Source organism: Triticum urartu, chromosome 5A (genome assembly GCF_056163025.1).
Source record: "Triticum urartu cultivar PI428250 chromosome 5A, HENAU_Tu73, whole genome shotgun sequence".
Taxonomy (NCBI): Eukaryota; Viridiplantae; Streptophyta; class Magnoliopsida; order Poales; family Poaceae; genus Triticum; species Triticum urartu.
The window spans coordinates 204,275,434-204,419,612 of record NC_141877.1 but is presented as its reverse complement, the minus strand read 5'-3'; the positions used below and the strand labels follow the sequence as shown (position 1 = coordinate 204,419,612).

General features: G+C 46.5%; 1 protein-coding gene across 1 annotated transcript; it reads right to left on the bottom strand.

Moving 5' to 3' along the window:
* Window positions 1-126,626: 126,626 nt before the first annotated feature.
* LOC147970795 (uncharacterized) lies at window positions 126,627-129,781 on the bottom strand. Its single transcript, XM_087522708.1, has 4 exons — window positions 129,770-129,781; window positions 127,325-127,480; window positions 126,866-127,072; window positions 126,627-126,737 (listed from the first exon to the last, which is right to left on the bottom strand). Exons 1-4 carry the CDS (start codon window positions 129,779-129,781, stop codon window positions 126,627-126,629), a joined length of 486 nt encoding a protein of 161 aa, XP_087378834.1.
* Window positions 129,782-144,179: the final 14,398 nt, after the last annotated feature.

The window sequence follows — 144,179 nt, the reverse complement described above, 5'->3', positions numbered from 1 at the left end:
GAAAACATCTTTAATTCACCCACCGAATATTCCCTTAAGAACGCTAGCTTTCGGCTTCACCCAGTCTGAGGTACACATCCGGATGACCCGGCAGTAACAATCGCAGAGGTGCTCCCTTTATGCCCTAGCCGAACTAACAAGAACGTAGGGCATAAGCACAAGAGCCAGACAACCTAGCTTGGCCAAACCTTAAGTCATATCGATGCATATAGTGGCGAAGAAAATGTACATATGGAAAAAACTCATATGTGAGGAGCTTGATGCTCAAGGAATGACAAGAACTTCTGTCCGAGAAGCCCCCAGGTACAAGTGGCGTACATGTTTAAAGATGTATCTGTCGATGGTGTGCGGTCTAGCCGTACATAAAGCTTTTAAAGCGAGAAAATGAAAGTAATGGGAAAAGAGAGAGAAAATAATGGAAACTATAGGGGAGGAGGAGACGAACAATGAGTTTAGCGCTAGGCGTAGAATCTCCGGAGTCTGGCCGCATTCCAGGGGTTCGGCTCGAAGCGATTGTCTAATGCATCGCGAAGACGGTATGCTCCTCCGGTGAGAACTTCGTCAATTATGAAGGGACCCTCCCATTTGGGCTTGAGTTTGTCCTTTTTCTTCTCCGGGAGGCGTAGAACGAGTTCGCCGACGTTGTAAGTCTTGGCCCGTACTTCTCTGCTTTGATATCTTCGAGCCTGCTGTTGGTAAACTGCTGAACGAGCTTTTACGACATCGTGTTCCTCCTCCAGGGCATCTAGGCTGTCCCGCCGATCGAGCTCGGCTTCTCTCTCTTCGTACATACGCACTCTAGGTGAGTCGTGAATAATATCGCAGGGCAATACGTCCTGTGCACCATACACCATGAAGAAAGGTGTGTATCCGGTAGTACGGTTGGGCGTGGTTCGTAGCCCCTAGAGTACGGAGTCGAGCTCCTCAACCCAGTGTTTGTATGATTCTTTCAAAGATCGCACTAGTCTGGGCTTGATGCCGCTCATAATAAGACCGTTGGTGCGTTCTACTTGACCGTTGTTTGTGGGTGGTAGACTGAGGCGTAATCGAGTTTATACCCAGAGTAGTGCACCAGGTTTTTACCTCGTTGGCTGTGAAATTGGAGCCATTGTTAGTGATGATGCTGTGTGGGACACCATAACGGTGCACAACATCGGATATGAAGGCTATCACCGGGCCGGACTCAGCCGTTTTGACTTGTTTAGCCTCTATCCACTTAGTGAATTTGTGCGCCATAACCAGCATATATTTTTTATTATGGCTTCCCCCTTTAAGGGGTCCAACAATGTTGAGTCCCCAGACAGCGAAAGGCCAAGTGATGGGGATTGTTTGTAGGGAAGTGGGGGTCATATGGCTTTGATTGGCAAAGAGTTGGCATCCGACGCAATGTTGGACAAGGTCCTGTGCATCCGCTCGGGCCTTCGGCCAATAAAACCCTATACGGAAGGCCTTGCTAACAAGGGCCCGAGCTGCGGCGTGGTGACCGCCGAGTCCGGCATGAATTTTAGCCAAGAGCTGCCGCCCCTCTTCCTTGGATATACATCGTTGAAGGACTCCGGTGGCGCTTTTCTTGTAGATTTCTCCATCATGAACCTTGTAGGCCTTCGAACGCCGGACAATGCAGAGGGCCTCATTCTGGTCCACAGGAAGCTCCTTATTATTAAGGTAGGCCAGGAAGGGTTCGGTCCATGGGGCAATGACTACCATGATGAGATGTGTCGATGGTGTTATGTCGATGTTTCCGGGATCTGGGGTTATGTTTGGGTCCGGACTATTGTTTCCGTTTCCCCCTGCCACACCACGGATGGCTTGAAGAGCCTTTCCAGGAAGGTATTAGGTGGGACGGGGTCGCGTTTAGCGCCAATACGAGTAAGAACATCGACCGCTTGATTATTTTCTCGAGCCACGTGATGGAACTCGAGCCCTTCGAACCGGGCCGACATTTTTATGACTGCATTGTGATACGCTGCCATCTTCGGATCATTAGCGTCAAAATCTCCATTTATTTGAGATATTGCAAGGTTTGAGTCCCTGCGCACTTCTAGGCGTTGTATGCCCATGGAGACAGCCATCCGGAGACCATGCAATAAGGCCTCATATTCGGCTGCGTTATTAGAGTCTGTGTATATTATTTGTAGAACATACTGGACGATGTCTCCGGTGGGGGACGTTAAAACGACACCCGCTCCTAACCCTGCCAGCATTTTGGAGCCTTCGAAGTGCATGACCCAATTGTAGTATGTGCCGTACTCTCTAGGGAGTTCGGCCTCTGTCCATTCGGCGATGAAGTCAGCCAGAACTTGGGATTTGATAGCTTGGCGTGGTTTGTATGTGATGTCAAATGGCAAGAGTTCCATGGCCCATTTGGCAATCTTGCCCGTAGCATCGCAGTTGTTTATAATGTCGTTGAGTGGTACTTTGGAGGCCACCGTGATCGAACACTCCTAGAAGTAGTGACGGAGCTTTCGGGATGCCATGAAGACCGCGTATGCTACTTTTTGATAATGAGGGTACCGGGATTTGCATGGTGTAAGGATATTAGACACGTAGTATACTGGCTTCTGAAGCGGGAATTTATGTCCGTCCTGTTCTCGTTCAACGACGAGTACGGCGCTCACCACCTGATGTGTTGCCGATATGTATAATAACATCGGTTCACCGGCGTTTGGTGTGGCCAGGATTGGATTGCTCACAAGAAGGGTTTTTATTTCTTCTAGTCCGGCTGTTGCCGCGCCCGTCCACTCGGAGTGGTTGGTTCGCCGTAGAAGGTGATAGAGTGGCAGTGCCTTTTCTCCCAATCTGGAGATACAGCGGCTTAGAGCTGCCACGCAACCTGCAAGTTTTCGGACTTGTTTAAGGTCTGTTGGCTTAGCCAATTGTGACAAAGCTCGGATTTTGGATGGGTTTGCTTCGATTCCCCTATTGTAGACGATGAAGCCCAGCAGTTTTCCGGAGGGACGTCGAAGACACACTTTTCCGGGTTGAGCTTGATGTCGTACGCCCTGAGGTTGTCGAAGGTAAGACGTAAGTCGTCTATTAGTGTTTCCATGTGCTTGGTTTTGATGACGACGTCATCAATGTAAGCTTCTACTGTTTTGCCGATCTGTTTCTCCAGGCATGTTTGAATCATGCTTTGATATGTGGCACCGGCGTTCTTGAGCCCAAAGGGCATGGTATTGAAGCAGAATGGCCCGTATGGGGTAATGAATGCTGTTGCAGCTTGATCGGATTCTTTCATTTTGATTTGATGGTATCCGGAGTATGCATCAAGGAAACACAATGAGTCGTGTCTTGCGGTGGTGTGAATGATTTTATCAATGCGGGGGAGGGGGGAGGGATCCTTAGGGAAGGCTTTGTTGAGGTCTTTGAAATCGACGCACATGCGCCAGGATTTGTCCTTCTTTGGTACCATCACCAGGTTTACCAGCCAGTCCAGATGTTTGATTTCTTGAATGAATCCGGCCTCGATGAGTTTGGCCAGCTCCTCCCCCATGGATTGTCGCTTGGGTTTGGAAAAGTGCCACAGTGTTTGCTTAACCAGTTTAAACCCCTTTAATATATTGAGGCTATGTTCGTCCAGCTTGCGTGGGATCCCTGGCATGTCCGAAGGGTGCTAGGAAAATATGTCCTAGTTTTCACGTAGGAATTCTCATAGTGCGGCGTCAACTGTTGGGTTTAGTTGAGCTCCGATGGATGATGTCTTCTTGGGGTCCGTTGGGTGGACCTGGAATTTGACTATTTCCTCTGCCGGTTTGAAAGAGGTGGATTTGGGGCGTTTGTCGAGGATCACGTCGTCCCTGTCCACTGTGGAGCGTAGTGCGGTTAATTCTTCGGCCGCGAGGGCTTCGGATAGCGCTTCCAGGGCTAAGGATGCGGTTTTGTTTTCAGCGTGGAGTGCTATGTTCGGATCACTGACGAGAGTGATTATACCGTTTGGTCCGGGAATTTTGAGCTTCATATATCCATAGTGAGGTATAGCTTGGAAGCGTGTAAAAGCATCCCGCCCCAACAGGGCATGATATCCGCTGCTGAAAGGGGCCACCTAGAAAGTTATTTCTTTGGACCGATAGTTCTCTGGTGATCCGAATACCACGTCAAGTGTGATTTTGCCCGCGCACCCCGCCTCTTGACTAGGAATAATTCCCCAGAAGGTTGTGTTCCTTTGTTTGATGCGACTCCTGTCTATTTCCATTTTATGGAGTGTGTCCTCATAAATGAGATTTAGTCCGCTGCCGCCGTCCATGAGGACCTTGGTGAGTCGGAACCCATCCACGATGGGGCCGAGGACTAACGCGGCTGGTGCTCGTGTTGTTCTGTACTTTGGTTCGTCACCGGTGTTGAATATTATAGCCGTGTTGTTCCATGGGTTTATTACAGCAATTTGGCATACTTCGTTGAGCTTGCGAAGTGCCCTTTTGCGCTTGTTATTTGAAGTGCATGTCTCGAAGACTGTCAATACTCTTGGGTCATCTTCTTCTGGGGGTGTTGTTTTGGGGCGTCCTTTATAAGGATGTCCTCGCCGCTCTTGGCTACCTGTCGTAGTATCCAACATGCTCTAAGGCTGTGGGTTGCCACGGTATCTGTTGTTGTATGTATTTTGCATGGGCCATCGAGCCACCCTTCCAGAACAGTGCCTTGCCGTGTAGTGGCTTTGTGTTTTTTGACTGTTGGCTATTGGCAACTGTCGGTGTCAAAACCGGCGGATCTCAGGTAGGGGGTCCCGAACTGTGTGCCTAGGATCGATGGTAACAGGAGACAGGGGACACAATGTTTACCTAGGTGCGGGCCCTCTCTATGGAGGTAAAACCCCGTCCTGCTTGATTGATATTGATGAATATGAGTGTTACAAGAGTGGATCTACCACGAGATCGTAATGGCTAAACCCTAGAAGTCTAGCCTATGTGGGTATGGTAATGAATATATGATGTCCTTTCCAGACTACCCTCTTCGGTTTATATAGACACCGAGGGGATCTAGGGTTTACATGGTGTCGGTTACATAAGAAGGAATCTTCGTTCACCAAGCTTGCCTTCCACGCTAAGTAGAGTCCAATCCGGACACGATGCAGTCTTCGGCCTTCATGTCTTCACAGCCCATCAGTCCGGCCCATGGATAACAGGCCGGACGCCCGAGGACCCCTTAGTCCAGGACTCCCTCAGCAACAAGTCGGGATTGTGTTGTGTGGGTAAAGTGTACAACCTCTGCAGAGTGTAAAACTATTCGAATAGCCGTGTCCACGGTCATGGATGACACATGAATCTTTCTTGACATACATGGCCTGTCTTTCTTATTCCCTCTTTGCCCCTATTCTTGGAACCTATGAAGGGCGTGAGTTGATTGAGGATCCTCACTTTGAAGGCAGTTGTTCTTGAGATAAATCAATGTTTTTATCAATTTTTTTATCCAACTGCTATGTTATTTCAAACAAAATTAACTTTTATGCAAATGAGCCATACAACCTTCCTTTGAAGCCACTTGTAGCTATTAGGACCTTCTCTGAGGGAGGCATGTTGAGTATGTAATGTACTTATGGCAATAATTTCGTTAACAATAGAGTTCTATGAAGATGAACGTGATGACTACAACTACTATGGCGATCCGTAGGAGTGAGGTCATGTGGACTACATCGACTGCCTGTGGCTGAGATGGAGTCGCTACACATTGTATTTTTCGCTATTTTCTGAATGTAATAAATGTCATGAGACGGTTCACTAGGTACGTCTTGTGACAAATATACTATTTGTAATACCTTTTATGTATTGTGCAATGATATCATTTCGCTGTGTTGTCAACAATGATCCTGGGGTTGACAAATACACACAGGAGGGTCTGAAAGTTAATTCCAAGTTCTCACAAACACCCCATTGTCACCATGGGTATACGCATGCAAGACATACATCAAGTGTTCTCAAATCCATAAAAGTATTTGATCTAATAATAGTGAAACCTCAAAGGTAAAAACTCAATTCATCACAATGAGACAGGGAGGGGGAAACACCACATGATCCAACTATATTAACAAAGCTCACGGTACATCAAGATCGTGCCAAATCAAGAACATGAGAGAGAGATCAAACACGTAGCTACTTGTACATACCCCTAGCCTCGAGGGTGAACTACTACCTCCTCATCATGGTGGCCGCCGGGATGATGAAGATGGCATTCGGTGATGATTTCCCCCTTCACACTACTAGGAAAAGGCTAATTAGTGGCGCACCTGTTTTGGCCATTAATGGCACACTACAGGTGCGCCACTATCATCACACCGCTAGTAACTAATACTAATGGCGCACCCCTGGTGCGCCATTAGTATACCAGACAATAGTGGCACACCAAGGAGTGCGCCATTAGTATGTCAAACGGTGCGCCATTACTATGCCTCCTAGGGGGCCATATTTACCTTGTGCTCCGGGTTACTAATGACACACTTCTAGGTAGTGCGCCACTAGTGTGTTTATTGCAGTGCGCCACTAAAGTGCAGTGTGGTGCGCCACTAGTATGAATATTAGGATTTTTTTTCTTTTCTGATATTTGCACATGATACAAATATATTACTGCATAGAATATAGACAGCACAACATATAAACAACAGATTCATCGAATACAATAGAAGATAAGTCTCCCAATACAATTCATCATATTAGTCTCCGAATTCAAAAGACCGAACAAAGTTAGAACATTACAAGTCTCGAGACCGCGAGTAGCGAGTTTGTCTTCACATTACAAGTCGATATCGATCATCTAAACTACCATCACATAGAAGAGAGTTGCGGTCATCACGATGAGCATCATCGCGATGAAACTGGTCTTCATCCGGTTCCTCCTCCGCTCCCTCCTCTCTCCCGCTAAAATTCACGGAAAATTTCAGCATGAGCTTTGCTAAAAATAGGACATATGGAGTACCCGAATTTGCCGGAACGGAAGTTAATCGACATTCCGACAAACTCAAGGGCCTCTCGGGGTACCTGCAAAATCATTATCCAATGAAGGAATTGTGTCGCACACTGCTGCCTCACACTGCTGCCAAGATAATTATCGACATGCTGAACTGGTATTTCACGCTGCATAGCTGAACAGTCTAACAACCAGAAATATATAACAAGAACTGCACCGCAATGATACAAAGAATATATAACAAGAATGCGCCTCAAATTAAAAAAACAGAAATTATGGAAAGCATGAGGGTTACACTATAATTATAGGAAAATTTACACTGTAATTAGGGGAAGTTTTATACTGTAATTACATATAAGAAGCATCAGGGTTACACTGAAAATTATGGGAAAACTTACACTCTACTTATATATAAGTAGCATGAGGGTTACACTGTAATTATGGGACAAATTACACTATAATTATAGTGTAAATTACACTCTAATACACTGTAAATACAAAAATTTAATCATGGAGATTACACTGAAAATATGGGCTAAATTACACTGACAAATACACTCAAAATATGGGATAAATTGCACTATAATTCTGGGGTATATTACACTGAAATTCATCAAAAGTTGCTAAGCTTACACTAAAATACATCTGCACTGCAGGGCTTGTACACACAAATTTAGTGAGATGATCTAACACTGACAAAATAAAGGAAACACCTACTAAACCAATATAGGGCTGAAAAACACATGGGGATTACTGTGAAAAACATCCAGTGAAAGGCACTAGAAAACCATATAGACACAGGAATAAAGCAGAGATGACTCATTAAATCTGATACATTGAGAAAACCCTAAACTAGGGAAACTAAACACCTGCATCTAACCTACCAGGAGGTAACTAAGCAAATTCAAGAACTACAACAACAACATGAACCAATACAGAGACCGCCTACTACTAAGTAGAAAACTAAACACATCAGAAACCATATTTGAGCAGGTAACTGAATCAAAATGCAGCTACATCTACATAGAAGGGCAAACAAATTCAGACAAAGGATATACCATTGGCATCTACATCTACATCACACCAGCCATCAGAATCAAACTACATCTAACAACAAAAAAGCAGGCGGAACAGACATCCAGCCACCAGGCTAGCAGAAAAGAAATCAACATGGGACTCAAATCCACCACTATATCTATGCACCTACAACTACCATCTACAACAAAAACACGAGGGGTATTCACCGCTACAACTACAGCCTCGCCTACTTCTATATCTACAGTGAAGGAAACAAATCAAGCACTAGACTAGGGAGAACTTCAACGAGGGAAGGGTGAGACGACCACAACCATCAGATGACCTTGAACAACCACCTACCAGCGCATGAACCCTAATCATTGCAGAGAAGGGCGGGATGAGTAGTACTAGTATGCATGAACCCTAATCATTGAACGCCAAGGGGTGGCTGGATGAGGACGGCGGCTCACAGTGAGGTCGGGGCGTGCTTGGAGGTCGTCGGTGTTGCAGGTCGAGGCGGCGGCAGAGGTGATGCCGACGGTGGTGGAGCGAGGCGATCCGGCGAAGGAGAGCTTCCCGGCTCCAGCTGGTGGTCCAGGAGGAAGAAGCAGTGGGCAGTGCACCTCGTCGGAGCGGGCGCGGGGGTCGTCGAAGCGGGTGCGGAGGGTCGTCGGCGGCGGTGGAGCGGGCGCGGGGATCTGGCGATGGAGGGAAGGGGTATCTGGCGAGGGAGGGAAGGGGGAGCGGGCGCGGCGGTCGTCGGAACGGGCGCGGGGGTCGTCGGAGCGGGTGCGGGGGGTCATCGTCGGCGGCGGAGCGAGCGCGGGGATCTGGCGAGGGAGGGAAGGGGATCTGGCGAGCGATGGATAGAACACACGTACATTACCTAGAGGAGGAAGGTTAGTAATGGCGCACCATCTAGGGGTGCGCCATAAAAACAGTGATAGCAATGGCGCACCCACATCCGGTGCGCCATTAGTAACTTTTATTTTTATTTTTTGTCGCATCTAATAATTTTTTAGAAAACGAATATGAATATGAAACAGTAATCTTTTTTTATAAAACAGTGATAGCAATGGCGCACCCTCCTCTGGTGCGCCATTAGTAACTTATTATTATTATTTTTTGTTGAATCTAATAATTTTTTAGAAAATGAATATGAATATGAAACAGTAATATTTTTTTATAAAAACAGTAATAATTTTTTAAAAAATATCATAAAATTTCTTATTTGAAAATATTTATGAATATGAAAAAATATCATCAAATTTGTTATTTGAAAATATCATTAAATTTGTTATTTGAAAATATTTGAAAAAATATCATAAAAATTTGAAAACATTAACAATGGCGCACCTCTTAGGGGTGCGCCATAAGTACACTGATAGCAATGGCGCACCGCCTCCTGGTGCGCCATTAGTAACTTTTTTAAGTTGCATCTAATAATTTTTTAGAAAATTACAATCAAATTTGAAAACATTTATGAATGTGAAAAAATATCATCATATTTGTTATTTCAAAATATTTATGAATAAAAAATATCATCAAATTTGTTATTTTAAAATATCATCAATATTTATTTTTTGGATTTTAGTTGCATTCATTTGTGAATTGGTAAAACATTTATGAATATGAAAAAATATCATCAAATTTGTCAAATATTCATGAATTCAAAAAGTGCCCATGAAATTTAAAAATATTCATGAGTTCAAAAAATATTAACAAATTCAATACTTTTTGTGAGTTAGAAATTCAATACCATAATAAACATAAATAAGTATTCATGAGGACTAGAACAGAAAAAATATCATTTCAAAATGTCGAAATACAATCGAGAAATGAAGACTACGATTTAAATACAATCGATCTTAGCTAGCTATCTTTTCACAATCCTCTTGCCCTTCTTTTTCGCAAATGGAGTTCTTCTGTGGAACAGACGTCCTTTAGGTAGGGTGGTCCTGCTTCTTCTTGTGGTGTATGGCACTTCATTGTCGTCGTCATGTTCCATCTTCGGGTCGCCGTACTTGTCGAAGTCTTGCTCATTGGCAACTCCATCCATTCCGATGATCTTCCTTTTGCCTCTCCTCACGACAACACGACTGGGCTTTGACGGGTCGGTAATGAAGAACCATTGGAACACTTGGGAAGCCAGTACCCATGGCTCATTTTTCGCGGTGACGTTTGCACCCGCGGTCTTGGATTTGGCTTCGGGTATAACCATGGTGGTGAAATACCTGTCTTCTTTTAGGACGCTCTTAGCCCATCTGACACAGAACATCGGGACCTTCTTCCAGCGTAGCTCAGCTCCCAGATCTCCTCGATCCTTCCATAGTATCTGTCCTTGTCATTACCGATGTAGGATTCCATCGTTACCCTGGAGTTCTGATAACCATCGCTCTTCATGTCCTTGTCCTCGGTGTAGAATGTGTAGTCGTTGGTATCGTACGCCTCATAGGTCATCAGGTTGTGCTCGGCGCCCTATGACAAGGCGGATATGAGTTTTTCTTCCGCGGAAGAATCCTCATGTAAAGGGTACGACAGAAGCTTCTCCTTGAACCAACGCGTGAAACATGAGTTGTTATCTTTGATTATATCCCTGTCCGTCCTCTGTTGGCCTCGGTCATTGTACGTCTTCTCAATAAAGGTTTTGTGCTCTACCACCCAAGGATCGACCACGTCTATGTGTTGTAGCGCGACTAGGTTTGCTCTTTCAAAGTCGGCGAGTCGACCCTCGAAGTTGACATGCATTTCGCGGCGACCATCTCGGTGACCCCATCCAGCGAGCCTGCCGAGGTGCCTGGTGACGGGCAGACCAACGGGGTTCTCCATGCCTAGATAATTCGTGCAGTAGGAGATGCACTCTTCAGTCAGAAATCCCCTGGCTATGCTTCCCTCTGGATGTGACATGTTGCGAACGTATCCTTTGATGACACCATTCATCCTTTCGAATGACATCATGCTGTGCAGGAACGTCGGCCCGAGTTGGATGATATCCTCCACGATATGGACCAGCAGATGCACCATAACATCGAAGAATGCGAGTGAGAAGTGCATCTCAAGCTCGCATACTATCACCACGATCTCTTCCTGTAGCCTTTTGAGTTGCCTCATGCCAACTGACTTCCAAGAGATGACGTCAAAAAAGTTGCATTGGCCAAATAGCGTTTCACGGATGTGCACGTCCATGATCCCAGAGATTGCAACTGGAAGTATCTGCGTCATCAGCATGTGAAAGTTGTGAGACTTCATCCCACTGAACTTCTGCTTTGCTGAGTCTAGGTATCAGCTTATCTTCCCCGCGTAACCGTAAGGAAGTTTTACTCCTACGAGGTAGGTGAAAAACTGCTCGATCTCCTCCTGACTTAGAGTGAAGCACGCGGGAGGGTAGTCATTTCCGGTCTTCTTGGCCTTTTTGCCTTTGCGACGACTTTTCGTGTCCTTCTTCGCCTCATCATCATCATCATCATCATCATCATCATCATCAGCGTGAAGCTCCTCCCTGATGCCCATTGATTTCAAGTCTGCCCTTGCTTTCGGCCCATCTTTGGTCCTCTCTAGCATGTTGAGCAGGGTACCAAGCATACTCTCGCACACGTTCTTCGTGATATGCATGACATCAAGGCTATGAGGCACACGGTGGATCTTCCAGTACGGGAAGTCCCAGAAAACAGACCTCGTTTTCCATACCTTCAGCAGCGGCTCTGGCGCCTTTCGCTTCTTTCCCCGCTCCGGGCACTCTTTCCAATTTTTCAACAGCTCGTCTATTTCCTCGCCGCTCCTCATATGCGGGCGTCTTCGGGGTTCGGTTTCACCATTGAACAGATCCTTGCGTTTTCTCCATGGGTCATCATCGCGAAGCCACCTTCGATGTCCCATGAACACGGTTTTCGAAGACCCGGGATCTCTATCTAGCTGGCGATACGTCGTGTCATCCATGCACCTGGCGCATCCAGAAAATCCGTGGACTACCTGCCCCGCGACATATCCGTAATCGAGATAGTCGTGCACCGTCGTGAGCAGTGCGGCTCTCATAGGGAAATAGTCTTTCTCTGCGGCGTCCCATGTATTGGCTGGCGTTTTCCACGGCATGTCTAGCTCCTCTTTCAGCAGCCCCAAATACATATTGATGTCGTTCCCTGGTTGTTTCGGCCCTTCAATTAGCATACTCATGTGAATGTATTTCCTCTTCATGCACAACCAGGGGGAAAGTTGTACATCCACACAAACACAGGCCAGGTGCTATGTGTGCTTCTCTGGCTGCCAAACGGATTGACTCCATCGGTGCTCACGCCCAGCACGATGTTCCTTGGATCGTCCCCAAATTCTGGGTGTTTGAAGTTCAACGCTTGCCACTGGCTCGCATCCTTAGGGTGACTCAGCATCTTGTCTTTTTTATTTATCTCCGGATCATTTCCGTCATCTTCTCGCTTCTTCTCCTCCCTATCCGCGTGCCAACGCAGGAGCTTTGCTAGCTTAGGGTCCGTGAAATACCGCTACAGACGAGGAGTGATCAGAAAGTACCACACCACTTTTCGGGGAGCTTTCTTCCTCTTCTTGTATTGAGTGACACCGCACACCGGACATATGGTAGACTCCGCGTGCTCGTCCCGATAAATGATGCAATTGTTCATGCACACATGGTATTTCACGTGCGGTAAATCCAGAGGACACACGATTTTCTTCGCCTCCTCGAAACTGGTCGGGCACTTGTTCCCATTGGGAAGACGTTCGTGCCAAATGACATGTTCTCGTCGAAGCATGCGTTGGTCATTTTGTGTTTTACCTTCATCTCCAGAGCCATGAGCGTTACTTTCAGGCGGGTATCCTCGGGCCTGCATCCTTCATACAATGGAGTAACCGCGTCTACCTCCAGTTGATCCATCTTGGCTTTCTCTCGGGCTGCAGCTCTTGCGTTATCTGTCTTCTTGAGAAGCAGCTCTTGAATATAAGGGTCCTGCACCCAGCCCATCGATGGTCCATCGTCGTCTGCTCTGGCATCTTCATCTTCATGATCATGCCCTTCGTCTTGATCTTCCTCATCATCATGTCCGGCATCTTCTACATGATGACTGTGTACTGCATCACCGTCGTGATCATGTCCTGGAGATTCTTCGTCTTCTCACCCGCCCTCGCCGGGTGGTTGTCTTGCCGCCCTTCCTCATTTCCTGCCCGACCCCCATGGACGACTTCATAGTCATCTTCATCACCTTGCCACCGATAGCCATCCATGAAACCACGCAAGAGCAGGTGGTCCCGCACCTGCCCAGAATCCGGGTCCGCAATAAGGCTCTTCAGCTTGCATCTTTGACACGGACATCTTATCTCCGTCTCGTTCTTTTGAAGCATCTCGGCCTTCGTGGAGCTCAAAAACCTATTCATGATGCCTTCGGTCATCGTGCAGACCATGGTCGCCTGCAGGGTAGAGCAAAACGATATTTTAGAACCAAGAAAAAATGTGGCATGACTTTGCCTAAAAATAGGACCAAAAAGAATGCATAGTGCCAAATTCTCGCCGAAACGGAAATTAATCAACATTCCGGCAAAATATTGGCAACTATCGCATTTCAAATACCGGTACCTGCAAACACAAACATATATGCAACACCACAAACATATGCAACACCACAAACATACGTAGATCTAGCTAGGCCATAAAAAGTGCATGTGCACGTTGTTGGAGGGAGAAAAAAGTAGATCTACAACATAAAGAAAGCTTTCCCCTTACTTACCTATCACAAAAAGGTAATTTAACCACTTAATTTGGCTGAATCTATGGTGCAAATGAGGTGAGGAGGAGGAGGCAGCCGAGACAAGCTTGGAGGAGGAGGTGGAGAGAATGAAGTGGGGAAAATGAGTGTGGTAGGTGGCTATCCAAAATATCTAGCTGCTCTCAGGTTACTAATAGCGCACCACCTAAAAATGTGCCATTAGTAACCCTAGTTACTAATGGCGCACCAGTTAGAGGTGCGCCATTACTAGTTTTGCAAAAAAAGTATAATTGTTAGTTGTGGCGCACCGTGGTTGTGGTGCGCCATTACTAGTTTGAACCAGTAATGGCGCACTTCACATAGGTGCGCCATTACTAGTTTTGAAAAAAATAAAAAAAATTGTTAGTAGTGGCGCACAGAGCGTGTGGTGCGCCATTACTAGTTAAAACTAGTAATGGCGCACTGTGCCCTGGTGCGACATTAATAGTTTTGGAAAAATAAAATAAAATAAAATTTGCTAGTAATGGTGCACCGTGTGTTTGGTGTGCCATTAGTAATGAGGACACTAATGGCGCACCTGTATATGGTGCGCCACTGCTATATAGCAGTGGCGCACCACATACATGGTGCGCCATTAATGTCCATATTAGCTATAGCCCTTTTCCTAGTAGTGTCGGCAGGGTACTGGAACATGGCTCCATATGGTATTTCAGAGGTACAGAGGCGTGCAGTGGCGGAGTCCAAGTTCTGGGGTTATTTATGGTGGTTTCTCTATTTATACAATTTGTTTGGCATCGGTCTCACGCTAAGATGGGCCACAGGATGTAACACCTCGGATGTAACTTTCCATATTTGTAACTCCGACTCTTGCCATTTCCGGCTATGCGCATATGATATATATTTCGTGGTTGGGTTTTGTATTCGTTTTGCATTTTGTTCATGTCATGCATTTCATCTCATGTCATCATGTGCATCTCATTTACATTCGTGTTCGTCTCATGCATCCGGTCATTTTCCCTGTTGTCCGTTACGCAATCCGACACTCCCACATGCACCCGTTGCACCCCTCTAATCTTGTTTCGTGAGCGGGAGAAAAACATTCTCGAAATAGGTCGAGTGGCCTTGGTACATCACCGGTAGGCCACCTGTCAAATATCGGTCTATTTGGAGGCCGTCTGATGCCCCAACCGTTAACAGGGTAACCGTAAAGCCTCCCTCTTTGCAGCCAAACACCCCTCCAAAATAGCCCTCTAACCCATCTAAACCCCTTCCAAGCTCCCCATCGTTGGATCATGATCGTGTGGGCAAAAACCGCACCTCATTTGGACACTCCTAGCTCCCCTACCTATAAATATGCATCCCCCTTCAAATTCACGGCTAAAACCCTAGTCCACCTTCCCTCACCGCGTCGGACATGTCTGCCGCTGAAGTCTACTACACAACCTTCTTCTTGTAGACGTTGTTGGGCCTCCAAGTGCAGAGGTTTGTAGGACAGTAGCAAATTTCCCTCAAGTGGATGACCTAAGGTTTATCAATCCGTGGGAGGCGTAGGATGAAGATGGTCTCTCTCAAGCAACCCTGCAACCAAATAACAAAGAGTCTCTTGTGTCCCCGACACACCCAATACAATGGTAAATTGTATAGGTGCACTAGTTCGGCGAAGAGATGGTGAAACAAGTGGTATATGGATGGTAGATAAAGGTATTTGTAATCTGAAATAATAAAAACAGCAAGGTAGCAAGTGATAAAAGTGAGCATAAACGGTATTGCAATGCTAGGAAACAAAGCCTAGGCTTCATACTTTCGCTAGTTTAAGTTCCCTCAACAATACTAACATAATTGGATCACATAACTATCCCTCAACGTGCAACAAAGAGTCACTCCAAAGTCACTAATAGCGGAGAACAAACGAAGAGATTATGGTAGGGTACGAAACCACCTCAAAGTTATTCTTTCCAATCAATCCGTTGGGCTATTCCTATAAGTGTCACAAACAGCCCTAGAGTTCGTACTAGAATAACACCTTAAGACACACATCAACCAAAACCCTAATGTCACCTAGATACTCCATTGTCACCTCAAGTATCCGTGGGTATGATTATACGATATGCATCATACAATCTCAACTCATCTACTCAACCAACACATAGAACCTCAAAGAGTGCCCCAAAGTTCTACCGGAGAATCACGACGAAAACGTGTGCCAACCCCTATGCATAGGTTCATGGGCGGAACCCGCAAGTTGATCACCAAAACATACATCAAGTGAATCACGTGGTATCCCATTGTCACCATAGATACGCACGGCAAGACATACATCAAGTGTTCTCAAATCTTTAAAGACTCAATCCGATAAGATTACTTCAAAGGGGAAACTCAATTCATTACAAGAGAAAAGAGGGGGAGGAGAAACGTAAGATCCAACTATAATAGCAAAGCTTGCGATACATCAAGATCGTATCGTCTCAAGAACACAAGAGAGAGTGATCAAACACATAGCTACTGGTACATACCCTCAGCCCTGAGGGAGAACTACTCCCTCCTCGTCATGGAGAGCGCCGGGATGATCAAGATGGCCACCGGTGAGGGTTCCCCCCTCCGGCAGGGTGCTGGAACAGGGTCCTGATTGACTTTTGCTGGCTACGGAGGCTTCTAGCGGCGGAACTCTCAATCTAATCTCCGTTCTGGAAGTATTAGGTCACGTGGGTATATATGGGTGCAGGGAGGACGTCGGAGGATCCACAGAGGTCCCACGAGACAGGGGGCGCGCCCTAGGGGGGGCGCCCCCCACCCTCGTGAGCACCTGGTTCCTTCCTTGACATGGGGTCCAAGTCCATGGGGTGTGTTTCCTTCCAAAAATAACTTCTCCAGTTGATTTCGTTCCGTTTCGACTCCGTCTGATATTCCTTTTCTTCAAAACACTGAAATACGCATAAAACAGCAAATCTGGGCTGGGCCTCCGGTTAATAGGTTAGTCCCAAAAATAATATAAAAGTGGATAATAAAGCCCAATATTGCCCAAAACAGTAGATAATATAGCATGGAGCTATCAAAAATTATAGATATGTTGGAGACGTATCAAGCATCCCCAAGCTTAATTCCTGCTCGTCCTCGAGTAGGTAAATGATAAAAACAGAATTTTTGATGCGGAGTGCTACTTGGCATAATTTCAATGTAATTCTTATTAATTGTGGTATGAATATTCAGATCCGAAAGATTCAAGACAAAAGTTCATATTGACATAAAAATAATAATACTTCAAGCATACTAACTAAGCAATCATGTCTTCTCAAAATAACATGGCCAAAGAAAGTTATCCCTACAAAATCATATAGTCTGGCTATGCTCCATCTCCACCACACAAAATATTTAAATCATGCACAACCCCGATGACAAGCCAAGCATTTGCTTCATACTTTAGTAATCTCAAACTCATAAAGTTTCACGCAATACATGAGCGCGAGCCATGGATATAGCACTATGGGTGGAATAGAATATAATGAGGAGGGTTATGTGGAGAAGACAAAAAAGGAGAAAGTCTCACATCAACGAGGCTAATGAATGGGCTATGGAGATGCCCATTGATTGATGTTAATGCGAGTAGGGATTGCCATGCAACGGATGCACTAGAGCTATAAATGTATGAAAGCTCAACGAAAGAAACTAGTGGGTGTGCATCCAACTTGCTTGGTCACGAAGACCTAGGGCGCTTGAGGAGGCCCATCGTTGGAATATACAAGCCAAGTTCTATAATGTAAAATTCCCGCTAGTATGAAAGTGACAAAATAAGAGACTCTCTATCATAAAGATCATGGTGCTACTTTGAAGCACAAGTGTGGAAAGAGGATAGTAGCATTGTCCCTATTATTATTTTTATTTGGCCTTTCTTTTTTGATTTGGCCTTTATTTTATTTGGCCTCTCTTTTTTATGGCCTTTCTCATTTTTTGGGGGACAATGCTCTATTGAATGATGATCATCACACTTCTATTTTTTTACAACTCAATGATTACAACTCGATACTAAAACAAAGTATGACTCTATATGAATGCCTCCGGCGGTGTACCGGGATATGCAATGAATCAAGAATGACAAGTATGAAAGAATTATGAACGGTGGCTTTGCCACAAATACTATGTCGACTACATGATCATGCTAAGCAATATGACAATGATGATGCGTGTCAAAATAAACGGAACGATGGAAAGTTGCATGGCAATATGTCTCGGAATGGCTATGGAAATGCCATAATAGGTAGGTATGGTGGCTGTTTTGAGGAAGATATAAGGAGGTTTATGTGTGGCAGAGCATATCATATCACGGGGTTTGGATGCACCGGCGAAGTTTGCACCAACTCTCAATGTGAGAAAGGGCAATGCATGGTGCCGAAGAGGCTAGCAAGGATGGAAGGGTGAGAGTGCGTATAATCCATGGACTCAACATTAGTCATATAGAACTCACATACTTATTGCAAAAATCTACAAGTCATCAAAAACCTCGGCACTACGCGCATGCTCCTAGGGGATAGATTGGTAGGAAAAGACCACCGCTCGTCCCCGACCGCCACTCATAAGGAAGACAATCAATAAATAAATCATGCTCCGACTTTATCACATAACGGTTCACCATACGTGCATGCTACGGGAATCACAAACTTCAACACAAGTATTTCTCAAATTCACAAATACTCAACTAGCATGACTCTAATATCACCAGCTCCATATCTCAAAACAATTATCAAGTATCAAACTTCTCATAGTATTCAACACACTCATAAGAGAATTTTATTATTCTTGAATACCTAGCATATTAGGATTTTAAGCAAATTGTCATGCTATTTAAGACTCTCCAAATAATATAAGTGAAGCATAAGAGTTCATCTATTTCTTCAAAATAAAACTACCACCATGCTCTAAAAGATATAAGTGAAGCACTAGAGCAAATGACAAACTACTCCGAGAAATATTAGTGAAGATCAATGAGTAGTCGAATAATTATGCAACTATGTGAAGACTCTCTAACATTTAATAATTTCAGATCTTGGTATTTTATTCAAACAGCAAGCAAATCCTAACAAAATAAATTGACTCTCCAAGCAAAACACATATCGTGTGGCGAATAAAAATATAGCTCCAAGTAAAGTTACCGATGAACGAAGACGAAAGAGGGGATGCCTTTCGGGGCATCCCCAAGCTTAGGCTCTTGCCACTCCTTATTCCATAGTCCATCGAATCCTTACCCAAAACTTGAAAACTTCACAACACAAAACTTAACAGAAAACTCATAAGTTCCGTTAGTATAAGAAAATAAATCACCACTTCAAGGTACTGTAATGAACTCATTATTTATTTATATTGGTGTTAAACCTACTGTATTCTAACTTATCTATGGTTTATAAACTATTTTACTAGCCATAGATTCATCAAAATAAGTAAACAACACACGAAGAACAGAATCTGTCAAAAACAGAACAGTCTGTAGTAATCTGGACCAAACGTATACTTATGGAACTCATAAAATTCTCAAATAAATTTATGGATCTGAGGAATTTATCTATTAATCATCTGCAAAAATAATTAACTCAATAGCACTATCCAAATAAAAATGGCAGCATTTCTCGTGAGCGCTAAAGTTTCTGTTTTTTACAGCATGATCAACAAGACTTTCCCAAAGTCTTCCCAAAGGTTCTACTTGGCACAAACACTAATTAAAAGCATAAAACCATATCCAAACAGAGGCTAGATGAATTATTTATTACTAAACAGGAAAAAAAAGCAAGGAACAAAAATAAAATTGGGTTGCCTCCCAACAAGCGCTAACGTTTAACGCCCCTAGCTAGGCATGATGATTTCAATGATGCCCACATAAAAGATGAGAATTCAAACATAAAGAGAGCATCATGAAGAATATGAATAGCACATTTAAGTCTAACATACTTCCTATGCATAGGGATTTTGTGAGCAAACAACTTATGGGAACAATAATCAACTAGCATAGGAGAGCAAAACAAGCATAACTTCAAAATTTTAAGCACATAGAGAGGAAACTTGATATTATTGCAATTCCTACAAGAATATATTCCTCCCTCATAATAATTTTCAGTAGAATCATGAATGAATTCAACAATATAACCAGCACCTAAAGAAATTTTATTACTCTCCACATAAGCAAGTTTCTTCTCAGTCAGAATAGTGGGAGTATCATAAGAGACTTGAATACTATAAATTGTTTCCACATTAAAAGAGTAATGTTCAGCGAAGGGGTAATCATAATCATGACAAGTTTTATAAAAATAATCACTACTTTTTATAGCATAAGTATCATCATAATAATCATCATAAGTAGGAGGCATGCTATCATCATTATAAACTTGCATATCAAAACTTGGGAGGCTAAAAATATTATCATTATTAAGCATAGCATCCCCAAGCTTGGGACAAACATTAATTGCAGCAAATATATTCTCAAATATGTCATCCTCCTCAAACATAGCTTCCCCAAGCTTGGGCCTTTTCATATCATAAGCATAATCACTCTCATCATTAATAGTATAGATAGCCCCAATAGTATAGCAATTATTATATTCTTCCAAGCAAGTGCCAAAAAGATTTTCAAGATCATAAGAAGTATCATTATCTTCCCAATCATAATCGTCACAACAAGCACTAGGCATAACGAGATCATCATCAAGTGTATCATCTTCATTTTCATGAGGCACAACAATAATAGGAGCAACATTATTTGGGAGAGATACCTTTTTTACCTCTCTTCCTTTTTATTTTGTTCCTCTTCACCACATCATGTGGGGGTTCAATCCTCTTTTTGGAGCTCCTTATTAATGAGATTGGTTGAGTAGAAGGCTTCTCCTTGTTACCTGATTCATCATAAGAAATAATAGGAGGATATTGGGAAGTCTCTTCCCTTTCATTAGTATTCTCTTCGTCTTCTATTTGTTTTCTTTTCTTTATGTAATTGGCAATATAAGGATTTTCAATGCAATTCACCGCACAATACATATAAATTTCTTCTAGATCAAAGCCAAGAAGTTTGTAACGGGCAAATTCTGGAAGATAATTAGTTAAATGTTTCATTTCTTCATAACCCATAAGCAAACTAAATTCATTATAATGTGCAAGGGAAATCAAGTCATCACAATTTTTGGACACGATTAAATCGTGAAACAATTTGCATCAGATAGCTAAATGACCACTTTCATTGCAAAGTCCACAAGTACGACCAAGATAATTTAAGTTTTCAGCACATTCATCTAGCTCTTCTTGCAACAATCTGGTTTCTAAGTACTTATGCTTCTTGCAATATCTATCTTCCCTATTTAGTGTGTACTTACAAACCCAATGCACTCCACAAAAATTGACATGTTTATAGGAGACATTTTCATCATAACTAGTGCAATCATCATTAGCATCATGGATATTCAAAGAATTCATACTAACAACATTGCAATCATGCTCATCATTCAAATATTTAGTGCCAAACAATTTATAGATTTCTTCTTATAGCACTTGAGCACAATTTTCCTTTCCATCATACTCACGAAAGATATTAAAAAGATGAAGCGTATGAGACAAACACAATTCCATATTTTTGTAATTTTCTTTTATAAAATAAACTAGTGATAAAACAAGAAACTAAAAGACTCGATTGCAAGATCTAAAGATATACCTTCAAGCACTCACCTCCCCGGCAACGGCGCCAGAAAAGAGCTTGATGTCTACTACACAACCTTCTTCTTGTAGACGTTGTTGGGCCTCCAAGTGCAGAGGTTTGTAGGACAGTAGCAAATTTCCCTCAAGTGGATGACCTAAGGTTTATCAATCCGTGGGAGGCGTAGGATGAAGATGGTCTCTCTCAAGCAACCCTGCAACCAAATAACAAAGAGTGTCTTGTGTCCCCAACACACCCAATACAATGGTAAATTGAATAGGTGCACTAGTTTGGCGAAGAGATGGTGAAACAAGTGGCATATCGATGGTAGATAAAGGTATTTGTAATCTGAAATAATAAAAATAGCAAGGTAGCAAGTGATAAAAGTGAGCATAAACGGTATTGCAATGCTAGGAAACAAGGCCTAGGGTTCATACTTTCGCTAGTGTATGTTCCCTCAACAATACTAACATAATTGGATCACATAACTATCCCTCAACGTGCAACAAAGAGTCACTCCAAAGTCACTAATAGCGGAGAACAAACGAAGAGATTATGGTAGGGTACGAAACCACCTCAAAGTTATTCTTTCCAATCAATCTGTTGGGCTATTCCTATAAGTGTCACAAACAGCCCTAGATTTCGTACTAGAATAACACCTTAAGGCACACATCAACCAAAACCCTAATGTCACCTAGATACTCCATTATCACCTCAAGTATCCGTGGGTATGATTATACGATATGCATCACACAATCTCAATTCATCTACTCAACCAACACATAGAACCTCAAAGAGTGCCCCAAAGTTCTACCGAAGAATCACGACGAAATCGTGTGCCAACCCCTATGCATAGGTTCATGGGCGGAACCCGCAAGTTTATCACCAAAACATACATCAAGTGAATCACGTGGTATCCCATTGTCACCATAGATACGCACGGCAAGACATACATCAAGTGTTCTCAAATCTTTAAAGACTCAATCCAATAAGATTACTTCAAAGGGGAAACTCAATTCATTACAAGAGAGAAGAGGGGGAGGAGAAACATAAGATCCAACTATAATAGCAAAGCTCGCGATACATCAAGATCGTATCGTCTCAAGAACACGAGAGAGAGAGAGAGAGAGATCAAACACATAGCTACTGGTACATACCCTCAGCCCCGAGGGAGAACTACTCCCTCCTCGTCATGGAGAGCGCCGGGATGATGAAGATGGCCACCGGTGAGGGTTCCCCCCTCCGGCAGGGTGCCGGAACAGGGTCCCGATTGACTTTTGGTGGCTACGGAGGCTTCTGGCGGCGGAACTCTCGATCTAATCTCCGTTCTGGAAGTTTTAGGTCACGTGGGTATATATGGGTGCAGGGAGGACGTCAAAGGAGCCACGGAGGTCCCACGAGACAGGGGGGCGCGCCCTAGGGGAGGGGCCACCCTCGTGAGCACCTCGTTCCTTCCTTGACGTGGGGTCCAAGTCCATCGGGTGTGTTTCCTTCCAAAAATAACTTCTCCAATTGATTTCGTTCCGTTTCGACTCTGTCTGATATTCCTTTTCTTCAAAACACTGAAATAGGCATAAAACAGCAAATCTGGGCTGGGCCTTCGGATAATAGGTTAGTCCCAAACATAAAATAAAAGTGGATAATAAAGCCCAATATTGCCCAAAACAGTAGATAATATAGCATGGAGCAATCAAAAATTATAGATACGTTGGAGACGTATCAGCCGCCGCCGGACACGCCCACACCGCCTCCCACAGCTACCCATGTCACGCCACGCAAGCCGGCGCCGCCCACCATGCCGGCCCGCTCGGCCCGGGTCGGGCCCCCTAGCCCGTGGCGCCCGCGCCGCCTGTCGCGCCTCGTCCCTGCCGCCCGCCGCCGACGTGCGCCGCCGCCTCCACCCGCCGGCATCCCCCGCGAGCTTCCGTGCCGGCCGCTGCCACTTCACCACCAACCGCCGCCGCCACCTTGACACGCCACCACCACTCCGTGCCGCCCGGCCGGATCTGGTCCGGCCAACCTCGCTGACACCCTCCCCCGTGCTTCGGCGAGCTCACCCATTTCCGGCTGCCTTCCCCCTCCATCTCCGGTGAAGATCCGGCGAGCTACTCCGGCCAACCTCTGGAACCGTGCCCAAAACCCTAGATCCAAAAGATGTGAGAGTTTCTAATTAATGGTTAAACTTAAGGTGGCTCCTTTAATACACATCTGGGTGGATTGGTTGAGGCACCCTGCAACACCCTGTGGTTGTCTGGGCACCTGGAGTAATCCAGTGTTGTCCTAGGATATCCCGGAGTACCCGTGTTATCATCCTATGGTTTGCCACCCAGGCTCAAAGGGATCATAAGATTATTCATGCTCAGAAACTTCCGTGTGCAGCCACAAGCCAATATGGACTCTAGCATAGTTGAGTAAGTTGTGGGAATCCTTTCCATGATGGGCTAGCAGATATAGGGGATTGTAGGTGTACCGGCCTATCTATCGGTTAAGGGGACCTCTTCGGAAAGACTGTGTCTCGATCATCCATTTCTCAAACACCATGCAGTGCGAGAAATTCAACGGAGGAGATCGAGTCTTGTGGGGAAAAGGGCGCAAACCTATGCAGAGTGTACAAACTAATCATGGTTAGCCGTGTCCCCGGTTATGGACATCTTGAGTATCTGGTACTTGAATTATTGATTTGATCTCATCACTTTATTTAAATTAATTTGTTGGGTTATTGATTGTTAATATGGGATTGATTTGGAGGAACCTTATCAATGATTTCAACAAACTTTGTAGTTAAATAAAATATATTCCTTTGTTGTAGGGAAAAACTAGCTTTATGCAAATGATAACTATAGAGCCTCCACCAACCATATACGCATGTAGCGATAGCTGTTATTTGTTCATTGCTCTATAGTGTTATCTTGCCAGCATATTCCATGTGCTGACCTACACAAGCTGCAACGTATTATATTGCAGTGTTTTCAGACAAAGAGTAAGGTGCGCTAGGTCGTTGTCGTGCACTCAGCTATGCCGTTGGAGTTGATGGACCCAATTACCTTCAAAGCTTCTGCAGTTATCTTATTTAGATGGCCTTCAGCCATATTATTGTAATAGTTCTCTTTTTGAGACATTCGATGTGATAAGTGTGTGATTGAACTCTGTTACAAAACCTCGAGTAATGTGTGTGTCAGCATTACCGATCCAGGGATGACACTTATTCACAGAGATTTGACCGTGTGAAGTTAGATTGCTACACGTACGCCGCCGCCTCCGCCCGCCAGCGTCCCGCACCAGCTCCCGCACCGGCTGCCGCTGCCTCGCCACCAACCGTGTAATGCCCCGAGACCAATGTGCCAGGTGTCCTCCAGTTATTCGCTGTTGTTGCCTTGTCATTTGCTTGCGTGTTGCATCTTATCATGGCATCATGTGCATTGCATCATCATGTTTTCGAAACTTGCATCTGTTCCGGTCTCCTCGTTCTCTCTGTTGTTCGTTCTGAGCCCAGACACACTTGCACGCGCCCGCGGCATGTCCGAAATATTATTTTATAAGTGGCCGGAAAATGTTCTCGGAATAGGATGAAAGTTGGCGTGTGGTCTTATTATAGTGTAGATAGACCGCCTGTCAAGTTTCATCGCATTCGGAGTTCGTTTGATAGCCCAACCGTTAACTATAGCGGCAATATAGCCGGTCTAACGTCGGACGTTTTCGGTCTCTGAAAACCATGCCGGGCTGCATCTCTCCCCTCTTCTCTCAGACCAACCCGCTCTTCACAATCTGCCAGACCCAACCTAACCTCTCTCGTCAGCCCGCGGCCCTCCTCGCGCGCGTCCAAAATCTATCCCGGACCTGACCCGGACAGTCGTCACCGTTGTGTCCGGATCATCCCCAAACATCTACAAAACATCACCATTTTCTTATTTGGACTCCCTAGCCTATTTTTCCCGACCGTCCGATTATGATCGAAGGGACGGATTAGCCCCTAAACTCCCCCTCTTTTCCTTATATATATATCCTCCCTAGTCTAAATATGGTCCAAACCCTAAAACTAGGTCATTTGCCCCCCCTCAGCCGCCGCCACACTCCACCAAATCCCCATCGGGATCTTCCCCAATCCAGTTCCTCCTCGTTTTCCTCTCCTACCAGATCCAACCAGCGGCCCCGACCAACTCCCTTGATCTCTGCCGTCGCCCAACCACAGCAAAGCTGCGCCTCCTTCCCTGCCCTCCTATCTCTTCGTCGTCTCTTTCGGTCTCTCTCGCTCTCTCTCAAATTCTCTCTCTCTCTCTCTTGCCAGGTACAGGAGCACCAGGAGGTCGCCCCTGCTGCCATGGCCACCGTTTCCGTCGCCGTCTCAGGACCCGCCATGGAGGACCCCGTCGCCCGCCAAGTACCTCGCCGGAGTACCCGACCACGTCCAGGACCAGGCCGCCCCTCTCCCTGCTCTTCCACTCTCCGTTTCCTTCCCTGGCTTCTCTCCTCTCTACCTCACCCCTCGTTCTCTCCTTGTACCAGGTACAGGAGTTCACCTGCAACCCCGCCGGCGTCAAGGAGAAGCTCCGTTGCCGGAGCGCTGCCGCCGGTGGCCACCTCCATCAGGGATGCCATGGACGCCCGCCCTGCAGGAGCTGCGTCCGTTCCTCTGCCTCGCTGCAGTCGCCCTCTTCTGTGACGAGCACCGCGCGCCGCCGTGTTTCTTCTGCAAGGCCAGCTCCACCGAGCCGAAGAACATCCTCGCGCCGCTGGAGCTGCCTCCGTTTCGATTCGGCAGAGAACGGTACCCCGACGACCTCCACCGCCCAGATCCGGCCATCTCCGGCGCCTACTCACTGGTTCCCGCCGACCCCGTCGCCAGAACCTCCCCGACGCCGTCTTCTGCATCAGCGTGAACCTATCGCTGTTTCTGTTGCGCATTCTTCAGTAACAAGTAGAGCACCTCGCCTCGTCCCTGCATTGACCCGCACGCTACTCGCTGGACCGCGCCTCCCCTCCTCGATTCGATCCAGCCAACGCCAGGCCTCCCTCCTCCCACCGACTGGGTCAGGCCCAGGGTGAGCAGCCCCCGAGTGCCCCCTCCTCTTGATTTTTTTCTCTTGTTGGGCTGCCCAGTTTCGGCCCATGTGTGTTTTTTTTTCGTGTTGTGTTTTTTTCTTTTATCCCAGAGATTGCATAATTGCAGAAAAACCCTCAAACTTCATGCATATCATATATCTCAAACTGTGCATCATATGGAAAAACTTTATATATGAAATATGCTCAGAATTGCATCTAGTTTCATAATATGCAACTTTGATCCACGTTTAAAATGTTTAAAATGCTGTTTGTTTAAATTTGTTTAAATAACTGGCTAAAATGCTTTATTTCATAACTAAATAACCGTAGCTCCGAATTAAATCATCTTTATATGTAAATGGGGTAGAAAAATGCCTAGATTTACATGGTGGCCTCATCTTGCATGTTTAACAACTCTAAAATAATGTTTAGGGCAGAACAGTACCAAACCTTAAATTATGCATATGAGGATTTTCCGGAATTGTTGTTTGTTGCTTCCGGCCTCATTTAAACTTGCCTAGATAGGTAGTTTTGATGTGCTTCACCTCTTGCCATGTTAATCAACATTTAATCTTGTTGGGTACATAAACGAGAGAGAACTAAATAAGTCATGTGGTGTTTTCTTCAATATGCAACTCTGTTGCATAATGAGCTCCACTTAATTTGTAGAATTGCTTGTGCACTTTGCCATGCCATGCCTCTTTAAACCGGACATGCGTCATACTTGATTGCGCATCGTGCCATGATTATGTGATGGTTGTTTTACTATATTGTTTGCTTTATGTCCGGTGTTGCTTCTTCGGGTCTGTTCCGATAACGTTGCGTTTGTGAGGATCCGTTTGACTACGTCCGTTTGTCTTCTTCATGGACTCGTTCTTCTTCCTTGCGGGATCTCAGGCAAGATGACCATACCCTCGAAATCACTTCTATCTTTGCTTGCTAGTTGCTCGCTCTTTTTCTATGCCTATGCTGCGATACCTACCACTTGCTTATCATGCCTCCCATATTGTTGAACCAAGCCTCTAACCCACCTTGCCCTAGCAAACCGTTGTTTGGCTATGTTACCGCTTTGCTCAGCCCCTCTTATAGCGTTGTTAGTTGCAGGTGAAGATTGAAGTTTGTCCCTTGTTGGAACATGGAGATGTTGTTCCTTGTTGGAACATGTTTACTTGTTGGGATATCATCAATATCTCTTATTTAATTAATGCATCTATATACTTGGTAAAGGGTGGAAGGCTCGGCCTTATGCCTGGTGTTTTGTTCCACTCTTGCCGCCCTAGTTTCCGTCATATCGGTGTTATGTTCCCGGATTTTGCGTTCCTTACGCGGTTGGGTTATAATGGGAACCCCTTGACAGTTCGCCTTGAATAAAACTCCTCCAGCAAGGCCCAACCTTGGTTTTACCATTTGCACTAACAACCTATAACCTTCCCTTGGGTTTTCGCGAGCCCGAGGGTCATCTTTATTTTAAACCCCCCGGGCCAGTGCTCCTCTGAGTGTTGGTCCCAAACGGGCAGCCTGCGGGCCACCTCGGGGCAACTCGAGGGTTGGTTTTACTCGTAGTTTGACCTATCCGGTGTGCCTTGAGAACGAGATATGTGCAGCTCCTATCGGGATTTGTCGGCGCATCGGGCGGCTTTGCTGGTCTTGTTTTACCATTGTCGAAATGTCTTATAACCGGGATTTCGAGTCTGATCGGGTCTTCCCGCTAGAAGGAATATCCTTCGTTGACCGTGAGAGCTTGTGATGGGCTAAGTTGGGACACCCCTGCGGGGTTTTGAACTTTCGAAAGCCATGCCCGCGGTTATGGGCAGATGGGAATTTGTTAATGTCCGGTTGTAGAAAACCTGAAGTTTACCTTAATTAAAATGTACCAACCGCGTGTGTTACCATGATGGTCTCTTCTCGGCGGGGTCCGGGAAGTGAACACGGTGTTGGAGTTATGCTTGACGTAGGTTGTTCTAGGATCACTTCTTGATCATAGTTGTTCGACCGTGCTTTTGCCTTCTCTGCTCGCTCTCTTTTGCGAATAGGTTAGCCACCATATATGCTAGTCGCTTGCTGCAGCTCCACCTCATACCTTTACCTTACCATAAGCTTAAATAGTCTTGATCGCGAGGGTGTAAGATTGCTGAGTCCTGTGACTCACAGATACTTCCAAAACCAGCTTGCAGGTGCCATTGAACCGTGCAGATGACCCAACCAAGCTCAGGAGGAGCTCGATGAAGATCTTGTCCTTTGTGTTGTTTTGTTCTAGTTGATTAGTAGTGGAGCCCAGTTGGGGTCGATCGGGGATCTGTGTAGCATTTGGGGTAGTCTTATTTTGTTTTGGCTCCGTAGTCGGGCCTTGATTGTATTTGGATGATGTAATGCTTTATTCATGTAATTGTGTGAAGTGGCGAGTGTAAGACAACTATGTATCTCTTTCCCTTATGTATTACATGGGTTGTGTGAAGATTACCTCACTTGCGACATTGCTTTCAATGCGGTTATGCCTCTAAGTCGTGCTCCGACACGTGGGAGATATAGCCGCATCGAGGGCGTTACAAACCGCCGCCGCCACCTTGACGCTGCCACCACTCCGCGCCCTCCGGCCGGATCCAGTCCGGCCGACCTCGCCGACGCCCTACCCCGCGCTCTGACGAGCTCTCCCATCTCCGGCCGCCTTCCCCCTCCTTCTCCGGCGAAGATCCGATGAGCTACTCTGGCCAACGTCGGGAACCGCGCCCGAAACCCTAGATCCAATAGGTTGCCCCCCTCGTTTTTTGTCCAAGTCCTGGAGATCCCTAACATTTTATGCACTTCATCATGCCATATATCCATGCCCGTAACTCTGGTTTGTGCATATGATATATCAAAATGTCCGACTCGTGATGCCCTTCATGTTAGAGTCATTTGCATGCATGTTACTCTCCATATTCATGCCTTAATCTTTGTTGCAACAGTGCTATATGATGTTGTCTGCTGGAATTTATCATAACTTGATGATTTGTCATTTTCATTGCCTTTTGGTGTGTACATCCTATGAGTATGATGTGTAGATGTTTTATGAGCTCCATCATGCCATCTTTAGAGAGTTGCAACTCTTGTATTTTTGTGAGCTTTGTGGTGACTACCACAAGCATGCAAAGTAGGCTATGTAATGTTGCTGATTTCAGACACTCCCCCATGCACTCGTTGCACCCCTCTAATCTCGTTTCGTGAGCGGGAGAAAAACATTCTTGGAATGGGTCGAGTGGCCTTGGTAAATCACCGGTAGGCCGCCTGTCAAATTTCGGTCCATTTGGAGGTCGTTTGATGCCCCAACGGTTAACCGGGTAACCATAAAGCCTCTCTATCTTTGCAGCCCAACACCCCTCCTAAACAGCCCACTAACCCATCTAAACCCCCTTCAAGCTCTCCGTCGTTGGATCATGATCGTGTGGGCGAAAACCACACCTCATTTCGACACTCCTAGCTCCCCTACATATAAATATGCGTCCCCCTTCAAATTCACGGGTAAAAACCCTAGTCCAGCTTCCCTCACCGTGCCGGACACGCCCGCACCACCTCCCATGACCACCCACGTCATGCCACGTGGCTAGCCGCCGCCCACCACGCCGGCCCGCTCATCCCGGGTCGGGCCCCCGAGCCCGAGGCGCCCGCGCCGCCTCCCGCGCCTTGTCCCTGCCGCCGACGTACGCCGCCGCCTCCACCCGCCGGCATCCCGCGCGAGCTCCCGCGACGGCCGCCGCCGCTTCGCCACCAACCGCCGCCGCCTCGCAACCAACCACCGCCGCCACCTTGACGCGCCGCCACCACTCCGCACCGCCCGGTCGGATCCGGTCTGGCCGACCTCGCTGATGCCCTCCCCCACGCTCTGGCGAGCTCCCCCATTTCCGGCCGCCTTCCCCCTCCGTCTCTGGCGAAGATCCGGCGAGCTACTCCGGCCAACCTCGGGAACCATGCCCGAAACGCTAGATCCAAAAGATGTGAGAGTTTCTAATTAATGGTTAAACTTAAGGTGGCTACTTTAATACACGTCTGGGTGGATTGGTTGAGGCACCCTGGAGCACCCAGTGGTTGTCTGGGCACCTGGAGTAATCCAGTTTTGTCCTAGGATATCCCGGAGTACCTGTGTGATCATCCTATGGTTTGCCACCCAGGCTCAAAGGGATCATAAGATTTTTCATGCTCAGAAACTTCTGTGTGCAGCCACAAGCCAATATGGGCTCTGGCATAGTTGATTAAGTTCTAGGAATCCTTTCCATGATGGGCTAGCAGATGGAAGGGGTTGTAGGTGTACCGGCCTATCTATCGGTTAAGGGGACCTCTTCGGAAAGACTGTGTCTCGGTCATCCATTTCTCAAACACCATGCAGTGCGAGAAATGCGAGAAATTCAAGGGAGGAGATCGAGTCTTGTGGGTAAAAGTGCACAAACCTCTGCAGAGTGTACAAACTAATCATGGTTAGCCGTGTCCCCGGTTATGGACATCTTGAGTATCCGGTACTTGAATTATTGATTTGATCTCATCAGTTTATTTAAATTAATTTGTTGGGTTATTGATTGTTAATCTGGGATTGAGTTGGAGGAACCTTCTCAATGATTTCAACAAACTTTGTAGTTAAATAAAATATATTCCTTTGTTGTATGAAAAAACTAGCTTTATGCAAATGATAACCATAGAGCCTCCACCAGCCATATATGCATGTAGCGATAGCTGTTATTTGTTCATTGCTCTATAGTGTTATCTTGCCAGCATATTCCATGTGCTGACCTACACAGGCTGCAACGTATTATGTTGCAGTGTTTATAGATAAAGAGCAAGGTGTGCTAGGTCGTTGTCGTGCACTCAGCTATGCCGTTGGAGTTGATGGACCCATTTACCTTTGAAGCTTCCGCAGTTATCTTATTAAGATGGCCTTCAGCCATATTATTGTAATAGTTCTCTTTTTGAGACATTCGATGTAATAAGTGTGTGATTGAACTCTGTTATAAAATCTTGAGTAGTGTGTGTGTCAGCATTACCAATCCAGGGATGACACTTATGCATAGAGATTTGACCGTCTGAGGTCAGATTGCTACATGTACGCCGCCGCCTTCGCCCGCCGGCGTCCCGCGGAGCTCCCGCACCGGCCGCCGCCGCCTCACCGCCAACCGCCGCCGCCGCCTCGACGTGCCGCCACCACTCCGCGCCGTCCGGCCGGATCCGGTTCGGCCGACCTCACCGACGACCTCCCCCGCGCTCCGACGAGCTCCCCCATCTCCGGCCGCCTCCCCCCTCCATCTCCGGCAAAGATCCAGCGAGCTACTCTGACCAACCTCGGGAACCATGCCTGAAACCCTATATCTAAAAGTTTGACCCCCTCGTTTTTTGTCCAAGTCCTGGAGATCCCTAACATTTTATGCACTTGTTCATCATGCCATATCTCCATGCCAGTAACTCCGTTTTGTGCATGTGATATATCGAAATGTTCGACTCGTGATGCCCTTCATGTTAGAGTCATTTGCATGCATGTTACTGTCCATATTCATGCCTTAATGTTCGTTGCAACAGTGCTATATGATGTTGTCTGCTGGAATTTATCATAACTTGATCATTTGTCATTTTCATTGCATTTTGTGTGTACATCCTATGAGCATGATGTCTACATGTTTTATGAGCTCCATCAAGCCATCTTTATAGAGGTGCAACTCTTGTATTTTTGTGAGCTTTGTGGTGACTAGCACAAGCATGCAAAGTAGGCTATATAAGGTTGCTGATTTCAGACACTCCCACATGCACCCGTTGCACCCCTCTAATCTCGTTTCGTGAGCAGGAGAAAAACATTATCGGAATAGGTCGAGTGGCCTTGGTACATCACTGGTAGGCCACATGTCAAATTTTGGTCCATTTGGAGGTTGTTTGATGCCCCAACTGTTAACCGGGTAACCGTAAAGCCTCTCTCTCTTTGCAGCCCAACACCCCTCCAAAACAACCCACTAACCCATCTAAACCCCCTTCAAGCTCTCCGTCGCTGGATCATGATCGTGTGGGCGAAAACCGCACCTCATTTGGACACTCCTAGGTCCCCTACCTATAAATATGCACCCCCCTTCAAATTCACGGGTAAAAACCCTAGTCCACCTTCCCTCACCGCGCCGGAAGTGTCCGCCGCCGCCGGACACGCCCATTCCGCCACCCGCGCCACCCACGTCACGCCACGTGGCAAGACGCCGCCCACCGTGCCGGCCCGCTCGGCCCGGGTCGGGCCCCCGAGCCCGAGGCACCCGTACCTCGTCCCTGCCGCCCGCCATCGACGTGCACCGCCGCCTCCACCCGCTGGCATCCCGCGCGAGCTCCCGCGTCGGCTGCCGCCGCTTCGCCACCAACCGCTGCCGCCACCTTGATGCACCGCCACCACTCCGCGCCGCCCAGCCCGATCTGGTCCATCCGACCTCACTGACGCCCTCCCCCGCGCTCCGGCGAGCTCCCCCATTTTCGGCCGCCTTCCCCCTCCATCTCCGACGAAGATCCGGCGAGCTACTCCGGCAAACCTCGAGAACCGTGCCCGAAACCCTAGATCCAAAAGATGTGAGAGTTTCTAATTAATGGTTAAACTTAAGGTGTGTAACACCCACGATGCGGTTATATCTCCCACGTGTCGGAGCACGACTTAGAGGCATAACCGCATTGTAGGCGCGTCGCAAGAGGGGTAATCTTTACACATCCCATGTACTAAATAAGAAAGAGGTACAGAGTTGTCTTACAATCGCCACTTCACACAATACATAAATATAGCATTACATCATCCAGATACAAACAAGGTCCGACTACGGAACCAAAATAAAGACAACCCCAAATGCATAAGATCCCCGATCGCCCCAACTGGGTCCACTACTGATCGTATGGAAAGGAAACGTAGTAACGTCCTGAGTCCTCATCAAACTCCCACTTGAGTTTAGTCGCATCTCCTGGAATGGCATCATCGGCACCTGCATCTGGTTTTGGAAGTAATCTGTGAGTCACGGGGACTCAGCAATCTCACACCCTCGCGATCAAGACTATTTTAAGCTCATGGGTAGGAAAAGGCTGTGAGGTGGAGCTGCAGCAAGCACTAGCATATATGGTGGCTAACTTACGCAAATGAGAGCGAGAAGAGAAGGCAAAAGCACGGTCGAGAAGCTACAAAGATCAAGAAGTGATCCTAGAACTACTTACGTTCAAGCATAACCCGAGACCGTGTTCCCTTCCCGGACTCCGCCGAAAAGAGACCATCACGGCTACACACGCTGTTGATCCATTTTAATTAAGTTAAGTGTCAAGTTCTCTACAACCGGATATTAACAAATTCCCATCTGCCCATAACCGCGGGCACGGCTTTTGAAAGTTCAAAAACCTGCAGGGGTGTCCCAACTTAGCCCATCACAAGCTCTCACGATCAACGAAGGATATTCCTTCTCCCAGGATGACCCGATCAGACTCGGAATCCTGGTTACAAGACATCTCGACAATGGTAAAACAAGACCAGCAAAGCCGCCCGATGTGCCGACAAATCCCGATTGGAGTTGCACGTATCTCGTCCTTAGGGCACACCGGAGGAGACATCCTATGAGTAAAACCAACCCTCAAGTTGCCCCGAGGTGGCCCCGCGGTCTACTCGTTTCGGACCAACACTCAGAGGAGCACTGGCCCGGGGGGGGGGGGGGGTTAAAATAAAAATGACCCTCGGGCTCGCGAAAACCCAAGGGAAGGTTATAGGTTGTTAGGCAAATGTAGAACCAAGGTTGGGCCTTGCTGGAGGAGTTTTATTCAAGGCGAACTGTCAAGGGGTTCCCATTATAACCCAACCGCGTAAGGAACACAAAATCAAGGAACATAACACCGGTATGACGGAAACTAGGGGGCAAGAGTGGAACAAAACACTAGGCATAAGGCCGAGCCTTCCACCATTTTACCAAGTATATAGGTGCATTAAAGTAAACAAGATATAATAATGATATCCCAACAATAAACATGTTCCAACAAGGAACAAACTCCAATCTTCACCTGCAAATAGCAACGCTATAAGAGGGGCTGAGCAAAGCGGTAACATAGCCAAACAACGGTTTGCTAGGACAAGGTGGGTTAGAGGTTTGACATGGCAATATGGGAGGCAGGATAAAGCATGTGGTAGGAATCGAGGCATAGGCATAGCAATAGAGCGAGCAACTAGCAAGCAAAGATATAAGTGATTTCGAGGGTATGGTCATCTTGCCTGCAAAGTTCTCCAAGTTGACGTAAGCTTGATCCTCGTAAGCGTACTCAGCGGGTTCCTCGATCACGTACTCGTCTCCCGGCTATACCCAAAGCAAGAACACAAGCAAAGGGAACCACAATCAACCACGGTGCAATGCGCAAGCAACATGATGCAAAACAAGGCATGATATGCGGGATGTACTATGCAATGCATATGCCTGCTTCGGAAGGGAAAGATTGAACCAGGCCTCAACTTGGCAAACCAAGAGCGTCGCTAGAAATATGAGTTGATTTTGGTCGAAATCGATATAAAGATCACCGGAATCGGATGCACGGTTTGCAAATGGCAAGCAAAACAATAATGAGGCTATTCTGCGATTAACAGCACGATGCTATCTAAAATGCATCAAGAAAATAAGCTACTGCACTCTAACATAGCAACAAAGCACATGGCAGTGATCCACTCAAGATGCTTGACAAAAGATGAACACTGAGCTATGGCTAAATCACACAATAGAAGGTTCAAACAAGCATGGCAAAAGTGCAAAAGCTATCAGGTTCACAGACTTAGTGAAAATAACAACATGCCAGGAATTAACATCAGGAAGTAATGTTTAGAGCAAGATAACAACATGCTACAGGAACATATCATGGCAAAGCAAGGCATGGCATGAAACTACTCAAAGCATATAACAAAAGTCCCTTAATGACCATAAGCCAAAAAGGATCAGAAGATATGATGGCACCCATGTAAACATAGCAAGTTTCGTTAATAGATTCAGACTTAGCAGAAAACTGGACATGTCAAAAACAGAGTTACGTAGGCATGTTTGCGAGCTCGATGCACTCACCACAAGGCATTGCATGACAAACTAAGCATACACCCAGCAAGAAGACATGTTCAAGAAGCTAACCATGGCAAGAACCATCTCATAGCATGCATGGATCAACTACAACAACCTCGGCAAAATTGATTAACACGTAAACAATCTGCCAGGAACATTTTATAGCACAAGTAGAGCAAGATTGAGGCATGCTAGGGTACGCCATAATTGCAAACAAACACATGGATGGATAGAACATAACAATATCTCAAAATCATCCTTACTGAACATGCTCAAAAGAGGTATGGATCACTCTGTAGCAACATGAATACAAGGCATAAAAATAACATTAGGGAAATGACTTAGAAGAATTCGAAGTCCCTGAAATCAGCACCATCACGAGAGCTACTTTGCATGCTTGTGCTACTCACCAAATCGATCACAAAAATACATGGCATACACCCCTGTAAAGATGGCATGGCATAGCCCAAAACACATGTAGGGCTCAAGTTCATAGGAGGCACACATTAAACATGGCAAAAATGACAAATGTCCATAATCTGTTAAGAAACAGAAACTAACATTATATAGCACTCTTGCAATAGAATTTTAGGCATCAAGATGGACCCAAACAAGCATGGTGCAATAGAATGAAATGAAGAGGACATCATGATGAACATTTTGACATATTATACACGCAAAACGGAGCTATATGCATGGAGTTATGGCATGATGAACAGGGGACCAGAATGCAAATATTTCGGGACTTAGGGAAATTTCGGGGGTCAACCTTTCCCACTGGATCTGGATCTGGGGGTCGGGCACACGAATCAAGATTCGCCGGGCTCATCGGAGAGAGGTTGCAGGAGTTGATGGAGGAGGCTGGAGACGAGGAGGAGGCCGGAGGAGGGCGCGGGCCGGCCGGAGGAATGGTGGAGCGCGGCCGGGGCGGAGGAGGGCAGCGCGGCCACCGGGGCGCGGCGCGCTGCGCCTGGCGCGGCGAGGCGGCGAGGGAACCGGGTCGCCGGGCGGCGCGGCGCCGGCCGGCGGAGGCGGCAGGGGGCAGACCGCGGGAGGAGCGGGGCGCGGCGGGCGGAGGCACGCGGGGGTGGCGCGGTCGGGCGCTGGCGGTGGGGCGGAGTGGGCCGTGGGGGCCGGAGACGGGCCCGGCGGGCTTCGGCGGGGAAGTGGGCGCGGGCGCCACGTGGCGGCCTATGAGTGGACGGGGCGCGGCGGCGGACGCGTCCGGCGCCGTCCGGACGTGTCCGGCGCGGAGAGGGACTAGGTTAGGGTTTGTTTCATCCATGAATTTCGGAGGGGAGGCCTATTTATAGGTAGAGGGAGCTAGGAGAGTCCAAATGAGGTGCGGTTTTCGGCCACGCGATTGTGATCGAACGACCGAGAGGATAGGAAGGGTTTGGATAGGTTTTGGGCCAATTTCGAGGGGTGTTGGGCTGCAACACACACGAGACCTTTACGGTTCCTCAGTTAACCGTTGGAGTATCAAACGAAGTCCAAATGGCACGAAACTTGACAGGCGGTCTACTGGTAGTATTCGAAGGCCGCTTGGCAAGTCTCGGTCCAATCTGAGAACGTTTAACACCCGCACACGAAAACAGGCAAAAGGGGGCACCAGAGGACGTAGGAGTGCCGGAAAGCAAAAGGGACAACGGGGAAAATGCTCGGATGCATGAGACAAACACGTATGCAAATGCGATGCACATGATGACATTATATAAGATGCATGACATGGACAAAATGCAAAAAATGAAGGCAAAACCCAACCACGAGGGAATATCATAATTTAGTGCCGAAAATGGCAAGAGTTGGAATACAAATATGGCAAGTTACATACGGGGCGTTACAACACTCCACCACTATGAAAGGATCTCGTCCCGAGATCTAGGACTGGAAAAACTCCGGATATTCAGAACGGAGGTGGTCCTCGTGTTCCCAGGTGGCTTCACGGTCGGAATGATGTGACCACTTCACTTTCAGGAATTTGATAGACTTGTTGCGAGTCTCGCGCTCGGTTTCTTCAAGAATTGCAATGGGATGCTCATGATAAGACAGGTCTTCTTGGAGATCAATCTCTTCGAAGTTGATGGTGCGGTCAGGAGTCTTGAAACACTTGCGAAGCTGAGACACGTGAAACACGTCGTGCACGTATGCAAAGTTGGATGTAAGCTCAAGTTGATAGGCGAGATCGCCTCTTTTGCCAATGATCTTGAAAGGACCCATGTATCTAGGGTCAAGCTTCCCTTTGATACCGAAGCGACGAGTACCTTTCATTGGAGAGACGCGGAGGTAGACATGGTCTCCGATCTCGAAAACCAAGTCACGATGCTTGTTATCATAGTAACTCTTCTGGCGCGATTGCGTGGCTTTGAGATTTCACGAATGACTTTGCACATTTCTTCAGCCTCTGTGATCAAGTCATTGCCAAGAAGTTGGCGTTCACCAGTCTCTGAGCAGTTAAGAGGAGTATGGCACTTTCTGCCATAGAGAATCTCGAATGGGGCCTTGCCCGAACTCTCTTGGAAGCTGTTGTTGTAGGAGAACTCAGCATATGGAATACAATCTTCCCACTTCATACTGAAAGAAATGACACAAGCCTTGAGCATATCTTCAAGAATTTGATTGACTCACTCGACTTGGCCACTAGTTTGAGGATGAAAGGCTGTGCTGAAGCGAATGTTGGTGCCCATGGCCTTCTGGAAGGAATCCCAGAACTTAGAGGTAAAGATGCTTCCACGATCTGAAGATATCAACTGCGGAATGCCGTGCAAAGAGACAATCCTGGAGGTATATAGCTCTGCCAACTGAGTTGCTGTGATAGATTCTTTGATAGGAAGAAAATGAGCCACTTTAATGAGCTTGTCGATGACAACGAAGATAGCATCATTGCCACGCATGGACTTGGGAAATCCAGTCACGAAGTCCATCTCAATATGGTCGAACTTCCATTCTGGAACGGCAAGAGGTTGGAGGAGACCAGCTGGTTGTTGGTGTTCTGCTTTCACTCTTCTTCAGACATCACATTCATTCACGAACTGAGCAATCTCGCGCTTCATTCGAGTCCACCAATACGACTGCTTGAGGCCATGGTACATCTTTGTACTTCCAGGATGAATAGAAAGGAGTGAATTGTGAGCCTCGTTCATAATGACTTTACGAAGGTCACCTTTAGGAACAACAATTCGATCCTCGAAGAAAAGAGTATCTTTGTCATCAAGGCGATAGCACTTGTACTTGGGTTGGCTCTTGGCAATCCCAATCTTCACCTTCTTCACCATAGCATCAAGAAGTTGAGCCTCACAAATCTAATCTTCCAAAGTAGGAGAGACTTGGAGGTTGGCAAGGAATCCTTGAGGAACAACATGGAGATTAAGTTTGCAGAAAGCTTCACAAAGATCCGGTTGGAAGGGCTTGAGAATCAAACTGTTGCAGTAAGCCTTCCTGCTCAAAGCGTCAGCAATGACATTGGCCTTGCCTGGAGTATATTCAATACTCAGATTATACTCTTGAATCATTTCGACCCAACGAGTCTGCCTGAGATTGAGGTTGGGCTGAGTGAAGATGTACTTGAGACTCTTATGATCAGTGAAGATGTCCAGTTTTCTTCTCAATAAGAGATGTCTCCATGTTAAAAGAGCATGGACAACTGCCGCCAACTCGAGGTCATGAGTGGGGTAGTTCTTTTTGTTGGGATTCAACTGGCGAGAGGTATAGGCGACAACTTTATTCTCTTGCATTAACACAGCACCGAGACCTTGCACGGAAGCATCATAGAAAACCTCGAATGGTTTGGATTCATCAGGAGGAGTCAGAACTGGAGCTGTGACTAACTTCTCTTTGAGCGTGTTGAAGGCAATGTCACATTCAAACGTCCAGACATACTCCACATGCTTCTGGAGGAGGTTGGAAAAAGGCTTCGCGATCTTCGAGAAATTCTCAACGAACCTTCGATAATAGCTTGCAAGCCCAAGGAAGCTGCAGAGTTGTTTCACATTCTGAGGCGGTTCCCAATTCACAATTGCAGACACCTTCTCAGAATTAACAACTATGCCCTTGGCTGAGATGATATGCCCAAGGTAGAGAACCTCATCGAGCCAAAACTCGTACTTTGAAAATTCGCAGAGAACTGATGTTCTCTGAGTTTGTCCAGCACCAATCTCAAGTGCTTGGCATGATCCTCCTTGTTCTTGGAAAAGACCAAAATGTCATCGAGATAGACCAAGACGAAGTCATTTGTGTAGGGGTTGAAGATGAAGTTCATCATGCGAGAGAACGTTGGAGGAGCGTTGACAAGGCCGAAAGACTTTATTCATAGGAACCATAGCTTGTCCTGAATGCTGTCTTGGGGATGTCTTGTTCATGAATGCGAATCTGATGATAGCCCATATGGAGGTCAAGCTTGGAGAATACTTGAGCACCTTTGAGTTATTCGAATAGCTCATTGATGTTGGGAAGTGGATATTTGTTCTTTATGGTCTTCTTGTTCAATGGGCGGTAGTCGACACAAAGTCGGTCCGTGCCATCCTTCTTCTTGACAAAAAGAACACCACAACCCCATGGAGAAGAACTTGGTCGGATGAGACCCATACGCTCTTGAATATCGAGTTGTTTCTTCAGGTCCTTCAACTCTTCTGGTCCAAGCTATTAAGGATGTTTGCAAACAGGTTCCGTGCCAGGCTCAAGATCGATGACGAATTCAACTGGCCGGTGAGGAGGCATTCCTAGAAGCTCTTTTGGAAAGACGTCTTGATATTCAAAAATGACTGGAATCTGAGAGATGGCATTCAACTCGCCCTTCTCGTTGAGAGAAAACAATTGAATGGTATCATCACGAGCAGCAAAGACGATCACATCCTCAGATGAGTGTGTCAATTGAATCTGCCTGGCAACACAATCAAGTTGAGCTTTGTGCTTAGAAAGCCAGTCCATGCCGAGAATTAGATCAATATCCGAGTTACCAAGAACCATTGGAGAGGACAGAAACTTATAGTCTCCAAACTGAATAGAGACATTGGGAGCAACCAAACTAGAAGTCATAAGCTTTCTGGGAGAAACAACTTGCATGACTTTGGACAAAACCTCTGTGTCAACATTGTGCTTCGATGCAAAAGGGAATGACATGAAACAATGCGATGCACCAGAGTCAAAAAGAACTTTTGCAGGAATATCGTTAACAAGAAGGTTACCCATGATCACTTCTGACGAGTCCTCTGCCTGAGCTGCGTTCATCATGTTAACCTTTGCAAACTTGGGATTATGCTTAACCACTGCATTGCTGGCAGATCTCACAGGAGGAGGAGGTGGAAGACGCCACTGGTTGAAGCATTTGTTTGCATAGTGACCCTTCTGCTTAAACTTGTTGCAGGTCACCTCTGATAGCGGATGGTGATACGGAGCACTTGACCTTGAAGCATGAGACGAAGCTTTGTTCTGAAAGCCTGGGTTGGGTGGGTGGGAAGATCCATTGCCACCTTTGCTCTTCTGCTGATAAGGATGACGGAACGGAGGAGGAGGAGGCAACCAATACTTTTGCTGCTTAGCTGCCACTTGAGTTGGAGAAGAAGAAGGAGTTGCATCCCTGACTCTCTTCTTGGAAGCATCTCACTTGAGCTGAGCAGCCTCTTACTTTAATGCCATATTGTAGAACTCATCATACTTTTTCGGCTCAAAAAGCACAAGAGCTAGTTGCAGATCTTCTCTAAGGCCACCTCTGAACTGATAAATCATGCTCTTCTCGTCAGGGACGTCTTGCTTGGCGAAGCGAGCGAGCTTCTGGAACATGATGTTGTATTGGTAAACAGACAAGCTGCCTTGCTTCAGATTAAGGAACTCCTCACGCTTACTCTCAACAACACTCCGAGGAATGTGGTGAGCTTTGAAGTCTTGACGGAAATCATCCCAGGTAATCACACGACCTCCTCTGGAATCTTTGTATTGTTGATACCACTCAGCAGCTTGGTCTTTGAGTTGGAACGAAGCAAACTTGACAAAGTCCTCAGGCCTGACGTTGCTACACTCAAAATGTTTGCAGATATCCACGAGCCAATCGTCAGCATCTGTGGCCTCGACACAGTTACTGAAGGTCTTCGGCTAGTTTGCGAGGAACTGGTTGAGGGTAGCAAACTGAGTTTGATTGTTGCCATGGCCTTGATTTCCTTGGTTGCGCTCTTGCAAGAGTTGCATAATCAACTGCGTGTTGATGTTGGTAGCGGCCATCACAGCTTGCCATGCCTCCGGAGGTGGAGGTGGTGGCGTAGGTTCCGGATTCTGACGCGTTGGAGGAGCCATCCTGAAGAGGATGACATCCGTTAGCATCTTGAAAGACATATATTCAAGCTGAATCAAATGGAACGAAATTTTAACATATAGCCTTAACATTCGAACAAGAATGAACGAATGAATTCCAAATTAAATGATCACACTTCCATAAATTGAGAAGCCACTTAGATAGAGGTAGATGAATAAAACAACAAGGTACGGACATGAACAAATACTTGGTAAGGATTACCCAATCACAAACCAAATATCTGCGGGAAGAAATACTAGAGCTACATGAATTCCCACCTATGAAACTGCCAAAACTTTCCGGTTATGCAATTAGGTGTTGGGGATAGAGGGGAAGCATAATATCTCACCCAAAACTAGCAAATCCTACATCCAGTTGTATCCATCCTTCAACACATAACCAAGAAACCTTCAGAAATCATTTACCTCAACCTTCTAAAAGCATCCATTATATGAGTTGTGGCAATACTCCCGAACTTCCGCCCCAGTACTGGGTGGCGTCGAGGTTATCTCACCAACAGCTGCATAAAGGAGATTTTTGATGTCGGCGAACTCAGGTATTCCAGAACTGCAACGATAAAATTGTGACGACAACACCTAGGAGCTCAACTCCCCGGGACACTTCCACAACCCCTAAATGGCAGGAGGCACCAAGAACAATGTTCTCGTCACAAAACCATTGGAACGATTCCAAGATACCCGCGTGATCCTAATTTTTTTAGTGAAATTTGAGAAGAGAAGAGTCAAAACTCTATGTCAGGATGCCTCACCAGAGCGATGAAGGGACTGAGGAGTAAAAAGAATCCTACTCTCCGATATATATAATCCTAAAAGACTCAAAACATTTTTCTAGACTCAACAACGCCAGCGATTCGATCAAGCAGGGGGCTCCTAAGTCGGGGAAGGCTCTGCTTACCAACTTGTAACACCCATGATGCGGCTATATCTCCCACGTGTCAGAGCACGACTTAGAGGCATAACCGCATTGTAGGCACGTCGCAAGAGGGGTAATCTTTACACATCCCATGTACTGAATAAGAAAGAGGTATAGAGTTGGCTTACAATCGCCACTTCACACAATACATAAATATAGCATTACATCATCCAGATACAAACAAGGTCCGACTACGGAACCAAAATAAAGACAACCCCAAATGCATAAGATCCCCGATCGCCCCAACTGGGCTCCACTACTAATCATCTAGAAAGGAAATGTAGTAACGTCCTGAGTCCTCATCGAACTCCCACTTGAGTTCAGTCGCATCTCCTGGAACGACATCATCGGCACCTGCATCTGGTTTTGGAAGTAATCTGTGAGTGACGGGGACTCAGCCATCTCACACCCACGTGATCAAGACTATTTAAGCTCATGGGTAGGAAAAGGCTGTGAGGTGGAGCTGCAGCAAGCACTAGCATATATGGTGGCTAACTTACGCAAATGAGAGCGAGAAGAGAAGGCAAAAGCACGGTCGAGAAGCTACAAAGATCAAGAAGTGATCCTAGAACTACTTACGTTCAAGCATAACCCGAGACCGTGTTCCCTTCCTGGACTCCACCGAAAAGAGACCATCACGGCTACACACGCTAGTGATCCATTTTAATTAAGTTAAGTGTCAAGTTCTCTACAACCAAATATTAACAAATTCTCATCTTCCCATAACCGTGGGCACGGCTTTTGAAAGTTCAAAACCCTGCAGGGGTGTCCCAACTTAGCCCATCACAAGCTCTCACGGTCAACGAAGTATATTCCTTCTCCCAGGACGACCCAATCAGACTCGGAATCCCGGTTACAAGACATCTCAAATGGTAAAACAAGACCAACAAAGCCGCCCAATGTGCCGACAAATCCCGATAGGAGTCGCACGTATCTCGTTCTCAGGGCACACCGGATGTGACATCCTACGAGTAAAACCAACCCTCAAGTTGCCCCGAGGTGGCCCCGCAGTCTACTCGTTCCGGACCAACACTCAGGGAACACTGGCCCGGGGGGTTAAAATAAAGATGACCCTCGGGCTCGCGAAAACCCAATGGAAGGTTATAGGTTGTTAGGCAAATGTAAAATCAAGGTTGGTCCTTGCTGCAGGAGTTTTATTCAAGGCGAACTGTCAAGGGGTTCCCATTATAACCCAACCACGTAAGGAACGCAAAATCAAGGAACATAACACCGGTATGACGGAAACTAGGGCGGCAAGAGTGGAACAAAACACCAGACATAAGGACGAGCCTTCCACCCTTTACCAAGTATATAGGTGCATTAAAGTAAACAAGATATAATAATGATATCCCAACAATAAACATGTTCCAACAAGGAACAAACTCCAATCTTCACCTGCAACTAGCAACGCTATAAGAGGGGCTGAGCAAAGCGGTAACATAGCTAAACAACGGTTTGCTAGGAAAAGGTGGCTTTGAGGTTTGACATGGAAATATGGGAGGCAGGATAAAGCATGTGGTAGGAATCGAGGCATAGGCATAGCAATAGAGCAAGCAAAGATAGAAGTGATTTCGAGGGTATGGTCATCTTGCCTGCAAAGTTCTCCGAGTTGACGTAAGCTTGATCCTCGTAAGCGTACTCAATGGGTTCCTCGAGCACGTACTCGTCTCCCGGCTCTACCCAAAGCAAGAACACAAGCAAAGGGAACCACAATCAACCACGGTGCAATGCGCAAGCAACATGATGCAAAACACGGCATGATATGCAGGATGTACTATGCAATGCATATGCGTGCTTCGGAAGGGAAAGATTGAACCAGGCCTCAACTTGGCAAACCAAGAGCATCTCTGGAAAGATGAGTTCATTTCGGTCAAAATCGATATAAAGATCGCCGGAATCAGATGCACGGTTTACAAATGGCAAGCAAAACAATAATGGCGCTATTCTGTGATTAACAACACGATGCCATCTAAAATGCATCAAGAAAATAAGCTACTGCACTCTAACATAGCAACAAAGCACATGGCAGTGATCCACTCAAGATGCTTGACAAAAGATGAACACTGTGCTATGGCTAAATCACACAATAGAAGGTTCTAACAAGCATGGCAAAACTGCAAAATATATGAGGTTCACAGACTTAGTGAAAATAACAACATGCCAGGAATTAACATCAGGAAAAAGAAATGTTTAGAGCAAGATAACAACATGCTATAGGAACATATCATGGCAAAGCAAGGCATGGCATGAAACTACTCAAAGCATATAACAAAAGTCCCTTAATGACCATAAGCCAAAAAGGATCAGAAGATATGATGGCACCCATGTAAACATAGCAAGTTTCGTTAACAGATTCAGACTTAGTAGAAAACTGGACATGTCAAAAACAGAGTTACGTAGGCATGTTTGCGAGCTCGATGCACTCACCACAAGGCATTGCACGAGAAACTAAGCATACACCCAGCAAGAAAACATGTTCAAGAAGCTAACCATGGCAAGAACCATCTCATAGCATCCATGGATCAACTACAACAACCTCGGCAAAATTGATTAACACGTAAACAATCTGCCAGGAACATTTTATAGCACAAGTAGAGCAAGATTGAGTCATGCTAGGTTACTCCATAATTGCAAACATAGACATGGATGGATAGAACATAACAATATCTCAAAATCATCCTTACTGAACATGCTCAAAAGAGGTATGGATCACTCTGTAGCAACATGAATACAAGGCATAAAAATAACATCAGGGAAATTACTTAGAAGAATTCGAAGTCCCTAAAATCAACAACATCACGAGAGCTACTTTGCATGCTTGTGCTAGTCACCACATTGATCAAAAAAATACATGGCATACACCCCTGTAAAGATGGCATGGCATAGCCCAAAACACGTGTAGGGCTCAAGTTCATAGGTGGCACACGTTAAACATGGCAAAAATGAGAGATGTCCATAATCTGTTAATAAACAGAAACTAACATTATATAGCACTCTTGCAACAGCATTTTAGGCATCAATATGGACTCAAACAAGCATGGTGCAATAGAATGAAATGAAGAGGACATCATGATGAAAATTTTGACATATTATCCGCGCAAAATGGAGCTATATGGATGGAGTTATGGCATGATGAACAAGGGACCAGAATGCAAATATTTTGGGACCTGGGGAAATTTCGAGGGTCAACCTTTCTCACTGCATCTGGATCTGGGAGTCGGGCACACGAATCAAGATTCACCGGGCTCGTCGGAGAGAGGTTGCAGGAGTTGATGGAGGAGGCCGGAGACGAGGAGGAGGCCGGAGGAGGGCGCGAGCCAGCTGGAGGGACGCCGGAGCGCGGCCGGGGCGGCGGTGGGCGGCGCGGCCACCGAGGCGCGGCGCGCTGCGCCTAGCGCGGCGGGGCGGCGAGCGAACCGGGTCGCCGGGCGGCGCGGCACCAGCCGGCGGAGGCGGCAGGCGGCAGACCGCGGGAGGAGCGGGGCGCAGCGGGCGAAGGCGCGCGCGGGTGGCGCGGTCGGGCGCTGGCGGCGGGGCGGAGGGGGCCGCGAGAGCCAGAGACAGGCCCGGCGGGCTTCGGCGGGGAAGTGGGCTTGGGCGCCACGTGGTGGCCTGCAAGTGGATGGTGCGCGGCGGCGGACGCGTCCGGCGCCGTTCGGACGTGTCAGGCGCGGAGAGGGACTAGGTTAGGGTTGGTTTCATCCGCGAATTTCGAAGGGGAGGCCTATTTATAGGTAGATGGAGCTAGGAGAGTCCAAATGAGGAGCGGTTTTCGGCCACGCGATCGTGATCGAACGACCGAGAGGATAGAAAGGGTTTGGATGGGTTTTGGGCCACTTTGGAGGGGTGTTGGGCCGCAACACACACGAGACCTTTACGGTTCCTCGGTTAACCGTTGGAGTATCAAACGAAGTCCAAATGGCACGAAACTTGACAGGCGGTCTACTGGTAGTATACCAAGGCCGCTTGGCAAGTCTCGGTCCACTCCGAGAATGTTTAACACCCGCACATGAAAAGAGGAAAAAGGGGGCACCGGAGGACGTAGGAGTGCCAGAAAGCAAAACGGACAACATGGAAAATGCTCGGATGCATGAGACGAACACGTATGCAAATGTGATGCACATGATGACATGATATGAGATGCATGACATGGACAAAATGCAAAAACGAAGACAAAATCCAACCACGAGGGAATATCATAATTTAGTGCCGAAAATGGCAAGAGTTGGAATACAAATATGGCAAGTTACATACGGGGCGTTACAACACTCCACCACTACGAAAGGATCTCGTCCCGAGATCTAGGACTGGAAAAACTCCGGATATTCGGAACGGAGGTGGTCCTCGCGTTCCCAGGTGGCTTCACGGCCGGAATGATGTGACCACTTCACTTTCAGGAATTTGATAGACTTGTTGCGAGTCTTGCGCTCAGTTTCTTCAAGAATTGCAATGGGATGCTCATGATAAGACATGTCTTCTTGGAGATCAATCTCTTCGAAGTTGATGGTGCGGTCAGGAGTCTTGAAACACTTGCGAAGCTGAGACACGTCAAACACGTCGTGCATGTTTGCAAAGTTGGACGGAAGCTCAAGTTGATAGGCGAGAACGCCTCTTTTGCCAATGATCTTGAAAGGACCCACGTATCTAGGGGCAAGCTTCCCTTTGCTACCGAAGCGATGAGTACCTTTCATTGGAGAGACGCAGAGGTAGACATGGTCTCCGATCTCGAAAACCAAGTCACGATGCTTGCTATCATAGTAACTCTTCTGGCGCGATTGCGCGGCTTTGAGATTTTCACGAATGACTTTGCACATTTCTTCAGCCTCTGTGATCAAGTCATTGCCAAGAAGTTGGCATTCAGCAGTCTCTGACCAGTTAAGAGGAGTACGGCACTTTCTGTGTGACGCCCCGAGACCGACGCGCCAGGTGTCTTCTAGTTATTCGCTGTTGTTGCCATGTCTTTTGCTTGCGTGTTGCATCTTGCCATGTCATCATGTGCATTGCATCATCATGTTTTCAAAACTTGCATCCGTCTGGGTTCCCCCAGTTCCGTCTGTTGTCCGTTCTGAACCCAGACACACTTGCACGCGCCCGCGGCACGTCCGAAATATTATTTTATAAGTGGCCGGAAAATGTTTTCGGATTGGGTTGAAAGTTGGCGTGTGGTCTTATTATAGTGTAGATAGACCGCGTGTCAAGTTTCATCGCATTCGGAGTTGGTTTGATAGCCCAACTGTTAAACTATAGCGGCATTATAGCCGGGCACACGTCGGACGTTTTCGGTCTCCGGAAACAGTCGCCGGGCCTCTCTCTCTTGTCTTCTCTCAGCCTGAGGCCTTCTGCACAGTGCACTACCTACTATCAGGCCCAACCTAGGCTCTCTCGTCAGTCCGCGGACCTCCTCGCATGCGCGTCCGAAATCTGTCCCGGACCCGACCCGGGAAGTCGTCACCGTTGGATCCGGATCAACCCCAAACATCTACAAAACGTCTCCGTTTTGTTAATTGGACTTCCTAACATATTTTTTTCCGTCCGTCCAATTATGATCGGAGGGACGAGATAGCCCCTAGCCTAACCTACCCGCTATATATACTAGTCTAAACCGAGACCAAATCCCTAATTTCTAGGGATCCTACCTAGCGCCGCCGCCACTCCCTTTGTTTTCAGCGCCGAACCAACCAGCTTCGTCCTCCCAGATCCCCTCCTCCCTCGATTTGCGCCGCCGTCCAACCGTTTCCTTCCACCAGCGCCTGCCTCCTGCTCCCTCCTCCACTGTCCATCGCCCGAGCAAACTGGAGGCCTCCCATGCGCACCCCGTAGCTGCATGCCTCCTCGCCTGAAGTCCTCCTCGCCGTTGTTTCTTCATCACCGGCTCCAGGCTCCAGCCACCTCTCGGGTGGCCCTGTACCATCACCACCAAGCTGCACCTCTCCTTCCCTTCTTCCCCTATGGTTTTCTCTCCTTCCCCTTTTATCTCTCTCACGATCTCCCTCTCTCTCTGTACTTCATCGCTGCAGGAACAGCAGCCTGCCTCGACTCCTCGTTTGCGGATCCCGTTCGCCCTCGCTCCGTTCCCGCGCGATCCGGCATGGTCCGGCCGGAAAGGGATCTCGTCCGCAACCACGCCAAGTCTCGTGAGGTGTCGCCCGTATCCGTTGATGGCATCGACCTCCCCTGCTTCTGCATCGAGCAAGAGAGGACGCACGCACCTAGCCGCCCCGATCCACTGCCCGTTGACCCTCCGCGCTGACCCGATCGCCCTGCCTCCGCTTCGCTCTGCCTACGAGGCCCAACGCCGCGCCAAGCCCAGCTCCCTAGCGCGCCTCCAGCCCAGCGCCAAGGCCCAGCGCGTCTCCAGTCCACTTCGCCCTGCCTCCCCCTCACCGACTGGGCTTGGCCCATGTTGAGAGCAGATCCAGCCCGACATGTTTTTCCATAAAATGTTTTTCCTTTTTTTCAGAGAATGCTGTTTTGTAGAAAACCCCCCAAGCAACATGCATTTAATAACTCACAAACCGTGCATCATTTGTAAAAAACTTTATATATGAAAAATGCTTAGAATTTTGTGTAGATTAATAATATGCCACTTTCATGCATGTTAAAAATGTCTAAAATGTTGTTTGTTTAATGTTGCATAAATAGCATGCTAAAACAGTTTAATTCATAACTAAATAACCGTAGCTCCAAATCTAATAAACTTTATATGTAAATGGGGTGGAAAAATGTCTAGTTTAACATGGTGGCTTTACTTTGCATGTTTAACAACTCTAAAATTGTGTTTAGGGCAGAACAGTACCATAACCAAAATATGCACATGAGGATTTTTCCGGACTTGTTGCTTGTTGTTCCGGCCTCATTTAAACTTGCCTAGATAGGTAGTTTTCATTTGCTTCACCCTCTTGCCATGTTTAACAACTTTTAATATTGTTGGGTACATAAACAAGATCGAACTAAATAAGTCACGTGGTGTTTCGTCAATATGCAACGGAGTTGCATATTGAGCTCCACTTAATTTGTAGGGTTGTTTGTGCACTTTGCCATGCCATGCCTCATTAAATTGGACATGCATCATACGTGTTTGCGCATCGTGCCATGCTTATGTGATGTTTGTTCACTATGTTGTTTGCTTCTTTCCGATGTGCTTCTTCGGGTTGGTTCCGATAACGTCGTGTGGTGAGGATCCGTTGGCTATGTCCGTTTGTCTTCTTCATGGACTCGTTCTTCTTCCTTGCGGGATCTCAGGCAAGATGACCATACCCTCGAAATCACTTCTATCTTTGCTTGCTAGTTTCTCGCTCTTTTGCTATGCCTATGCCGCGATACCTACCACATGCTTCATGTAACATCCCAAAATTCTAAATTTTGGAATGTTGTAAACAAATGGACAGATTTGATTGATTGGTTGATTGATTGTATGAAAGTGAGTGAAGTTCGAAACTTTTTGAAAGTTAAATGAGAGGGAATAAAAGGACTTTCCCAAACTTTCACCTTTTTCTTTTGATCCCCGAGAATTCAAATTCTTTTCATCACAAAACCCTGGAGAGAAGATGACATGACTTCTTCCATTTATTTAAATGACATGGGGTGTTGAAAATATTTGAATTTCATTTGGAAAATATTTCCAATTCTGATACTTTACGCAACTCAATGACCCACGGAGAGAGTTGGGGATTTCGTTATTTTCATATTTGAGTTTTCTCAAATGTTGAGAATAGGGTCATTTGATTTTATTTATTTTATCATCAATTATTTCTATTACAAAAATATGATAGAGGGAATAAAATGACTTTCCCAAAATAAAGAAATATTGAGGATTTAATAAAAAGTCAAATAAGATTTTATTTCGGAGTTTTTCGGTGTTCTATTTGAATTTAGGAAAAATGTGCATTTTTCAAAATTGCTTTTAGGGCCCAAATAAATGTTCACCTTGTGCGGCTTGATTTTAGAAGCCCGTGAAAATTTATTTCGGAATTTTTGGAGTCCGTTTAGTATTTATTTTTATTTTTCTTCCGAGCGAAAAAAAACGAACCGACTTCGGGCCGTACCCGAGCGGGAAACCGCCCGGGGGCAGCCTTTAAATAGCGCCGCCCCGAGCCACCCTAGCCCATCAGCCCCGCCTTGATCCGCGCGCGCCGTCAGAGCCGCCGCCGCCACCGATGATCCCGCCGCCCGAGGTTCGTCGCGCCTCGTTTTCCGTGCCGGAAAAAAAAATTGGCGTTCGTCGCTTTTCTTTTTCTCCCATTAAATCCGCGATTTTTCTGATCGCGATTCCTGATTCGATTTTCGTTTTAGTTTAACTTTTCGCTCATTTATCGGAATCAGGCGATTCAAGCGCCTAGGGATTCGTCTCGAAACCCTTTATCCGTTTAACCAACTTAAACAAGATTTTGCTACTGTAAAATTTGCCCTAGATCCAGATTACTAGAACAAAGTTGTTTTCTTTCGCAGTTTGACTTTCGTTGCTTCGTTCGATTTGATTCTTTTTGCCAACCGGAGTTCTTAAGTTGAACCTTCTGGTTAGATCTCTTATTTGAGTTTTACCTGTGCATTATATGAGTACTTATTGTATGCTTGTTTGTTTGTCTGTGGTAGAATACCTGGAGTGCGCCGCTTGTTACTTCGAATCGTTAGGTTTCGCGGATCATCAGCAAGGCAAGTTCACGCTTTGATCATATCCCCTTCATACCCAGTTTTTATTGCATTAGATCAAACCTCAAACATTGCATGATTAGGATCTAATTAAATTGTGGGATTGGGAAGTAGTTGATGAGGTAGGAACCTATTGCCCTGTTACTATCAAACCCTTGGGAGTTACTTCTACGTGTTGCTTATATTGCTATGCTATGCTCGTAGACGTGGTTTGGGTATGAGTGAAATCCATGACAGATGTGAGATTGTTATTTAATGGTTCAACTTAAGGTGGCAACTTGAATACACATCTGGGTGGATTGCTAGGGGCACCCTGGGGATATACCAGTGGACTTGCCCGGACACCTGGGGATATACCAGTGTTGTCCTAGGAGATCCCGGGGATATATCGTGTGATTATCCTATGGTCCGCCACCCAGGCTCAAAGGGATCATAAGATTATTCATGCTAGAAACTTCCTTGTGCAGCCACAAGCTATTATGGGCTCTAGCATAGTTGACTAAGTCGTGCGAACTTTACAGTGGTAGACTAGGAGATGTAGGGGATGTAGGTGGTACGGTCTACCCATCATAAGGTGCTAGCGCTTCTGAAAGACTATGTCTCGGTCATCCGTCTTCTCAAACACCATGTAGTGCGAGAAACCAAATGGAGGCGATCGAGTCTTGTGGGAAAAAGTGCGCAAACCTCTGCAGAGTGTATAAACTAATCATGGTTAGCCGTGTCCCCGGTTATGGACATCTTGAGTATCTAGTTCTTGGATTATCCTGTTTATCTCATCACGTTACTTTAAATGAATATTGTTGGGTTTAATGATATTACTTAATTGGGATTGAGAATGCTGTCAACCATTCTCAATGTTTAACAACCACCATGATAGTTAAATAAATTTATTCCTTTGCAGTAGGGAAAAATTGGCTTTTCACAAAAACCTTATAACCGTAGAGCTTTTCCACCAGCCAAATATGCATGTAGTGATAGCCATTATTCATCATTGCTCTACAATGTGAATTTGCTAGTACATTCAATGTACTTACCCTCTGTGGCTGCAATGTCTCATGTTGCAGGATTTCTTACGACGAGTAAGTGATACGTTAGGGTTATGATTTCTACACTCAACTTTGCCGTTGGTGTTGATGGGAATCCACAACCTTGTTACTTTCGCTATTTTGGATTGAGGTAATAGTATTTACGTTACTTTACACATGTGATTTACCTCTTTTATAAATCCTCGAGTACTGTGTGTGTCAGCATACGGATCCAGGGATGACACTTAAGCACAGAGACTTGATCCATTCGGATCGGGTCGCTACAAGATGGTATCAGAGCACATGTTGACTGTAGGACGTGACCCTAGAAACTGGCAAGCCCATAGCAAAGATTTTTTTCTACAACTTTCCCTTTCAAAAAGATATTTTACCTCTCTTCTCTTCTGAGCTTATTCAAATATTCCGTTTTAGTTAGACCATACCCCTTTCCCCTTTTGACCAGACGAGGATTTGACTGATGAGACCACTCTATGAAGTACAAGATATTGGACAACTAAGACCGCTTCAGAATGAAGAGTATTTTCCGTGCATCTGAATAATGGAAACTACAACGGTTGAAGACTCCGAAGACAAGTAGAATTTGAAGGCTCTGAAGAATCCCTAGATTTGTATGACCTAGGAAGGCTACCCTTATGAAACTTGACAGATTATGGAAGTTGTCAATGCCCGAGATCAGGGTGTATCGGAGAAAGACCGGAGCATGGAGAATTAAAAACTTAAAGTTCTGTCAAGGAAAACCCTAAGGCGGGAGATATCAACTATGGAGAGATAGCTCATGGAAATGACAAGAGCAGAAACACAGCTATCCATGATGTTATCGCCCGCTTATGCTATTGTCACCGTGCTGAGTTAAGCATGCATATGCATGGAAGGATTGTATAGTAAAAGGCTGATGGAGCATCTATCAGCAAGAGGTGAAGTTTTAACCTTAGCTAGTGTATCACCAGGATCTGGAGTGTTACATCAAGAAGTTTAAGGTGGAGCTCCATGAAGCCATATTAGACAAGGAAGCATTTCGTGAAGAACTCAGGAACCAAAGGCTGAAAGTAGCCAAGATGGAGGAGCTACAACCTCGAGATACCGGAGATTCGTTAAGAACTGAAGGATAGCAGGATCATGGTTCAGGTCGAGTTTGATGAAACCCAGAAGTTTGGAATGCAACTCCAGAATATTAAAGGACGTCACGAGAGACTTCACATCAATAGAGTTGATCTGGCAAAAGAACTTGAGAAAGACAAGCATGATCGCAAGAAGCCATTGGAGGCATGAACAAGGCTTGAAGAGTTTGAAGAGTTGATGATTTATTGACCTTTAGAAGACCAAACCCCTGTTATATACCTACGTTAGATGCGATGATTGTGAGCTGTCATTTGTTTGATGTTTTTCGACAGCCACAATAAAATCTGTCTTTTCAAAACTTTTGTTTGTATTGTGTGTATCCCTCTCTATCTCTCTTATCTCACCCCAAACCCATGGACCCAATAGAGGATGAATGAAGATGAGCTTATATTTTCTGGACCGATAAGTCAATTGGAGACGGACCGATGGATTCAGAACATGGAGGATCATATGAAGAATAACCCTATAGCTGGACATGATATGACCCAGCATGCTCTTCAGTGCTTTAAAGAGGTGCTGCTACTTGGTGGAGAATGTACCAAACCATCAATGGATGGCAAGGAGTAACCACTTGGAAAGAATTTAAGTTGACTTTGCCAAAGTCTCGGTTTGTGTCCCAGAAGTTGAAGCCTTATGGAAAGGATATGAAGAAACCTGGTGCATGCAAGATTCATGGAGAAGTAGGACACACCCATAAAGAACACAAGGATGAATGCCCAAATTGTGAAGGAAGTCACCCAATTGAAGAATGCCCAACTAGGCAGATTACTTGTTTCTTGTGTGAAGGGACTACCCACTACCCTGCTCAGTGTCACATTTACCCCATGGTACAAAGAACCATCCAGAAGAAGAAAGAAGTAATGAAAGGAGCCCTCATGGAAATTTTAGAAGAAGTTGTGATGAAGGAAGATGTGGGGGACACACCTAAAGAGGACCCGAGTAGACCCTGCACTAAGTCTTGCTATTCATGTGGAGAAGGACACATCTCCCAGAATTGTTTGAACGGGGATCTAGTAGAATTCCCGACAGAGGAAGTAGAATATGACCCACAAGAAATAGAAGCCATGATTGGCATGGAAAGGTCCAGGAAGAGAAGCAGATTGGATTCCAGGAAGGATCTGAGTCATATCACCTATTACAGGTGCAAGGAGTCAGGGCACTACCTCAACAGTTGCCCAAAAAGGAAACCTCGAACTTGTTAGAAGTAATATGTTTTAGTTGTAATGGAGCAGGGCACTTTGCCAGAGAATGCCCCAAGGAGAAGGAAACTTGTGCTAGATAGTTGAGTTTGCAACAAAATAAATGGAGTAGTAGAAGTGAGAACATTTTCTTTTATATTGAGGTGTTGAGCTGAGACATGTAATGGAAAAGAGAGAGATTGTAATCACTTGAGAATGAATAAAGTTAGCATCATTGGTACTGATATGGATCTTATGAGTTGTTACTCTATGAAGAAGAATTTTGGCCATTCTGAGGATATGAGAAATATGGTCTATGGAAGATTTGTGCATTTTAAGGGTGGTAGTACCCTGTAAGAACCGTTGACCCCTGGAAAAGATAAGGATACTCCACTGAGTGGATTTCAGACAAAATGAATACGGGTTTTGTCTCGATATGTGTGATGCCCCAAGAGTGTGTGGGATGAAGTTGGAGACCGTCAGTTGTTTGGACCAAATGTGATCAAGGAGTCAGAAGAGAAATATTAAGTTGATTCGAGATAGACTGAAGGTAGCTCAGTCCAGGCAGAAGAGTTATGCAGACTTAAAAACGCAAGGAGGTACTCTATGAAATTGGAGACAGCGCATGTCTTCGTGTGCCCCTCTGCGAGGAGTTAAACGAATTGGAGTTAAGGGAAAGTTAGCCCCGAGATTTATAGGACCATGCCGAGTTTTGGAGCGTATGGGAGAAATGGCCAACAAGTTGGAGTCACCCGAAGGACTGTCAGGAGTTCATGATGTGTTTCATGTTTCCCAGTTGAAGAAGTGCCATGCAGAGATGGCCAATATTCCCCTGTAAGGACGCTTGACCCTGGAAAGGATAATGATGTTCCATGAAGTGGAGTATGGACTCCATAAGTTAAGTTTATATCTCGGTATGTGGGATAACCCACGAGGATGAAGAGATGAATTACTATTGGATATAAAGGAGGTATGATGTTGGTATTATGGAATGATTATAACTCCATGATGATTCTGAGTAATCATGTCCTAGTTTGGTGCCAATAGAAGGAAGGAAGATAGTACAATAGGATGGAATTAAGAATACTAGGAAGTTGGAAGTTGGAATAATGATCAGTTGCCCGATGATAAGTTCCAGGACTACAAGTGATAAGATGGGCCATAACCCACAGACCCCAGGACCTGCCAAGAAGCAAGCACATTCTTGCTAAAGGAAAAACCCTGGAGGAAGATACGATGTCTATCGGCAGACAATTTTATAGGAGTAACGCAAAACCTGAGAGTTGTGAAGGAACGATAGATGCTTATCTGGCTTGCAGAATCTATGGATATATCCGAACTTCGTTCGTCGACAAGAGAAATTCTGCAATGCTTGTGAGGATGACCAAGTGTTAGTATGCGAGATTCGCTAAACTGTATACATGGTAATGATTTGGGTGCGGGATGGATTGATCACCATACCGACTTACTCTTATTATTCGCCTTGCTATATGGGATGGTAAATCTGAGTGACTTACCTATAGTAGAGAGACGACGGTATTAAACCTTGGTTGAAGCCTTAGAATGGTATAGGTATTTTTTCCTTGTACAAGGCAGTTTTTGCCAACCGTAGGTTATACGGTGAGGATCAACCCAGACCCATTTCCTGCAGGAGAAACCATAAATGGTTGACCACCATGAGATATCGATAGTTGTTTAGTATTGGCGCCAGACCCGTCAGCTAAGAAGACCCAGTCACAGAAGAACCTTACCTAGATGAAAGACACAAGAATTGAGGAAAAGGTTATGCCACTACCGAAAGATCCCAGAGAAGGAATTTCTCGAGGATCTGAGAAGACCGTCACTGTCAAGAATAAGGATGGAGTATATGAGTTTTGATGGAACAGTAACCATGCTTCTAAGGGTGGTAGTGCTCCAGACCCCGTGTGATGATCGATGGATTTTGAGGAGACCCCAAACCCTAACCTATTTCTTGCTAGCCTCTCCGAATCTCGAGGACGAGATTCATTTTAAGGGTGGTAGGTTTGTAACATCCCAAAATTCTAAATTTTGGAATGTTATAAACAAATAGATAGATTTGATTGATTGGTTGATTGATTGTCTGAAAGTGAGTGAAGTTCGAAACTTTTTGAAAGTTAAATGAGAGGGAATAAAAGGACTTTCCCAAACTTTCACCTTTTTCTTTTGATCCCCGAGAATTCAAATTCTTTTCATCACAAAACCCTGGAGAGAAGATGACATGACTTCTTCCATTTATTTAAATGACATGGGGTGTTGAAAATATTTGAATTTCATTTGGAAAATATTTCGAATTCTGAAACTTTACGCAACTCAATGACCCTCGGAGAGAGTTGGGGATTTCGTTATTTTCATATTTGAGTTTTCTCAAATGTTGAGAATAGGGTCATTTGATTTTATTTATTTTATCATCAATTCTTTCTATTACAAAAATATGAGAGAGGGAATAAAATGACTTTCCCAAAATAAAGAAATATTGAGGATTTAATAAAAAATCAAATAAGATTTTATTTCGGAGTTTTTCGGTGTTTTATTTGAATTTAGGAAAAATGTACATTTTTCAAAATTGCTTTTAGGGCCCAAATAAATGTTCACCTTGTGCGGCTTGATTTTAGAAGCCCGTGAAAATTTATTTCAGAATTTTTGGAGTCCGTTTAGTATTTCTTTTTATTTTTCTTCCGAGCGGAAAAAAAACGAACCGACTTCGGGCCGTACCCGAGCGGGACACCGCCCGGGGGCAGCCTTTAAATAGCGCCGCCCCGACCCGCCGCCGCCGCCGACGATCCCGCCGCTCGAGGTTCGTCGCGCCTCATTTTCCGTGCCGAAAAAAAATCAGCGTTCCTCATTTTTCTTTTTCTCAGATTAAATCCGTGATTTTTCTGATCGCGATTCCTGATCCGATTTTCGTTTTAGTTTAACTTTTCGCTCGTTTATCGGAATCAGGCGATTCAAGCACCTAGGGATTCGTCTCGAAACCCTTTATCCGTTTAACCAACTTAAACAAGATTTTGCTACTGTAAAATTTGCACTAGATCCAGATTACTCGAACGAAGTTGTTTTCTTTCGCAGTTTGACTTTCGTTGCTTCGTTCGATTTGATTCTTTTTGCCAACCGGAGTTCTTAAGTTGAACCTTCTGGTTAGATCTCTTATTTGTGTTTTACCTGTGCATTAGATGAGTACTTATTGTATGCTTGTTTGTTTGTCTGTGATAGAATACCCTGACTGCGCCGCTTGTTACTTCGAATCATTAGGTTTCGCGGATCATCAGCAAGGCAAGTTCACACTTTGATCATATCCCCTTCATACCCAGTTTTCATTGCATTAGATCAAACCTCAAACATTGCATGATTAGGATCTAATTAAATTGTGGGATTGGGAAGTAGTTGATGAGGTAGGAACCTATTGCCCTGTTACTATCAAACCCTTGGGAGTTACTTCTACGTGTTGCTTATATTGCTATGCTATGCTCATAGACGTGGTTTGGGTATGAGTGAAATCCATGACAGATGTGAGATTGTTATTTAATGGTTCAACTTAAGGTGGCAACTTGAATACACATCTGGGTGGATTTCTAGGGGCACCCTGGGGATATACCAGTGGACTTGCCCGGACACCTGGGGATATACCAGTGTTGTCCTAGGAGATCCCGGGGATATACCGTGTGATCATCCTACGGTCCGCCACCCAGGCTCAAAGGGATCATAAGATTATTCTTGCTAGAAACTTCCGTGTGCAGCCACAAGCTATTATGGGCTCTAGCATAATTGACTAAGTCGTGCGAACTCTTATAGTGGTAGACTAGCAGATGTAGGGGATGTAGGTGGTACGGTCTACCCATCGTAAGGTGCTAGCGCTTCTGAAAGACTATGTCTCGGTCATCCGTCTTCTCAAACACCATGTAGTGCGAGAAACCAAATGGAGGCGATCGAGTCTTGTGGGGAAAAGTGCGCAAACCTCTGCAGAGTGTATAAACTAATCATGGTTAGTCGTGTCCCCGGTTATGGACATCTTGAGTATCTAGTTCTTGGATTATCATGTTGATCTCATCATGTTAATTTAAATGAATATTGTTGGGTTTAATGATATTACTTAATTGGGATTGAGAATGCTGTCAACCATTCTCAATGTTTAACAACCACCATGATAGTTAAATAAATTTATTCCTTTGCAGTAGGGAAAAATTGGCTTTTCGCAAAAACCTTATAACCGTAGAGCTTTTCCACCAGCAAAATATGCATGTAGTGATAGCCATTATTCATCATTGCTCTACAGTGTGAATTTGCCAGTACATTCAATGTACTGACCCTCTGTGGCTGCAACGTCTCATGTTGCAGGATTTCTTACGACGAGTAAGTGATACGTTAGGGTTATGATTTCTACACTCAACTTTGCCGTTGGTGTTGATGGGAATCCACAACCTTGTTAGTTCCGCTATTTTGGATTGAGGTAATAGTATTTACGTTACTTTACACATGTGATTTACCTCTGTTATAAATCCTCGAGTACTGTGTGTGTCAGCATACGTATCTAGGGATGACACTTAAGCACAGAGACTTGATCCATTCGGGTCGGGTCGCTACACTTTATCATGCCTCCCATATTGCCATGCCAAGCCTCTAACCCACCTTTCCTAGCAAACCATTGTTTGGCTATGTTACCGCTTTGCTCAGCCCCTCTTATAGCGTTGCTAGTTGCAGGTGAAGATTGGAGTTGTTCCTTGTTGGAACATGTTTATTTGTTGGGATATCACAATATCTCTTATTTAATTAGTGCATCTATATACTTGGTAAAGGGTGGAAGGCTCGGCCTTATGCTTGGTGTTTTGTTCCACTCTTGCCGCCCTAGTTTCCGTCATACCGGTGTTATGTTCCTTGATTTTGCGTTCTTTACGCGGTTGGGTTATAATGGGAACCCCTTGACAGTTCGCTTTGAATAAAACTCCTCCAGCAAGGCCCAACCTTGGTTTTACCATTTGACTCACCACCACCTACTTTTCCCTTGGGAGTTGCGCTCCCGAGGGTCATTTTTATTTTAACCCCTCGGGACAGTGCTCCTCTGAGTGTTGGTCCAAAACGGGCAGCCTGCGGGCCACCTCGGGGCAACTCGAGGGTTGGTTTTACTCGTAGCTTGACCTATCCGGTGTGCCCTGAGAACGTGATACGTGCGACTCCTATCGGGATTTGTCGGCACATCGGGCGGCTTTGCTGGTCTTGTTTTACCATTGTCGAAATGTCTTGTAACCGGGATTCCGAGACTGATCGGGTCTTCTCGGGAGAAGGAATATCCTTCGTTGACTGTGATAGCTTGTGATGGGCTAAGTTGGGACACCCCTGCAGGGTTTTGAACTTTCGAAAGCCGTGCCCACAGTTATGGGCAGATGGGAATTTTTTAATGTCCGGTTGTAGAGAACTTGAAACTTAACTTATTGAAAATGCATCAACCGCGTGTGTAGCCGTGATGGTCTCTTTCCGGCGGAGTCCGGGAAGTGAACACAGTGTTGGAGTTATGCTTGAACATAAGTAGTTTTAGGATCACTTCTTGATCACTTCTAGTTCACGACCGTGCTTTGCTCCTCTTCTCGCTCTCATTTGCGTAAGTTAGCCACCATATATGCTAGTGCTTCCTACAGCTCCACCTCGCATACCTTTTACCTACCCATAAGCTTAAATAGTCTTGATCGCGAAGGTGTGAGATTGCTGAGTCCCCGTGACTCACAGATACTTCCAAAACCAGCTTGCAGGTGCCGGTGATACCGTGCAGGTGACGCAACCGAGCTCAAGGAGGAGCCTGATGAAGATCGTGTTCGTTATGTTGTTCTGTTTCCAGTTGATCAGTAGTGGAGCCCAGTTGGGACGATCGGGGATCTGTAGCATTAGGGGTAGTCTTCTTTTATTTTGGTTCCGTAGTCGGACCTTGATTGTATTCTGGATGTTGTAATGTTATATTCATGTATTGTGTGAAGTGGCGATTGTAAGCCAACTATGTATCTCTTTCCCTTATGTATTACATGGGTTGTGTGAAGATTACCTCACATGCGACATTGCTTACAATGCGGTTATGCCTCTAAGTCGTGCTTCGACACGTGGGAGATATAGCCGCATTGTTGGCGTTACATTCTGCCATAGAGAATCTCGAATGGGGCCTTGCCCGAACTCGCTTGGAAGCTGTTGTTGTAGGAGAACTCGGCATATGGAAGACAATCTTCCCACTTCATACCGAAAGAAATGACACAAGCCCTGCGCATATCTTCAAGAATTTGATTGACTCGCTCGACTTGGCCACTAGTTTGAGGATGAAAGGCTGTCCTGAAGCGAATGTTGGTGCCCATGGCCTTCTGGAAGGAATCCCAGAACTTAGAGGTAAAGATGCTTCCATGATCTGAAGATATCAAGTGCGTAATGCCGTGCAAAGAGACAATCCTGGAGGTATATAGCTCTGCCAACTGAGCTACTGTGATAGATTCTTTGATAGGAAGAAAATGAGCCACTTTAATGAGCTTGTCGATGACAACGAAGATAGCATCATTGCCACGCTTGGACTTGGGAAATCCAGTCATGAAGTCCATCTCAATACGGTCAAACTTCCATTCTGGAATGGCAAGAGGTTGGAGGAGACCAGCTGGTCGTTGGTGTTCTGCTTTCACTCTTCTGCAGACATCACATTCATTCATGAACTGAGCAATCTCGCGCTTCATTCGAGTCCACCAATACGACTGCTTGAGGTCATGGTACATCTTTGTACTTATAGGATGAATAGAAAGGAGTGAATTGTGAGCCTCGTTCATAATGAATTTATGATTAGGAACAACAATTCAATCCTCAAAGAAAAGAGTATATTTGTCATCAAGGCGATAGCACTTGTACTTGGGTTGGCTCTTGGCAATCCCAATCTTCACCTTCTTCACCATAGCATCAAGAAGTTGAGCCTCACGAATCTGATCTTCCAAAGTAGGAGAGACTTGGAGGTTGGCAAGGAATCCTTGAGGAACAACTTGGAGATTAAGTTTGCGGAAAGCTTCACAAAGATCCGGTTGGAAGGGCTTGAGAATCAAACTGTTGCAGTAAGCCTTCCTGCTCAAAGTGTCAGCAATGACATTGGCCTTGCCTGGAGTATATTCAATACTCGGATTATACTCTTGAATCATTTCGACCCAACGAGTCTGCCTGAGGTTGAGGTTGGGCTGAGTGAAGATGTACTTGAGACTCTTATGATCAGTGAAGATGTCCACTTTTCTTCCCAACAAGAGATGTCTCCATGTTAAAAGAGCATGGACAACTGCCGCCAACTCGAGGTCATGAGTCAGGTAGTTCTTCTCGTTGGGCTTCAACTAGCGAGAGGTATAGGCGATAACTTTCTTCTCTTGCATTAACACAACACCGAGACCTTGCAGGGAAGCATCACAGAAAAACTCGAATGTTTTGGATTCATCAGGAGGAGTCAGAACTGGAGCTGTGACTAACTTCTCTTTGAGGGTGTTGAAAGCGATGTCACATTCAGACGTCCAGACATATTTCACATGCTTCTGGAGGAGGTTGGAAAAAGGCTTCACGATCTTTGAGAAATTCTCAACGAACCTTCGACAATAGCTTGCAAGCCCAAGGAAGCTGCGGAGTTGCTTCACATTCTGAGGCGGTTCCCAATTCACAATAGCAGACACCTTCTCAGGTTTAAGAGCTATGCCCTTGGCTGAGATGATATGCCCAAGGTAGAGAACCTCATCAAGCCAAAACTCGCACTTTGAAAACTTCACATAGAACTGATGTTCTCTGAGTTTGTCTAGCACCAATCTCAAGTGCTTGGCATGATCCTCCTTGTTCTTGGAAAAGACCAAAATGTCATCGAGATAGACCAAGACGAAGTCATTTGTGTAGGGGTTGAAGATGAAGTTCATCATGCGAGAGAACGTTGGATGAGTGTTGACAAGGCCAAAAGACATGACAGTGTATTCATAGGAACCATAGCTTGTCCTGAATGCTGTCTTGGGGATGTCTTGTTCACGAATGCGAATCTGATGATAGCCCATACGGAGGTCAAGCTTGGAGAATACTTGAGCACCTTTGAGTTGTTCGAATAGCTCATTGATGTTGGGAAGTGGGTACTTGTTCTTTATGGTCTTCTTATTCAATGGGCAGTAGTCGACACAAAGTCGGTCCGTGCCATCCTTCTTCTTGACAAAAAGAACACCACAACCCCATGGAGAAGAACTTGGTCGGATGAGACCCATACGCTCTTGAATATCAAGTTGTTTCTTCAGCTCCTTCAACTCTTCTGGTCCAAGCTTGTAAGGATGTTTGCAAACAGGTTCCGTGCCAGGCTCAAGATCGATGACGAATTCAACTGGCCGGTGAGGAGGCATTCCTGGAAGCTATTCTGGAAAGACGTCTTGATATTCACAAACGACTGGAATCTGAGAGATGGCATTCAATTCGCCCTTCTCGTTGAGAGAAAACAGTCGAATGGTATCATCACGAGTGGCAAAGACGATCACATCCTCAGACGAGTGCGTCAATTGAATCTGCCTGGCAGCACAATCAAGTTGAGCTTTGTGCTTAGAAAGCCAGTCCATGCCGAGAATTAGATCAATATCCGAGTTACCAAGAACCATTGGAGAGGACAGAAACTTATAGTCTCCAAACTGAACAGGACATCGGGAGCAACCAAACTAGAAGTCATAAGCTTTTCGGGAGAAACAACTTGCATGACTTTGGACAAAACCTCCGTGTCAACATTGTGCTTCGATGCAAAAGGGAATGACAGGAAAGAATGTGATGCACCAGAGTCAAAAAGAACTTTTGCAGGAATATCGTTAACAGGAAGGTTACCCATGATCACTTCTGACGAGTCCTCTGCCTAAGCTGCGTTCATCATATTAACCTTTGCAGACTTGGGATTATGCTTAACCACTGCATTGCTGGCAGATCTCATAGGAGGAGGAGGCGCAAGACACCTCTGGTTGAAGCATTTGTTTGCATAGTGACCCTTCTGCTGACACTTGTTGCATGTCACCTCTGAGAGCGGACGGTGATACGGAGCACTTGACCTTGGAGCATGAGACGAAGCTTTGTTCTGAAAGCCTGGGTTGGGTGGGTGGGAAGATCCATTGCCACCTTTGCTCTTCTGCTGATAAGGCTGACGGAACGGAGGAGGAGGAGGCAACCAATACTTTTGCTGCTTAGCTGCAACTTGAGTTGAAGAAGAAGAAAGAGTTGCATCCCTGACTCTCTTCTTGGAAGCATCGCACTTGAGCTGTGCAGCCACTTGCTTTAATGCCATATTGTAGAACTCATCATACTTTTTCGGCTCAAAAAGCGCAAGAGCTAGTTGCAGATCTTCTCTGAGGCCACCTCTGAACTAATAAATCATGCTCTTCTCGTCAGGGACGTCTTGCTTGGCGAAGCGAGCGAGCTTCTGGAACATGATGTTGTATTAGTAAACAGACAAGCTGCCTTGCTTCAAATTGCGGAACTCCTCACGCTTACTCTCAACAACACTCTGAGGAATGTGGTGAGCTTTGAAGTCTTGACGGAAATCATCCCAGGTAATCACACGACCTCCTCTGGAATCTTTGTATTGTTGATACCACTCAGCAGCTTGGTCTTTGAGTTGGAACGAAGCAAACTTGACAAAGTCCTCAGGCCTGACGTTGCTACATTCAAAATGTTTGCAGATATCCACGAGCCAATCATCAACATCTGTGGCCTCGACACAGTTACTGAAGGTCTTCGGCTGGTTTGTGAGGAACTGCTTGAGGGTAGCAAACTGAGTTTGATTGTTGCCATGGCCTTGATTTCCTTGGTTGCGCTCTTGCAAGAGTTGCATAATCAACTGCATGTTGGCGTTGGTTGCGGCCATCATAGCTTGCCATGCCTCCAAAGGTGGAGGTGGTGGCGGAGGTTCCAGATTCTGACGCATTGCAGGAGCCATCCTGAAGAGGGTGACATCCGTTAGCATCTTGAAAGACATATATTCAAGCTGAATCAAATGGATCGAAATTGCAACATATAGCCTTAACATTCAAACACGAATGAATGAATGAATTCCAAATTAAATGATCACACTTCCATAAATTGAGAAGCCACTTAGATAGAGGTAGATGAATAAAACAACAAGGTACGGACATGAACAAATACTTGGTAAGGATTACCCAATCACAAACCAAATATCTGCGGGAAGAAATACTAGAGCTACATGAATTCCCACCTATGAAACTCCCGAAACTTTCCGGTTATGCAATCAGGTATTGGGGATACAGGGGAAGCATAATATCTCACCCAAAACTAGCAAATCCTACATCCAGTTGTATCCATCCTTCAACACATAACCAAGAAACCTTCGGAAATCATTTACCTCAACCTTCGAAAAGCATCCGTTATACGAGTTATGGCAATACTCCCGAACTCCTACCCCAGTACTGGGTGGCGTCGAGGTTATCTCACCAACAACTACATAAAGGAGATTTTCGATGTCGGTGAACTCAGGTATTCCAGAACTGCAACGATAAAATTGTGACGACAACGCCTCGGAGCTCAACTCCCCGGGACACTGCCACAACCCCTAAATGTCAGGAGGCACCAAGAACAATGTTCTCATCACAAAACCATCGGAATGATTCCAAGATACCCGCGTGATCCTAAATTTTTTTAGTGAAATTTGAGAATAGAAGAGTCAAAACTCTACGTTAGGATGCCTCACCAGAGTGACAAAGGGACTGAGGAGTAAAAATAATCCTACTCTCCGATATATATATAATCCTAAAAGAGTCAAAACATTTTTCTAGACTCAACAACGCCAGCGATTCGATCAAGCAGGGGGCTCCTAAGTCGGGGAAGGCTCTGATTACCAACTTGTAACACCCACGATGCGGCTATATCTCCCACGTGTTGGAGCATGACTTAGAGGCATAGCCGCATTGTAGGCACATCGCAAGAGGGGTAATCTTTACACATCACATGTACTGAATAAGAAAGAGGTACAGAGTTGGCTTACAATCGCCACTTCACTCAATACATAAATTTAGCATTACATCATCCAGATACAAACAAGGTCCGACTACGGAACCAAAATAAAGACAACCCCAAATGCATAAGATCCCTGATCGCCCCAACTGGGCTCCACTACTGATCGTCTGGAAAGGAAACGTAGTAACGTCCTGAGTCCTCATCGAACTCCCACTTGAGTTCAGTCGCATCTCCTGGAATGGCATCATCGGCACCTGCAGCTGGTTTTGGAAGTAATTTGTGAGTCACGGGGACTCAGCAATCTCACACCCTCGTGATCAAGACTATTTAAGCTCATGGGTAGGAAAAGGCTGTGAGGTGGAGCTACAGCAAGCACTAGCATATATGGTGGCTAACTTACGCAAATGAGAGCGAGAAGAGAAGGCAAAATCACGGTCGAGAAGCTACAAAGATCAAGAAGTGATCCTAGAACTACTTACGTTCAAGCATAACCCGAGACTGTGTTCCCATCCCAGACTCCACCAAAAAGATACCATCACGGCTACACACGATGTGATCCATTTTAATTAAGTTAAGTGTCAAGTTCTCTACAACCTGATATTAACAAATTCCCATCTGCCCATAACCGCGGGCACGACTTTCAAAAGTTCAAAACCCTGCAGGTGTGTCCCAACTTAGCCCATCACAAGCTCTCACGGTCAACGAAGGATGTTCCTTCTCCCAGGATGACCCGATCAGACTCGGAATCCCGGTTACAAGACATCTCGACAATGGTAAAACAAGACCAGCGAAGCCGCCCGATGTGCCGACAAATCCCGATAGGAGTCGCACGTATCTCGTTCTCAGGGCACACCGGATGAGACATCCTATGAGTAAAACCAACCCTCAAGTTGCCCCGAGGTGGCCCCGTAGTCTACTCGTTTCGGACCAACACTCAGAGGAGCACTGGCCCCCGGGGGAGTTAAAATAAAGATGACCCTCGGGCTTGCGAAAACACAAGGGAAGGTTAGAGGTTGTTAGGCAAATGTAAAACCAAGGTTGGGCCGTGCTGGAGGAGTTTTATTCAAGGCGAACTGTCAAGGGGTTCCCATTATAACCCAACCGCGTAAGGAATGCAAAATCAAGGAACATAACACCGGTTGACGGAAACTAGGGCGGCAAGAATGGAACAAAACACCAGGCGTAAGGTCGAGCCTTCCACCCTTTACCAAGTATATAGGTGCATTAAAGTAAACAAGATATAATAATGATATCCAAACAATAAACATGTTCCAACAAGGAACAAACTCCAATCTTCACCTGCAACTAGCAATGCTATAAGAGGGGCTGAGCAAAGCGATAACATAGCCAAACAACGGTTCGCTAGGACAAGGTGGCTTAGAGGTTTGACATAGAAATATGGGAGGCAAGATAAAGCATGTGGTAGGAATCGAGGCATAGGCATAGCAATAGAGCGAGCAACTAGCAAGCAAAGATAGAAGTGATTTCGAGGGTATGGTCATCTTGCCTGCAAAGTTCTCCGAGTTGACGTAAGCTTGATATTCGTAAGCGTACTCAATGGGTTCCTCGATCACGTACTCGTCTCCCGGCTCTACCCAAAGCAAGAGCACAAGCAAAGGGAACCACAATCAACCACGGTGCAATGCGCAAGCAACATGATGCAAAACAAGGCATGATATGCGGGATGTACTATCCAATGCATATGCGTGCTTCGGAAGGGAAAGATTGAACCAGGCCTCAACTTGGCAAACCAAGAGCGCTGCTGTAAACATGAGTTGATTTCGGTCGAAATCGATATAAAGATCACCGGAATCGGATGCATGGTTTGCAAATGGCAAGCAAAACAATAATGGCGCCATTCTGCGATTTACAGCACGATGCCATCTAAAATGCATCAAGAAAATAAGCTACTACACTCTAACATAGCAACAAAGCACATGGCAGTGATCCACTCAAGATGCTTGACAAAATACGAACACTGAGCTATGGCTAAATCACACAATAGCAGGTTCAAACAAGCATGGCAAAAGTGCAAAAGATATCAGGTTCACAGACTTGTGAAAATAACAACATGCCAGGAATTAACATCAGGAAGCAATGTTTAGAGCAAGATAACAACATGCTACAGGAACATATCATGGCAAAGCAAGGCATGGCATGAAACTACTCAAAGCATATAACAAGAGTCCCTTAATGACCATAAGCCAAAAAGGATCAGAAGATATGATGGCACCCATGTAAACATAGCAAGTTTTGTTAACAGATTCAGACTTAGCAGAAAACTGGACATGTCAAAAACAGAGTTATGTAGGCATGTTTGCGAGCTCGATGCACTCACCACAAGGCATTGCATGACAAACTAAGCATACACCCAGCAAGAAGACATGTTCAAGAAGCTAACCATGGCAAGAACCATCTCATAGCATGCATGGATCAACTACAACAACCTCGGCAAAATTGATTAACACGTAAACAATCTGCCAGGAACATTTTATAGCACAAGTAGAGCAAGATTGAGTCATGCTAGGTTACTCCATAATTGCAAACAAAGATATGGATGGATAGAACATAAAAATATCTCAAAATCATCCTTACTGAACATGCTCAAAAGAGGTATGGATCACTCTGTAGCTACATGAATACAAGGCATAAAAATAACATCAGGGAAATGACTTAGAAGAATTCGAAGTCCCCGAAATCAGCAACATCACGAGAGCTACTTTGCATGCTTGTGCTAGTCACCACATTGATCACAAAAATACATGGCATACACCCCTGTAAATATGGCATGGCATAGCCCAAAACACATGTAGGGCTCAAGTTCATAGGAGGCACTCATTAAACATGGAAAAAATGACAAATGTCCATAATCTGTTAAGAAACAGAAACTAACATTATATAGCACTCTTACAACAGCATTTTAGGCATCAAGATGGACTCAAACAAGCATGGTGCAATGGAATGAAATGAAGAGGACATCATGATGAACATTTCGACATATTATACGCGCAAAACGGAGCTATATGCATGGAGTTATGGCATGATAACAGGGGACCAGAATGCAAATATTTCGGAACTTAGGGAAATTTCAGGGGTCAACCTTTCTCACTGGATCTGGGGGTCAGGCACATGAATCGAGATTCGCCGGGCTCGTCGGAGAGAGGTTGCCGGAGTTGATGGAGGAGGCCGGAGACGAGGAGGAGGCCGGAGGAGGGTGCGGGCCGGAGGGACGCCGAAGCGCGGCCGGGGCAGCGGAGGCGACGCGGCCACCGGGGCGCGGCGCGCGGCGCCTGGCGCGGCGGGGTGGCGGGGCGGCGGAGGCGGCAGGTGGCGGACCGCGGGAGGAGCGGGGCGCGGCGGGCGGAGGCGCGCGCGGGTGGCGCGGTCGGGCGCTGGCGGCGGGGCGGAGCGGGCCACGGGGGCCGGAGACGGGCCCGACGGGCTTCGGCGGGGAAGTGGGCGCGAGCGCCACATGGTGGCCTGCGAGTGGACGGGGCACGGCGGCGGACGCGTCCGGCGCCGTCCGGACGTGTCCGGCGTGGAGAGGGACTAGGTTAGGATTGGTTTCATCCGTGAATTTCGGAGGGGAGGCCTATTTATAGGTAGAGGGAGGTAGGAGAGTCCAAATGAGGTGCGGTTTTTGGCCACGTGATCATGATCAAACGACCGAGAGGATAGAAAGGGTTTGGATGGGTTTTGGGCCACTTTGGAGGGGTGTTGGGCTGCAACACACACGAGACCTTTACGGTTCCTCGGTTAACCGTTGGAGTATCAAACGAAGTCCAAATGGCACGAAACTTGACAGGCGGTCTACCGGTAGTATACCAAGGCCGCTTGGCAAGTCTCGGTCCAATCCGAGAACGTTTAACACCCGCACACAAAAAGAGGCAAAAGGGGGCACCGGAGGACGTAGGTGTGCCGGAAAGCAAAACGGACAACGGGGAAAATGCTCGGATGCATGAGACGAACACGTATGCAAATGCGATGCACATGATCACTTGATATGAGATGCAAGACATGGACAAAATTCAAAAACGAAGACAAAACTCAACCACGAGGGAATATCATAATTTAGTGCCGAAAATGGCAAGAGTTGGAATACAGATATGGCAAGTTACATACGGGGCGTTACAAGGTGGCTACGTTAATACACATCTGGGTGGATTGGTTGGGGCACCCTGGAGCACCCAGTGGTTGTCTGGGCACCTAGAGTAATCCACTGTTGTCCTAGGATATCCCGGAGTACCCGTGTGATCATCCTATGGTTTGCCACCCAGGCTCAAAGGGATCATAAGATTTTTCATGCTCAGAAACTTCCGTGTGCAGCCACAAGCCAATATGGGTTGTGGCATAGTTGAGTAAGTTGTGGGAATCATTTCCATGATGGGCTAGCAGATGTAGGGGATTGTAGGTGTACCGGCCTATCTGTCGGTTAAGGGGACCTCTTCGGAAAGACTGTGTCTCGGTCATCCATTTCTCAAACACCATGCAGTGCGAGAAATTCAACGGAGGAGATCGAGTCTTGTGGGGAAAAGTGTGCAAACCTATGCAGAGTGTACAAACTAATCATGGTTAGCCGTGTCCCCGGTTATGGACATCTTGAGTATCTGGTACTTCAATTATTGATTTGATCTCATCAATTTATCTAAATTAATTTGTTGGGTTATTGATTTTTAATATGGGATTGAGTTGGAGGAACCTTCTCAATGATTTCAACATACTTTGTAGTTAAATAAAATATATTCCTTTGTTGTAGGAAAAAACTAGCTTTATGCAAATGATAACCATAGAGCCTCCACCAGCCATATATGCATGTAGCGATAGCTGTTATTTGTTCATTGCTCTATAGTGTTATCTTGCCAGCATATTCCATGTGCTGACCTACACAGGCTGCAATGTATTATGTTGCAGTGTTTTCAGACGAAGAGTAAGGTGCGCTAGGTCGTTGTCGTGCACTCAGCTATGCCGTTGGAGTTGATGGACCCATTTACCTTCGAAGTTTCCGTAGTTATCTTATTTAGATGGCCTTCAGCCATATTATTGTAAATTTTTTTTGATACATTCGATGTAATAAGTGTGTGATTGAACTCTGTTATAAAACCTCGAGTGATGTGTGTGCCAGCATTACCGATCCAGGGATGACACTTATGCACAGAGATTTGACTGTCTGGGGTCATATTGCTACACGTATGTCGCCGCCTCCAGCCGCCGGCGTCCCGCAGAGCTCCCGCACCGGCCGCCGCCGCATCGCCACCACTCCGCGCCATCCGGCCAGATCCGGTCCGGCCGACCTCGCCGACGCCCTCCCCCGCGCTCCGATGAGCTCCCACATCTCCAGCCGCCATCCCCCTCCATCTTCGGTGAAGATCCGGTGAGCTAATCCAGCCAAACCCGGGAACCGCGCCCGAAACCCTAGATCCAAAAGGTTGACCCCCTCGTTTTTCGTCCAAGTCCCGGAGATCCCTAACATTTTATGCACTTGTTCATCATGCCATATCTCCATGCCCGTAACTCCGTTTTGTGCATATGATATATCAAAATGTTCGACTCGTGATGCTCTTCATGTTAGAGTCATTTGCATGCATGTTACTGTCCATATTCATGCCTTAATCTTTGTTGCTACAATGCTATATGATGTTGTCTGCTGGAATTTCTCATAACTTGATGATTTGTCATTTTCATTGCATTTTGTGCGTACATCCTATGAGCATGATGTCTACATGTTTTATGAGCTCCATCATGCCATCTTTCGAGAGGTGCAACTCTTGTATTCTTGTGAGCTTTGTGGTGACTAGCACAAGCATGCAAAGTAGGCTATGTAATATTGCTGATTTCAGACACTCCCACATGCACCTGTTGCACCCCTCTAATCTCGTTTCGTGAGCAGGAGAAAAACATTATCAGAATAGGTCGAGTGGCCTTGGTACATCACCGGTAGGCCGCCTATCAAATTTCGGTCCATTTGGAGGCCGTTTGATGCCCCAACGGTTAACCGGGTAACCATAAAGCTTCTCTCTCTTTGCAGCCCAACACCCCTCCAAAGCAGCCCACTAACCCATCTAAACCCCCTTCAAGCTCTCCGTCGTTGGATCATGATCGTGTGGGCAAAAACCGCACCTCATTTGGACACTCTTAGCTCCCCTACCTATAAATATGCATCCCCCCTTCAAATTCAAGGGTAAAAACCCTAGTTCACCTTCCCTCACCGCGCCGGACGTGTCCGCCGCCGCCGGACACGCCCGCACCGCCACCCATGGCCACCCACGTCACAACACGTGGCAAGCCGCCACCCACCGTGTCGGCCCGCTCGGCCCGGGTCGGGCCCCCGAGCCTGAAGCGCCCGCGCCGCCTCCTGCGCCTCATCCTCGCCGCCCACCGTTGACGTGCGCCGCCGCCTCCACCCGCCGGCATCCCGCGCGAGCTCCTGCGCCGGCTGCCACCGCTTCTCCACGAACCGCCGCCGCCATCTTGACACGCCGCCACCACTCAGCACCGCCCGGCCGGATCCGCTCCAGCCGACCTCGCGGACGCCCTACCCCGTGCTCCGGCGAGCTCCCCCATTTCTGGCCGCCTCCCCCCTCCATCTCCGACGAAGATCTGGCAAGCTACTCCGGCCAACCTTGGGAACCGCGCCCGAAACACTCGATCCAAAAGATGTGAGAGTTTCTAATTAATGGTTAAACTTAAGGTGGCTACTTTAATACACATCTAGGTGGATTGGTTGAGGCACCCTTGAGCACCCAGTGGTTGTCTGGGCACCTGGAGTAATCCAGTGTTGTCCTAGGATATCCTGGAGTACCCGTGTGATGATCCTATGGTTTACCACCCAGGCTCAAAGAGATCGTAAGATTATTCATGCTCAGAAACTTCCGTATGCAGCCACAAGCCAATATGGGCTCTGACATAGTTTAGTAAGTTGTGGGAATCCTTTCCATAATGGGCTAGCATATGTAGGGGATTGTAGGTGTACCGGCCTATCTATCGGTTAAGGGGACCTCTTCGGAAAGACTGTGTCTCGGTCATCCATTTCTCAAACACCATGCAGTGCGAGAAATTCAACGAAGGAGACCGAGTCTTGTGGGGAAAAGTGCGCAAACCTCTACAGAGTGTACAAACTAATCATGGCTAGCCGTGTCCCCGGTTATGGACATCTTGGGTATCTGGTACTTGAATTATTGAGTTGATCTCATCACTTTATTTATTAATTTGTTGGGTTATTGATTGTTAATCTGGGATTGAGTTGGAGGAACCTTCTCAATGGTTTCAACAAACTTTGTAGTTAAATAAAATATATTCCTTTGTTGTAGGGAAAAACTAGCTTTATGCAAATGATAACCATAGAGCCTCCATCAGCCATATATGCATGTAGCGATAGCTGTTATTTGCTCATTGCTCTATAGTGTTATCTTGCCAGCATATTCCATGTGCCGACCTACACAAGCTCCAATGTATTATGTTGCAGTGTTTTCAGACGAAGAGTAAGGTGCGCTAGGTCATTGTCGTGCACTCAGCTATGCCGTTGGAGTTGATGGACCCATTTACCTTCGAATCTTCCACGGTTATCTTATTTAGATGGCCTTCAGCCATATTATTGTAATAGTTCTCTTTTTGAGACATTCGATGTAATAAGTGTGTGATTGAACTCTGTTATAAAACCTCGAGTGCTGTGTGTGTCGGCATTACCGATCCAGGGATGACAATTATGCACAGATATTTGACTGTCTAAGGTCAGATTGCTACACGTACGCCGCCACCTCCGCCCGCCGGCGTCCCGCGGAGCTCCCGCACAGGCCGCCGCCGCCGCCACCTCGACGCGCCGCCACCACTCCGCATCGTGCCTTTGTTTGCCATGATATGTTCCTATAGCTTGTTGTTTGTTAGCTCTAAACATTGCTATATGCTGCTGTTTTGACATGTTTAGTATTGTCTCTAAGTCCGTGAAGCTGATATAATTTTCCTTTTTGCCATGCTATTTTGAGCTTGTTCTAGTGAGTTCTAGCAGGAGCTCAGCGTTCATGACTTGTAGAGCTTCACCTGTGCTTTAATGCCATGTACTTTGTTGCTATGTTGGAGTGTTGTAGCATAGTTTCTTGTTGCATTCTAAGTGCTATGATGCTGTTAATCACAGATTTGCATCATTCTTGTTTTGCTTGTCTTTTGCAAACCGTGCATCCGTTTCCGGTGACCCTTATATCGATTTCGACCGAAATCACCCCATCTTTCCAGCGGCATACTTAGTTTGCCAAGTTGATGCCTTGATCATCTATTCCCTTCCGGAGTTCCCATATGCATTGCACATCATACCTTGCATTTCATGCCATGTCTTGCATCATGTTGCTTTTGCATTGCATCGTGATTGATTGTTGTTCCATTGTTTGTGTTCTTGCTTTGGGTACAGCCGGGAGACGATTTCGTAAACGAGGAACCTGTTGAGTATGCTAACGAGGAGCAAGCTTTCGACAACTCTGAGAACTTTGCAGGCAAGATGACCATCACCCTCGATATGACTTGTCCGTTCTATCACTATGTCGCGCTACCTACCACTTGTTTTTCATGCCTCCCATATTGCCATGTCAAGCCTCTAACCCACCTTCCTAGCAAACCGATGTTTGGCTAAGTTACCGCTTTTGCTCAGCCCCTCTTATAGCGTGCTAGTTGCAGGTGTCTTGCAGGTTGTTCCATGTTGGAACATGGATATGTTGGGATATCACAATATCTCTTATTTAATTAATGTATCTATATACTTGGCAAAGGGTGGAAGGTGTCGGAGTAAATAGCCATGGGTAGCCTAGCCGGCTTCCCCTGGCCCTTCTGAAAAAATTACGAGCCCGTCCGGCTCTCAAGAACCCAAGACGTGGGGCCGCCTTCCCCTTGCCGGCTGTCACCCAGGCCGGCTGCCGGAAGGCGGCCCGACTTTAGCCCTCGCAAAAGAAGCCACGGGAGGGCCGACTTCGAGAAGCCGGCCGCGAGAAGGACGACTCCAAGAAGCCGGCTCCCACAAAGCGGTCGAGACCGTACCCTCAAAGTTTGCATCCACCTAACGGCGATGTGACAGGGCGCGGCTACAGTAAAGCCTGCCACCCCCAAATCCCGGAGCACGACCAGCACAGTGCGCCGTACGGGTGACCATGACCCGTCCGGCGCAACACTGTTGCCATGTTGACCCTGATGCCATCCACGATGGGCTGCCAGTACGGCCCATGGGTGGTGGGCCCCTTCGGGCAGAGAGACACCCGAAGGCGGCCACGGCTCCCCCAGTCGGCCCAAGACAGAGCCGGCTCCCCGCAGCCGGCTTGCCGCCTCCCTCGAAGGAGGCGCCCCATTAAGGAGACAAGACGCGGTGAGGCTACAACGATCGCCCGCCGGGCGGCGGCACTGTAGCCACGCCTACCACGACGAAGCCCACGTCACAAAGATGGAGCAACAGTAACCAGCCGCCGACCAGGACCTGGACAGTGGGGCCTGCCTGTCGACCAAGGGGGCGGCAGCCGGCGGGACCCACCAGTCGGCGGGCCCCAGCAGCCGGCGCAGAAGCCGGCGAGCGCAGTCACAGACGGCTGGGCCCCGCGCCCAGTCGGATTACCATTGTACCCCCAGGGGGTAGGCCTATATAAACCCCCCGGGGCGCCCATGCAAAGGGTTGGACCCCCAGCTAGTTTTAGACACCACACAATGAGAAGAAGCAAGCTAGCCGTGCCCTTCTTCCTCCTCCCACCGAACAGCTCAAGGAGCATTGTGTAGCTACTTGTCCATCTAGTGATCATGCGGAGACCCCGCAGAGCAGCAGTAGGGGTGTTATCTCCACGGAGAGCCCCGAAGCTGGGTAAGATTCATCGGCGTGCATGTCTTCGCCTCATCCCGTTTCCAGGCACCGGCGACGTCTTACTGGCTCCCACAATGATAAGCCACCCGTTGGCATATGTCGCACCTACCACCCGACATTTGGCGCCCACCGTGGGGCCAGGTGCACCGTCGTCCGGAGACCTGTTCTGGACAGGAACCCTCTTCCTCCCCAGCGAGCGTAGCTAGCCCGGCACGCTCGATGGCGCTTGCCACGACGCGCTGCAAGGCGTCACCAGCATCTGCGCGGCGAGCAGCCTCGCCAATCTCCTCGACGAAACCCTCATCTCCGACGAGCTCGCCTCCGATGCGGGCACCGACCACCTCGCCAACCTCCTCGGCCAGCTCCATGTCTCCAGCGAGCCCGCTGTGGATCTGGAGTCGGTTGGCTCCACCGACCCGATGCCTGTCGACTCCGACACGGCCTCCTTCGACACCTTCCCCACCAACGTCGCGATCTACAACGACCCGCACGCGGCGGCCACGGTGGCCCGGCCGACGAGAGCGCCCACGACGCCCCGCACGCGGCGGCCCACGACTTGTCCACCCCCCTCCCGGCTGATGCCGACGACGAAGCACTGGAGGCGCGCCGCCTCGCCCTCCTCGCAGAGGGCCGGAGGCTGGCTTCCGTGAGATGCCTCACTGAGGCCTACCAGCGCGAAGCTGACCGCGCCGCCTTCGGCATGCCGGCCCCGGGCGGGCCAAGCCGGGCCGGCATTGTCAAGCAACGCGGCACCGTCATCACCGACATGCTGGGAGTCGACCGCCCGGTCTATGCCACTCCGCTCGAGAACTTGCGTGCCGCCCAGGCGGCTGTGGACGAGTTGGGCGGCTTGGAGGCCGAAGAACTCCCCCACATGACCCGGCGCATCCAGCAACTGATTGACGCGGCCGCACGGCGGCACGAAACTGACGCCCGCGTGGGAAGCCCTCCCCCGCGCCGAGATCACGGCGCGACGTCCCGGACACCGACTACGAGCAACGCCCGCGCGCGGCGCGAGAAAGAGCCGGCGGCCAGCCGAAGCCGGACCCGAATCTCCATCGAGCGAGATGCAGACGGCCATTCCCGAGCCATGGAATGGCGGGACAACCCGCCTCCGCCTCCACCCCGTGGAGAGAGATATCCCACCCCGCCGCCAGTGGCGCACCCGACTCTCAGCGGCCGACTAGGTCGCCGCGAAGGAGTCGGCGAGAACGACGCCCGCCATCGGATCGACCGCCTGGCGTGATCCCTGGCGCTGGAAGAAGAAGACGATGTCGGACCGCCTTGTTTCGGCCCCCGCATCCGCGACGAGCCTTTCCCCAAAGGGTTCTCGCTCCCAAGAGACACGCCCAAGTACAACGGCTCCATGAAGCCGGAAGATTGGTTGATCGACTACTCCACGGCGGTCAGCATAGCCAACGGCAACCGGCGCGTTGCCATGAAGTACGTGCCCCTCATGCTGCAAGGCACGGCGCGGACCTGGCTCAACAGCCTCAAGCCTCTCAGCATCAACAGCTGGCTAGATTTCACCGAAGCTTTCATCCGCAGCTTCACCAGCACCTACAAGCGGGCCCCCAAGCCCAGGCAGCTCTCCCTGTGCGTACAGGGCCCAGCCGAGTCCACTCGCGACTACCTCACGCGTTGGGCCGAGCTCCACAATTCTTGCAAGGGGGTGCACGAGGTGCAAGCCATCGAATACTTCACTGCCGGGTGCCGAGAAGGTACCCTCCTCAAGCACAAGCTCCTCTGCGACGAGCCGACTACCCTCGACGAGCTTCTAGACATAGCAGACAAATACGCCACCGCCGACTCTTCGATGAAGACCGAGCTCCGGGTAGACGCGTCCAGGAAAGTACTCAACCCGGCGCCCAAGACGCTGGCAGGGGATTCCGGCCGACGCCCACACCCGAACGACCACAAGCGCAAGGGCCCTGCGCCGCCTCCCGCCAGTCGGCAGGTGGCCACGGTCGAAGACGCGCTGCCTGAAGGGCGACCCGCGCCCAAGAAGCCCAAGGGCGGCCGGCCGGCTTGGCAGCCGGCTTTCTCCTACGAGCAAACTCTCGACGCCCTGTGCAAATTCCATAGTGGCGCGAAGCCGTCCAACCACACAACCCGGAAGTGCCATTGGCTCACCCGAATCTCTAAAGGCGAGGGGCTCGCGCCGCCTCCGCCTACCGGCCCGCCACCTCCGGCTCCGCCGCCTCCGGCCGCTCGGCCCACAGTCGGAGCCGTGCACGACGAATTCCCCGACGAGCAAGCAACCTACATCGTCTTTACAAGCCAGCTCGAAGACCGGCGCGGCAAACGCCGAGAGCACCAGGAAGTCAGCGTGGTCGCTGCCAACCCCGCCGGACACATGCATTGGTCAGAAAAACCCATCAGCTGGAGCCGGGCCGACCATCCAGAGGTGATGCCGTCTCCCGGCTCTTATGCGTTGGTCCTGGAAGCCACCCTCGCGACGGACAGACGCGCTGCCCGCTTCTCCCGCGTGCTGACAGACGGCGGGAGCAGCATCAACATCTTGTACCGTGACACCCTGGAGAAGCTAAATGTCAAGACGAAGCAGCTCATGCCTACTCGGACAGTGTTTCATTGCATTGTACCCGGCTTGTCCTGCGCCCCCATTGGCAAGATCAAGATTGATGTACTCTTTGGGGACAAGGAGCATTTCCGCCGGGAAGCAATCTGGTTTGAAGTGGTGGACCTGGAGAGCCCCTACCACGCGTTGCTTGGCCGACCCGCCTTGGCCAGGTTCATGGCAGTTCCCCACTATGCATACCTCAAGATGAAGATACCAAGTTCCAAGGGCGTCATCACCGTAGCCGGCGATTACAAGAAGTCTTCCGAGTGCGCTGCCGCCAGCAGCCGGCTGGCCGAGTCCCTTGTGATTGCCGAAGAGAAGAAGATGTTGGACCGGGTCGTGGCCATGGCCAGCAAGCAGCCGAACCAGTCCCCCGACCCCAAGGAGTATGATGCCCAAGGATCTTTCCAGCCGGCCAAAGAAACCAAGAAGATACCCCTTGACCCCGAGCACCCCGAGAGGTTTGCCATCATCAGGGCAAGCCTAAACAGCAAATAGGAAGGCGAGCTCGCCGATTTCCTCCGTGAGAATCGGGACATCTTTGCATGGTCCCCCAAGGACATGTCGGGTGTTCCGAAGGAATTCGCCGAGCACAAACTACACGTCCAAAAAGATGCGAAACCGGTCAAGCAGCCCCTCCGCTGACTATCAGAGGAAAAGAGAAGGATTGTAGGGGAGGAGATAGCCCGGCTTCTGGCAGCCGGCTTCATTATGGAAGTCTTCTTTCCAGAGTGGCTTGCCAACCCGGTCCTCGTGTTAAAGAAGAACAACAAGTGGCGCATGTGTATAGACTACACAAGCCTCAACAAGGCCTGCCCTAAAGATCCCTTTGCCCTGCCGAGGATTGACCAAGTGATAGACTCCATGGCCGGATGCGAGCTGTTGAGTTTCTTGGATGCTTACTCAGGATATCACCAGATAAAGCTAGATCCGGACGACCGCCTGAAGACCGCCTTCATCACACCATTTGGAGCCTTCTGCTACCTGACTATGACATTCGGCTTGAGAAATGCCGGTGCCACTTTTCAGCGTTGCATGCAGAAGTGCCTCCTCAAGCAACTCGGCACAAACGCTCACGTCTATGTGGACGACATTGTGGTGAAGACGGAGAAGCGCGGCACCTTGCTGGAAGACCTCAAAGAAACGTTTGAGAACCTACGCCGGTTCCAAATCAAGCTCAACCCCGAGAAATGCGTGTTCGGAGTGCCAGCCGGCCAGCTCCTAGGCTTCCTGGTCTCTGAACGCGGCATTGAATGCAACCCGGTGAAGATCAAGGCCATCGAGAGAATGGCGATCCCCACCAAGCTTCCAGACATCCAAAAGTTCACCGGATGCTTGGCCTCCTTGAACCGCTTCATCAGCCGGCTCGGAGAGAAAGCTCTCCCCCTCTACCGCCTCATGAAGAAGAGCACTCACTTCGAGTGGAACGACCAGGCCGACCAAGCTTTTCACGAGCTGAAGAAGATGCTAGCCACGCCGCCCGTCCTAGCGGCGCCGACTGAGAAAGAGCCCGTGCTCCTTTACATTGCCGCAACCAGCCGGGTGGTTAGCACCGTCATCGTAGTCCAATGCCCAGAAGAAGGCCGAGCCCAGCCGGTCCAGAGGCCGGTGTATTATTTGAGCGAGGTGCTGTCCACTTCAAAGCAGAACTACCCGCACTACCAGAAGATGTGTTACGGCGTGTACTTCACCGCCAAGAAGCTGAAGCCCTACTTTCAAGAGCATCCCGTCATGGTCGTATGCACCGCCCCGCTGGCCGAGATCATAGGCAGCCGGGACGCATCCGGTCGGGTGGCGAAATGGGCCATCTAGCTGGCCCCTTACACAATCTTCTACCAGCCCCACACCGCCATCAAGTCCCAAGCACTGGCCGACTTCCTCGTCGACTGGGCCGAGACCCAGTACCTGCCGCCGGCTCCCGACTCCACCCATTGGCGCATGCACTTTGACGGGTCCAAGATGCGCACCGGCTTGGGAGCCGGCGTCGTCCTTACCTCTCCCAAAGGCGACAGGCTCAGATACACGCTGCAGATTCACTTTGCCGCCTCCAACAATGTAGCCGAGTACGAGGCACTCATACACGGGCTCCGGCTTGCCAAGGAACTCGGCATCCGCCGGATCCTATGTTATGGCGACTCAGACTTGGTGGTTCAGCAATCATCCGGCGACTGGGACACCAAGGACGCAAATATGGCAAGCTACTGCTTCCTGGTTCAACAACTCAGCGGATACTTTGGAGGATGCGAGTTCCTCCACGTACCGCGAGCCGACAACGAGCCAGCCGATGCCCTGGCTCGAATAGGCTCCACTCGGCAAGCAATACCAACCGGCGTCGCTCTACAACGCCTCCTCAAGCCGTCCATCAAGCCGTCTCCAGAGTCCGATTCCATCTTCGTACCGCCTGACCCCGACGCAGCCGGGTCCGGCTCGAAGAACCAAGCAGGCGACCCCGGGACTTCAGTAGTCGGCCCGGGGACTTCGGCAACCGGCTCGTGGACTGCCACACCTGGCTCAGGGACTGCAGTAGCCGGCCCGGGGACTGCACCAACACAACAGCCGGCGGCCGACTCCAGCATTTCACCACCCAGCCCGCCCACCCTGGTGGCAGTAGCCACATTGGCAGTAGGAGAAGTCGCGGCTCCGTCATGGGCTCAGTCCATCCTCAACTTCCTAGTAAACCAAGATCTGCCAGCTGACGAAACAGAGGCAAGACAAGTCCAACGTCGAGCGGGAGCATACACAATCGTCAACAGAGAACTCGTCAAGCGCAGTGTCACTGGAGTCCTCCAACGGTGCGTCGAGCAAGAGAAGGGCATTGCAATCCTCAGAGACATTCACCAAGGAGAATGCGGCCACCATGCGGCTTCAAGATCACTCGTTGCCAAAGATTTCCGCCATGGTTTCTTCTGGCCGACTGCTTTGGATGACGCCAAAGAATTAGTTAAATATTGCAAAGGATGCCAACTCTTCAGCTCCAAGCAACACATGCCGGCTTCGGCACTCAAGACCATTCCCCTCACCTGGCCCTTCGCCGTTTGGGGACTGGACATGGTGGGCCCATTCAAGACGGCGCGCGGCGGCATGACGCATTTGCTCGTCGCCGTGGACAAATTCACCAAGTGGATTGAGGCAAAGCCGATCAAGAAGCTGAATGGGCCGACTGCTGTGACATTCATCGCAGACATAACAACTCGGTACGGTGTGCCACACAGCATCATCACCGACAATGGCACGAATTTTGCCAAAGGAGCCTTGGCACGTTTCTGCGCAGCCCAAGGTATCCGGCTGGACTTAGCGTCCGTCGCCCACCCGCAGTCAAACGGCCAGGTCGAGCGAGCCAACGGCCTCATCCTCTCCGGCATCAAGCCCCGACTGGTCGTACCACTGGAGCGTTCAGCCGGCTGTTGGCTCGATGAGCTGCCGGCTGTCCTCTGGAGTCTGCGCACTACCCTAAACAAGTCAACCGGCTTCACTCCTTTCTTCCTCGTGTACGGTACCGAGGCGATCATCCCAACCGACATCGAGTTCGACTCGCCCCAGGTAACCATGTACACGGAGGCGAGGCCAAGGAAGCACGAGAAGACGGCGTCGACCTGCTGGAAGAAGGCCGGCTGTTAGCCCTCAGCCGGTCTGCCATCTACCAGCAGGGTTTGCGCCACTACCACAGTCGGAAGGTCAGGCCAAGATCTTTCCAAGAGGGTGATCTTGTGCTCCGGCTGATCCAGCGAACAGCCGGCCAGCACAAGCTCTCGGCCCCTTGGGAGGGCCCCTTCGTCATCAGCAGAGCTCTAGGCAACGACTCCTACTACCTAATCGACGCGCAGAAGCCCAACGCACGCAAAAGAGACGACTCCGGCAAGGAGTCGGAACGACCATGGAATGCCAACCTCCTTCAAAGATTTTACAGTTGAAATGCAGTATGTATCATGCTAACTTTTGTACTAAATACGAGACAATAGGCCCCCCGAGGAGGGCTCGGGGACTGCCATGCTTATGACCTTGTCATTTCATTTACTTGTTTCGTCCGGCACCGGGTTCGACTAGTCGGCTCGGGGACTGGCCGACTGGAGTTATATTAGAAGTCCTACCCGCGGTCAGACAAGTAATGTGCCGACACCCAGGCTTAGCTCTTGCCAAAGTCGCAGTTCGAAGAACCGGCTGTCCAGCTGGCAAGAGTCAAAAGCAGGAAAGGATGCCCACACGAAAAATGGCCAGGGACCAACGGACTAATATAACGAAAGCCGGTTTGCCGCCTACCACCGACCGACTACCAAAGTAGCCGGCCGGCCGGTTTCCATTCACTTCACTTCAATCCAAGAAAGCTCGAGTACTTGCCTCCCCAAAGAGGGAAGGCGGCAAAGGAAAAAGCCTAAGGATAAAAAGCATACGCGAATGGAAACCAAACATGCACATAATAATATTTACATAAAAGACCTCCAAGAGGCCAGCATTCAACATAGTTTGGATACACCCCCAGTGGGTGGAACTGCGAAAGCTTAATAAAGATTGTTCAAAAGGAAACAAGCAGGAAAAATAAGGACGGCAGGTCAAGCTGGCGGAGCGACCGACGAGCCAGGCTGGTCGGCGGAGACGGTTGTGCCGGCTGAAGGAGTGGCCGGCTGACGAACCTCGGCTTGATCACCGCCTCCCGCATAGGGCACGCTTCCACGCGCCTCGTTGCTGGAGGCACGGTCAGCCTGAGGCCGGCCGGTTGTTCCACTAGCCGGCTCGACGTCTCCACCGTCCTCTTCTTCGTCATCCTCGCCCTCGTCGCTGGAGGCAATCTCCTCTGCCGAGTCCTCGCCCACCGCCGAGTTCAGCCCGAACCACTCCTCCGGCTGGGCAACACCGTCATCATTGATTTCAGGTGCAAAAACGCTGATGTCGGTGCACTCGGCGATCGTCGAAGCACGCTGGGCGATAGCCGGCCGCACCTCCTCCAGCTCCGCGTCGGCCTCCAGCCGCCAAGTGCGCAGCTGGTCCAGGTTCAGCCCTGGGTACCAAGCTCGAACGAACTCCAACGCCCGCCCGGCTCCAAGACAGGCCGCCGACGCCTTCCAAGCTTCAAAGCGACCGACTGCGACCTCCAGCCAGTCGGCAATCCGGCTTGGGGTGCGGGGGATCGTCTTGCCGGGCCAGAGGGCAGCCAACACCTGCGCCCGGCACGTTGGAGCCGGCAAAGCATCCGGTGAGCCGGCTGCAGCCGCGCTTGGACAGCCAAGAGCTGCTCCTCAAGCGTCCGATTCGCGTCCGGCGCGATGTTGACCCCCGCCTGACGGCGCGCCTCGCGATGGGCCTCGATGGTGTGGGCGGCGAAGGCGGAGTAGCCGGGAAAGTAGTCTGCACAAGAAAATAGGCAGCAGCACAAGTCAGGCCAAAACCCAGGCGGCAAGGGGCAGGAGAGGAGCGAGGAAGGCGGCTTACCGTCGATCAAGTCCTCGATGCGGCCGAGCCCTTCATCCAGCGCTCGCCGGGTCTCAGCCTAGCTCGCCGCCTTGGTCTCAAACTCTGCCTTCAGGGAGGCCTCGCTATCCTGCGCTTTCTGCAGGGCCGCCTTGTGGCTCTCCTCCTGGTCAGCCAGCTTCTTGGCCAGGCGGTCACGCTCCTGGACCAAGGCAGCGTACTCAGCATCCTTGGTACGAAGGGCGGCCTGCGCTTCGCCGAGCTCCCTCCTCAAGTTGGCGTTGGCCCCTGAAAGCACGAAAGACGAAAGAAAAAAACCAATAAGGAAAAAGTCGTCAAGGAAGATCCGACCCGACTGCTCAGCAGTCGGCCCGAATCTCGGGGACTACACCCAGTGGGTGCGCTGACGCGCCCCCACAGGAGACAGACAAGATCAAGCACTTACTTCGGCTGTTGGCCAGGTCGTCGGTCTTCCGACCCAACTCCTGAGCCTGGGAGTTGAAGGCGGTAGCACGGGAGTTATGATATTCCTGGAAGTTCAGACAGGAAGCAAAAATAAGGTAGTCATCAAGAAAGATCCAACCCGACTGCTCAGCAGTCGGTCTGAATCTCGGGGACTACACCCAGTGGGTGCGCTGATGCGCCCCCACGGAAGAAATCAAGAGACCAAAGCGGCCAAGAATGAAAGACTCACCCGGATGGCGGCCCGCGTCGACAGGAACTCCTGGGTGTACTGCTGCAGCAGGGCGGCCTGAGCTTGAAGCCGGCTCCGGACCTCTTGAGCCGCCACATTCAGCTCGCCAGTCCCCCGCTGGGAGTCCACTCGGACATGGCGGTGCTGGCCGCCTCCAGAACCTCCGCCGACTGGCCGTCGCCCGCAACTCGGCGCGACTCCGGCGGAGCGGCGCCTCCCCCTGCGCGCCGACGCGTCACCTCGAAGCCGGCTCCGTCCTCCGGCTCACCCCCGGCCGGCTCCTCTGGTGCCGCTGATGATTGGCCGCCTTGGCCCGCTCCGGTTGGCGCTGCCGGCGGCGCTCTCCTCGCGAAGACCACGAGGTCCTCCCTCCTCTCCATCAGCGGCGGGTCTTGGACGATTTCCTCCGCCAGGGGCAATGGGGTGTCAGGGGCCACAGCTCGGAGGGGAATGGCGAGCAGCGGAGGCTGGTTACGCGAACCCTCCGCCTCCGTTTCCGCGGTCGCCGCCTTCGCCTGGGCCTTGGCTGCCGCGTCGGCCTGCTCCCTCGCCGCCTGGGCGGCCGCTTTTTCCGCCGCCTCACGCTCCTCCCGCGCCTCACGGGCGTTCCGCTCCGTGGCCTCCCTGAGGTCGGCGCGGGGGTCCACGCGGCGGGAGCCCGAAGACCCTCCAGTCGGCCCAACTACGGAGCCACCCGGACCCCGCTCAAGGGAAAGCGGCGCCCTGTCCAGCGAGCGGGAAAAGGTTAAGAAGAATGTTCGAACAGGAGAGAACGATGAAAAGCATGCGACCAGGCAATCGACGACTTACGCTGAGACCGCCTGAGGCTGCTTCACCGCCTTGCGGAAGCGGGCCGCTTTCGCGGCCGCCTCATCTCGTTTGGTCGCCGCGGTGGAGGCTTTGGACTTCTTCGGCCGACTGTCGAAGAGGATTGACGCGGCACGGCGCTTCTGTGCGCCGCCGCTGGCAGCCGACGCGGTGGACAAGCCCGCGCCCTGATGGTCAGCCGCTGGCTGGCGACGCGGGGCGACTTCGACTTCGGCATCATTCGGCCAGTCCTGGAAGCTGGCGGTAAGACCTGTGCCTCCGGGCTCGGCGTCGTCCCCCATGACGGCGTCTTCCATGGCGGCCGCCCCCAAATCCGAGTCGTCGACGTCGTCCACCGTGCGGTCGGGGACGTACTGGCATTCTATCCCTGCTGCCCCGGTCATCGGCGGAAGAAGGGGGTTATGCTAAGAAGAACCGACCGATCAGAAGCCGGCCATCATAAAGCGGCTACCAACAAAAAGAAGAAAGAGAGGAAAGCTTACCACGGGCGGAGGGTTGGCGCGAGAATACAGCACCTTGACGTATCGCCAGTCCTCGGCGAGCTTGCAATTGGAGATATAATTTACCATGTACGACACCTCCGCATGAGGCATCTCCCTGGTGCTCAGCCGGCTTGGGTCGAAGCGACCGCTCATCTGACACATCATGTGGGGCCGGCTTTGGAGAGGAAGTATCCGGCGCTCCACGAAGGCGGCCACCAAGTCGGCCCCGCTCAGGCCTTCCGACTGGATCATCACCCGAAGCCGGGAGACGGCAGCGTTCCCGGCCTGAGACAGTGACCTGGACCGGAAACTCCATGAGGGCTGCCTCCCAGCCGACGGGCCGGCTACGTAAGCCGGCAGGTTGACGTAGTCTCCTTGCTGGGCGATGTTCTTCACGAAGAAGTACGACTTCTGCCAGATCTTCACCGACTGGATCAGGGGGATGGACGGGAACAGGTTGTTCTCGCCCGACCTCCTCATGGCAATGTAGGCCCCGCAGGGGGCGGGCACGCCTGCGACGACGGTGCCGAGTTTGCTCTGGAAGAATTCCCCCCAGAGCTCCAGCGTGGGGAGCAGCCCCAAGAAACCTTCGCAGAGAGAGACGAAGGCCGACAGCAGCATCACCGCATTGGGCGTGAGGTGATGCGGCTGAAGATTGTAGAACTCGAGGAAGGAGCGCAGGAATCCGCTCGCCGGAAGGCCGAAGCCGCGCAGGAAGTGCGAGCGAAAGACGACCCGCTCGCCCTCCTCCGGTGCCGGCAGGATCTCCGTCTCTGGCGCCAGGCGGACCCGCACGAGGTTGGCGTCGGGCAGGCACCGAGTCTGGCGGAGGAACTCAACATGGTCCTCATGGACGTTGGAGCCATCCCACGAGCTCGACAGCGCCATGGGAGCAAGACGATGTGGCGGCGCGGCGGCGCTGAGATGGGAGGCTGCGGCGGCAACGAGAGGAAGAAAGGAGGACGAGAAGGGGCGGAGCGAGAGAGAGCGTGCGAACCTCTGTCTCTCCCCCTCCTCCCCCTACTTATAGGCTCGCGTGGCGGAGCCGAGGAGGCGCGGCGTGGGGAAACGTGGGGATCGATCGTGCCCACTCCCCCACATCCCGTGTTTATTGCGCCCTAACGGCGAAATGAAATCGCCACGGGAAGGCGAGCGGTCCACCTGGGCCGCAGAAGATCAGCATTCGGGCCGAGGCCTAGGAGTGGCGGGCCCAGGCCTGCGGCGGCGTCCCGTCGCGCGCGTGCGCTGGCAGGGTCTCGCTACCACGTGGCCCGCGGGAGGGCCCGCGGTCAGCACGCGGGTCGACCACTTTCCCGCCTGCAAGACGCAGGGCTCCCCCGAAATCGGCATACACCAGCAAAGCCGGCTCTTCAGGGTAGGAAGCTGACCAAGCTTCTCGTCCCTTTGTCCGCCTTGAAGCTCGATCAGCTTCGGGGACTACTGTCGGAGTAAATAGCCATGGGTACCCTAGCCGGCTTCCCCTGGCCCTTCTAAAAAAATTACGAGCCCGTCCGGCTCTCAAGAACCCAAGACGTGGGGCCGCCTTCCCCTTGCCGGCCATCACCCAGGCCGGCTGCCGGAAGGCGGCCCGACTTTAGCCCTCGCAAAAGAAGCCACGGGAGGGCCGGCTTCGAGAAGCCGGCTGCGAGAAGGCCGACTCCAAGAAGCCGGCTCCCACAAAGCGGTCGAGACCGTACCCTCAAAGTTTGCATCCACCTAACGGCGATGTGACAGGGCGCGGCTACAGTAAAGCCTGCCACCCCCAAATCCCGGAGCACGACCAGCACAGTGCGCCGTACGGGTGACCATGACCCGTCCGGCGCAACATTGTTGCCATGTTGACCCTGATGCCATCCACGATGGGCTGCCAGTACGGCCCACGGGCGGTGGGCCCCTTCGGGCAGAGAGACACCCGAAGGCGGCCATGCCTCCCCCAGTCGGCCCAAGATAGAGCCGGCTCCCCGCAGCCGGCTTGCCGCCTCCCTCGAAGGAGGCGCCCCATTAAGGAGACAAGACGCAGTGAGGCTACAGCGATCGCCCGCCGGGCGGCGGCACTGTAGCCACGCCTACCACGACGAAGCCCACGTCACCAAGATGGAGCAACAGTAACCAGCCGCCGACCAGGACCTGGACAGTGGGGCCTGCCTGTCGACCAACGGGCCGGCAGCCGGTGGGACCCACCAGTCAGCGGGCCCCAGCAGCCGGCGCAGAAGCCGACGAGCGCAGTCACAGATGGCTGGGCCCCGCGCCCAGTCGGATTACCATTGTACCCCCGGGGGGTAGGCCTATATAAACCCCCCGGGGCGCCCATGCAAAGGGTTGGACCCCCGGCTAGTTTTAGACACCACACAAGGAGAAGAAGCAAGCTAGCCGTGCCCTTCTTCCTCCTCCCACCAAACAGCTCAAGGAGCATTGTGTAGCTACTTGTCCATCTAGTGATCATGCGGAGACCCCGCAGAGCAGCAGTAGGGGTGTTATCTCCACGGAGAGCCCCGAAGCTGGGTAAGATTCACCGGCGTGCATGTCTTCGCCTCATCCCGTTTCCAGGCACCGGCGACGTCTTACTGGCTCCCACAATGATAAGCCATCCGTTGGCATATGTCGCACCTACCACCCGACAGAAGGCTTGGCCTTTTGCTTGCTGTTTTGTTCCACTCTTGCCGCCTTAGTTTCCCTCATACCGGTGTTATGTTCCTTGATTTTGCGTTCCTTATGCGGTTGGGGTTATGGGACCCCCTTGATAGTTTGCTTTGAATAAAACTCCTCCAGCAAGGCCCAATTTACATTTTCCTAACAACCTATAACTTCCCCTAGGGGATGCAAACCCGAGGGTCATCTTTATTTAACCCACCGGGCCAGTGCTCCTCTGAGTGTTGGTCCGAACCGAGTAGACTGCGGGGCCACCTCAGGTACACTTGAGGGTTGGTTTTACTCGTAGGATGTCTCATTCGGTATGCCCAGAGAACGAGATATGTGCAGGTCCTATTGGGATTTGTCGGCACAGTCAGGCGGTCTTGCCGATCTTGTTTTATCATTGTCGAAATGTCTTGTAACCGGGATTCCAAGACTGATCGAGTCTTTCCAGGAGAAGGAATATCCTTCGTTGATCATGAGAGCATGTGATGGACTATGTTGGGACACCCCTGCAGGGTATAAACTTTCGAGAGCCGTGCCCCGATTATGTGGTAGATGGGAATTTGTTAATATCCGATTGTAGAGAACTTGACACTTGACTTAATTAAAATGAATCAACCGCGTGTGTATCCATGATGGTCTCTTTTCGGCGGAGTCTGGGAAGTGAACACGATTTGGGTTATGTTTGAATGTAAGTAGTTTCAGGATCACTTCTTGGTCACTTCTAGCTTCACAACCATTGCGTAGCTTCTCATCTTACTCTTATTTGCATATGTTAGCCACCATATTTTCTTAGTGCTTGCTGCAACTCCACCTCATTACCTTATCCTACCCATGAGCTTAAATAGTCTTGATCTCGCGGGTTTTGAGATTGCTGAGTCCTCATGACTCACAGATACTACTAAACAGTTGCAGGTGCCGATGATACCAGCGCAGGTGATGCTACCGAACTCAAGTGGGAGTTCGACGAGGACCTTGGTCGTTACTATGTTTCGTTTCCTGATGATCAGTAGTGGAGCCCAGTTGAGACGATCGGGGATCTAGCATGTGGGGTTATCTTCTTTTCTTTTGGATTTGACCGTAGTCGGTCTATGTGTGTATTTTGGATGATGTATGAATTATTTAAGTATTGTGTGACATGGCGATTATAAGCCAACTGGCTTTATCCCTTTCTTGCTCATTACATGGGATTGTGTGAAGATGACCCTTCTTGCAACAAAACCACTATGTGGTTATGCCTCTAAGTCGTGCCTCGACACGTGGGAGATATAGCCGCATCGTGGGCATTACACAGGGAGACCACCAACCACAAGCGCACCATTAACCCCCCAAGCATGCCCTGGTGGGTGGTGGCCACCTCGTGATTCTTATGGCCTTCCCACAAAGCTTCTAGCACTACAAAAAAAGACACATCCGTGACATTTGAAGTCGAACGAATTTTTTCCTGTCATACTTATGACACTTCTATGACAATAATTGTGACAAAACCCGGTATCATCATAGATGTGGTGGGGTCCTACTTCTATGACAAAAAATCATGACAAAAAATGGGCTTTTCGTCTTGGGCGGGGCAGAGACACAGCTGCATGACATTCTTTGGGCCGTCCATGACGGAAAAAACCATGGTAGAAGCGAGGGAGAGGAAAATATCGGGGAGTTCCCGGTTATGGTGGGTGGTTGGGGGCCGAGCGATGCGCATTTCTCTCGTACGTCCGCGTGTGTGTGCGAGGCGTTGCGCTCTAACTGAACCCGAGTGAGGCATTGGGCTCTAACTGAACCCGAGCGATTGCACTGCAGGCTACACATAACTGAACCCGAGCTATCGATCGATCCCTTGCTGTTAACTGAACCCGACTGATTCCTTCGCTACTGTTGCTAACTGAAACCGATCGATGCTACCTCTGGATGAACGGTGAGCATTGTTGGGGGGTGGATGAACAGTTCCTGTTGGGGGGTTGGATGAATAGGACCTCGTGGTAGTAGAGGCTGTTGTCACTGGAGGAATAGTACCCCGATCGATCGAGCCGGTGGATGAACAGGACCCCATGGAGGGCTGGATGAAGAGGACCCCATGGAGGGCTGGATGAACAGTAGCCGGTGGAGGGCTGGTTGAACAATAGACGATGGAGGGCTGGATGAATAGTAGCCCGTGGAGGTGTTGTTGAACAGGACCTCGTGGAGAGGGCAGGGTTAATAGTAGCCGGTGGAGGAGTGTGCGGTGGAGGCTGGATGAACAGGAGCCCGTGGATGAATAGTCGCAGATGGAGGCTGGAGGAGGTTGACGGTGGATGAACAGTAGCCCGTGGAGGCAGTCGACGATGGAGATGAACAATATCCCGTGGAGTCCTGTTGTGCGGTACGCCACACCCCTCCCGATGAACATGACCCCCGTTTCGACCATAGCGCTCCAACACAAGTCCATTTCCTCCGTTTTGCGGTACACCATGCCCCTCCCGATCAACAGGACCCCGTTTCCACCGTAGGATGTCTGTTTCCTCCGTTTTGCGGTACGCCAGACCCCTCCCGATGAACAGGATCCCGTTTCGACCGTGGCCGGTTGAACACAAGGCCGTTTCCTCCGTTCTGCGGTACACCAGGCCTCGTTTCCATCGGTTGTTCCGTCCAAGCCAGTTGGCTCCCGATGAACAGCATGCGTTCCGTTGCCTCCCAATGAACACGACGCATTCCATTGCCTCCCCATGAACACGATGACGATGTAGTTTCTCCATTCTGACCCAGCCATGTACACGAGCCCTGACCGTACGTATGCGGGAGTAGGCGTTCGAGACCCTGCCCGTATGTACGTACGTGGCCGTATTTTTTGGTGTGTCGCTGTATGTACGCGTACACGGTTTAGACGGGACATCATGAATTGTTACGTGGTGGGTTGTACTATGACATGTGCCGCTACTTACTCGGCCATGGTTCATACTTGCAGAGAGACCGATCAACCAGTATGTATGTACACGTTCCGACAAGACAGACAACGGTACACACGCTTCGACCGGGTTGGTCCCAGCCGTCAGGGAGGATAAGGACGGACTTCCTTGCGTGCGAAGATATAGCTGCTGGGTCCCAGCTGTCAGGGGGGATTTTTTTGCCCGTAATAAGGACGCACTTCCTTGCATGCAAAGATGTAGCTGGTGGGTCCCAGCAGTCAGGGGGAGAAAACATTATTTTTCAGGGTAAAAAGGATGCAGTTGCATGCATGCGTCCATGGGCGTGCTGCGTCCCCACTGTCAGCCTCTCACGTACAGTCATCTTCCAATGACTCTCAGTTGTTGACCATGTTGACCACACCCTGCCGAGCGCACCAAGGCCGGTGGACGACAGCGAGGCCTGAGACTGGAACGACCCGGAGATGGGGAAGACACGGAAGTGGAGTCGTAGATGGAGGGGAGTGGGTAACTTGACTGGTTCGGGTGCGCGGCAGCACTGCCGCACACGGGAGACAGGAGCAAGAACAGTGGTTGAAGAAGGAGCACGGCTATTGGATTAACATCCAACAGTCCCGCTGCTAGAATCATTTGTTGATTAAGTTGACAAAGCCCTGCGTACAAGTCTGCTTAGTCCCACAAGTCAGCCATCAAATCTGTCGGGTCCAAGCTGTCATCAGGAGGAATGGTTTTTTCGCATAACAAGGAGGCACTTCCTTCCATGTGAAGATACAGTTGGTGGGTCCCATCTGTCAGGGGGAGGAAACAGCTTAATAAGGAGGAACTTTCCTTGCATGCGACCATGGACCTCGTGGGTCCCAGCCGCCAGGCTCTCCACGTACATTCCTCTTCTGATGACTCTCGTTTGTTGACCATGCCGCGCCGAGAACAGCGAGGAGGTGGACGATGGCGAGGCTCCAGACTGGAATGACCCGGAGATGGGGAAGACGCGGCAGTAGAGTCGCAGATGGAGAGGAGTGGGAAACTTGACTGGTTCGGGTGCGGGGTGGGCCTACACTCGCAGAGAATAACAGGAGGTGCGGAGTGGAGGGATGGTCTGGCCGTCGGCGGGGTAGCATTTCGTTGAGGCATGCAAAACAATGCCGCTGGATACTGGAGGATGGAGCAGGTGGTCCGGCAGCGCTGGGGGAAGAAGACGAGAGATTGAAGAAGAATGTCGGCCATTGGATGTAAATCCAATGCCTTGCTTAGGCTTCGACCTACTGGCCCACATGTCAACCAGTCCATTTGTTTTTTAGTCCATTTGGTGGGCTGGGTGAAATAATGAGGTAGCATCTATGCAGCCCGTTTATATATACGGTAGAATTTAAAGCCCATTTGCATTTTACTCAAAATCCGCGGACTTGCTGGGCTGGGTGAAAATATCATGTTGGGCTGGACGGAGAAATGTTATAAAAACATAAACACATGATTGCACGTTTATTACTGCATTGGTCAGTAAAATCTTTGCAAGCTTATGTACGCAATCACTAGGAGTTAACTTGCCAAGTTATATATAAACAATTATTATTATTATTTTGTAAGAACTTTCAGTTTACGAAATAAAATATCATTTTAATTTGATGAGTTAATAGGACGTTTGGTATTATTATTTTTTAGGCTAGACGTGGGACAGTTAAGTTGGTTCTAGGGAAAAGTACTGGGAGAAAACTCAGCTTACATCGAAAAAGAAAGTGGTAGAAAATTCAGATATAGGATTAATGAAAACAAAAAATAAAGGAAGTGGGAAGGTCTATAAAATGGTTGGACGAACAACAGGTTTAACGGAACCTTATGTTTTTTCTATTATATATATGTAACAAAATAAGATATAAATATAGGTTCAATTTTGCATTCTTATAGGATACATACGTTTAGTTTTGCATTCTTATAGAAAAATAGAACTGAGCTATGCGTCATCTTGAAAAAACAAACATAACTTGGGCTGCTGATGTTATAGACAAGCTAGGTTGGGAGGCCCAGAGGCCGCTTGATACCTGCTAGATCCAAAAAATGTTGAAACATGTCGCGGGCTGCCCATGTTAAACAACAAAACCTAGGCCATGGACTTGGTGGGCCTGGAACTGTCAGCCTCTCGACAAACAGTTGTCTCCCGATTCCTCTTGTTTTGCTGACCATGTTGGGAACAACAGATGGTGGTGCCGCGACAAGAGTGCCAAGGCGGAAGACGACATCGAGACCTCGGACTGAACGAACCGGAGCGGGGAAGACGCAGGCAAAAGGGAGTACGAGGGTTGACTTGTTCGGGTGCAGGGTGGGCCGGTGGAGCTGCCGCCGCCGGACAATGTGCGGGAGTAGAGGGATGGCCTGGCCAATGCCATAGGCTATGATGGCCAGCCGCTGTGTAGGAAGAGGACAAAAGATTGAACAAAATAAAGAAATACAAATGGATAGGTGGTTGGTCCCATATGTCTGTGTACGGGACCTGCTGGGTCCACCTGAGAAGGGAATATGTTGGGAGGAAGGAGATTCAAAGTACGGCAGCTGAGTGAACTAGTTTTTTTAAACGGACGAGTGAACTAGTTACATACATAAGAAAATAGCCACTAAAAAAAGAAAACAGGTTAATGGGTTCTTAAAAGAAATATTTTGGACAAAATAGATAATTATGACACATAGGCTAATGCATGAAACACTCAGATGATAAAGGTTCTTATAAAAAGATAAAGTACAACATCTAGACCTTCCTGGCATGCTTGATCATGATGTTGCCGCTGTCCGTGTACTCATCGGTCACGGGAAGCAGACACGCCCTCATGTCCAAGATCCGCTTGTACATGTCGTAGCATGCGTATGCGTACTTGGCCGCGTAGGTCATGTAGGCTAGATTCAGAGGTACCTCCCACGTGTTCAGCTCCTTTGGTATCGTTGTCTTCCTTCATGTTGGCGTATCAGGGGTCGATGATGGCCTCGGCGAGGTCAACCATGGAGTCCTTCTCCTGCCCATTGCCGATGATCTTGTGTTGCTTCGACAAGCTTGTTGCACCAGATGGCCGAATCGTCATGTTCTTCCTTCTCTCCATCGTAGCGAAGGTGTAGTCGGCGTTGCCGATGAAACGGGCGAATGCTCCAGAACCTCTGATGGCCCTACAACAGTGGTACATGAGAACCTCGTCCCGCACACATACCTGGGTGATGGCGATCCGCTGGTCCCTGTTAGGAGACGAATGGATGGGCACAAGGTCTAGTCCTGCGACCTTGTGCTTTTCGTCCTATAGGTACTGTTTGAACTCGGCGAGGCAGAGCTTCACCGAGTCCGGATCGTTGGTGTACATCACATTCAACTTGGTGCAGCCATAGGACTGGAGAGCGAACTCAAAGGGGAACTCCTTGCTGAAGTCCAGATCCAGCAGGCTCACCCCTTGGATCGCCATTGGAGTCTCTTCAAGTGAACGAGTGGGTAGGCGGCAACGGTTCCTTTTCCAGCTCTTGGGGAACTGGATTCAACAGTAAACTGAGTGTGTACACGCGACAACAGTTACTACCCCTCCCTCGCCCGTTGCACGCCCGGCAGAAGATGCACCCTCGGTACATTCAAACGCCTCCATTAAGAAACCTACTCCGGCCACACGTCGGTTCACGAGCGGGTCTGTATTGGTACTGTAATAACAAGAACAAGAGTTAGTGGTCACTTTACTTAAATTTAATTAGCTTTAATAGAAATTTATACTTAAAACAAGCAATGCATTGGCTCGTTCTATCAGTGCCACATGATCAACATGCACAACAATTAGAATTATTATTCTCAAGACGCACACGATCAACACATTTGTCGCACTTTCACATAGATAATACTACCAAGTTTGAACTGTTTGTTATCGTTGTTGTCCTCTGCATCATCAGGCCGTGTTTCCCAGTTTGCAAGATTCAGAACCAACAAATAAGATCTAAATAATAAGTACAACAAAGATGCCTACACATCTCATTGATTCCCAGCTTGCAAGATTCAGAACCAACAAATAAGATTCAAATAATAAGCACAACAAAGATGACTACACATCTCATTGATTCCCAGCTTGCAAGATTCAGAACCAACCAATTAGAGCCTTTTGATAAAGTGAATATCAGGATTAAATCCATCTTGGCTAGTCGTGTCATAGAACTGAAGAACTTGGCGATTGCTCTTGACTGTCACAACATCTGTAGTTGAGTATTCCTGTTTACACAACACAAATAAGAAGAGCATGATTACTATAATAATGGCACTCCTTGAACTCAACCTCCAGCTCCACTCGGATGAAGCCTGCCTGGAGTTCCATGATTCAATTCATGCGCCTTTTTCTGCAGTTCACCTGAAATGAAGCAAAGATTGGATCATTCAGCTAGCAAGAAGTACTTGCTCTTGTGAGCTGGCAGGTTCTTCTTTAATAGTTGCACTAAAATTGAGGAACATTAAGGTTGGTTGTCTGGCTCATGTAAGGTGCAACTATAATTTGCTTATCCTTTTGTGTAGTTCCACTAAAATAAAGTGCCATTGTGGTGACAGTGACGGCTCATCTTGCAAAGGCTAATAAAATGTTGCACAAGATTGCCAGCAGAATTTGACGGAGATTTTGGAAACTCCAATCACCATTTTGTGCAGTTCCACCAAAATTGGGAGATGTTGCCCACGTGACATTTTAGTTGAACTGCAGAAGACACTCATTCCAAAAAAAGTGTTTTGTGCAGTTCACCAAAAGGTCACGATAGCAACAAGGTGAAATGGATATCCCTATCTGCACAAAAAGATACAAAGTAAATAGTTGATGGTCAGTAAGAATATACGAAACATACATGAAATGAGAAGAAGCATCTTAATTATGTTCATGGCAATCATGCAAGGACAATAGAAATTTTAAAACGTCAGTAATGCTTCATGTTACTGGAAGCATTACGATCAACAATGACATTCTTCAAATATGGGATTACTTTAATGGTGGCATTGCTTGTTTACCAGATATAGTAAATCAACAGCAGCTAAAGAGTTGGTTTAAAGGCATGGGACCGTGGGGACACCAGGACACTCAGTAGCATAAAGGAGCAACTTACTTATCATACTCGGGAAAATAGCAGGAGTACCATTTGTAATACCATTGGAGGCATTAGATTAACAATAACACTGCTTAGACATGTCCTTAAGGTAACAGTGTGATCGCTTCATTTTACATGCGCCCTTACATTAACAACAGCAAAAGGTTGGTATAAGGACATGCGACAGTGGACGCATCAGCACAATGTACCTACAAGGAGGCATAAAGTGGTGATGCCGAGTTTGTTCATGCTTTGTGAGGGCAGCAAATCTAATCCTCGAGACCTTTTGCTATGTGAGGGCAACAAATCTTATCCTGGAGACCTTTTACTGTGTGAGGGTAGCAAATCTAATCTTGGAGACCTTTTACTATGTGAGGGCAGCAAATCTAATCTTGGAGACCTTTTACTATGTGAGGGCAGCAATTCTAATCCCGGAGACCTTTTACAATGTGAGGGCAACAAATCTAATCCTGGACATACTCGGTTGACTTGTCCACTAGCCGCCACTTTCTATCCTTTTTTCAACCAATAATAGATTTGTTCCTTATCTAGTTTGTACTGCGTTTTCCCGTTATTTCCCTTTTCAACCAAGAGACCGGTTGGGTATCCGGTCTCTACTACTTTCACCATATTATTTCCTCTTTGAATCAAGTCCTAGATTCATGCTACAACTTTCCCCCTTTCTTCGTTGTTTGAACCAAGTCCTAGATTCGAATGCATGAAGTAGCTTTACCTCTAATAATACTAAAAATTTAGGTGGCTTTGGAAGAGCTGATGGGAGTAGAAAAAGATGCACATGAAGACACATGGGGAGCTGGGGCAGTAGAGCAAGGCCGATTTCGAAAAACTTATACCTGAGGGTCGTCGGGATGTCAGCGGCGGCAGGTCGGATCTGCGCACAATACGACGGGGAGGAAGAAGGGTCGGAGGACCTCCTGAGCCAGCGCTGTGTTGGGGAGAACAGCACGGGCAGAGGATCGGGCCCCTCCGGCAGCTGTGGGTTTCCTCCCTCGCCGGCGATGACCGCGTGAACAATGCACCTAGTCCTCTACACACACCAGCCGAAGGGATCCGGCCGGATCTGTGACCAGCGGTGAGCAGAGAGAAAATGTCACTACCGCTGTCTTTTTTAGAGCTGGATAGGATGAGAGAATGAAGAGAGCAACCCTAGTAAAGCAAGCGCTCAGGGCCCTGTGTACATACATAGTGGAGTGATTATCTTTTTCTCTCCACAACAAGCGTTTTAATTTGTGTATGTGGCATTAAAGAAAAGAAACACTCTATTTAAGGTGACTAATGATACGTCTCAAACATATCTATATTTTTTGATTGTTCCATGCTATTATATTATCTGTTTTGGATGATTAATGGGCTTTAATGTACTCTTTTATATTATTTTTGGGACTAACCTATTAACCGAAGGACCAGTGCCAATAGTTGTTTTTTGCCTATTTCAGTGTTTCGCAGGAAAGGAATATCAAACAGAATCCAAACGAAATGAAACCTTCGCGAGGATCTTTCTTGGAACAAACGCAATCCAGGAGACTTGGAGTGGAAGTAAGAGACGCAACGAGGCGGCCACGAGGCAGGAGGGCGCACCCAGAGGGGTAGGCGCGCCCCCACCCTCGTGGGCCCCTCATAGCTCCACTGACCTACTTCTTTTGCCTATATATACTCTTATACCCTGAAAACATCCAGGGGAGCCACGAAACCACTTTTCCACCGCCGCAACATTCTGTACCCGTGAGATCCAATCTTGGGGCCTTTTCTGGCGATCTGCCGGAGGGGGATTCAATCACGAAGGGCTTCTACATCAACACCATAGCCTCTCCGATGATGTGTGAGTAGTTTACCACAGACCTTCGGGTCCATAGTTATTATCTAGATGGCTTCTTATCTCTCTTTGGTTCTCAATACAAAGTTCTCCTCGATGTTCTTGGAGATCTATTCGATGTAATACTTTTTGCAGTGTGTTTGCCGAGATCCGATGAATTGTGGGTTTATGATCAAGATTATCTATGAACAATATTTGATTCTTCTCTAAATTCTTATATGCATGATTTGATATCTTTGCAAGTCTCTTTGAATTATCGGTTTAGTTTGTCCTACTAGATTGATCTTTCTTGCAATGGGAGAAGTGCTTAGCTTTGGGTTCAATCTTGCGGTGCTCGATCCCAGTGATAGAAAGGGAACCTACACGTATTGTATTGTTTCCATCGAGGATAAAAAGATGGGGTTTATATCATATTGCTTGAGTTTATCCCTCTACATTATGTCATCTTGCCTAATGCGTTACTCTGTTCTTATGAACTTAATACTCTAGATGCATGCTAGATAGCGGTTGATGTGTGGAGTAATAGTAGTAGATGCAAAATCGTTTCGATCTACTTGACATGGACGTGATGTGCTTTTCATGATCATGCCTAGATATTCTCATAACTATGCGCTTTTCTGTCAATTCCTCGGCAGTAATTTGTTCACCCACCGTAATATATGCTATCTTGAGAGAAGCTACTAGTGAAATCTATGGCCCCCAGGTCTACTTTAAATCATATAAGTTTCTGATCTATAATTCTAGTTTACTATTTATTTTGCAATCTTTAGTTTTCAATCTATACAACAAAAATACAAAAATATTTATCTTATTATCTTTATCAGATCTCACTTTTGCAAGTGGCCGTGAAGGGATTGACAACCCCTTTATCGCGTTGGTTGCAAGGTTCTTGATTGATTGTGCAGGTACTAGGCGACTTGCGTGTAGTCTCCTACTGGATTGATACCTTGGTTCTCAAAAACTGAGGGAAATACTTACGCTACTTTGCTGCATCACCCTTTCCTCTTCAAGGGAAAACTGTAGCGACCCGACCTCAGACGGTCAAGTCTCTGTGCTTAAGTGTCATTCCTGGATCGGTATGCTGACACAGACATTACTCGAGGATTTATAACAGAGGTAAATCACATGTATTAAATAACATAAATACTATTACCTCAATCCAAATAGTGGAAGTAACAACAAGGTTGTGGATTCCCATGAACACCAACGGCAAAGTTGAGTGTAGAAATCGTAACCCTAACGTATCACTTACACATCATAAGATCCTGCAACATGAGACGTTGCAGCCACAAAGGGTCAGTACATTGAATGTACTGGCAAATTCGCACCAGAGGATAATGATGAATAATAGCTATCACTACATGCATATTTGGCTGGTGGATAAGCTCTATGGTTATAATGTTTTTGCGAAAAGCCAATTTTTCCCTACTGCAAAGGAATAAAATTTATTTAACTACAAAGTTGGTTGAAATATTGAGAAGGTTCCTCCAACTCAATCCCAAATTAACATCAATACCCAACAAATTATTTAAGTAACATGGTGAGATCAATATGATAATCCAAATACCAAAAACTCAAGATGTCCATAACCGGGGACACGGCTAACCATGATTAGTTTGTACACTTTGCAGAGGTTTGCGCACTTTTCCCCACAAGACTCGATATCCTCCGTTGGATTTCTCGCACTACATGGTGTTTGAGAAACGGATGACCGAGACACAGTCTTTCAGAAGCATTAACTCCTTTCTCCGGGCAGACTATACCAACCTACATCCCTCTACCTGCTGATCCAGCTCTTCAGGAGCTTCACGCAACTTAATCAACTATGCTAGAGCCCATAATAGCTTGTGGATGCACACGGAAGTTTCTAGCATGAATAATCTTATGATCCCTTTGAGCCTGGGTGGCATTCCATAGGGTGATCACACGGGTCCTCCGGGATCCCCTTGGGCAAGCACTGGGTTCTCCAGGTGCCCGGGCAAACCACTGGGTGCTCCAGGGTGCCCCAACCAATCCACCCAGATGTGTATTAAAGTAGCCACCTTAAGTTAACCATTAAATAATAACTCTCACATCTATCATGAATTCTCTCAAACCAATCCATGTCTACGAGCATAGCGTAGCAATATGAGCATAACGTAAAAGTAACTCCCAAGGTTTGAATGCAGGGCAATAGGTTCCTACCTCATCAACTACTTCCCAATACCCACATATTGTCAATTCCTAACCATGCAATGTTTGAGGGTGAAACTAATGCATAAAAACTGGGTATGAAAGGGATATGATAAAAGTGTGAACTTGCCTGCAATGTTGATGAAGATGATTCGCACTCATAACTCTTGATAGTTCTACTTGTCACACTCCGGTCAATCTATCGTAAGCAAGCAATAGTAACCACACATAAGCAATCACTCGAAAGATCAAAATAATCGAAGAAAACGATTCGGAAAACTTCAAAACCAAGCAAATAACTCTTGTAACATAAAACAATTTCTAACAGTACCAAAATTATGTGAATTTGGCCTTATCAGAAAGTTTAGATCAAGAGCTTCGATTTGCAAAAAGAATCAACTCAAACGGAGTTATAAACTCAAGTTATTAAAAAAGGAAGTTTGAATCTAAATCTGATCTAATTCAAATTTTAAAATTTCAAAAACATGTTTAAGTTGTTTTACCGGATAGCGGGGATCATAACGAAGAAGTGGGCGTTGGTTTCGTTGGATTTGGATAAACGAGCGAAAAGTAATGATCGTTTGAAGTTCAGGGACTAAACTGTAAAGAAAGTATTTGTAGAAGGATCCCTGGCCGAAATTAATAGAAAAAGAAAAATCCTATCGAACGAACGTTCGCTACAGAGGTATAAGCGAAGAAAACCGTTCACTACAGAGGCCTAACTGGTGAACGTTCGATAAATAAGTTAACTAAATAAAATCGGGTTTAACAAAAAAAACCGAAAACTAAGAAACACCGGATCGGATCGGGTGGTTTTACCGGTCCACGCGGGTCAACGGCGACGGCGGTTTTCCGCGGCGGTGGCGCGGCTTCGCGACGAGGGTCGAGGGCGGCGAGGTGGCAGCGGTGGCGCGCGAGGTGGAGGCACGGGCGGAGTGCGGCGGCGGCGGTGGTGGGGTGCGGCAGTGGTGGCGGCGGGATTTGCGGCGGCGAGGGCGCGGCGGCGGTGGCTCTGCTCGTGGAGGCGAGCGGCGGTGAGGCGGCGTCGGGGCCCGGCTATTTAAGGCGCTAGGGGGAAGGTTGCGTGGGGGAGGGGGCACGACAGTGAGGAGAGCCCGGGTCGGGGACGGCTCCCATGGCGGCGTACGGCAAACGAAGACCGTCGCTAGCTCGGGGACGGTGCGAGGCTGTGCCGCGGCCTGGTCCGGTTGGCTGGGCCGGCCCAGTCGGAACTTTTTTTTAACATTTATCTAGACAAACTAAAATAAATAAAACAAAATAAACAAAAATATTATATAGGCATATAATATACCAAAATTTGCAGAAAAAGATTTTCTACAACCTGGACAATTTTATAATGCCAAATCAAATCCACAAAAATCTAAATAAAGCAAAGAGTGCTACTGCTCTAATAAAATCCAATAAAAATCATTTTAAAAATACCAAAATGGTTTCAAATTTATTTCTCTCCAATTTTTCTGATGTAGGGAATCATGTTACCCTATTTTCTATGTATTTTATTTTTGGAGAAAAATAATTTGAATAAAACCCATATAACTCCAAATTGAAAATAATTTCAAAAGGACTTTGAATTTGATCCTTTTAACTTCCAACTCATATTTCATATAATTTGAAGAAGTCATTTTATCTTCTCTCATGAAAATCATTGAGTTGCTTAAAGTTCTGAATTTGAAATATTTTCAAATGAAATTCAAATGCTTTCAAAAACCCTCGTCATTTAAATAAATGGAAGAAGTCATGTCATCTTCTCTCTAGGGTTTTGTGATGAGAAGAATTTGAATTCATGGAGACCATAAATGCAAAATGAAAGTTTGGGAAAGTCCTTTTATTCCCTCTCATTTAACTTTCAAAAAGTTTTGAATTCACTCCCTTTCAGTCAATCAATCAAATCTATCTATTTAACATAACATTCCAAAATTTAGAATTTTGGGACGTTACAAACCTACCACCCTTAAAATGAATCTCGTCCTCGAGATTCGGAGAGGCTAGAAAGAAATAGGTTAGGTTCGGGGGTCTTCTCAGAATCCATCGATCATCACTGGGGTCTGGGGTGCTACCACCCTTAGAAACATTGTTACGGTCCCATCAATACTCATATACTCCATCCTTATTCTTGACGGGGCCGGTCTTCTCAAATTCTTGGGAAAATTCCTTCTCTAGGCTCTTCCGGTAGTGGCATAACCTTTACCATGATTCTTTTGTCCTCTCATCTTGGTAAGGTCATTCCGAGATTGGTTCTTCTTAGCTGACAGGTATGGCGCCAATACTAAACAGCTTTCGATATCTCATGGTGGTCAAAAATTTATGGCTTCTCCTGCAGGAAATGGGTCTGGGTTGATCCTCACCGTATAATCTACGGTTGGGAAAAACTGCCTTGTACAAAGGAAAAAACCTATACCATTCTAAGGTTTAAACAAGGTTTTGATTGTCATCTCTCTACTATAGGTAAGTCACTCAGATTTACCATCCCATATAGCAAGGCAAACAATAAGAGTAAGTCGGTATGGTGATCAATCCATCCCGCACCCAAATCATTACCTTGTATACGGTTTAGTGAATCTAGAATTCTAACACTCGGTCATCCTTTGAAGCATTGCAGAATTTCTCTTGGCGACGAACCAAGTTCGGATAAATCCATTGATTCTGCAAGCCAAACAAACACCTATTGTTTCTTCACAACTCTCAGGTTTTGCGTAAACTCCTATAAGATCGTCTGTTGATAAAATCGTAACTTCTTCTAGGGTTTTTTCCTTCAGCAAGAGTGTGCTTGCTTCTTGGCAGGTCCTGGGGCCTATGGGTTATGGCCCATCTCATCACTTGCAAACCTTGAACTCATCATCGGGACAACTAATCATTATTCCAACATCCAGCTTCCTAGCATACTTAAAATCCATCCAATTGTACTGTCTTTCTTCCTTCTATTGGTACCAAACTAAGACGTGATTACTCAGACTCATCACGGGTTTACTATTGCTCCATACTACCAACATTCAACCTCCTGTATATCCAATAGTACTTCATCCCTTCATACTCATGGGGTATCCCACACATCGAGACAAAACTCATACTTATTTTGTCCGAAATCCACTCCATGGTATATCATTATCTTTTCCAGGGTCAAGCGTCCTTACAGGGGAATATTGGCCATCTCTGCATGGCACTTCTTCAACTGGGAAACGTGAAACACATCATGAACTCCTGACAGTCCTTCGGATGACTCCAACTTGTTGGCCACTTCTCCCATACACTCCAAAACTCGGTATGGTCCTACAAATCTCGGGGCTAACTTTCCCTTAACTACAAATCGTTTAACTCCTCGCAGAGGGGACACACGAAGACATGTTCTATCTCCAATTTCATAGACTACCTCCTTGCGTTTTTGAGTCTACATAACTCTTCTGCCTGGACTGAGCTACCTTCAGTCTATCTCGAATCAACTTTAACATTCTCTTCTGACTCCTTGATCACATTTGGTCCAAACAATTGACGGTCTCCAACTTCATCCCACATCAACGGTGTCTGGCTCCTTCTCCCATACAAAGCTTCAAAAGGGGCTATCTTCAAACTAGCTTGGTAACTGTTGTTGTATGAGAACTCCGGGTAAGGTAGATGATCATCCCTACTAGATCCATAATCTAGCGCGCACGCTCTCAACATGTCCTCCAGAATTTGATTAACTCTCTCGGTCTATCCATCTGTCTGCGGATGAAAGGATGTACTGAACTCTAGCCTAGTACCCAAAGTCTGGTGCAGCTGATTCCAAAACTTTGAGGTAAACTGTGTGTCCTTTATCTGATACGATGGTCCTCGGAACTCTATGCAGACATATGATCCTGGTCAAATATATCTTGGCCAACTTCGCACTTGTATAGGTGATTTTCACTGGGATAAAGTGAGCCAATTTGGTCAAGCGAATCAACTACTACCCAGAATCATATCCCGATCGGGTTCTGGGAAATCCGGTAATGAAATCCATGCCAAGATTATCCCACTTCCATTCGGGTATCGGCATAGGTTGTAGTAATCCTGCTGGCTTCTAATGCTCTGCTTTTACTCTCTCTGGCATACATCACCTACGACTACATATTCCGCAATATCCTTCTTCATACCAGTCCACCAGAAACGCTCCTTCAAATCCAAATACATCTTGGTGTTTCCAAGGCGAATCGAGTATGGTGAGTCATGAGCCTCCTGAAATATTTTCTTCCTGATCTTTGCATTATTGGGCACATATACATGGTCCTCAAACCATAAGGTGTCGTGCTCATCCTTACAAAAACCTTTGGCCTTTCCTCTCTTTTACCTCAGCAATCTCTTTCTCATCCTTGTGAGCTTCACGGATCTTTCCCAACAATGTAGACTGAACTTCCATTGCTGCAACAAAACCTTTGGGAACAATCTCCAACCGAAATTCCCTGAGATCCTCGGCTAACTCCTTTGGTAATCCTCCGCTTATGAGGGTATTCTTCCTTGTTTTCTTTATGGTTGTGTCCTATTTCTCCACAAAGCTTGTAGGCACAAGGTTTCTTCATATCCTTTCCATAAGGCCTCAACTTCTGGGACACAAGACGAGATCTTTGCAGAGTCAACTTAAATTCTTCCCAAGTGGTTACTCTTTGCCATCCATTGATGGTTTGGTACATCCTCCACCAAGTAGCAGCAACTCTTACAAAGTACTGAAGAGCATGCTGGGCCATATCCTTTCCGGCTATCGTGTTATACTCCATATCACCTTCCATGTTCTGGATCCATCGGTCTGTCTTCAATTGACTCATCGGTCCAGAAAATACAAGCTCATCTTCATTCATCCTTTATTGGGTCCATGGGTTTGGGGTGAGATAAAAGAGATAGAGAGGGATACACGCAATACAAACAATAGTTTTGAAAAGACAGATTTTTATTTTGTGGCTGTCGGGAAAACATCAAACAAATGACAGCTCACACACGTCGCATCTAACGTAGGTATATAACAGGGGTTTGGTCTACTAAAGGTCAACAAATCTTCAAGATCGACAAACTCTTCTAGTCTTGTTCATGTATCCAATGGCTTCTTCCAATCGTGCTTGTCTTTCTCAAGTTCTTTTGCTAGATCATCTCTATTGACACGAAATCTCTCGTGACGTCCTTTAGTATTCTGGAGCTGCATTCCTAACTTCTAGGTTTCAACATCCTTGGCATGAACCATGACCCTACTGTCCTTAAGTTCCTGACGAATCTCCGGTGTCTTGAGGTTTTGCTCCACCAACTTGGCTACTTTCAGCTTCTGGGTCCTAAGTTCTTCACGAAATGCTTCTTCGTCAAAATTTGGCTTCCCGAAGGTCCATCTTAACTTCTTGATGTGACACTCCAAATCCTGGCGATACACCAGCTAAGGTTAAAACTTCGTCCTGCTGGTAGGTGCTTCATCAGCCTTCTTGTCATCCAATCCTTCCAAAGAAATGCATGCTTAACTTTGCACGTCGGCAATAACATAAGCGGGCGTTAAAATCATGAATAGCCGTGTTTCTGCTCTTGCCATTTCCATGAGCTATCATTCCATAGTTGATATCTCCTACCTTAGGGTTTCTTGACAAAACTTTGAGTTCTAATGCTCCATGCTCCAGTCTTTCTCCATTACACCTTGATCTCGGGTAGTGACAACTTCAATAGTCTGATAAGTTCCATAGGGGTAGCCTTCCTAGGTCATACCAATCTAGAAACTCTACACAGCCTTCAAATTATCCTAGTCTTCGGAGTCTACAACCATTATAGTTTCCATTATTATAATGCACGGTAAAATCCTCTTCATTCCGAAGTGGCATTAGTTGTCTGATATCTTGTACTTCTTGGAGTGATCCCATCAGCTGAATCTTCGTGTGGTCAAAAGGGAAAAGGGGTATGGTCTCACTAAAAAGGGAATATTTGAATAAGCTCAGAAGAGAAGAGAGGTAACAGATCTTTTGAAAAATGAAGTTGTAGAGAAAATCTTTCCTATGGGCTTGCCAATTTCTAGGGTCACGTCCTACAGTCAACATGTGCTATGATACCATCTTGTAGCGACCCGACCTCAGATGGTCAAGTCTCTGTGCTTAAGTGCCATCCCTGGATCGGTATGCTGACACACACAGTACTCGAGGATTTATAACAGAGGTAAATCACATGTATTAAATAACATAAATACTATTACCTCAATCCAAATAGCGGAAGTAACAAGAAGGTTGTGGATTCCCATCAACACCAACGGCAAAGTTGAGTGTAGAAATCGTAACCCTAACGTATCACTTACTCATCGTAAGATCCTGCAACATGAGACGTTGTAGCCACAAAGGGTCAGTACATTGAATGTACTGGCAAATTCACACCAGAAGATAATGATGAATAATAGCTATCACTACATGCATATTTGGCTGGTGGAAAAGCTCTACGGTTATAATGTTTTTGCGAAAAGCTAATTTTTCCCTACTGCAAAGGAATAAAATTTATTTAACTACAAAGTTGGTTAAAAATATTGAGAAGGTTCCTCCAACTCAATCCCAAATTAACATCATTAACCCAACAAATTATTTAAGTAACGTGATGAGATCAATATGATAATCCAAATACCAGAGACTCAAGATGTCCATAACCGAGGACACGGCTAACCATGATTAGTTTGTACACTCTGCAGAGGTTTACACACTTTTCCCCACGAGACTCGATCTCCTCCGTTGGATTTCTCGCACTACATGGTGTTTGAGAAACGGATGACTGAGACACAGTCTTTCAGAAGCATTAACTCCTTACTCCGGGCAGACCATAGCAACCTACATCCCTCTACCTGCTGATCCACCTCTTCAGGAGCTTCACGCAACTTACTCAACTATGCTAGAGCCCATAATAGCTTGTGGCTGCACACGGAAGTTTCTAGCATGAATAATCTTATGATCCCTTTGAGCCTGGGTGGCATTCCATAGGGTGATCACACGGGTCCTCCGGGATCCCCTTGGGCAAGCATTGGGTTCTCCAGGTGCCCGGGCAAACCACTGGGTGCTCCAGGGTGCCCAAACCAATCCACCCAGATGTGTATTAAAGTAGCCACCTTAAGTTAACCATTAAACAATAACTCTCATATCTGTCATGAATTCTCTCAAACCAATCCACGTCTACGAGCATAGCGTAGCAATATGAGCATAACGTAAAAGTAACTCCCAAGGTTTGAATGCAGGGCAATAGGTTCCTACCTCATCAACTACTTCCCAATACCCACATGTTGTCAATTCCTAACCATGCAAAGTTTGAGGGTGAAACTAATGCATAAAAACTGGGTATGAAAGGGATATGATCAAAGTGTGAACTTGCCTGTAATGTTGATGAAGATGATTCGCACTCATAACTCTTGATAGTTCTACTCGTCACACCCCGGTCAATCTATCATAAGCAAGCAATAGTAACCACACATAAGCAATCACTCAAAAGATCAAAAAGATCGAAGAAAACGATTCAGAAAACTTCAAAACCAAGCAAATAATTCTTGCAACATAAAACAATTTCTAACAGTACCAAAATTATGTGAATTTGGCCTTATCAGAAAGTTTAGGTCAAGAACTTCAATTTGCAAAAAGAATCAACTCAAACGGAGTTATAAACTCAAGTTATGATCAAACGAAGTTTGAATCTAAATCTGATCTAATTCAAATTTTAAAATTTCAAAAACAGGTTTAAGTTATTTTACTGGATAGAGGGGATCATAACGAAGAAGTGGGTGTTGGTTTTGTTGGATTTGGATAAACGAGCGAAAAGTAATGATCGTTTGAAGTTTAGGGACTAAACTGTAAAGAAAGTATTTGCACAAGAATCCCTGGCCGAAATTAAAAGAAAAAGAAAAATCCTATCGAACGAACATTCGCTACAGAGGTATAAGCGAAGAAAAATGTTCACTACAAAGGCCTAACTGGTGAACGTTTGCTAAATAAGTTAACTAAATAAAATCGGGTTTAACAAAAAACCAAAAAGTAAGAAAAACCGGATCAGACCGTGCGGTTTTACCGGTCCACGCGGGTTGTCGCCGATGGCGGTTTTCCGCGGCGGCGGACTTTGAAGGTGGCAGCGCGGCTTCGCGGCTTTGCGACGAGGGGTGAGGGCGGCGAGGTGGCGGTGGTGGCGCGCAAGGTGGAGGCGCGGGCGGAGTGCGGCGGCGGCGATGGCGGAGTGCTGCAGTGGCGGCGGCGGCGAGGGCGCGGCGGCGGCGGCTCTGCGCGTGGAGGCGAGCGGCGGCGAGGCGGTGTCGTGGGCCCGGGGCTCGGGGCCCGGCTATTTAAGGGGCCAGGGGGAAGGTGGCGTGGGGGAGGGGGCACGACGGTGAGGAGGGCCCGGGTCGGGGATGGCTCCCATGGCGGCGCGGCGGCGTACGGCGGACGGAGTCCGTCGCTAGCTCCAGGACGACGCGAGGCTGGGCCGCGGCCTGGCCTGGTTGGCTGGGCCGGCCCAGTCGGAACTTTTTTTTAACATTTATCTAGACAAACTAAAATAAATAAAATAAAAATAAAAAAATATTATATAGGCATATAATATACCAAAATTTGCAGAAAAAGATTTTCTACAACATGGACATTTTTGTAATGCCAAATTAAATCCACAAAAATATAAATAAAGCAAAGTGTGCTACTGCTCTAATAAAATCCAATAAAAATCATTTTAAAAATACCAGAATGGTTTCAAATTTATTTCTCTCCAATTTTTTTGATGTAGGGAATCATGTTACCCTATTTTCCATGTATTTTATTTTTGGAGAAAAATAATTTGAATAAAACCCAAATAACTCCAAATTGAAAATAATTTCAAAAGGACTTTGAATTTGATCCTTTTAACTTCCAACTCATATTTCATATAATTTGAAGAAGTCATTTTATCTTCTCTCATGAAAATCATTGAGTTGCTTAAAGTTCTGAATTTGAAATATTTTCAAATGAAATTCAAATGCTTTCAAAAACCCTCGTCATTTAAATAAATGGAAGAATTCATGTCATCTTCTCTCCAGGGTTTTGTGGTGAGAAGAATTTGAATTCATGGAGACCATAAATGCAAAATGAAAGTTTGGGAAAGTCCTTTTATTCCCTCTCATTTAACTTTCAAAAAGTTTTGAATTCATTCCCTTTCAGTCAATCAATCAAACAATCAATCAAATCTATCTATTTAACATAACATTCCAAAATTTAGAATTTTGGGACGTTACAAAAACCAACGCATGCTCAAGAGGTAGCAAGAAGGATTTCTGGCGCCGTTGCTGGGGAGATCTACGCCAAGTCAAGACATACCAAGTACCCATCATAAACTCTTCTCCCTCGCATTACATTATTTGCCATTCGCCTCTCGTTTTCCTCTCCCCCACTTCACCTTTGCCTTTTCTTCGCCTTCTTCCCATATGTATCTTTGTTTGTGTTTCCACGTGCCTTCTATTTGCTTGCATCTTGGCTTGCTAAAATCTATTGATATGGATCCACTTAAATTGTTCTACTTGGATCATCTTCGATCCTTATGCGTTCGTGCTGAAACCCCAACTAACCTAGTTGATGGGAAATCTTTAGATGAGCATGCTCATTTTGTGCGTCACCATTTGTCTGAAAAATGGAGACTCTTATGGGATCAAATAAATAGATTGTTGTGTTATGCTTGGAATCTTTGTTAAATTTATGATTTTACTTGTTGCTCTAAGAACCCTAAAAAACACCTCCCCTACCTATGTGAGTTTAATGATAATGAAATCTTATCTTCTTATGCAAAGGGTGTTTATAGTTACTACGATATCGAACAAATTGAAGAAGTTGTTGCTTTTAAGGGTGCTTATGAAGTTGCTTCTTTGATTGAAAAGTATGATATTACTCTCTATGAATCTGAAAATTTTGACATACTTAAATATTGCTATGAAAATTATGTTCATAATGTCTATGTCAAAGAATTTATTGAAATAATGACCGTTGCTTGGGAAGAAAATAATGATATGCATGAATCTATAGATAATTATGATTCTGATGATTTGATTGAAATATCCCTTGATGAACATGATGCTTGCTATTCTTGTGGACATGATGCCAATATTTATGAAGATGAGTTTGCTATAGTTCCTTATGTTAAACATGAGATCGTTGCTATTGCACCCATGCTTGATAGCTCCTTTGATGAAAAGCATGATTTTAATGATGTTATTATAAATTCTCTTAATGACAATTGTGTTAATGATATGCAAAACCTCAAGCTTGGGGATGCTAGTTTTGCTATGACTACTATTTGCTGCAGTGATCATGATTGGGGAGATTCTTCTTATGATCTTGAAAATTTATTTAAGCCCCATGATGAATATGAGATTTATGATAATGTTTGCAATAATATTGAAAGTGGGTTTGGAAGAGTGTCAAATTTAGATCCCATATATTTGGAGAATGTTCAATCTTATGAAGTTTTTGATAAAAGTGGGTTTGGAGAGGTCATGACTTTAGTTAGTGTTAATCGCACTATTTGGAAGAGTGTCAACTTTGCATACATGTGGATCATGTTAAGAATATGTTTTGTGATAGCTATATTGTTGAATTTGCTTATGATCCTACATGTAATTATTATGATAGAGGAAAATATGGTTGTATAAATTTTCATGTTACTAAATTACCTCTCGTTATGTTGAGATTGCTATTGTTTCTTTCCGCTTCCTTGCATATGCTAGTTTTTGCTTGCTTTGATAATTTATTTGCCTATAAGATGCCTATGCATAGCAAGTATGTTAGACTTAGATGTGTTTGTCACGTGTTTTATGATGCTCTCTTTGTGCTTCAATTCTTGTATTTCATGTGAGCATCATTGAAATTATCAATGCCTAGCTAGGGGCGTTAAACGATAGCGCTTGTTGGGAGGCAATCCAATTTTATTTTGTTCCTTACTTTTTGTTCCTATTAAGTAATAAATTTTTTATCTACCCTCTGTTATGATTGTGTTTTTATGTTTTAATTAGTGTTTGTGCCAAGTAAAGCCTTTAGGATCTTCTTGGGTGATTGTTGTTTGATCTTGCTGATAAAAATAGAAAGTATGCGCTCATGAGAATAATTTTTATTTTTTACCAGAGAGAAATAAAATACCAATTCAAACTGCAGTAGATCAATATACAAATTATTTAGGACGTCCTAATTTTTCAGAATTTTTGGAGTTACAGAAGTATTTGAAACTTCCAGATTGCTACAGATTGTTCTGTTTTTTTGACAGATTCTGTTTTTTGTGTGTTGTTTGCTTATTTTGTTGAATCTATGGCTAGTATCGGGGGTATGAACCATAGAGAAGTTGGAATATATTAGGTTTAACACCAATATAAATAAAGAATGAGTTCATTACAGTACCTTAAAGTGGTGGTTTGTTTTCTTATACTAATGGAGCTCATGAGATTTTCTGTTGAGTTTTGTGTTGTGAAGTTTTCAAGTTTTTGGGTAAATATTTGATGGATTTTGGAACAAGGAGTGGAAAGAGCCTAAGATTGGGGATGCCCAAGGCAGCCCAAGGTAAAATTAAAGGACAACCAAAAGCATAAGCTTGGGGATGCCCCGGAAGGCATCCCCTCTTTCGTCTTCGTCTATCGGTAACTTTACTTGAGGCTATATTTTTATTCACCACATGATATGTGTTTTGCTTGGAGCGTCTTGTATGATTTGAGTATTTGCTTTTTAGTTTACCACAATCATCCTTGCTGTACACACCTTTTGGAGAGACACACATGAATCAAAATTTATTACAATACTCTATGTGCTTCACTTATATCTTTTGAGCTAGATAATTTTGCTCTGGTGCTTCACTTAAATATTTTTAGAGCATGGTGGTGGTTTTATTTTATAGAAATTGTTGATCTCTCATGCTTCACTTATATTATTTTGAGAGTCTTTTAGAACAGCATGGTAATTTGTTTTGGCTATAAAATTAGTCCTAATATAATAGGCATCCAGGATGGGTATAATAGAAACTTGCATATAGAGTGCATTAAATACTATGATAAGTTTGATACTTGATAGTTGTTTTGAGATATAAAGATGGTAATATTAGAGTCATGCTAGTTGAGTAATTGTGGAATTGAGAAATACTTGTGTTGAAGTTTGTTAGTCCCGTAGCATGCACGTATGGTAGACGTTGTGTGACAAATTTGAAGCATGATGTGTTCTTTGATTGCTTTCCTTATTAGTGGCGGCCGGGGACGAGCGATGGTCTTTTCCTACCAATCTATCCCCCTAGGAGCATGCGCGTAGTGCTTGGTTTTGATGACTTGTAGATTTTTGCAATAAGTATGTGAGTTCTTTATGACTAATGTTGAGTCCATGGATTATACGCACTCTCACCCTTCCATCATTACTAGCCTTTTTGGTACCATGCATTGCCCTTTCTCACCTCGAGAGTTGGTGACAAATTCGCCGGTGCATCCAAACCCCGTGATATTATACGCTCTATCACACATAAGCCTCCTTATATCTTCCTCAAAACAGCCACCATACCTACCTATTATGGCATTTCCATAGCCATTCTGAGATATATTGCCATGCAACTTTCCACCGTTCAGTTTATTATGACACGCTCCATCATTGTCATATTGCTTTACATGATCATGAAGTTGACATCGTATTTGTGGCAAAGCCACCTTCATAATTCTTTCATACATGTCACTCTTGATTTATTGCACATCCCGGTACACCGCCCGAGGCATTCATATTTTGTTCTAAGTATCGAGTTGTAATTCTTGAGTTGTAAGTAAATAAAAGTGTGATGATTTTCATTATTAGAGCATTGTCCCATGTGAGGAAAGGATGATGGAGACTATGATTCCCCCACAAATCGGGATGAGATTCCGGACGATATATATACATCTGGGCTATTCTATTACGCGTAACAGAATATTATTCTGTTACCCTACTTGAACTGATGGTTTCAGGCGGTTGTACTCATGAAATTCGAGCGGTTGAGCTGATGCTTTCTGTTGCTGTTAAAAATCGTCTTCTTTAGTTCATTTAAAAAAAATTGTCGAAACGGGGCATATAATATATCATTGGAAAACTCTTGACATCCACATTACAATCTTATAATTTGTTTTTGCAAAAAAATGATTTCAGAGCAGTTTTGAAAAAACCGTTTTTTCAAAACCGAAAATGCGAATCGTATTTTGGACTTAATTTTCAAACGGTTTGTCGGAATTGAGAAAATGAGATGGTGTTGGAAAGCTTGTGAAAATCCGCATCTTCCATATATCTACTATTTGTTCAAATTATATATGATTTAAAAGTAATTTGAAAAATGGTGAAATTCTTGGCGAACTGTTTTTTACTGTTTTTGCAAACGGTTTGTCAGATTGACGCAAATGATACGACGTTGGAAAGCTATGGAAAATGCGCAACTTTTGCATATAGAAAGTTTTTTCTAATTCCTTACGGTTTAAATACGAATTTAAATACGGTTAAAATTGGTTTTGAACGCGGTTTTTTTAAATAGTTTGTCGAAATGGGGCAAATAATATACCGTTGGATAGCTATCAAAAATGCGAAACTTAGCCATATTGGGCGTTTTCTCTACTTCGCAACCGTTTAAGAGGAATCTCGAATACGGCATGATGGATCTTGTTGTTTTCTCGTCTAAAAAACAGCGTAGTCGTACTGATATATGTGTATGTTTGTACTGAGCTATTTTTTGTAGGGTAATTTTAAATGGTTCTGAAAAAAGGTACTTGATGCTTGCATGGGTTTGTACTAAGCGTGTTTTCACTAACTAGACTTTCCTCTGTTTTTTGTGTAATATTTTTCTCGTAAATTTTCAACGGTTTACTATATCCTAGCCCTGAACTTGCATGGTTTATATTGTTGAACTGAATGTTGTTGTATCATCGGCCATGTACTTGCATGGTTTATATCATCGAATTGAATGATATTTTTTTCAAAAAGAAAATGTTTTTATTCTTTTTTTGGATGGTTCTGGAAAAAGATTACTTGAACTGATGTCCGTATGGGTTTGTACTGAGCGTGTCTTCACGGACTAGACTTTACTCTGTTTTTTGGTATCGTTTTCCTCGTAACTTTTCAATGGTTTACGATATCATCATCCCCAAGCTTGCATGGTTTTACATCGTTGAATTGAATGACAATTTTTTAAAAGAAAAATGTTTTGTGTGTTTCTTTTTTTAACTCTTAACATTTTTTCAACGATGTTCTGGACTTCTCTCATTCTACGACTTAAACTTTTACCATTTGAATTTCCATGGGGTTTATTTTTGTTTGAGCTTTTTCCCAAAACTTATTAGGGACGTCATGTTGAACTTACAACTTTTAATTTGTGAACTTGTTGTGTTTTTACAATTCCAAAGCTAGCAAGCAGTAGGAGTTTCACCCAACAAAGGGGCTAATTACATAGAGCAGCCGCAGTAATACCACAGTCAGATCGATAGCTAGCAGCAATAGTAGTGATTACCAACACACATACACATGAACTGATGACAAACTTGCACACGACCTGACAAACAGGAAAATACATTAATAGACAAAAAGAATGCAATACACATGAATTGATAATCCCCATGGCTAATGGCAGAGCTTTTTTGCATCTAGGTTCACCCGTTTACTGAAAGTAGAACTTCTCAGTAATACCACAGTCAGATCGATAGCTAGCAGCAATAGTAGTGATTACCAACACACATACACATGAACTGATGACAAACTTGCACACGACCTGACAAACAGGAAAATACATTAATAGACAAAAAGAATGCAATACACATGAATTGATAATCCCCATGGCTAATGGCAGAGCTTTTTTGCATCTAGGTTCACCCGTTTACTGAAAGTAGAACTTCTCAGTTTGGGATGATGTTTAAATGTTCACCATTTTGGCCTACATCAGAATACTGAGAACAAAACAATATTTTCTTATTAAAGCATAACACACAACACCTCTTGTGCTATAGGAGAACACATAAACAAAGGGGAAATTGGACATAGAATCGCCAAGTAGGTGAACTAAAAAGCACACATAACATGTACTGAAAAAGAACACAACATCCTTAGTGTTGCGTCGACCACATGTGGCAAAGGTGAACGGCTTGCGGTGGTAGAGGTGAACATCCTGATCCCAGCATCGTCGCATGACCTTGTGTGGTGGAAGTGAATGGCTTGTGGTGGCAAGGGTGAACGGCTTGAGTGTTGCGCCATTGAATGACCTTGTATGGAAGCAGTGAACGGCCTGGGCCTTGAAGGTTCAAGCAGTGGTGTTGAGAGGCTATGTGGGACTGTATTTGTAGTGTCTGAATAAGTTCAGTAGCTTCTCACCATGCACACCTACTCAACTGCTTCATGCCACTGTCCCTGCACACACACAACAGCCACCAATTAGCATGCACAAGTTCATGTAAAAAGAACAACAATTTCATGTATAGTAATATTACATGTTCACAACGAAACCTAAAAATATGTGTACTTTGAAATACTTCATTTTACTTCCCAAATACTTCATTTTTTTTTGAAATATGAACTTTTATATTTATTTCCGTAGAACTTATTATGTTTTCCCTCCAAACTACAAGAACATGATTGGTTTGCTTACCCAAAAAATATTTTATTCAAATACTTTTCTGTTTTTATAAGCGAACTGATGGAAATCTTGACGGTGCACTTCGGTATTTTATTCCAGGTGCACTGATGTAATTACAAAGTTAACTCAATGTGTTCCTTTTTGCATAGTGAACCTATGTAGACTCTATACAATGTAAAATGGACATTGTTGTGATTACCTACATGGCTGAACTAGTTAATATATTTGCTTTTTCGTTGTATATTTCTGTTTAATTAGACAAATGGTTTGATTAGTGGTATTACCACCACAATTTTCACTATATATACATTATTGATCTGAACGCGACAATAAGAATAGGCTGCCGATTTTTTCTGTAAAGTCGCATGCCGAAAATGTAGAGATTAGGGAAGTACCAGGACACAAACTAATTTATTTAGGAAGTAATTAGAATAAAGAGATTTTTAGGAGTACTTAGGGAGTGAATGCAAGCTTATTTAGAACATGCTATCAAGAATTCAGCGAGGGGAATGGATGTTCTTCAAGAGAATTCAGGGAAGAGAGCAAGGAGAAACCTTGGCGGCAGCAATCTGAAGTTGCGGCGACAAATATGACAATGGGCTTGACCTCATCGGAGCATAGGGACTAGGCCAACGAACTCATGGCATTGTATGTAGAAAAAGACATATTGTGAGTTGCTATCTATTGCTAATGGTACGATGTTGCTATTGCTCTGTGTCATGTTATGCAAGTTGACACCGAGTACACGTTGGATGATATACTTAGACAGTAAAGAGCTAAAAATGATTTCTTCTAGTTTAGGTAAACGGAGATGCCAACTTTCTCCATTTAGTTACTTCTAGCTCCTAGCAAAATTCGTAAAATGGAAGGCAGATAGGTCTAGCTACTCTATTATGAAGCTCACCTTCATACTCGAGACCAATGAACTAATGGCGAAGGGGATCCCTGGGGGCGCTACCTATCTCCAACCAAAGAAAGGCCGATGACAATGGCGCATGAACCAGTACGACTGCCATGGGCAGAAACCATGACGACGACGGCCTGATCATTGAAAAAATCTAGGGCGGAGAACGGGTGGCCTGCACACAGCTCTTCTCGTGAACGGCGGCGGAGGGTGCAGTTGTACTGTCGAGATGAAGATATCCTTGCCCTCCCGCCGCTGAGCACAACTTACTGAAAAGGTCCCATTGGCATGTCGAAGTTTATTATTACTTGATATTCTGAAAAAGATCAATGCCAAGATTAACATCATAACTTGATTTTTTTCTAATGGATACATACTGATGAACTACTACAGGTCTTGTTTGTTGAACTGACCTTACTATTTAGGATTTTTTTTTCTTTTTACAAATTTAAATGAAGAATACCCCAAATTTGGTGCGTTTTAAAAAAATATGAACTTCACGGAAAAGAATGCCTGAACATTTGAGATGGTAGTGTGTGAACTTCTCGATGAAACATTTTATTTTAAATGATTGTGGGATCAAAAATAGAAAAGAGTGGGAAATAGGATGTGCACTTTCCTGTACAGAAAGTTTGAACTCCCTGTCAAATAATTGGTTTCAGTTTTAGTAGCAGAAAAAATTTATTTGAACTTCTATATTGAACACTTTTTAGAGGTGTGCCCGTGAGCTTCCCAACTTTTCTATTTTTTGAATGAATCAATGAGGCAAACAAACCTCTGCCCGACGCATCGTTGAACGGCCTCGGTTGGCGGTGGGGAACAGACTGGGGTGGCGGCTGTGAATGACCTGGGCGTTGTGGTTCCTCCAAATTGCAATATGTTGAAACCATTTTTTCTAACTTATCTCGGTGCCATCTATGACCTTCGATCTTTTGTTTTATTGAACTGAACAAAAACAAGAATTTGAGCTTAATTGAAGTTAACTAAAATTTAGAAAGTGAAGTTTCTTTTAATTACTGGCATCCACCAAGAAATGTGCAAAGCAGAACAAGATGCTATTATCGCTCTGTGTGTGCCCTGACCTGGACTATTGTGCAGCTCTTGGTGAAGACGGTGGCCAACATTCTACTTGGACTGCGGTCAGCGCTCGACTCAGACGACTGTCGGCAATTGTGGTGGATGAGCTCATGGCCGAGGGCGACCAGCAGGGGCTCCACATGGAATATATTTTTGCCAATGACCTTTTATAACATAAGTACTAGAATTGTTACTCGCTTATATATATATATATATATATTTCATGACAAAATCAATCAAAGTTAAGAAAAGGCAGGCGACTGCATAAGTACTAGAACTGCTACTGTTTTGTACATGTGCTGAACATCTTCTCAAACCTGTTGTAACATCCACATTAGAGCAGTTTAGCCTATCGTGTGGAAGGCCTCTCTTACAGCTGCTAAGGCATCGGCTCGCTCCATGCTGTTGGCAGCAACATCTCCTGGACTTGGCATACACCAGCAGGAGAACTTCCCGGCCTTCGACATGCGCACTGAAGACATATACAAAAGAACAACACACATCATGATTCAAATGACATACAATAGCAACACACAACCATGAGGTACCAAAAACACAACACTTTTGTGCATTTTTTATGAAGCTTTATCTGCATAAAACAATGAGAGGTTCCATACGAACTAAAAACTGTTGAAATGGAAGAGCTCCCTAACTGAAAAACACTCGAACTGAAGAGCTCCAGAACTGTTTCTTTATGGTGGAAAACTTCTGCACCTCTACTTGTACTTATGCGACATGATTGTGTCTGTCGAATCTCTAATGTTCTAAATGTGTTACATGAAAAGAGAAAGGGAGAGGAATCACCAAAGACACAACACACTAACACACACACACACATCCAACGTTTTTTGTCTCGCTTTTCATGAGCAAACCTAGGGGAAATGTGCAGTGGGGGCTCCAGTGTCATGAGTAGAAAAGCATCATGATCAAAATTGAAAAAACATCAAATGAAGTTAGTAGTGGGCATTTACCGAGAAGATCAAAGGAGCTGGCCAGAGCATTGATACCAACCTGGACGTACTGGACGAGGGCCTCAATCTTCTTGTGTATGCTAGCGCGTCCATCCCCCGTTAGAACCACGGTAGAGCAGCGAGGTGTACCAGATGCGGCACCGAGGGGCCTGGGCTGCAACCCAATTGGGGGTGGAGCAAAGAGGCACTTGGTGCTGGCCGGCCTGGGCAGCAGGTTTTGGACTGATGTAGCGGCCTGTGGAGCCCCCGCTGGAACCTGGCAGAGCGATGGTGGAGGAGCATCACCGAGCGAAGACAGAAGGAGGCGGAGGGTGGCGCGCCGATATGCCTGGATTTGGCGGCGGATCCCCATCGGCAGGAAATGGAGTGGTGGTGCTACAGCATGGTGGAGGTCAGCTAGGTTGGTGGGGGCATGTTTCTCGCGCGGCCGGGCGCTGGTGAGGGGATGTGGCGCGGGATGGGGCGGCGCAGGATGGGGAGGCCGGGAAGCGGCGAGGCGCGGGGTGGCCAGGAGGCGGCGAGGCGCGGGGTGGCCAGGAGGCGGCGGGGCGTGGGGGGGCGGCGGCGGGTCGCGGGGTTGCCGGGCGGCGGCGAGGAGCGGGGTGACCGGGCGGCGGCGGGGAGCTGGGTTGGTCTAGTTGATTTTTCCGGATCGGGGAATTTGCGGATCGCTCGCCTATATAGGGCCGAGGAGTAACAGAATAGCCCTGTCCTTCTGTCTATTCTAATCCAGACCTGGCCAAACGGGCCGGCCCGGCACGGCACGGCCCAGCCCGTGCTAATCGTGCCTGGCCCGGCACGGCACGCCATGACGTGCCGTGCCGGCCCACGGGCGTGGCTCTCTGGCCCAGGCACGGCCTGATTATTAAACGGGCTGGCCCGTGGCACGTTTAGCACGCCAGCCCATCTGTTTTTTAGCCTGTTGGGCTGTATTTTAGGCCTATTGGGCTGTAATTTAGGTCATATATATAAAAAAATCTGAAAAAAAAATTAAACGGGTCGTGCCGTGCCGGCCCGCGTGCCCAGCCTCCAGGCCCAGGCATGGCCCATGGCGTGCCGCGTGCCGGGCCTAGCCCATTTAGCTCGGGTCGTGTCGTGCCTGGGCCGTGCCGTTCCTGCGTACTACCGGGCCGGCCCAGTTAGCACGGCCCGTTTGGCCAGCTATATTCTAATCCCAGGATTAGAATAACTATTTGGATCACAGCAGCCCTATATAGGGCCCGACAGGGCCCTCCCGAACTTCTGAACTGCCGCCGGCCCGACAGGATCCACTGGATCCTGAGGCCCCCCGACAGGATCCACCTGATCACGATCCCGATCCCGAGCCGCCACAACCCCCCTCCTCCCCTTGATCCCCCGACCTCCCCCTCATCGCCGCTGATCTTCGCCGGATCCGCCGCCTCCCTTCCTTCCCCAGCTCCTGGCCGGCCGGATCCGCCGCCTCCCTTCCTTCCCCAGCTCCTGGCCGGCCACCGGCCACCGGCGCGGGCGAGCGAGCGACGGCGGACGCCGGCGCGAGGGAGCCTGCGTCGCCTGGATGCGGCGAAGCCGCCATGGACTTCAGGAAGCCGCATCCTCGTCCCATCGTCACCGCCCGAAGCCTTGGCAGACCAGATGACGGCCCCGACGCAAGCAACAGCGAGCGGCGCGACCAACGGAGCAACTCCTCCGCGGAGGCGGCATCGGCTGCACCCTCAAATTCAGCGGTAAAAGTACATGAACTTCCTCCCAATTTTGCCTTCTTCTTCAATCTTGCCTTCTCTGACCTTCTTGCTTCGTGCAGATGAACTTCGCGCCCCCTGCAAGACATGTATTGCCATGGAATTCCTCTACTACCTCCACGACGAATTGTTCTCAAGGTGGCCTATCATCAGCTGCTGGAAAAAGATTGGCCGAACTTCTAGCCAGGGTATGGTTGAACTTCTTCCTTCCTTCGGTTTGTTATTTGCCTACAGCTATGTGAAGTTCAGGTGGTGTGTGAGCCTCAGTCCAGGCTACAAAAGCTTTTTAAAATTCTTCCTGCTTACAACCATGTGAAGTTCTGGTAGTGTGTGAGCCTCAGTCCAGGCTACAAAACAGCATTGTAGAAATCTGCCTGCTTATAGGCATGTGAAGTTCAGGTAGTATGTGAGCCTCAGTCCAGGCTACAAACACTATAAAATCTGCCTGCATTCACATTCACATGTGAAGTTCAACTAGTAAGTGTGCTAGAGTTCAGGTTGGTATGTCTCTGGTTCTATGCAAAAAAAAAGGAAAATAAAACATGCACGTGATATGACATGAAGGTCAGGTTGGTATGCACTAGCAGTCCATCCATTCAAACGCATGAAGGTTCAGGTTTTTTAACTGTAGATAGTATTTCCCCTTTGCAAAACAAGAAGTTCAGGTTGTGGACAGTGCTCAGTTCAGGTGCATATAAGTAATAAAATGTTGTAGAATTAAAAAACAGGATGTGAAGTTAATTCTGTGAAGGGTGCTCAGTTCAGGTACAAAAGTATTGGCAGATGCTCAGCTCAGTGCATAGTGTGATGGCTATCACCACTTTTATATGAGAAGTTCAGGCTGTGAATAATGCTAAGTTCAGTTAGAAAGGTATAGGCAGATATAACTTGTGTGCTAATAAACATTTTTTCTTTTATGTCAGGAAGACGAGAGACACATGAAGAAGCTTAGAAGTTCCCAGCAGCAAGTACACAATCCAAAGCCTGTACGCGTTGCACCACCCCCTCAATGGGTCACGCCTCAAACGCACCAACAGCATTACCAACCTGCTCCAGACCAAAAATTGATGACACCCGAAACACACGGATACTTCCGAGATGCTGGGTCACAGCCCTATCCGCACAGGTTTGCGCCTCCACCTAATTGGGTGACGCCGGAAATCCCCCGCGGATTCTTTGTATCCACAAGCAGGCTCCCAAGCACGCCGACGGAGGAGGGGGTTAGCTCAAGTCATGCGTGTAACTCTGGAGGTTATCCTGGTGTGCCTCGTCAACGCCAAAGCGAAGCAACTAAACCAGATCCCAGGACAAATCCAACAGCAACACACACATGGAGGAGAGTGATCTACACACTACCACCGTTTGATCCAGCTGCTGCTGCTACAAGTCAGAATTGTACGGGTGATAAGGTAGATGGATTGCTTCACAAAACAAAAGAGCAAACCAAGAACAAGATCGCAATACCTCCACAACCACCTCAAACAAAAAGGACGCAAACAAGAGAGAGGCCATCTTCAGCCCTCCTTCCTCCTCGTGATCCACTGCTGCATCCTGCTATGATTACTCCGCCATGCCCCATCCCAGAGGGACAGCAACCGACACCGGCGGAGTTGCGATCATACACGCACGTAAGTGAAACAAAAAATATTTATATACGCATCTTGTATTATCTGCACATTTTCTGCTCCCTCTAGAATAACAAGTTCATAAACTGCATTTTAACGTGCTGTTTGGATTATTATTATTTTTCTTTTTCTGCAGACGCCGGATCTACCGGATTATCTAATACCAAGACTAAAGATGCGATTCAAAGATGTAGAGAAAGCAAGGGAATTTTATAACAGATACGCCAGGCACGCTGGTTTTGGAATCAGGAAGACGGGTGGAAATGACAACCACAAGTATTTTGTTTGCGCCTTCCAAGGGATACACACATCTTCTGTTTCAGAGGCCAACAGGAAGCGAAACAAAACATCGCAGAGGACGGGCTGCAATGCAAGAATGAGGGTGAAGGTGCAGGAGGATGACACATGCGTGGCAGTGGACATTGAGTACAATCATAATCACCAGCTCATGCAAACTGATGACATGCTGGTATTTTTGCACTCACACAAGAATTATGACCCCACTATTCTGGAGTATGTAAAGCTCCTGTAGTACCATGATGTCAAGCACACAACAATCATGTCCATGCTATCTGAAAATGAAGATGGAAGCTACTTCCTAAGCATGACCGGACGAGACCTACTAAACCAGTAAGTATTCAAACACCCACATGCTGCAATGTAAAATAGCATCCTAGCTCACAACCCCTTTGATAGCAAAAATAACAAATGCATGTTGGCGTGTGATTTGCAGGAAAGCCATGAATGCAAGGAAAGATGATTTGGATGATCTATTAAAACTTGTTTCATTCTTCAAAGACATGAAGGCAATAAATGATGAGTTTTTCTATGACATCCAAGTGGACAAGGACAAGTCAATTAAAAACATTTTCTGGTCCAATGCAAACTGCCGAGGAGCCTATCAAGACTTCGGCGATTGCGTAACATTTGACACGACTTACAAGACCAACAGATTCCATATGCCCCTGGGAGTGTTTGTTGGAACAAACCATCACTTGCAGTCAACGATATTTGCTGTTGCCCTGATAAGAGACGAAGATGCAAAGTCATTCAAGTGGCTGTTCGATACATTTCTACGGTGCATGAACAACAAGCACCCAACTTGCATTCTAACAGGTGAGTTCAAGAAAAAACTCCTCAAGTTTCATCATCTTTTCAGTCTATGGGTCTCTGTTGATTGGGTACATTTGTTTTTTCTGAAAAATATGTAAAGAATGCAGTTCAACCACTTTTAGCACAGAAGTCCAACTAGCAATACAAGAAAGGAAAATTATCTGTCACATATTTAGAAAAAAAAAGTAGTTATGAATGTGAAGTTCAAGTACATGAATCATAGAAGTTCAAGGACGAAGTTGTTAGATAAAAATATGTAGCATGTTCAGAAAAACATAGTTATTTATGTGAAGTTCAATCACTGCTACCACAGAAGTTCAACAACACTGTTGTAAGAAAAAAATACATGTGACATTCTTAGATAGCCATACTACTAGATGTGAAGTTCAATTACTTGTGCAACATAAGTTCACCATCAGTACAAAAAAGAATCAAGTTTCATTTTTTTAATTCATGCAGACCAGTGCCCATCGATGGCGAAAGCTATACCACAATCATTTCCAAACACCGTCCACAAGCTATGTCGTTGGCACATATTGAAGAAGTACAGGGAATACCTCGCGTTGCTGTACAAAAAGTATAAAACATTCAAAGAGGAGTTCACAACTATATTGAACTGGTCGCTGATGCCAACGGAGTTTGAAGATGCCTGGGCTGAACTCGTGCACAAGTACCACCTGGAGAACGACCAGATGATGATGCAGCTCTGGAGTGATAGGAAGATGTGGATTTCAGCATATTACAAGAACATTTTCTGTGCTAGAATGACTTCCACACAACGAAGCGAGAGCATGAACCACGTGCTAAAGAAAGGGTTTATCAAGGGGACCCAGAACCTACACAAGTTTGCTAGGCGGGTCAATGCTTGCATACAAACTCGGATGCAGAAGGAGAACGAGCAAACAATGACCAGCATGGTATGATGACAAGTACGAAACACCACCATCATGTTCTGTTTACCTTCAACATGTGCACTTTGAATTTTAAAAAATGAAACCCATGATTCTGCTTCGACTAATATATTACTTTTTGACATGTGCAGACCAATCCTGTGACAAAGACAACTTACGGCTACGAGGAAGACATGTCTATCAAGTACACGAGAGCCGTGTACACCGAGATGAGGAATAGGATGAGAAAGGCCACGCTATTTCGCGCAAAGCGTACAGCAGAGTCCACTAAGTACCTTGTGTACTACCACAACAAGCCTGGACATGATGATGAAGAAAGATTTTCCTGGTCAAAGCATGAATTCCAGGTTGTAGCTGACCCAGACAATGAAATATACGAGTGTGAATGCAAGCTATGGACACACACAGGTGAGCGGGAAAACAAACTCATTAAATAGCTAGACTAGTAGTATCATATCAAAATTTATGAAACTCATTGCTGGCTCACAAACTATGTATTCTGCATTCATCACAAAATGCAGGCCTGTTCTGCCTTCACATCATGAACATACTGGACTACCTGAAGCCTGACAAATTTCCAAACAAGTATATCCTCAAACGGTACACAAAGACTGCAAAATCACGGCCAACCTTTGATACAAGGGACTACAACACAACCGCATCGGATGGCAGCTCAAGGCTATCGAAGCAAGACATCTTGCTGCAGCTGAATTTGATGGTTAACAAGAAAGCGATGAGATGTGACCAGCAGTATGACAGAGCCTACTATGTTCTCAAGAGGCTCGTGGAAGAGCTTGATGCAATACATTCAGCAAATCGAGCAGATGCTGACGAAAGGATGGCTGAAGAGGACGTTGAAATTGAAGATGACCTTCATTATTATGCAGCTGAAATGCTCAATGCCGCCGCTGAAGCCAACCAATGCAAGCAGGGTGATGGCCAATCAATGGAGCAGCGACAGCAAGAGACGATGAAACTGCCGCTGTATTCTGAAACAAAGGGTAGGAAGAAAATTACTGCAGCAAAGAAAAGTGACAAGAGAGCGCAAATAAAGGCACCACCTGCAGGAAGAGTCGTGGTGCTCGATGAGAATGGAGTGCCACTTGGACACAGGAAATGTAGTGTGTGCAACCAGGTTGCGGGACACAACAAGCTGACATGTCCAACACTCTTGGAAAGAAACAATGCCGAGGAGGTCAAGCAACCCAAATCTCAAAAACAGCAACCCAAAGTTATGGAACAAAAGAAGGGACCACACCCACAGAAAGCAAGCACCAGACTTTGTAGCATATGCAAGGAGTATGAACCACATAATGCAAGAACATGCCCGAAGCGAGCAGATGCTGAAAAGACAAGCAAAAAGCCAGAGAAGAAACAGAAAGCAAAACCCAGAGCCAGCAACAAGAAAGAGGTGGAATAGGAAGACGAAGACGAAGACACCGTCGAAGAAGAGGAAGACGGAGAGGAAGAGAACGATGAAGAGAAAGAGGAAGAGGATGATGAAGAGGAAGAGGAAGAGGACGATGAAGAGGAAGATGAAGAGGAAGAGGTACATGTCAAGCAAAAACCTATACAACCAAAGCCTAGGAGGAGCGCAAGGCTGATGAACAGTTAGAATAGGTCAATTAACACAATGCAAACTTATGTCATGTCAATGTCCAGAATATTATGTCATCCCCTTTTATTGTTGAACTTTCAAAGTCCTGGTAACATACGCTGTGAAGTTCATGTAGTATTACTGCAGAAGTCCTGGTATGTTATGAGATGAAGTGTTGTGCTGATGATGTACTGCATGAAAGAGCAAGCAGTAATAAAATGAAAAACATACAGTGTGAAGTTCAAGTAATATTACTGCAGAAGTCCTGGTATGTTATGGGATGAAGTGATGTGCTGGTGATGTATTGCATGAAAGTGCAAGCAAGAACAAACATGAAAAACATATACTATGAAGTTCAAGTAAGCTTACTGCAGAAGTCTTGGTATATTATGGCAGGAGGTGCTCGTGTTGTATTCCATAAAAGTGCAACCAGCAAATAATCATATAGTATTGAAGTTCAGGTCAGCTTATAGAAGAAGTTCTGGTATATAAAATCGATGTAGGAAAAATATGCTTAAAAAATAAAGTTTCACCGCATAAACTAAGGTTAGCAAGCCTAAGACAACGCGTTCAAATGTGAAGTTCTACTTGGATACGTGCAGAATTTCATGTACAATGCCGACAAAAGATAAAGAAACGTCAACAATATTTCTGCACAGATTTACATATGAAATACGTTCGCACTTGAAAAAAACACAAAAAAAACAAATATAGATTCTACGCAAAAGCATACATATTGGTTGGGTTGAACATTACCAATACATTACACAACACAAAATATCCACTCCATCTAAAACCAGCAGCCCAGCCACATCTCAAAGCAGAAGTTCAAGTCTACGATCATATGTTGGGAGCCCGAAAATAAACAACACAAAAAAATCAAGCAGTTAAACCAAAACCGAGGCAGAAGTTCAGGTACATCTGTTGGGGCAAAAACATTGAACACATGGATACTGAAAAACGACGTAGTACATTGAAATTCACAAAGCCAAATCATTCTTCACACCAAATGCATTTGTCCACAATATCATAAGTAATAGTGCTGCACCTATAGATACACAAATCACTAAAAACATTCTTACAACCAAATCTTTACGGAATTGTTCCAATCATTATCAAACCTAAAAATCTGTACGAAATCAAATCTATAGATGAAACTAATGCTCCGAATTCACGGGACAAAGGACTGGATCTCTTTAGGGAGCTCTGAACGCACGACTTCATTCTTCTCGCTAAAAAACAGAGTGTGCATGAACTCAGCCTTCCAGTCATCTGCAGCAGCCTGCAAACAAAAGAAAGGTGAAAACGATGGTTTAGTAACGGATATCTAAAACCACAGCAGGAGCGTCTCAGCAAAAACACACAAGACTAATCAAAGGATGATGAGACAAGAACAAAGACAGAACATACTTCCACATCACCAAAATCTTCAACAATCTCATCGCCATCATACGAAGAGTTGAACTTCACGGCAAAGAAACCACAATCATTACTCTTCTGCTTCGGAACATCGATGAAAGTCGGCCTCTTTGCAATAGTCACCCAGTTAGGCTGCTTGCTCGCCTTGTATGCAGCCTTGCCATACACCTCCTCAAGCAACCCAACAAATCTCTTCATCTGCCGGAAATAACAAAATTAGATGAAGTCAAAAACATGTTAACCAAAATAGTTAAGTTCAGGTACATAAAAAAGCGACACTTGCATAAGATCCACCTAAACAAAATAGCAGAAGTTCAACTTCTAAATGACAGTCAGCTCAAGCAGTATTACCAAAACAGAGACAGCAACATATTTTGTCAACACAAGGCATAATAAACTTCGTGTCAAACAAGAGAATGTGAAAGGAGGTTCAGGCTAAGAAACACTCACGATATTTTGGCAGTCCCCGTGGAAACTCGATTGCGACGTTTGCATATTATCGTAAGGAAGTGAATCAAGGATGTCAATGCTCGCATGATATCTATTCAACACATACACACTGTAGTGCGCCATTGTGCCAATTGGCTTGAATAGAATCAAGAAAACCTACCAAGAATGAAAGGACCGGTGAACACAAACTATAAAAGCATATGTACTGAAGAACCGGCATGAGCAAAAACTTCTTGACAAACTCAGCAAAAGGATGCACATGAAATTAAAGCAAGAGTTATGAAAACCTAACCAGCTTTGCGTTAAGAAGGTCTTCTTCCTTGCGAACAAACATTGGGAGGAGACCAGCAGATTTTTTTGCATCAAACTTTGGAACTGTTGCACCGAAGAAATCATACTCCAGGCAGTACTGTGCATTCACAAAAACACAATTAAAACACCTCCCAAATGCTACTACAACAAAACTAAGGCAAAAAGAAGGAGATAGGGGTGCAAAGAACTAAAACTTGTATGAAGTAGGGACTAAGTACAACCCTGTCAGCACTAGTGAATATCTCAGAGGTCTCCGGCTTATCCTTCCACAAATTTATGAGATAATCCATTATGTCTCCTTCCATCTGCTGCCCTTCACCGAAAAGTGTATAAAGGACACGTCCTGTGAGGTTAATCACATTCGCAGGGATGGTAAACATGCAGTAGCATGTCCTGCAGAATACAAAAGGATGGTAAAAAAAATATTAGAAGTTCAGATACAACAACAAACAGAAGTTCAGACACTATAACTCAAAAGGCAAGAGGAGACATAAAACAGAAGTTCAAATACTACAACAACGGCAGTTCAGAAAATACAACAACAGAAGTTCAGACACTACAACTCCAAGGCAAGGGAGCGACAAATGAGGGTAACTCACTCAGAATGCTTCTCCAGACCGTCTTTACTCAACACATACTGTTTCAACTTCGGGCCTCGGATAGATGAGGGTAACTGTATTTTTTCAGGGGAGCGACAGGAGAACGCCACTTCAAAGGCAATCTTGATGCTCTCTTGGAGAAAGTTATGTTCCCAGACTCAACTGCCGGTTTCCTCCTGGTGATCACAACATTCTTCCCACCTCTACCAGCAACAGTACCAGCAGCACATTTAGCATTCTTCGGGTAAGCAATCGTCTCAAAATCATCATCGGACGAAATCACTTCTGCTTCGGCTGCTTCGACTGCATCAGCCTTCCTGTAGCAAGGGGTTTTTGGAGTACCATGAATACCACCAGCCTGCTTCCCCAACTTGGAAGGAATAAGGGTCCGAGGTCTATCATCTTCTATTGGAGCTGTACTCATCGGTTCCTCCCTAGGCTAGTATTCCTGTGACCCGAGGAATGAGTAGTGGTAATCGGTCAGCTCCAACGGTTCCACTGTCAAAGAAAAAAGGAAGAGAAAACATCACCATTAAATACAACTGAAGTTCAGGAACATCACAATGTGCAGTCCAGCTAATAAAGGTGACATGGTTACTACTCAAGATGACCTAAAAAAATTAGTTGCAGTAAAAAACTAAATGAAGTTTAGGCACAACCAGAGGCACAGTTCAAGATAAACCGATGAACTGTAAATCATTCAAGTACAGCTAACAAAACCATAGAAAGGCATCATCTCTGAAGTTCAATTATAAAAGAAAATGCTCATGTCCATTTAAGCAAAACAAAACACACAAGCAAAATTAAAAAAGATAGAAATGAAGTTCATGTACAAAGAAAATGCTCCTCTCCTTCCGAAACCAGCAGCCCAGCCAGACCTCAAGCAGAAGTCCAAGTTCAGAGAAAAATATGAAGTTCAGGTAGAATAAAAGATGCAGTGCAGGTAAGCAGTACAAGTTCCAAAATACTTACATGTGTAGTAGCCAAACATAGCTTGGAAGTCTGTCTCAAACAGGTTAGAAGAAGCGATTGAGTACAGCCATGTCTTCCTGATATCCCCGATATTCTCATGGGAATAATTTGCAAGAACCCCGTCATGATACGAATTAACATTCGTAAGCATGAAGAATCCGCAGTCGATACTGCCATCAAACGAAGTAAAAGAAATAGTGTTAGGACAGAAAAAGAAAGCCAACGAATTAAACATGTCGCAGCTTAAGTACAACTACAGTTAAACAGATGTGATAAAGAGAAAAGGTCGAACTCATACTTGTTTTGCTGCTGGGGGACATCAATCCAATCCAGAGGGAAATTGTTGATGCTAATAGGACTGAAGGGTGTCTCCCTGTCGTTGCTGGCATCCTTCCAAAGCCTCTTGATGTTGTCGGTCATCTACCGAAACAGGCGTACCGCACATTCTTTTGGTCCATAGTAGGAATCGAGAAGCTGGAACCTTGAATTCTTCAGGTCAAGGAATACCGACACCACCCATGGAAGCAGGAAGCTCAGGCGGGTCAAAAGTAGGGAAAACAACCTGAAGCATCATAAACACACGAATCATTAAAAAATGAGAATTAATATCAAAACGGTACAAAAGAAAAATAAAACAAATATTAACACAGTGGATCGCACTGCAAAACTAATACAGAGGCAAAGAACAAGATATTGCATACGGAATCATGTGCATCCATGCTATCTGGACCACTCGCCATGAAGTACTTCCTCACACGGGAATCAAATTGACCTCTGAAAATCTTGTCCTAAAATAATGCAGACAACACCAACATATGAAAAAATACAAAAATGAGATGAACAAGTTTTAACTAAAATGGTAAGGAACAAAACAGAAAAGAAATCACTGTATGGTTGACTTACACAAACCCAATACGACAGGATGAGTTTATCCGATCCCTGGTACTTCGCACGTAGACAATAGAGTGCACACTCAGCCACGTTAGATGTAAGCATTCCACGAGGACCAAAAGATATTGCGACTTCTTGAACAGAAGCTTCACACTCCTTGTTTCAGATCATAATCATTGATCTAAAACAAGCGAATAGAAAGTAAAACAAGTTCAGCAGCAGGAACTCAGGAAGTTCATAACACATGTTAGCATAGAAGTTCAGCTATATCACAACAGGCAGTACAGTACAAAAGAGGCCAGAAGTTCAGCGCCAGAGAAGCAAAAAACAAGAAGTTCAGGTACATAGAGTTGAGAAGTTCAGGTATGAAACCACAGGCAGTTCACAGGGGGTACATGGATGATGTAAATGTTGAGCAGCTGCACTCACCTCTTGGAACGATCGTTCCTAAGCCTAGTTACACTGTAATAAAAGTCATCAACCTTCTTTCGCACGACAGCAAGGTCGCTATCTGCTCACCAAAAAGAAAATAGCAATTAACAGCAACACTCAAAGCACATAGATTCACGATAGTTTCAATTAAGACCAACATTCAAGCACAAACATTCAAAACATAAGCACATCTCAGCTGCTACATCAGAAAAGATAAAACCACAGCATCATAGACATCACAACCCATGCATTACAAACCTCCACCCACATAGAAAACAGGTTCACTTAACATTCTTTACAACCCACACGACGAACAACAAAACCAGAAGTTTAACCTAGACCACACAGGCAGTTCACAGAGGATATCATGGACTAAACCAAACAACAAAGAGGGAAGGGGATGGGGAAAGAAGAGAGAAGCATGCTCCTCTCTTCATGGATCCTTGCCTAGACCAGTGGCAGCACTGGAATGATCAACCTCCTCTCCATAGCTATCGCTTTCGGTATCTTCATCGTCGTCTCCAGATGACGTTGCAGCATCGTCAGGAAGGACACCAGCAGCAGCTGGAGCAGCTGGAGAATCTAAAACAAGAAAACTTTTGGTTGTGCCTGTACAGCATTAACATCAACTGATGGCTCTGCTGCAGGAGACTTCTCCGGGCTTGCAGCAGCACTACCACCAGTTTCAACAGCAAACTCAACAGCATCTTTCTCGAAAATGATGTCTCCAGTTGTCTTGCCCTGCTCATCATTAGAAACCTCGGCGACAATGGACGACTGAGGTTCAGTCAGGACCACCCCATCGGAGCAGCCGGTGCCTGAGACGGACATGTCTGCAACCTTCTCTGGAGGAACACTAACATCATCATTATGCTGCTGCAAAAAGAAACAGAAAGTCATTACAAAGGGCTGACTGGACCTCATGCACAGGAGCAGCAAGTCCGTCTCAGGGGCAACAAGACAAATGGACAAGAAAAATGGTACCTCATTTTCACTGCCATGAACCTCATCAACTATTACGCCACTAGCCGGAGCAGGTTCATGCACAGGGGCAGCCTCATGCATAGGAGCAGCTTCATGCGCAGGTAAAACATCCTCCTCAACCCTAGCATCATCATCAACAGCCTAAAAATAAAAAAATCATTTAGAAAACAAATATCTAATCAGTAGAAGTTCATATTGCGCAATCAGAGAAGGTCAGCTATCACAACTGACACATAATGGAAGTCCAAATACAGTAAACATAGCAGGTCAGATATCAAACTACTCTAAGATACAAAAGGGAACAAAAAAGGGCCAGTCATGGAAGTTCAGGTGCTGTAGCAGTTGAAGTTCAGGTTCAATAAAAAGATAAGGTCACCTAGGAACACTAGTGGTAAAAAGAAACAGTTTGCGACACATCAAATCAACAACGCTCGCCTATGACCACAAATAGTAATAACTGAAAGCTAACATTGAACATTAGTGCAAAGAAATACCAAAAAGCCAACATAAACAAACCTCTTTGGTATGCTCCACGTGGCCTCCTTCACGACCCGAACGAACAGAATCCTGCCTCTGAATCTGTCTCACAACAACAGTTGCCTCATCTTCAAAAGGCTTGCAACGAGCATCCTGCATTTCCTTGAACAGCCCAACGCTAGTCCGGAGGTGGGAAGTGCTCTGACGAAGCTCTTCAAGAAATTTAGCTTCAATACATAAGACCTCCTTCGAAGACTCAGCATCAAACCCGTGCCTGGGAGGAAGAATCCCATCAACGCGACTAAGACGCTCAGCAGTCGAAGGACACAAGCCAACTCCCCACAAACAGTTTCAAGAAGACTGTCAATCCTAACCAGAGAAACATTGGCAGCTTCAAACAAATCCTCGGAAGAAACGCCACCTGCAGAACTCACACGGGCAGAAGAACCTCCTGGATCTACAAGGGGGGCACCGGTATTAACATCCCGGGAGAATTCAAATCTTGGGGAACTTCCACTCCCTCGGCCAGCAGAACGAGGCATAGTTAGAATAGGATGTTCGATAACCCTAAAGAACACAACCTCAGCCTGTGTCTTCCACTGCATACAAAAACAAAAGTCAACGCGTCCAAAAACAAATGAAGGAACATGGGAACAAAAAATATACAATACAATACCAGAAGTTCAAGGTAAACTACACAGGAAAGAATAATGCATAGAAACACTCACAGGCAGTCTCCCAAACACCCAGTTGGCTGGGTCATCATCACCTTTCGTGACCAAGTCAGCCGCAGCAAGCTCAAGAAGCTTGGCCTGATCCATGAAATTGATGCGAGGGGTCCTCAAGTCAATATTAGGCGTCTTGCCAATGATAAGGCAGTCCAGATACATAAGAAGCGGCGCGATGGCACAGCCCGTGACAGCTTTTCCTCTGCTAGTACCTTGCTGATACCTAACAACAGCACTCCGAATATCGTCAACAACCAACTGGCAGTAGTCCATGTCTGCCATATCCTCAAACACAAGGTTCTCGGCCATTGTTGCCTCCCTGGACACTCGTGTAGACGTTCCAGGGATAACCACCTTCATGAAAACAATAAGGTAAAACACCTGCAGAGCAAGATCATCCTTCGTCTCATCCTTCACAAGTTCAGCGAGGATATTCCGCAAATCCTTTGTCTTGATGTCGTCACTCCTAGCATACCCAAGATTGCCCTTCAACCTCATAACAGCATCATCGAAACCATCATTCGAGGGCCTAGGGGGGGTACGATTACCTTGAGGGAACCCAAAGAGATGGTGAATAGCATCACTTGTAATACGTATAACCTTGTTCGCCTCACCCATGTCCAAAATCATGGTTGAAGGGTCAATCCTCGTGTAGATGTTGCCCATCAAAGGACGAGAAATGTTGGAATCAACCTTCAAGTCAAACACACAACCAAAATCAGCCTTGATAACCCTCGTCTTGTGCATATGTTGTAGCATTTTCGCACACGTCTTGACCTCTCCTAGTGAGCAGCGAACCGTCTTATTAAAACGTTTCGCCTCACCTCCTCCTTGGCCACCTTCTTCGGGCGCTTTGCCTCCTCTCTTCCTCCTCTCAGGCCGCAGCACAAGCTGATACTAAAAAAATACATTGACAAGGAAAAAAGGCAGAACAATGAGACACACAAGCTTCACCAAAATTCCACTAATGCCTACATACGCACCACATCTCAGAAGTCCAACTATGTCTACATAGGCAGTACAACCATGTATGACCAGAAGTTAACATGCTTTCAAAAATGTTGGAAATTTACAAAAGCAGAAGTTCAACCATGTATACCAAGGCAGTAATCAAACATGTATCTCAAAAGTCCAACTATGTCTACATAGGCAGTACAACCATGTATGAACACTAGTTAACATGCTTTCAAAAATGTTGGAAATTTAAAAAGCAGAAGTTCAACCATATACACTAAGGCAGTAATCAAACATGTATACCAACAAGTTAAGCTTATTTCTTCATGTATATACCCAGAAGTCCAACTATGTACACAAAGGCAGAAATACCATAAAAGCAAAGCACGTCGGCTAATTTATTCATCTATATGGAGCAGAAGGTCACCTATGTATGCTAAGGCAGTGCTAAAAACAATAAAACTACAGAAATAGCGACAAATGCTTAAAAAACAGTAAACATGAGACATTCATACCTGATTAGCGGCAGCATCATCATCGTCATCGTCCTCATCATCAACATTGAAATCAGCATCATCATCGTCCTCTGGATTAACATGAGAACGCTTCTTCACACCCTTGTTGACCTTTGCAGGTGGAACCTTGCGCTTCACGCCGCATTTCTTCCCCTTACCAGATGCACCAGCACCAAGCGGAGAAGGTGTAGGCGCGGCAGTGGCAAGCACACGAGGACTACGGCGTGGCGTACCACCAACGCCTAGCCCTTCATCTTCAACAACTTCTGCAGGCCTTGAAACACGTGGGCTCCTCCGAGGAGTAACTTCACCAACTACTAGCTTCCTCGCAGCAGTCTTCTTAATTTTCTTCTTAACAGGGACAACCGTGCCATCACTGCCACACGGCACGTCTTCCTCAACAATGAGCTTAGCCGCATGAACAGATCCAGGAACATCAGAACCTTTCTCAAGGCAGGCCGCCCTCTTCTTGTCAAAATCTTCTCGCTTCTTCCTCTTACGTTGGTCCTCCAGGAGAAGCTGAAGAGGCACATCCTCGGGTTGCATGACAGTTTCAGTGCCGTCAACAGACTGCGACTGCGTCTCTGACATCTGAAGAGAGCACAAAGGATCCGGAACGGAATCACAACCTTTGGATGAGGGAGCCCCCTCCTCAACTGCAGCAGGGTTTTCTGATAAACCCAACTCAGATAAAACATCGTTGATGGTGTTCACAGCTTCCTCCTCTGTGGACACATCTGCAAAGAACACAAAAAATCGAAGCAAAAAATAAAAAAAAAGTCAGGAACAAAAACAAAAACAAACGACATGAACAAGCTAAAAAAACATGGCTGAAAACTTTAAAATGAAAAGAAAAGGGGTTTCACATACTAGGTGAAGCAAGAGCTGCAAAAGCAAGATCCTCGAGGGTTGAAACATCCTCAAGGCTCGAAGCAACCTCGGCAATCAAAGTCAAAGGGATAATGGGTGATTTAGCCGCATCAGATATTGGAGCATCAGTATTAACCTCTGAAGCTCCATCTTGATCGCAGGCATTTTTTTCAGAAGTATTAAACTCATCACCAACTACAAAAAATGCAAGTAAAAAGGCAGCTGAGTTCTAATGCACAATCCTACACCAAAGGGACTTCTACTTTGACAACAATGTCCAATAACAAGAATTTCGACAATACCTAACAAAGCAGTAAGCACAACAAACAAACTAAAATCTACACATTAATTATAAAAACAATCTACATCAGAGGGGCTACTACATATAACATGAATGTCCAGAAGTTCAACGATATATAACAAAGTAGTAAACACAAAATGTGCATAACAGAAGTTCAACCAAATTTCATTATGAACAAACAATAATTAAAACCAGAAGTTCAACTATGTGACCCAAGCAAATAGCACATAAAAAATATGTAGCATGACCACAAATAGTATTTCACAGCCAAACTAAATATCAATACAATGAACGTGATAACAAATAAAAAAACAAAGATATACACTATAAATATGAATCATTTGGGAAGTCCAACAACACTTGGTGACATAGTTTCACCTGCAAATCATCAACTAAAAAGTAAGCAACACTCTACTAACTCAAGCTAAGGGTAAAAAGCATACACATAACCTTTCTTAGAAGTTCACACTAATAAGAATGGCAGTCCAACAAGAAAACTAAGTGAAGATATGGGCAGACATATATAAGAATACTGCTTTAAAATACAAGATCCAACTACATTAAGATACCTGGAGAAGGTTTGGAAGCCATGACAACACAACCCTCTTGATGAATGAAACTCCAAACCCTAGAACAACCTACTAAAAACAGGGGATAGAATGCATATAGTTAGCAGGTAGAAAATCATACAACAAATACAAAAAACAACTAAATGAAACCCTTGGATGAAACAACTAGATAATATCAACAAGTATGAAAAAATGAACAGTAGCACATATAGGCAAGCACAAACAAAAAAAGAATCCAGAAACTAACTAGCATGTGACAGACACAATCTAGACTTCGAAATCAACAATACTAAGACAATTAGATACATCAGATTCAGCATGAACCATCACACCACACCCTCTCTCACATGCATCTGAATGCTGAAATCACCAAAGGGGAAATGAAATCCAATCAACTCTGAACGGAGAAATAGCACACACAAGCATCTCATAGACAAATCTGACCACGGAGGAATGGAATCCACCCACCACACGCACAAGAACCGTACCTAATCTCCCATCAAACCATCAGAAGAAGGGGGGTAGGACGCGGACACGAGAGCAGGAGGCGGACTCGACAGATCTGGCAAAACTAAAAGCAAGCATTAGGGGGGCAGCATTTGTACCTCTTGAAACAACCCCCGCACACACGAATCCGCAGCGGTTCTTCCACTCCCCACGACACCACGCGCACCTTGCAACCGCGCAGGCAGTTGCCGCCCTCGCTTCAGAGCAGAATAGAGCGGGCTGGGCGAGGGGGAGCGGGGCGTGGGGGAGAAATAGAAGCGGGGGCCTGCGCCGGTTACTCCAGCACGAGGGCAGGGGACAGGGGCGGAGAAATCGGGGGGAGTTGGAGGCGAGGAAGGCAGCGGAGCGACGGAGAGGGGGAATAGAGCGAGCGACAGGGGGAGAGGGCTTTCCTGACAGGTGGTGACGAGGGAGATGCTCACTTAATGCCTATATGTCGTCGGAATTGTAGCGCCACTGAATTTACAGTTTTACCCCCCCCCAACAGCTAAAAAAGTAAATACATCTATAGATAAATGAATGCACCATTTGAATGCATCTATTATAATGAGATAACTTCACACAACAGCACTGCTGATATCCTTAAAACCAAAAATAGATGGCAAATGCACTACCAAAGGAAGAAAAATACATACATAAATATGCACCTAAAAAACAACAGAAAGAAGTTCAAAAAACAAAGAACAGAAGTTCAAGTACTCTAATAAAAGAAGTAACGGCATAAGAATAAATAAACCCTAAGAAACAAAAAGAAGTTCAAGTACAAAAACAGATGAAGTTCATACCTAATCCTAAACCCTAAACCCTAAAAACCCTAAGATAGATAGTGGGGTCACGGATGTGACGGACTCGCCTCTGCATGCGACGACGCGGCACGCCGCGTCGTTGCCTGCTCCGGCTCGTTCCTGTCTCGGCCTCGCAGGGGGAGAGGGCCCCCCCCTGCTCGGCCTCACGCTACCGCATTACTGCGCGCTAGGATTTGACAGGACGCAATGCGGTTATTCTGTTTCCACCCCCACCGCACGCACCCTAAACCCTAAAAACCCTAAGATAGATAGTGGGGTCACGGATGTGACGGACTCGCCTCCGCATGCGATGACGCGGCACGCCGCGTCGTCGCCTGCTCCGGCTCGTTCCTGTCTCGGCCTCGCAGGGGGAGGGGAGGGGGGGTCCCGACACCCCCCCCCCTCCCCCCCTGCTCGGCCTCGCGCTACCGCATTGCTACGCGCTAGGATTTGACAGGACGCAATGCGGTTATTATGTTTCCACCCCCACCGCACGCACCCTAAACCCTAAAAACCCTAAGATAGATAGTGGGATCACGGATGTGACGGACTCGCCTCTGCATGCGACGATGCGGCACGCCGCGTCGTCGCCTGCTCCGGCTCGTTCCTGTCTCGGCCTCGCAGGGGGAGGGGAGGGGGGTCCCGACCCTCCTCCCCCCTGCTCGTCCTCGCGCTACCGCATTGCTGCGCGCTGGGATTTGACAGGACGCAATGCGGTTATTCTGTTTCCACCCCCACCGCACGCACCCTAAACCCTAAAAACCCTAAGATAGATAGTGGGGTCACGGATGTGACGGACTCGCCTCCGCATGCGACGACGCGGCATGCCGCGTCGTCGCCTGCTCCGGCTCGTTCCTGTCTCGGCCTCATAGGGGGAGGGGAGGGGGGTCCCAACCCCCCTCCCCCCTGCTCGGCCTCGCGCTACCGCATTGTTGCGCGCTAGGATTTGACAGGACGCAATGCGGTTATTCTATTTCCACCCCCACCGCACGCACCCTAAACCCTAAAAACCCTAAGATAGTGGGGTCACGGATGTGACGGACTCGCCTCCGCATGTGACGACGCGGCACGCCGCGTCGTCGCCTGCTCCAGCTCGTTCCTGTCTCGGCCCATACTTGGGCTAATCCCATGGTTTCTCACGAGACAAAAGTCTAAAAAGAACATCTGGAGAATTAAAAATTACAAAGAAAACCAAACAAACAAAATATAGAGCATCATGCACCTTCGCCTTCCAATGTGGAGTGCAAATCTCCAAAACCAAAAGTTCAACCATTAATAAAAAAGAAGTCCAGGTCCTACTGAAGATAGTGCTTGTGATCCAGCTCCACACTTACACACTAGTTACAACAAAATTGCAGAAGAAATCTACTAAGGGTTTTTGATTTCTGGAATGTAATCTGTCCTGGAATATCAATGTCAAAAAGATGAACCTCCATTCAAGAAAAATTTTGCTGTGACATAAAAAACCAAGAAAGAAGCACATGAGGAATAATAATGTTTAGTGTCGAAGAAACAAAATGCACAAGGCGTAAGTTAACTAATAAAATGTTCTAAATAAAGGTAAGTTCAAGTTGTAAAAACACAGAAGTTCGGCGTTTGGAAAAAACATCAAATGAACATGTAGAAAAGACAAATTACACAGAAGCAAAAATCTTGTAAGTTCACGTTAAACACAAACTGAAGTTCTACCACTGTTTGAAGTATGCAAACGTGTTACAAAAAAAATAAGTAAGGTATGCATGCATATTTGGGAATAATCCCATAGTTGCCACGGAACAAACTGAAACCCAAATTAGAAAATTGAAAATTACAAAAAAACAAAAAATAGAGCGCGATGTTGCACCACCTTGTAATGTGGAAATCAGGAAGTTCAATCCCTGCTAGCATAGAAGTCCAATTACTACCACAGAATGTGGATGATCCAAAAAACTAGCCCCGAAGACAGAATAAATATAAAAAGGATGATTTGTGTATCTATGGACCACCTCCACATTTACATATATGAGTACTCTGAAAAACAAAACAAACGTACACAAAATTTTTATAACAACACCAACCGAACAGATCGTATTGCAGCATCAACCAAAACACATGCATTAAAACGAGGGAAGTTCAAGCACAAAAGGTGCAGAAGTCCAACTCTGTAACACAGACAGTAGAATCACTGAAAAAACGCATTATCGAATTTGCTTTTCATATTTAATCACTTGGGTGACTACACCTTCTCAGGCCATGACCTCGAACGATATCCTATTGCGCCCTGACATTAAAATGATAAATTAACCAAGTTGTCTCATTGAAGAACCGAAAACCAGCACCGGCGGACACGAGATCCAATCGCCCGATTTCAGCGGTGTATTCGCCTTCCCGATGGAATTAACAACGCATGAATGGTCCAATCTCACTACTGCAATCAAATCCGCCCTCTATACTCAAGTAAAAATAACAAATCTACAGAAGCGGCGGAACCACTCCCGTGGACGAAGAACACAGAGCCTCAAATCAAATACGTTGAAATTAACGACAAATTGCCCATGAAACTCGTACTTAAACCAAATTACCATCATGTTAGAGGTTCAGAACATCCACTGAATGCATTAAACTTATAAACAGACACGAGTTCATCCGCCCCGAGAGTGAATCCACCAAAATGCAAAATTACGAATCAAAACGAGCATTTAGATGCAGGTATGAGTATCTGGATTACAGTCACATCCCACACAACACTACCGACCGGAATAATTCGCGGGGGAAGCCACGGTTGCGAAGATAGCCCGAAGGTCGGGTTCGTACAGAGGGAAGTTCAGGCGCGTTACTCAGGCAGTTCAGGTTGTGATCAGAATATTATTCTGATCCCGTGATCAGAATAGTGTTTATGTATATATATAAGAGGCCAAAGAAGCCCAAATAATAAAAAAAAGGCCAGAAAAAAAGAGAAAAAGGCTCAAATTAAAAAATGAGAGAAAAAGAGAGAAGGGGCAATGTTACTATCCTTTTTCCACACTTGTGCTTCAAAGTAGCACCATGATCTTCATGCTAGAGAGTCTCTTATTTTGTCACTTTCATATACTAGTGGAAATTTTTCATTATAGAACTTGGCTTGTATATTCCAATGATGGGCTTCCCCAAAATGCCCTAGGTCTTCATGAGCAAGCAAGTTGGATGCACACCCACTTAGTTTCTTTTGTTTAGCTTTCATATATTTATAGCTCTAGTGCATCTGTTGCATGGCAATCCCTACTCCTTGCATTGACATCAATTGATGGGCATCTCCATAGCCCGTTGATTAGCCGCGTCAATGTGAGACTTTCTCTTTTTTGTCTTCTCACAAAACCTCCATCATCATGTTCTATTCCACCCATAGTGCTATGTCCATGGCTCGCGCTCATATATTGCGTGAAAGTTGAAAGATTTTGAAAAGTCTAAGTATGAAACAATTGCTTGGCTTGTCATCGGGGTTGTGCATGGGAGCATTTTGTGTGATGAAAATGAAGCATGGCCAAACTATATGATTTTGTAGGGATAAGCTTTCTTTGGCTATGTTATTTTGATAAGACATAATTGCTTGGTTAGCATTCTTGAAGTATTATTATTTTATGTCAATATTAAACTTTTGTCTAGAATCTTTTGGATCTAAAAATTCATGCCGCAATAAAGAGAATTACATTGAAAATTATGTTAGGTAGCATTCCACATCAAAAATTCTGCTTTTATCATTTACCTACTCGAGGACGAGCAGGAATTAAGCTTGGGGATGCTGATACGTCTCCAACGTATCTATAATTTTTGATTGTTCCACGCTATTATATTATCTGTTTTGGATGTTTAATGGGCTTTCATGTACTCTTTTATATTATTTTTGGGACTAACCTATTAACCGAAGGCCCAGTGCCAATTGCTATTTTTTTGCCTATTTCAGTGTTTCATAGAAAAGGAATATCAAACGGAATGAAACCTTCGCGAGGATCTTTCTTGGAACAAACGCAATCCAGGAGACTTGGAGTGGAAGTCAGAGACGCAACGAGGCGGCCACAAGGCAGGAGGGCGCGCCCAGGGGGTAGGAGCGCCCCCCACCCTCGTGGGCCCCTCGTAGCTCCACCGACCTACTTCTTTCGCCTATATATACTCTTATAGCCTGAAAACATCCTAGGGAGCTACGAAACCACTTTTACACCGCCGCAACATTCTGTACCCGTGATATCCCATCTTGGGGCCTTTTCTGACAATCTGCCGAAGGGGGATTCGATCACGAAGGGCTTCTACCTCAACACCATAGCCTCTCTAATGATGTGTGAGTAGTTTACCACAGACCTTCAGGTCCATAGTTATTAGCTAGATGGCTTCTTCTCTCTCTCATTGGTTCTGAATACAAAATTCTCCTCAATGTTCTTGGTGATCTATTCGATGTAATACTTTTTGCGGTGTGTTTGCCGAGATCCAATGAATTGTGGGTTTATGATCAAGATTATCTATGAACAATATTTGATTCTTCTCTGAATTCTTATATGCATTATTTGATATATTTGCAAGTGCTTCAAATTATCGGTTTAGTTTGGCCTACTAGATTGATCTTTCTTGCAATGGGAGAATTGCTTAGCTTTGGCTTCAATCTTGTGGTGCTCAATCCCAGTGACAGAAAGGGAACCGACATGTATTGTATTGTTGCCATCGAGGATAAAAAGGTGGGATTTATATCATATTGCTTGAGTTTATCCCTCTACATAACGTCATCTTGCCTAATGTGTTACTCTGTTCTTATGAACTTAATACTCTAGATGCATGCTGGATAGCGGTCGATATGTGGAGTAATAGTAGTAGATGTAGAATCATTTCGGTCTACTTGACACGGACGTGATGCCTATGTTCATGATCATGCCTAGATATTCTCATAACTATGCGCTTTTCTATCAATTGCTCGGCAGTAATTTGTTCACCCACCATAATATATGCTATCATGAGAGAAGCCACTAGTGAAACCTATGGCCCCCGGGTCTACTTTACATCATATAAGTTTCCGATCTATAATTATAGTTTACTATTTATTTTGCAATATTTACTTTTCAATCTATACAACAAAAGTACCAAAAATATTTATCTTATTATCTTTATCAGATCTCACTTTTGCAAGTGGCCGTGAAGGGATTGGCAACCCCTTTATCGCGTTGGTTGCAAGGTTCTCGATTGTTTGTGTAGGTATTAGATGATTTGTGTGTAGTCTCCTACTGGATTGATACCTTGGTTCTCAAAAACTGAGGGAAATACTTACGCTACTTTGCTGCATCACCCTTTCCTCTTCAAGGGAAAACCAATGCATGCTCAAGAGGTAGCAACTAACTGTACGACTCCTACTTACTACTTGTAGTAGTAGTATTGTTCACTTGTGCTCCCCATCCCTCCATTCATTGAACAACCCCACGGGTGAATAAACATACAATACTCTCCATTCCAAATTACTTATCACAGGTATGGATGTATCTAGATGTATTTTAGTTCTAGATACATCCATTTCTACGACAAGTAATTTGGAATGGAGGGAGTAGTATTTATATAGAACGAACAAGCTTGAACTATTTTCACGTAGTTAAAAGTTGAGGGCGGGGCTTTTCTTGGGTAGTACGCGCGGCAGTTTTCGTGTAGGCGGTTTAACATAGAGGCGAGGAGGGTGAGGGAGTAGAGGATTCAACTTACTTACCACTGGAAAGGTCAGGATGTGCAATTTGACGGCGCGTTACTGCTGGAAAGACTTGTGATATGACTACTCACTATAGTCATGAATTACTAGCGGTACGACCGGGGTGATGCCCCCCTTCCGTTCCGCACTCTACTCTAGTGCATGACACGTCGACCCGGATGCTGGCTCTCCGACATGTCGGTGAAGTACGTAGTAGTTAGAAGGAGCAAAGAATCATGCGGTATATACTAGTCACGTCAGAGGAGTGCGAACCACAGCAGCCCAATGAACCAGCAGTAGAAAACAATGTGCTGATATGGCCATAAAAACAATGTGCTATGGTCCAGACTGTAGCATGTATAGTACTACTCCACGGAGGGAGTACTATACTAATCAAACATTAAGGCCACGAGGCGATGTAGTGCTGGTTACAAGAGGCAAGAAGAAGAGATGCATCCATCGATGACGTCCACCTCCTCGACTCAGGGAGCCGGCCCACCGAATGGCGGCTAAGTAGAAGCGGCTTTCATGGCCAGGTCGACGTGCTTCTGAACAATGGCATCCAAAGATTCCAGCCGCTGGAAGAAGCCAACGTCTTTCTATCCTCGCTGGCCTTGTAGTGGCCTATGTAGACGATTTCCTCGTAGACGTGGATGTGCAGGTCGACGGTTTCTTGTATGGCGAGGCGCTACGCGGCGAGCGCGGCCTCAAGGTGCACATTCTTCGTCGCGATCTCTGGCACCTGCAGGGCCACTAGGGCTTGAAAGAGTTCATCACCACGGAGGCCGATGAGGGTGGCAAGCAATGAGGAGCCTGGGCGCGCGGGCTGGAGCAGTACGACAAGGTCGTCCGTGCGCTTCTTGATGGCGGTGAACTTGCGGATGGAGTTAACCATCATGTAGTCCATGTGAGAGGCGAAGCCGGCGTCGGCGAGGGCTACGACATCGGCGGTCGCCAGCACCATTTGGAAACGCTGCGTGCTGCGGGGCCGCAGGCCGGTGCCTTGGATGATTTGGCACAGCCGTCTGCTGCTCGCGTCCATCGCCTCCATAGGTGCTTGTGGCTTCTGGTCACTTAGTCTTGGATTGGAGTGAGCAGTGTTGCGCAGAGACTAGGAGTAGATGGATTGGAGTGGTGGGGCGCCTTTATATGAGAATCCAAACTCTGTTGCATTCACATCATGCTGGCTCTATTCTGCTTCTCCAATTAATTCCCTCTACATGTAATTGAGGATGCATCATTGACCGTTCAACGTCTCAGGAACCGCTACCCTCTCCCTCCTTGGCAA

Excerpts from the sequence above, each read along its gene's own strand:
- LOC147970795 (XM_087522708.1), bottom strand. Across the intron at positions 127,073-127,324 it reads ACGGGGACTGCCAAAATATC|ATGAAGAGATTTGTTGGGTT; the intron begins GTGAGTGTTTCT and ends TATTTCCGGCAG. Across the intron at positions 126,738-126,865 it reads AAGATTTTGGTGATGTGGAA|GCTGCTGCAGATGACTGGAA; the intron begins GTATGTTCTGTC and ends TTTTGTTTGCAG.